At 47.6% G+C, this 139,065-nt stretch overlaps 7 protein-coding genes, 1 long non-coding RNA gene and 1 other non-coding gene across 14 annotated transcripts; 3 read left to right on the top strand and 6 right to left on the bottom strand.

Moving 5' to 3' along the window:
* The first annotated feature begins 18,968 nt into the window (after nucleotides 1–18,968).
* Nucleotides 18,969–39,651, top strand: Acad9 (acyl-CoA dehydrogenase family member 9). The gene is made up of 18 exons (XM_090323894.1): nucleotides 18,969–19,177; nucleotides 20,717–20,810; nucleotides 22,659–22,760; nucleotides 23,842–23,948; nucleotides 24,850–24,950; nucleotides 25,783–25,861; nucleotides 27,790–27,964; nucleotides 29,347–29,420; nucleotides 29,843–29,918; nucleotides 31,821–31,891; nucleotides 32,128–32,247; nucleotides 34,000–34,128; nucleotides 35,283–35,362; nucleotides 35,932–36,058; nucleotides 36,270–36,347; nucleotides 36,781–36,909; nucleotides 37,630–37,702; nucleotides 38,495–39,651. The coding sequence occupies exons 1-18, from the start codon at nucleotides 19,022–19,024 to the stop codon at nucleotides 38,593–38,595; spliced, it is 1,872 nt and encodes a 623-aa protein (XP_090180020.1). The 5' UTR covers nucleotides 18,969–19,021; the 3' UTR covers nucleotides 38,596–39,651.
* On the bottom strand, nucleotides 36,916–56,056 carry LOC150042962 (uncharacterized protein FLJ43738-like). The gene is made up of 8 exons (XM_090323893.1): nucleotides 55,161–56,056; nucleotides 51,658–52,562; nucleotides 49,776–49,970; nucleotides 47,220–47,517; nucleotides 42,013–42,174; nucleotides 41,242–41,448; nucleotides 40,995–41,151; nucleotides 36,916–37,239 (listed from the first exon to the last, which is right to left on the bottom strand). The coding sequence occupies exons 1-8, from the start codon at nucleotides 55,386–55,388 to the stop codon at nucleotides 37,058–37,060; spliced, it is 2,334 nt and encodes a 777-aa protein (XP_090180019.1). The 5' UTR covers nucleotides 55,389–56,056; the 3' UTR covers nucleotides 36,916–37,057.
* On the bottom strand, nucleotides 56,052–76,630 carry LOC150042960 (uncharacterized protein CFAP92-like). The gene is made up of 8 exons (XM_090323895.1): nucleotides 76,547–76,630; nucleotides 75,561–75,850; nucleotides 72,326–72,516; nucleotides 70,592–70,799; nucleotides 65,699–65,836; nucleotides 64,606–64,693; nucleotides 59,733–59,854; nucleotides 56,052–56,811 (listed from the first exon to the last, which is right to left on the bottom strand). The coding sequence occupies exons 2-8, from the start codon at nucleotides 75,820–75,822 to the stop codon at nucleotides 56,663–56,665; spliced, it is 1,158 nt and encodes a 385-aa protein (XP_090180021.1). The 5' UTR covers nucleotides 75,823–75,850; nucleotides 76,547–76,630; the 3' UTR covers nucleotides 56,052–56,662.
* LOC150042961 (U6 spliceosomal RNA) lies at nucleotides 70,202–70,308 on the bottom strand. Its single transcript, XR_016533557.1, has one exon. It is a non-coding gene; the product is annotated as a U6 spliceosomal RNA (small nuclear RNA).
* An 87-nt stretch (nucleotides 76,631–76,717) lies between the features above and the next one.
* LOC150042959 (uncharacterized) lies at nucleotides 76,718–80,076 on the top strand. Its single transcript, XR_016533539.1, has 3 exons — nucleotides 76,718–76,812; nucleotides 77,689–77,844; nucleotides 79,584–80,076. It is a non-coding gene; the product is annotated as an uncharacterized LOC150042959 (long non-coding RNA).
* A 1,644-nt stretch (nucleotides 80,077–81,720) lies between these two features.
* On the top strand, nucleotides 81,721–83,352 carry Gp9 (glycoprotein IX platelet). Of its 2 annotated transcripts, none has more exons than XM_090323809.1 (2): nucleotides 81,721–81,881; nucleotides 82,708–83,352. In XM_090323809.1, the coding sequence occupies exons 1-2, from the start codon at nucleotides 81,810–81,812 to the stop codon at nucleotides 83,263–83,265; spliced, it is 630 nt and encodes a 209-aa protein (XP_090179935.1). In that variant the 5' UTR covers nucleotides 81,721–81,809; the 3' UTR covers nucleotides 83,266–83,352. The 2 variants fall into 2 exon arrangements, with proteins under 2 accessions (XP_090179935.1, XP_090179936.1); XM_090323810.1 differs by having other exon boundaries at nucleotides 81,810–81,881; nucleotides 81,975–83,352.
* Nucleotides 83,353–88,755: 5,403 nt separating this feature from the next.
* Rab43 (RAB43, member RAS oncogene family) lies at nucleotides 88,756–99,692 on the bottom strand. 2 transcript variants are annotated; one of them, XM_090323931.1, is made up of 3 exons: nucleotides 99,352–99,692; nucleotides 92,974–93,157; nucleotides 88,756–89,583 (listed from the first exon to the last, which is right to left on the bottom strand). In XM_090323931.1, the coding sequence occupies exons 1-3, from the start codon at nucleotides 99,547–99,549 to the stop codon at nucleotides 89,333–89,335; spliced, it is 633 nt and encodes a 210-aa protein (XP_090180057.1). In that variant the 5' UTR covers nucleotides 99,550–99,692; the 3' UTR covers nucleotides 88,756–89,332. The 2 variants fall into 2 exon arrangements, with proteins under 2 accessions (XP_090180057.1, XP_090180058.1); XM_090323932.1 differs by having other exon boundaries at nucleotides 92,974–93,151.
* A 4,322-nt stretch (nucleotides 99,693–104,014) lies between these two features.
* Isy1 (ISY1 spliceosome associated protein) lies at nucleotides 104,015–123,363 on the bottom strand. The gene is made up of 11 exons (XM_090323930.1): nucleotides 123,195–123,363; nucleotides 120,438–120,460; nucleotides 119,121–119,172; nucleotides 117,013–117,078; nucleotides 116,400–116,442; nucleotides 115,674–115,786; nucleotides 112,709–112,826; nucleotides 109,473–109,595; nucleotides 108,739–108,866; nucleotides 105,023–105,109; nucleotides 104,015–104,664 (listed from the first exon to the last, which is right to left on the bottom strand). Exons 1-11 carry the CDS (start codon nucleotides 123,195–123,197, stop codon nucleotides 104,557–104,559), a joined length of 864 nt encoding a protein of 287 aa, XP_090180056.1. The 5' UTR covers nucleotides 123,198–123,363; the 3' UTR covers nucleotides 104,015–104,556.
* A 3,683-nt stretch (nucleotides 123,364–127,046) lies between these two features.
* On the bottom strand, nucleotides 127,047–137,064 carry Cnbp (CCHC-type zinc finger nucleic acid binding protein). 4 transcript variants are annotated; one of them, XM_090323921.1, is made up of 5 exons: nucleotides 136,915–137,064; nucleotides 131,096–131,212; nucleotides 130,886–130,976; nucleotides 130,528–130,731; nucleotides 127,047–128,048 (listed from the first exon to the last, which is right to left on the bottom strand). In XM_090323921.1, the coding sequence occupies exons 2-5, from the start codon at nucleotides 131,196–131,198 to the stop codon at nucleotides 127,931–127,933; spliced, it is 516 nt and encodes a 171-aa protein (XP_090180047.1). In that variant the 5' UTR covers nucleotides 131,199–131,212; nucleotides 136,915–137,064; the 3' UTR covers nucleotides 127,047–127,930. The 4 variants fall into 4 exon arrangements, with proteins under 4 accessions (XP_090180047.1, XP_090180045.1, XP_090180046.1 ...); XM_090323919.1 differs by having other exon boundaries at nucleotides 131,075–131,212; nucleotides 136,915–137,063; XM_090323920.1 differs by having other exon boundaries at nucleotides 130,528–130,726; nucleotides 130,884–130,976; nucleotides 131,075–131,212; nucleotides 136,915–137,061.
* Between the last annotated feature and the right edge of the window lie 2,001 nt (nucleotides 137,065–139,065).

The raw sequence follows: 139,065 nt of genomic DNA, 5'->3' as shown, positions 1-139,065 counted from the left end.
GCATGTTAGGCAAACACTCTACTACTAGGCAAGGCTATTCAGCTAAAGTGCTAGCTCCCAGAAGCTTCAGTTTAGGTTACCTCCAATTTAGTTTTTCAGTCTCACCCATTTCACTCAGAGCAAAAAACATTTTCAACAATTGCACCTTTGCAAAAACACACTAGAGACCTCATAATATTGTTAGGAAACTGTGGCCATTACAGAACCCAGTGCTGCGCTTGGTACTCTAGGAACTCCAATGTTTTGACTAGTGTGGTGCCATTTGTAACAGGTACTGTGTAATCACATAGGTTCTAACCTTCAAATCAGTAACTATAGCTGCAGTATGATCATAGCCTAACACGGCAATGTAATTATTTCCAGTTATACTTGTGCCAGGGGAACCCGGTTTTGGAATAAAGCAATTCAAATACTTGGTTCCCTGCCATGATTACCATAAAAAAAAAAAAAAAGCAAAAACCCATGAAGTATTATTCAAACCAAGACTAGGGGTAGGGGATTTAGCTTTGTGAAAGAGTGCTAGCAAGTGCAAGGTCCTGGGTTCAGTCCTTAGTTCTGCAAATACATGACAAATAAATAATAAATAAATAAAATACAACCATGGTGAGCTGTGAATCAACTGATAGTACACAAAAGTTTAAGGATAGCACCAGTGCTCTGAGCTCAAGTCCCAAGACCAGGGGAAAAAAGGGAATTATCATTACAAACGGGGAGAAACATATAGTTAAAAAATACTTGGACAAGGAAAGGGAAAATTGGCTCTGGCACAGAATGAGTGTTACATCTTAGTATATAATTCTGACAAGTATCTTGTTGGGCTCCCTCATTTAATAACCCCCTCCCCAAAAGAAGTCATCTACCTAGTCTCTGCACCTTTGTGCGTGAAACACATAGAAAGTATAAATTGGGGGGTCTTGTTTTTTGTTTTGTTTAGCTATTTGTTTTTCTTTTTCCAGTCTTGGGGCTTGAACTCTGGATCTGGGTAGCATCCTTGAGCACTTTTTGCTCAAAGCTAGTATTTTGCCACCAGAGCCACCATGCCACTTCCAGCTTTTTCTGTGTTTGTGGTACCAAGGAATCAAACCCAGGGCTTCCTGCATGCTAGGCGAGCTCTGTACCACTAAGCCAAACTCCTGGCCTGTAAATCAGGGATCTTTCTTGGAGGTACTACAGTTTGAAATTGGCCTCACACACATGCTTGGCTGGTGCTATGCCAACACAGCCCAACACTTTCTTAATAGCTACTTAAGAGACCGTCTCTAGTCTCTGCCCAGGCTGGATTCAAATCACCATCCTCAGGATCTCAGCCTCCTCAGATATAATTAGCCATTCAGGTCAGCACTTACAAATGACCACTAGCAAATAACATGAATGGTTGGTGATGCTGACTTATATTGAATACGTGCACATATCATGGAGCCAGCTGGCCCAAAGCACGTACAGTTAACAATGACCACTGTCACCATACATACTATTGAAGCTTTTATTTTTCATTATTTCAAGGTGAGGTATAGAGGGATTACAGTTACATAAGTCAGGTAAATAGCACATCTTGTTTTTCGGTAACATCACCTCTTCCTTTGCTCTTCCCATCCCTCTAGTTGTATGTTATACGTTTTTAACATAGTATCTAGTGAGAATTGCAGCATTTGTTCACCCTTTGTCCCTCCATTTCTACGCACCCCCTCACCTCCTAAAGACAGATAAACAAACAATATTTAAAAAAAAAAAAAAGGCAAGAAAAGGAAACAAGGGAAAATCCTCATTTCTGTTTCCTGGCGTTGGTTTTGATAAAAATTATTTTGTATAGTCAGCACATAGATATTGTGTTTTTGTGTTTCTCCCCTAAGAAAGCGTCCTCCTTAGGTCTCACCCAAGCATGCCTAGAATCCCGTAGAATTTATCATGCACTGATGTAGTTTGGATCTCACTTCCACACGAGAGGAAACATGCTTACCTCACTTAACATTTGTTCTAGGTCCATCTGTGGACTCTTCAACCTCCTGCATAGCTAAGATTAGATGCTGAGTCAATGGCACCTGGCTTGGGATTTCTTTACTATGTGTCACTCAAAGGCAACCAGTCTCTGCAGCGTTTCGACATTTTTTACACAGATAGGTTTTTTCTCCAGTATGACTTATAAATACTCGAAGGCGGCTGAGGAACCTAAACTCTTTTCCACATTGCTTACATTCATAGGGTACTTGTCTAGTATGGTTTCTTTCATGGACATGGAAGTAACTGAGAAATCTGAAGGCCTTTCCGCAGTATTTACATTTATAGGGTTTTTCTCCAGTATGTATTCTTTTATGAAGTTGAATGTAACTGAAATATCTAAAGGCTTTCCCACATTGTTTACATTTGTAAGGTTTTTCTCCAGTATGAATTCTTTCATGTTTTTGAAGGTACACATTAGTAAGAAAACACTTACCACATTGCTTACATTTGTAAGGTTTTTCTCCAGTATGAATTCTTTCATGTACTCGAAGGTAGCTAGAACAGCTCAGGGTTTTACCACAATGTTCACATTTGCAGGGATTTCCTTTAGTATGGGATCTCTCATGAACTCGAAGGGAGCTTAGACACCGCAGAGTTTTACCACATTGTTTACATTCATAGGACTCTCCTTTGCTATGAGTTCTTTCATGGATTTGAAGGCAAGTGCAATATCTGAAGGCCCTCCCACACTGCTTACACTGGTAGGGTTTCTCTCCAGTATGAATTCTTTCATGTCTTTTAAGAGACATGGAAGTACTAAGAACCTTACCACATTCTTTACATTTATAGGGACTTTCTCCCATATGAGTTCTTTCATGTACTCGTAAGTAGCTAAGGTATTTGTAGGCCTTCCCACACTGTTTACATCTATAGGGGCCCATGTTAGCATGAGTATGTTGGTGTATTCGGAGGTAGCGGATACACTGGAAGGCTTGACCACACTGTTTACATTCATGAGACTTTTCTCTACTATGAGCTCTTTCATGTACTCGAAGATAGCTAGAACAGCTCAGGGTTTTGCCACATTGTTTACATTCATAGGGATTCTTATCACCATGTGTTCTCTCATGTTCTCGGAAGTAACTGGCACGGCTGAAAGTTTTTCCACACGTTTTACATTCATAGGGATTCTTATCACCATGTGTTCTCTCATGTTCTCGGAAGTAACTGGCACGACTAAAAGCTTTTCCACACAATTTACATTCATAGGGTTTTTCTCCAGTGTGAGTTTTTTCATGTAATTTAAGAGCACTAGGACAACTGAGACTTTTACCACACTGCTTACATTCATAGGGATTTTCTTCAGTATGTGTTTTTTCATGCAGTCTTAAGTACCGAGGATATCTGAAGGCTTTTCCACACTGTTTGCATCCATATACTACTCCAGCATGAGCTCTTTCATGTACTCGAAGATAACTAGAACAACTCAGGGTTTTGCCACATTGTTTACATTCATAGGGATTCTTATCACCATGTGTTTTCTCATGTTCTCGCAAGTAACTGGCACGGCTGAAAGCTTTTCCACACGCTTTACATTCATAGGGTTTTCCACCAATGTGAGTTTTCTCATGTAGTTTAAGAGCAGTAGGAGAACGGAATCTTTTACCACATTGCTTACATTCACAGGAATTTTCTTCAATATGCTTTTTTCCATGTATTCTGAAGTACTTAAGATGTTTAAAGGTTTTTCCACACTGTTTGCATTCAAAGTGTTTTAATCCAGCATGAGCTCTTTCATGTACTCGAAGATAGCTAGAACAGCTCAGGGTTTTGCCACATTGTTTACATTCATAGGGATTCTTATCACCATGTGTTCTCTCATGTTCTCGGAAGTAACTGGCACGACTAAAAGCTTTTCCACACACTTTACATTCATAGGGTTTTTCTCCAGTGTGAGTTTTTTCATGTAATTTAAGAGCTCTAGGACAACTGAGACTTTTACCACATTGCTTACATTCATAGGGATTTTCTTCAGTATGTGTTTTTTCATGCAGTCTTAAGGACCGAGGATATCTGAAGGCTTTTCCACACTGTTTGCATTCATATACTACTCCAGCATGAGCTCTTTCATGTACTCGAAGATAGCTAGAACAACTCAGGGTTTTGCCACATTGTTTACATTCATAGGGATTCTTATCACCATGTGATCTCTCATGTACTAGAAAGTAACTGGCACAACTGAAAGTTTTTCCGCACGTTTTACATTCATAGGGTTTTCCTCCAATGTGAGTTTTTTCATGTAATTTAAGAGCAAAAGGAGAACTGAGACTTTTACCACATTGCTTACATTCATAGTGATTTTCTTCAGCATGTGTCTTTTCATGTGCATGAAGGTATCCAAGGTGTTTGAAGGCTTTCCCACATTGTTTACATTCATGCAACTTATTTACATTCAGACTGTCATGTAGTTGATGTGAACTATGACAAACAAAGGTCTTCTCACTTCGCTGGCATTTATACTGTGATTTTGCTTTGTGTGTTTGTCGATGTATTTTAAATGAACTGGAGGTCTCAAAGATTTTCAAGCATACCATACATTCATAACGTCCATTTACATCATGAGATGCCATGTGTCGCTGAACACTTGTGTGAGAAATAAATGTTTTCACACATTTTTTACATTTATATAGCTTCTCTCTATATTCTTTATGTTCATATTTGTATCCAGAGTGAGATACCACATGCCTATTAAAAGATGAATGATACATAAAAATACAGGTTTTTTGGGTCAGTCGTGGGACTTGAACTCAGGGCGTAGCACTATCCCTGACCTCTTTGGCCCAAAGGCTAGTGCTCCACCACTTTGAGCCACAGCTCCACTTGAGGTTTTCTAGTGATTAACTGAGGATATAAGTCTGACATTAAAAATCTCTCTCTTTTTTTTTTCTTGGTTTGTCATGGGGCTTGAACTCTGGGCCTAGGCATTGTCCCTGAGCTCTTCAGCTCAATGCTACTGTCCTATCCCTTGAGCCACACTTCTACTTCTGGTTTTCTGTTGGTTAACTGATAAGAGTATCTCAAACTTTAGTACCCAGGCTGGCTTTGAACCACGATCCTCAGATCTCGGCTTCCTTGAGTGGCTATGAGCCACCGTGCACAGCTGATGAAAGTCTTTACAAAGTTTTTTGTTTTCACATGCTTTTATCATGTAGAAATTTTCTTACTTATATTAAGATTTGGAATTAGGTGACAGTATCTCTACACCAATTACAGTCTATCTGCCATATAGCTTTTATAAGAATAACAAGACAAGCAGGGTGCCAGTGGCTCACACCTGTAATCTTGGATACACTTATCTCCAAGTAACTACCAAAAAATTGAAAGTGGTGCTGTGACTCAAGTGGTAGAGCAGTAGCCTTGAGCTGAAGAGCTCAGGGATAGCAGCCAGGCCCAGAGTTCAAGCCCAATGACAAACAGAAAAAATAAATAACAAGACATTGCTAATAAGTCCTTTACTAATGACTATTTATCAGTAGCTCTTAAACACAACAAATGAGGTAAAGTGTGTGTTTTCTGCTACACAGAAATAATCTGGAAGTAAATGTTTCAGTTACTCAGCAACATGGCTTCCACGGAAGTATCAAAAGAACCTTCATGTGGCTTTTTTAAGTACTGTTAGCAAGTGAGATGTTGATCAAACATTTCACTTAATTGTTACACTGAAATAGATTTTTTGATTTTTTTTAATAATTAAAGGCTGTGCTCACTTCTTTTCTTTTCTTTATGGTAGGGAGAGTGGGGGATGCCAGGCTTGAACAGGAGACCTGGGCATTATCTACTCAAGGCTAGCATTCTACCAGTGGAGCTACCAATCTACTTCTGGCTTATGTAAGTAATTAACTGCAGATAAGAGTCTCACAGAATTTTCTGCCTGGGCTGTTTTCAAACCACAATCCTAAGATCTGTCTCCTGTGTAGCTAGGATTACAGGTTGAGCCACCAGCACGCAGACTTTTGCTTCTTTGTAAAGTGTCATGATAGGCCAGGAGTTTGGCCTAGTGGTAGACTGCTTGCCTGGGTTCGATTCCTAGGAACCACATACATAGAAAAATCTGGAACTGGCACTGTGGCTCAAGTGTGGTAGAGTGCTAACCTTGAGAAAGCCAAAGGACAGTGCTCAGACCATGAATTCAAGCCCCAGTTCTGGCCAAAAAAAAAAAAAAAAAAAAAAGGTAAAACATCATGATATATAAGATTCTCTCAAAAGACATGGTTTCTTTTCTCCTCCCCACCCCGCCCCACAAGTCCTGGGGCTTAAACACAGGGTCTTGGCACTGAGCTTTTTCTGCGCAAAGCTAGTGCTCTGACACTTGGACCACAGTGCCACTTCCAGTTTTTTGTTTATGTGGTACTGAGAAATCAAACCCAGGGCTTCATGCATGTTAAGTATACATACTACCACTGAGCAACAATCCCAGCCCCAACACTGCTTTCTTTTCTGCATGCAAATTACCTGAGATTTCCTTGAGAATTTTTCTGCTGATCATTCGTGTTCAGGTCTGTCCTTTCTTGTCCTGAATATAAACCAAAAAATATTCATCAATTATAAGTTATAGAAAAGCCAAAACTAATTTTGGGTTCCATACATTGTAATGTTACCTGAAATATTCACTAAGTTTTCCCTATCTATATTCCAAATCTGTTGTCTACTTAATAAAGGGAAGATAGTGTGTATGTGTGCACACATGCCTGTAATGGAACAAAGCAGCCTAACATTCTTGCTAGGCTTTTCACTGTAGGCTGGCACTCAGCCACTTAGGGTACACTTCCACTTCTGGCTTTTGTGGTGTTTAACTGGAGATCAAGTCTCACACACTTGGACCAGGAGTTTGACCTAGTGGTAGAGTGCTCGCCAAGTATGCATGAAGGCCCAGGTTCAATTGCTTGGTATCACATACATAGAAAAGTGGGGCAGTGGCTCAAGTGATAGAGCTCTAGCCTTGAGAAGGCCCAAGGACAAAGCTCAGGAACCTGAGTTCAAGCCTCAGGACTGGGGGGGAGTCTTACAAACTTTCCTGGCAGGCTAACTATGAACCACAATCCTCACATCTAAGATTCTTGAGTAGCTAGAATTACAGGAATGAATGACATTGGTGAATGCCTGTCTGAAAGGAGGCTATTCTTACCCAGACAGTTGAAGTTGCTAAAGGTTTCCAACATTACATCTCTGTAGAAAGTCTTCTGGGAAGGATCCAGCAAAGCCCATTCCTCCTTGGTGAATTTCACAGACACATCCTTGAAACTGAAAGACTCCTAAAACAACATATACAGAACAGGTTAAGACTTACCGTACTATATTTACAACACTTCATAAATTGTTCTCATGGTTATGTGGCTTCCAAATACTTATTGACTTAGCAACTGAGGGACTGGGGCATTTGGCCTAGTGGTAGAGTGCTTGCCTAGTACAAAAGGCTCGATTCCTTGGTACCACATACATAGAGAGAAAGCTGGGAGTGGTGCTGTGGCTCAAGTGGTAGACCTATGGACTTGAGAAAGCCCAAGGCACTGCTAGGCCCTGAGTTCAAGCCTGAGAAATGGCAAAACAAACAAAAATAAAACAAACAAATGTATATAAAAAAATGCCTAAAGATTTTGATGTATCTTGTCTTATGAGTATTGACAGGCCCAATGAGTAACATGGTCTGCTGAGCTAAACCAAACTTCTTTATGCTAAGAATCACTAGAACCTGTGATTTAAAAAAAAAAAGTCCTGCGGCTCACGCCTGTAATTATAGCTATTTAGGAGGCTGAGATCTGAAGATCTCGGTTCAAAGACAGCCCAGGCACTAATGTCCGTGAGATTCTTACTTCAAACTAACCACTAGAAAACTGGAAGAGGTGCTGCAGCTCAAGGGGTAGGGTGGTAGCTTTAAGCTGAAGAGCTCAGGGACAGTACCCAGGCCCAAAGTCCAAGCCCCAGGACCAACAAAAAAGAAGAAAAGTCCTGCCCCCTGAGGTGGATAAGAAAATTCATGATAGCAGTCATGACACTGCCTGTCCTTATAAACTCATGTTCATGTTTTGGAGCTGGGGTATTGTTCACTGACATAGAACTTACCACTAAGTAACATGACATGACTGCAAAAGTGGGCCTGTTTACAGAAGGAAACTAGCAGGGAGGGGGACAGAGAGGGCAATGGAGGTATATTATGTATGTAAAAAACAGTTAAACCAGCAAAAACAGTTAATCAGCAAAGAGTAGGAGAACTGATTAGGAAAAAATTCAGATGGGGTGAAGTTATCAAAGAACATTATATGCATGTTGTAAATAACACGAAGCTTCTTTGTGCAATTAATTTATATAATTCTTTTTTTTAAATAAATAATTTTAGGGCTGGCAGCATAGCCTAGTGGTAGAGTGCTCGCCTAGCATGCACGAAGCCTTGAGTTTCATTCCTCCACAGCATATACACAGAAAAAGCCAGAAATGGTGTTCTGGTTCAAGTGGTAGAGAACTAGTCTTGAGAAAGCCCAAGGACAGTGCTCAGACCCTCAGTTCAAGCTCCAGCTCCAAGACTGGTTAAAAACAATAATTAATTAGCAGAGACAGGAGTTTGGCCTAGTCATAGAGTGCTTACCTAGCATGCACAAAGCCCTGAGTTTGATTCCTCAGTATGACATACATAGAAAAGTCGGAAGTGGTGCTGTGGCCCTAATCAAGCCCTAAGACTGGCAAAACAAGAATTCATTAATTAAGCCAGGAGTTTGGGCTAGTGGGCATGCACCAAGACACAGGTTCAATCCCTCAGAACCACATACATACAAAAAAACCAGAAGTGATGCTGTGGCTCAACTGGTGGGTTCTAGCCTTGGAAAAAAAAAAAAAAACCCAAGGACAGTGCTCAAGTCCTGAGCTCAAAAGCCCAGGACGGGCAAATAATAATAATAATAATAATAATAATAATAATAATAAAAACGTAACAGTGGTACTCAGTAGACACTATGTTGAAAATTAGCTATATAACTTGTGTCTTTGGATGAGAAGGAAAAATTGAGAGAGAACAAGGGAACGAGTGACACTGTCCAAAAAGAAAAGCACTAACAGACAACAGTGGCTCACACCTGTAATCCTAGCAACTTAGAAGGCTAATATCTGAGGATCACGCTTCAAAGCCAGCCCAGGAAAGAAAGTACAGAAGACACTTTATCTCCAATTAACCACCAAAAAAACAGAAGTGGCACTATGGCTCAAAGATGGTGGAGCATTTCCCTTGAGCTGAAGAGCTCACTGATAACACCCCACCATGGAGTTTAAGCTCCATGATCAACAAAAAATTTGAAAAACCTACTTATTTCCTGACAAATGTAACTGTAACCACTCAGTACATCAACTTTATAGTAACAATTTTTTTGTAAATTAATTTAAAAAATTGAAAAATGTTGCCAGGCACTGATGGCTCATGCTTACAATACTAAAGAGGATTATTATAATTCAAAGCCAGCCCAGGGAGTAGGTTCAAGACCCTAATTTCCAGGTAAGCACTAAAAAGATGGAGGTAGAACTGTCTGCTCACATGTTGTATCAGCCTCAAGCACTAGGGGCAACACCAGGTGTTGATTTCAAGTCCCAGGACCTGCACCAAAACTATTTTAGAAACACAGGTTTTAATATCACAGTAAGGAGGGCAGGGGAGACACACACAGTAATGGCAAATTTGGCTCCATCAGAATGTCAGAATACCCACTGGGAGTCTTTGGAGGAATATTTCCTCATTGATTAATTTTGATGTAAAATTGGGATGAATAAACAAGCTGAAAAGGAAAACTAATAATTTGGACAAATTCTTTAATATGAAAAAAATCTTTTGAAATAGTAGAAGATGGGAAGCTGGAGAAAGGAAATGAAGTAGGATTTCTGAACAGTGTTAAATCGTCCTTTGAAAGGCAATTTGAATCCACATTCATTCCAGTGTAATTCTCCAACAAGGTCACTGCTTAAATCAATTCAGGCCATAGTAACATCCTCTACTATGAAATCTTGTCAACAAATCCCTCATAAAAACAGAGCAAAATTCAGAGACATCTAAACAAAAGCACTTGGCAGATATTCTTCATAATTTACATGATATATTGTCTTTTTGCATTACTACTAGTCATGTATTTCATGAATTGAAGATGTAATTTAGTAAGATTTTTCCTCCAGTTTTTAAAATCCATGCTTTCACTTTTAACTAGCATGTCATTTTTACATAAAAGACATTAATGCCATGTGCAAAACAATGAACGAAGTCAATTAATAAGCATTCTTGGCACAGCACAGTGGCTCACACCTGTAATCCTAGCTACTCAGTAGACTGAGATCTGAGCCAGAGCAATAAGGAACATGAGACTCTTTATCTCCAGTTAACCACTAGAAAACTGGAAGTGTTGCTGTGGCTCAAGTGGTAGAGCACTAGCCTTGAGCTGAGGGGCAATGTACATAATTCTTAAAACACAAAGTATCATCAGCAACTGATGGGAATGTGGGACATCCATGTTATCACAAGTTAACAAGAGTATATGACAAGCACATCGCTGGTGGCTCACTCCTACAATCCTAGCCAGAGCAGCTAGGAAAGTCTGTGACTCTTATTTCCAACTAACCTCCAAAAAACTGGAAGTAATGCTATGGTTCAAAGTGGTAGAGCACTAGTCTTGAGTAAAAGCATTCAGGAACAGTACCCAGGCCCTGAGTTCAAGCACCACAGTTACCAAAAGTATGTGGTAAAACATGTATCACCCACAGTACTTCATACACACACACACACACACACACAAAGCTTTCAGGCAATATATACTGCAGTGAATTATTATTAAGATTCATTCATAATTTATAAATTTTTTAGTACTCAGTCTTCATAAAGTGTTAATATATCACATCTTAATTATTTTGGGGGGGAGAAAAATCAGTAAATTTGCTGTATGTAACTATAAACATTAAAATTTTGGGGGGGCCAGTCCTGGGGCTTGAACTCAGGGCCTGGGAACTGTGACTGAAGCCAGCACCCTATCACTTGAACCACAGTGCCACTTCTGCTTTTTCGGTTTATGTGGTACTGAGAAATGGAACCCAGTGCTTCATGCATGCTAGGCAAGCACTCTATCACATTCCCAGCCCAAGCTTAATTTTAAAGATGTACTTATACCTACGCCATTTTTTCCATTTGACACTATATACTCTTGCCTCTCTACTTCAATGTATGCCAGTTTGCTCTAAGGCTGTCCACATATTATTTTGCTTCAGTGTTCATATTAGGTAAACAACTCATTGTGTATAGGAATTTGTATTTTGGGGGTACTTGACCTAAGTACAAAGAAAAATTAAGTACTGTTTTATTACAAAGTGTTCATACAAGTCTTAATGGTGTTTATTTTAAGGCCTATTAGACTTGTATGCTATTAAGCTTGGATGAACAAAAGTACTTAAAGGACATCATTACTGGAAGTGGCACTGTGGCTGAAGCAGTAGAGTGCTGGCCTTGAGCAAAAGTTCAGCCACAGGCCGGGAGTTTGGCCTAGTGGTTAAAGTGCTTGCCTAGCATGCACAAAGACCCGGGTTCAATTCCTCGGTACCACATACATAGAAAAAAGCTGGAAGTGGTGCTGAGGCTCAAGTGGTAGAGCTCTAGCCTTGAGAAAGTCCAAGGACAGTGCTCAGGCCCTGAGCTCAAGCCCAGGACTGGCAAAAAAAAAAAAAAAAAAAAAAAAGTTCAGCCACAGGGACAGGCTGCATAGTGATAGGAGTGCTTGCCTAGCATGCATGAATCCCTGGGTTCAATTGCTCAGTACCACATAAACAGAAAAAGCCAGAAAAGGACAAAGAGGCTCAGGGACAGAGCCCCAGAACCAGCAAAAAAAAAAAAAGAGCTGGACACTGATGGCTCATGCCTTTGATCTTAGCTACTCAGAAGGTCTAAGGATCCCATTCAAAGTCAGCCTAGGAAGAAAAATGGGTGAGATTTTTTTTTTTTGGTCGGCAGCAGGGCCTGAACTCGGCCTGGGTGCTGTCCCTGAGCTCTTCAGCTCAAAGCTACAGATCTACCACTTGAGCCACTTCTGGTTTTCAGGGAGTTAACTGGGGACAATAGTCTCATGGTCTTTTGTGTCTGGGCTGTCTTTGAATCACAATGCTCAGATTTCAGCCTCCTGAGTAGCTAGGATTATAGGCATAAGCCACCAGCGCCTGGCTTGTGAGACTCTTATCTCCAATTGACCACCAGCTAAGGCTCAAATGGTAAAGTGCTAGCAATGAGCACAAAAGATGGGGACAGGGCCAGGGGCTTAGCCTAGTGGTATAGTGCTCGCCAAGCATGCACAAAGACAGCAGTTCAACTCCTCTGTACCACATACTTAGAAAAAATAAAAAATGGTGCTGTGGCTCAAGTGGCAGGGCACTAGCCTTGAGCAAAAAGTGTCCAACGACAGGGCCCAGGCCCTGAGATCAAGCACCAGGACTGGCAAAAAAAAAAAGCTCGGGACATCACCCAGGCCCTTAGTTAAATCCCCAGGACTGGGGGAAAATATTAGCATATTACCCTAATAGTAAAACTAGGTAGTCATCAAAGAATACTACAGATGACAAATGTTGCAATTAAATTTTAAAATATATTTTTAAACTATAATCAACCAATTATGATAGGTGTATTACTTATTTTGGGCCTGTTGACTAAATCCAAACTTCAAAAAATGAAGCCAGGCACTGGTAAGTCATGCTTAAAATCCTAGCTACTCAGGAGGCTGAGACTTGCAGATCACAGTCAAAAGCCAGCATAGGCAGAAAAGTCCATGAGATACTACCCAGAAGAAAGAGTCAGAAGTGGTGCTGTGGCTCAAGTGGTAGAGCCTAGCCTGGAGCCCAGATAGGCTCAGGGGCAGAGCCCGTGCCCTGAGTTCAAGCCCCAGGACCTGCAAGAAAAAAAAAACAAGGGGGGAGAGGTGTAATTCAGTGGCAGATGACATGATAATAATGAAATAACCTAGTTTCAGATTTCAACACACAAAAGAAAAAAAAAATAAAACTTCATGAATGTAATGTATCCTCCCAGCAATCTCAGTAACAAACTGTTATCATTCAGAGAATTACAGAAAAATTACAGTGAGAGGAGTTGCAAGCAACTTAACTCAAGAAAATCAACCCCAGAAATGCTGCTGACAGTTTGGTAGAGTGCTTGCCTAGCAGGAACACAGACCCAGGGTCCATTCCCCGGTTGGGTGGCGCTGGGGCTCAAGTGGCAGAGCCCTAGCCTTGAAAAGGCTCAAGGACAGTGCTCAGGCCCTGAGTTCGAGCCCAGGACTGGCAAAAAAAAAAAAATCCATCATGCTCATAATAGGCGATTACTGCAGACGAAATGGAAAACCCAAAAACCAAGGTTATCAAGAAATTCTTATATAGAAATCTAACAAAAACCAAAACCAACGATTAAGAAGTCGAGCCTAAAAAAAAGAATCTATGTGATTGTAGATCATAAACGTCGAGGTTCGAGGTCTCCTCCACAGTTCCAGTGAAATGCTCACAATTTAGCCAGGTGCGGGGCTCAGCCTGAGGAGGGGCTGAGGGCGGTGGCTCCCCGCCGGCTGCAGCGGGCAGCGCCCCGGGCCGAGCTCAAGCCCTGTGCCAGCACCAAAAAGGGGGGGAAAAACAACCCAACAGCCTGTTTTCTCGAAAGCACAAGGGTGACGCCCAGGGTGGCACAGGGCAGGGAGCGTGCCGGAACCCACGGGTGTACAGGGCTGTGCACAGATCTTCCACACGGAAACCCAGGGCGCAGGGGGATGGATCCACGCGAGCGGCCGAAGAGCGACGGGCGGGGCGCGGGGCCTCGGGGGGCTGCGATCGCCGGCCCAGGGGGCCCCGCAGGCCCGGGCCGGGGCTCGGGGAGGAGCGCGGCCTCGGGAAGACCCGAGCTGAGGCCAGGACCCAGAAAGGAACGAGGCTCCAGACACGCGCAGTCGACGCGCGCGCGCGGTCCTCTACCGGACCTGGTCGGGGGCGGCGGGAAGGCGGGGCCGGGACGACCTCCGTCCCCGGCCGCGCACGTGCGGTGGGCTCACCGGGCTCCCAACCGCGCTCCGGACGGCGGCGGCGGCCGGGCCTCCCGGCTGGGGACCAGCGGAGGACAGCGGGGAACAGGCGGGGGACAGCGGGGGACAGGCCGGGGGCCGGCGGGGGACAAGCGGGGGACAGGCCGGGGACAGCGGGGGACAGCGGGGGACCGGCGGGGGACAGGCCGGGGACAGCGGGGGACCGGCGGGGGACAGGCCGGGGACAGGCGGGGGACAGGCGGGGGACAGGAGGCCCCGCGCGCCCGGCCGCGTGCGCGGAGGCCCTCCGGGACGGTGGGCGGGGCCGCTGGCTGCGGGCTGCGCGTACTGAGACGGAGAGGCCCGGACCGGCCAATCCACCTCCCCAGCCCGGACGCAGGGCCCCACTCACCATTCCCGGGACTCCAGGGTCTCCCGGGCACGCCCGGCCGCCCCGGCGGCGCACGCCCAGGAACGGAGCGCGGGCCCCGGAACGCAGCGCGGGGCCCGGAACGGAGCGCGGGGCCCGGAACGGAGCGCGGGCCCCGGAACGCAGCGCGGGCCCCGGAACGGAGCGCGGGGCCCGGAACGGAGCGCGGGCCCCGGAACGCAGCGCGGGCCCCGGAACGGAGCGCGGGCCCCGGAACGGAGCGCGGGGCCCGGAACGCAGCGCGGGCCCCGGAGCGCAGCGCGGGCCCCGGAACGCAGCGCGGGGCCCGGAACGGAGCGCGGGCCCCGGAACGCAGCGCGGGCGGCAGAGCGAGGCCGCCGGCTGCGCGGGGCCGGGGAAGACCCGGCGGGCGCGCGCCGCCCTCCTGACGCGGGAGACCCGGATTGGGCGCCCGCGGCCGCCCTCCGCCCCCTCCAGGCGGAGCCGGGACGGACGTCCCCGCCCGCGCGGGCCGCCCCTGGGGAGGCCGAGCCCCCGCCCCGGGCAGCCCGGCGGCGGAGCGCTGGGGGCGGGAGTGGCACCCGGGGGACTGCAGAGGCAGCCCCGTCCGTGAGCGCTGCGGTCGGTGGCCGGTCCCGGTCTTGGCTTCTTCCCCCTGGGCCTCAGCTCCGCCCCGGCTCGTCTCTGGTCACAGAGGGGAAGAGAGGAGGCTTCTGAGCGCTGGGCTTGGCAGATACAATGTAATTAATAGGGATCTAAGGGTTCTGTGGAAAGGGATTAGCATTGTACGGGTGCACTGGGAACGGAGGGTTTTTACTCGAGTCCACTCGCGTTTGATGGGTCTATGTTTCAGTGCTTTGATGACTTTACGCATGGGGACATGGGATTCCTTTTGCAATCGATTGAGTTTATGGAAACACTCGTCATCCCGGATGAAATTCGTTGCACTGCCTTGGGGCTGCATAGTGTGAATAATTCATAAAGCTGTTCTTGATTGCAGCCTCTGTTACTAAAAACAAACTACTTGGCCACCAGCGACTCACTTCTGGAACCCTAACTTCTCAGTAGGCTGAGTCTAGGGATTGAGGTAGAAAGCAGTCCCTGCGGCTCTTATCTACAGCCAATCAAACACAAAAGCTGGAACTGTAACCATACCGCAAGTGCTGGTCTTAAGCGGGGATGCTAAGGGAAAGCTCATGCAGGCACAGAGTTCAAGCCTAGGACCAGCACATCAAAAAGTTAAATATGGGCCAGGGGTTTGGCCTAGGGGTAGAGTGCTTGCCTAGAAGGCACTAAGACTCGGGTGTGACATAGAAAAAGCCAAAAGTGGTGCTATGGCTCAAGTGGTAGAGCTCTAGCCTAAGGAAAGCCCAAGGACAGTGCTCAGGACTGACCAAAAAAAAACCCACCGGGCATGGTGGCTCACCTCTGTAATCCTAGCTACTGAGGATCAAGGTTCAAAACCAGCCTGGGCACAAAAGGACTTGAGACGCTTCTCTCCAATTAACCTCTAGAAAACTGGAAGTGGGGCTTGGCTCAAGTGTAGGGCAGTAGCCTTGAGCTGAAGAGCTCAGGGGCAGCACCCAAGTTGAGTTCCAGCCCTATGACCCACCAAAAAAAAAAAAAAGTAAAATGTGTTCCCCTTGCTGACATTACAGATATGCACAATGGGAAACTTTTCTTTAACACTGAATTAACTCTCTCTGAAATGCACTATTGTCTCTTCATTTTTCCAAATTATTCATCTAGTCATAACAAATGGGCTTTTATTTTGGCCCTTTGTTTGCATGATTCTACTTGAGGACACTATAATATTCCATATACTGATGTGTACATTATTTCCCCAATATCACTCTTAATTCCTATGGCTTTATAGTAAGTACAACAGGATGCTAACTTCTTCAACATAGAAATAACATTGTAAGAAGTCAGCGTTTAACAGGTCTGTGCTTCTGGGTAGCTTTCTCAGCAGGTTATATTTGGTCCCCTCAACTAGAATATAAGCTTCATACGGAATGAAACTTCACTATACTGATTGTTGTTTTTCCCCTCCTATATCTACCATAATATCTAGAAGTAGCAAGTCCTTCAAAAAATATTTCAGTTAAGTGAATCCATACAGGAATGAAATAAAAGGCATGGAAAATTACACACAAGTGAGAGAGCATAAATGCTCACAGCGAGAAGGCTGGGAAGGATGGTATGTGCTATCTGGATGAACCTGGATGAATGGTCCTTAAGAAGAGGGCCATCTGTCTCCAGGGCAAGGGCACTACTCAGTGCCTATCTGGTCCTGCTTGCTTGTCCTCTTAAACACATTCTTTTTTTTTTTTTTTTTGGTCAGTCATGGGACTTGAACTCTGGGCCTGGGCATTGTCCTTGAGCTCTTCAGCTCAAGGCTACCACCCTACCCCTTGAGCAGCAGTGCTACTTCCTTAAACACATTCTTTGTGTATCTTTGTAGCTTTTCTCTCCCAAGGGATAGTAGAAACTCAAGAGTTTGATGACAGAAGTTCAGCAGCTGGGTCCCCCACGCCTATAATCCTATCTACTCAGAAGGCTGATTTGCCAGCCCTGGCAGAAAAGTCCTCAAGAGACTCTTAACTCCAATTAATCACTAAAAAACTAAGTGGTTGTCATGGCTCTTTAACGCACACAAAGAGGTGGCATTGTGTCTCAAGTGGAAGAGTGCCAGCCTTGAGCACAAAAAGGCTCAGGGACAGAGCCCAGGCCCTGAGTTCAGGCCCCACAATGGACAAAGAGAAGGAGGAGGAGGTGGAGGAGGAGGAGAAAGAGGAAGTGCAGGCTTGAAATACCAGTATCAACACTTGAGAGGACAGCCTAGGAACACAGTGAGACCCCATCTCACTAAATAGCCCAGGTTCAGCAGCGCTCATCTACAATATCAACACTTGAGAGGACAGCCTAAGAACACGGTGAGACCCCATCTCACTAAACAGCACAGGGTCAGCAGCGCTCATCTACAATATCAACACTTGAGAGGACAGCCTAGGAACACAGTGAGACCCCATCTCACTAAACAGCACAGGTTCAGCAGCGCTCATCTACAATATCAACACTTGAGAGGACAGCCTAGGAACACGGTGAGACCCCATCTCACTAAACAGCACAGGGTCAGCAGCGCTCATCTACAATATCAACACTTGAGAGGACAGCCTAGGAACACGGTGAGACCCCATCTCACTAAACAGCACAGGGTCAGCAGCGCTCATCTACAATATCAACACTTGAGAGGACAGCCTAGGAACACAGTGAGACCCCATCTCACTAAATAGCCCAGGTTCAGCAGCGCTCATCTACAATATCAACACTTGAGAGGACAGCCTAGGAACATAGTGAGACCCCATCTCCCTAAACAGCACAGGGTCAGCAGCGCTCATCTACAATATCAACACTTGAGAGGACAGCCTAGGAACACGGTGAGACCCCATCTCACTAAACAGCACAGGGTCAGCAGCGCTCATCTACAATATCAACACTTGAGAGGACAGCCTAGGAACACGGTGAGACCCCATCTCACTAAATAGCCCAGGTTCAGCAGCGCTCATCTACAATATCAACACTTGAGAGGACAGCCTAGGAACACAGTGAGACCCCATCTCACTAAACAGCACAGGGTCAGCAGCGCTCATCTACAATATCAGATACTTGGAAGGCATAGGTAGGGAGAACTGAAGTTAGCAAGAGCACAGCTCAACAAATAAACTGGGCACTCCTGTCATCCCAGGAGGCCTAGGACTGCAGTAGAGTGCAGAGCCAGGCAAAACATGACACCCTGTCTGAGAAAAGTCACTGTAGCAAAAAGGGGTTGGAGCTCTGGCTCAAGTTAGACCACTTGCCTAGTAAGCGCAAAGCCTTGACCTTAAGACCCCGGTGCCACAGGAGAGACAGAGAGAAGAGAGAGGCAGAAGAGGAGGAAGGAGGGGGCGGGGGGAGACCATGCTTTCTCTTCTTCATAGAGCTTAGATGATAGATAGACATAGACATCCATGCACACGGAAGCTAGGAGGACAGAGTGTTTCCCGCGATCCCACGATCCCTGCAGGACCCCCAATCACGTGGTGAACGCCCCCATTCCCTGGATTTCTTCCTTTGCTACAGCCTCGGCCACGTGGCGGCGGAAGAAGGCAGGAGCACCTCCGCTCCTTGGCACTGGAAGGCTTTGGGGCTGCCATTCCCTCCAAGTACCAGCAGCTGGCCACGCCCCCGGGACGCGATGGCCCCGCCCCCGAGACGCGATAGCCCTCCTCGGGACGCAAGGCCCCGCCCCGAGACGCGATGGTCCCGCCCCCGGGACGCGAGGCCCAGCCCCCGGGACCCGACGGCCCCGCCCCGAGACGCGATAGCCCCCCTCGGGACGCAAGGCCCCGCCCCCGGGATGCGATGGCCCCGCCCCGGGACGCGAGGCCCCGCCCCCGGGACGCGATGGTCCCACCCCCGGGACGCGAGGCCCCGCCCTCAGCCTGGGACCTCGGGAACAGCCCTCGGGGCGGGGCCGCGAGGGGAAGTGGGGAAGCGCAGGCCGTTGACGTCATCCGTCGCTGCCGACCGGATCCCCGCGTGCGCCCGCCGGAGGACTCGGCCCCGGCTCCGTGTCCACCCGGCCAGCATGCACCTCCGCGTCCTCCTGCACCGGGCGGCTCCGGCGGCGGCGGCGCTGGCCAGCCGGGCCCCGGCGGCCTTCGCGGCGAGCCGGCGCTGGCTTGGCACGAGCGCGCCTCGCCATTCCTACGCCAAGGAGCTCTTTCTGGGCAGAATCGAGCAGGTGGGTCGGGTCTGGTGGCTCTTGCTCCGGCTCCGCCCGTGGGCCTTGGCCGCCGACCTTCGTAGAGGGGCCAGAGCCGCCCGATAAACACCCCTGGCTCGAGCGCCCTCAGACTCCCGGCTCCTCGGCCCCAGTCGAGCCCGATCTGGGGGCGGCGGGAAGGCGAGGACCTGATCGGGCCACATACCGTGGGTCGCCCCTGCCTCAGCTGTGGACCGCCCGCCGCTTGTAGCTTAAAGGCCTCTTCAGTACTTCTCGGGCATCTGCCGGGGGCCTCTCGGGGCCTCCTGCAGTTTCACCTTGCACCTGGCCTACCCATTGTTGCCACAATCACTTTCCTGTCACACAGCCCATAGCCGAGGGCCACAGCTCGAGTGAGGATGCGGAGGTGATTGTGGTGGGGATGTGCTGAGCTTTGTGAATTCGGTGAAGGAAACAGATTTGTTCTGGGGCGCATCACTCTGCTTTTCCTTGTTGACCACCTTGACTGTGGTATGCTAAAGGGTAGAAGATTACGTCAACAGTCTCTTAAATTGAGACCAGCCTATACCCTGGGGCCAGGAAGGAGCAAACAGATCGGAACACCTTGCTAGAATAGAAGAATTGGGTGGCTAAGTAGAAGGGCAAAGAGCTGGGGGTGGGGTGGAGCTGCAGGCTCCTTTTAAGAACTTTCTGGCCACGAATGTAAACAAAAGCAGAGACAGAAGTTGAAGCAAAAACTTTGTTACTTCATGTTTGAGGATATGCCCTTTCTAAGCTTCACATCTGCTTTCTGAAGACATTCATATGGAATGGAAGAGAAACTTCAATGCCAAGTCATTTATGTAAGGACTCATTGATCCCAGCTGCAAATCAGGGTGATCTGGTCTCATCCCATACCCCTGCTCACTCACCCACTCATCTCAAGGAACTGATGTTGGTAACGAACAGTGCTCACCTCTTCCCTCAAACAGACAAAAGGCAAAGAGGGACAGTGATGACCTGACCCTATCCCTCTCAACATAGGGAGTTGATGTTGGTGACAAGATGGTAACCCCATCCATCATGGTCAGCACAAGGTGCCCAGGTCAGCCACAGGAGAAGAATAGCTTGAGGGAACAGACATGGTGACCACAGTTTGCTTTCATCAGCAGGAACCTTTTGAGCTCAATAACTTAATACAGAGTTGGTCTACTTATTGAAGAGCTTTCACAAACCCCATCTTCCACAATTTTCGCAAGGCCAATGAGTATATGTGGCCTCCAACAGTGATGGGATTTGTCTGTGGCCTCATGAAAATATTTTCTATGTAAATGGGACTGTCCTTGTCACTTCTTAGTGAGAAGGAAGCTGGAAAAAAAACAGGCATCTGTCTTCCTGCACAAGAAGGAGGACAGAGCTGAGTCTGCACATGAAGAATTATGTGAGATTTGCTCTTGCCTCCTTCCATGGGTCACATGCTGCTGATCAAGTGTGGGGATTTTTCCTTGCTTTTTGACCAATAGTATCATGACGAGAGCTTTTCACTATTTAACTCTTTCTCCTGTTTATCATTTTTAGAAAATCGTTTTCCCATTTCCAGAAGTTAGCCAAGATGAACTTAACGAAATCAGTCAATTTGTGGGAACTGTGGAAAAATTCTTCAATGAGGAGGGTATGTAAGATTATCATTACCATTTCCCAGTAAGGGTGATTATGGTAATGTGTTAGAAACTATGTATACACAGAGTCATTGATGAGAAAGAAACAATCTTTTCTCATAATATTAACCTAAGGTATCATTCCAATTAGTACTTAATGTGTAAACATCTAGTCCAGCAGTGCTTCTTTTTTTTTTTTTTTGCCAGTCCTGGGCTTGAGCTCAGGGCCTGAGCACTGTCCTTGGACTTTCTCAAGGCTAGAGCTCTACCACTTGAGCCTCAGCACCACTTCCGGCTTTTTTCTATGTATGTGGTACTGAGGAATCGAACCCAGGTGTTCATGCATGCTAGGCAAGCACTCTACCACTAGGCCAGACTCAGCCCCAGCTGTGCTTCTTTTCTCCTCAGTTCACCATGGACCACTTAGAGATCTTTCCAATTAAATAACACCTCTGTATATCACCTGGACAAGAAAACAAAAGAAATGTTTTTAAGTTGTTAAAGAACAACACTGAGTAAAATACAACAAAATTAAGCAACTGGCTGGTCATGGTGGCACACACAGCCACTTAGGAAGAAAACAAAGATTAGGAAAGTTAAGGTTTGAGGCCAGCCAGTGGGGACAAAAAGTTAACAAGGTCTTAGCACAATGAATAAGGTGTATGGTGCTATGTAATCCCAGCTATGCAGGAAGCATAGGTAGGCCAGGTTGAGTTTCACAGGGGTTTTTTTTTGTTGTTGTTATCGTTGTTGTTGTTGTTTTTTGCCAGCCCTGGGCTTGAGCTCAGGGCCTGAGCACTATCCTTGGACTTTCTCAAGGCTAGAGCTCTACCACTTGAGCCTCAGCACCATTTCTGGCTTTTTTCTATGTATGTGGTACTGAGAAATCAAACTCGGGTCTTCATGCATGCTAGGCAAGCACTCTGCCACTAGGCCAAACTCCTGGCCCCGAGTTTAACAGTTTTAAATATCTTTTTAATGTTTACTTTATTTGAATACAGCAAAATCTCCCCCCCCCCCATGTGCTTTGGTTTGATTTATATCAGGGTCCCCTGGAAAAGTCTATTGAGAGAATTAGAATTAGAAAGACAAATGCATTTAACCTTAAACATGAGAGCCCCTTTGAAGCTGTTCCATACACTGAAAACTGCTATTGGATAGTAATCCATGTCACTATATTGCTAGTGTTGAATGTTGCATTGCCTGTTCTTTTTGTTCTCCTGATTATCTTTTCTATTTAATCTGTTGTTAATATCCTTGGTCCTTTGGTCTTTTATTTAAAATTGAATACCTTGCATACCTTTAAGTTGTAACCTGACAAACTAGTAGCACCAATCCATTTGATAAACAAATACATTTTCCCTTCTCTCCCCCTTTTTTTGGTTTGGTTTTTGTTTTTGCCTGTCCTGTAGCTTGAACTCAGGGCCTGGGCACTGTCTTGGACACTTTGATCAAGGCTAGCGCTCTACCACTTGAGTTACAGTACCACTTCTGCCTTTTTCTGCGTATGTGGTACCGAGGAATCAAACCCTGGTCTTCGTGCATGCTAGGAAAGCACTATACTGCTGGTAGCCCATGCTCTCAGCTCCTTGTTTTTATTTTTTACCAGTCCTGTGGCTTAAATTCAGAGCCTGAGCACTGATCCTTAGCATTTTTGCTCAAGGCTAATGTTCTACCACTCGATGCTCAGCTCTACTTCTGATTTTCTGGGGGGGTGATTTGGAGATAATAGTCTCAAAGACTTTCCTGCCCCAACTAGTTTTGACTCACAATCCTGAGATCTCAGCCTGAGATTACAGGTGTGTGCTACCAGTACCTGGCTCTTAATATTTTGTTTAATCAAAATTGTTTCTTCTTGTCAGTGGACTCTCAAAAAATTGACCGTGAGGGAAAAATCCCAGATGATACTTTGGAGACATTGAGGAGACTGGGACTTTTTGGGATACAGGTTCCAGAAGAATTTGGTAAGTTGGGGTGGCAACCACCTATCTGGTCAGTTCCCTAGCAAGTACTCTGTCCATAAAAGGATACTTAACTGTTCAGGAAGACTGTTGCCTGGTTGCAAAGCCTAGATGTATTATTGTGATTCTAGCTCTTGAGCTTTTACATGTCTATGTTCTCAGTATATGCTGGGCAGCTTCTAGGTACAAGCAGCTAAGGATTCTGGGAGAGATAAAGCAATCAGGAGAAGGAGCAGCTGGCAGCACATCAAGGACTGGCCATGCTTTCTAGCTATGAGCTGATTGGAGATGTTTAAAACAGTAGTTTTTAGGTGTGGTGTGATTGAGATTTGCACAGGAAAGCTCATCAGCAAGGAGACCTTGCCTAGCTTACACGAAGCCCTGGGTTCAATTCTCAGAACCACATAAACAGAAAAGGCCAGAAGGGATGCTGTGGTTCAAGTGGTAGAGCCCTAGCCTTGATGAAAAATCCCATAGACAGTACCCAGGCCCTGAATTCAAACCCCAGGATTGGCCAGTCTTGGGACTTGAACTCAATGCCTGGGTACTGTTCTTGGGATTTCTCCAGGCTACCACTCTGCTACTTGCCACAGCTTTGGGGGTTTTTTTTAACTTTTTTTTTTTTTTTATTTTTAACTTTTTATTTTGCCAGTCCTGGGGCTTGAACTTGGGGCCCGAGCACCATCCTTGGGCTTTCCTCAAGGCTAGCGCTCTGCCACCTGAGCCATAGCACCACTTCTGGCTTTTTCTATGTATGTGGTACCGAGAAATTGAACCTAGGTCTTTGTGCATGTCAGGCAAGCACTCTACCACTAGGCCAAACTTCCCCCCCACACACACTTTTTTTTTCTGTGTATGTGGTACCGCTAGGCCAAACTCCCAGTCCCATCCATATATTTCTATACCTAGAATGAGTATGAAAAAATATATACAGAAATGTCTTTTCTGTGATGTATGATTATAGGCAAATTTTGTTTCCTTGTGCCTTTCTAGATTGTAATCTTAAAAAAAGAAATGGTTATAATCATTTACCTCAGTGGAAGGGCTTGTCTAGACTGGGAGCAATTCATCTTGTTTCTCCTAGGTGGCCTGGGCCTCTCCAACACCATGTATGCTCGGCTGGGGGAGATCATTAGCCTGGATGGATCCATCACTGTGACACTGGCAGCACACCAGGCTATTGGCCTGAAGGTCAGATGCCTGGGATTCCTGTTGGAGGCTTTTGGGGGGTGGGGGGTGGTTCCTTCTCTGTAGGAGGAGGAAATGGGACCTGAAAGCTCAACGTGTTAGAGAAGAAGAACAAGCCCTGCTGCTTTTATGACCTTGCCCCTCAGTAGCCCATGGCCCATGGTGTCCCTTCCCATCAACCTTTCTTTCTGTGCATCCCGCTCCCCCTTCAAGATTCTGATCAGATGCCACTCCTGGAAGGGAACCCTATTCTGAGCTGTCTCCTACTTTTTGTACATAGGCTTTCCTACTCTGCTATGCACAGAGCACACTGAGACATGTCTAAGGGCACACAGCAGTCAGTGGAATTGCATTACTTGATTTGTACAGAGACAACAAAAAGCAGAATGAGCCCTGTGTCCAGCTCCTCAGCCCTCAAAGCAGGAGCCCGTATTTGCCATTCAGCAGCACCAAGTAGGGGTGGGGACACAATTGACACTTACTGTATGCTTTTTCTGTGCTGGTTACAGTGCTCCCATGTCTTCCATTCCATCATTTGAACCACACTACCATGACAGGGGAGAGGGGACATCTGGCTCATAAATAATAAAGTAAAGGCTCAGAGGAGGATTTCCATCCCAAGGACAGTGGAGAACAGCGATGAAAACCATAAATTCTGATTCCACATTTCTGTTGTCACATCCACATCACTCTGTTATATACCATGCTCAACAGCATGGTGGACAACCCAGTCTCACGTCATCTTCACAGAAAGTGGATGTGGCCTGGGAGGAGTTGTCGCATAAGGATATCTCATCTTATCTTCTCATGGGGAGGTGGGTGTGGGAGGTGTCATGGGGCTTGAACTCTGAGCCTGGGCCCAAGCTTCTGGCTTAATGTTTCTGTGTGTCTGTGTTTCCTTTAGGGGATCATCTTGGTGGGCAGTGAGGAGCAGAAGACCAAATACCTGCCCAAACTGGCATCTGGGGAACACATTGCAGCCTTCTGCCTTACAGAGCCAGCCAGGTCTCCCCATCCTCCTCAGAATGTTTGACATTTTCCAAGATTTCTCCAAACAAGGGACTGACTTGTATAGAAAAGTTGGCTTGGTTTTTCTTCCCTAACTAAAATCTTCCAAAGAATTAACACAACCATTCCTCCCAGTTCTCTCAATCTTACTGTTCTGTCCTAACAAGACTTGCATGTGAAGACATATCTGACAGCATGCACTAAGGCAGTGTTTGTTGTCCACAACCTCCTTGACAATCAGGAGTGCATTCATGCTTCAAAGTACCTTTCAGAATACATGGAGTGGTCATATGTCAGATTAAGAACTGAGAGATTCCAAGAGATTATGTGAGCAGCCCAGGATTCCACAGCTAAGATGGAGCAGGGCAAGGCAGGGCTCTGGCATTTGATAGCAGTCTGTCACTAGGGTCTCATATAACCCTCTTTCCTGTAGCAGTCACTTTTCTGCTGTGCCCAAGACCACTTACATGAACTCATCCCCCACGGAGTTCATGTTCAGATACTGAAACCTAAATTCAAGTTTTGTTTTGTTTTGCCAGTCTTGGGGCTTGAACTCAGGGTCCGAGCACTGTCCTTGGCCTGCCACTTGAGCCACAGCACCACTTCTTGCTTTTTCTGTCTATGTGGTACCCAGGAATCAAAGCCAGGAATTTATGTATACTAGGCAAGCACTCTACCACTAGGCCATGCTCCCAGACCATCTAACCCTATATCTTAAAAACTTACCAACTTTTCTACCCAAGTACAAAAGTATACATTCCCAGGCCCTTAAAAAATCTGTTTATTCCCAGTAATGTTCTCCCTTGACCACATCTCTCCCTCTTTGTAGTGGAAGTGATGCTGCCTCTATCCGGACCAGAGCCACATTGAATGAAGATAAGACACACTATATTCTCAATGGCACCAAGGTACAGCCACTGTACAGGTTTGGTACACTACAGTACCTTGTTTGGGCAGTCATATGCTTGTGGCCAGCCGTGTTTCTTGCTGCTGGAATTGCTGCTGCTGGATGGCCTCTAATAAATTCAGCATAGATCTCTAAAGAAAACTAGTGGAATTAGCATAGGAAAAATAACAAATTCCTAATGAATCAGTGTTCAAGTTTCCTTGATTTTTCTCTTACTTTGTTGGTGGTGGTAGTGGTCATGGGGCTTGCACTCTGGGCCTGGATGCTCTCCCTAAGCTCTTTAGCTCAAGGTAAGTGCTCTATCAGTTTGAGCCACAGTGCCATTTCTGGTTTTCTGATGGTTAATTGGAGATAACAGTTTCATAGACTTTCATGCCTAGGGTGACTTTGAGCCATGATGCTCAGATCTGACCCTCCTGAGTAGCTAAGATGATAGGCATGAGCCATCAGCACCCAATTCTTACCTTTTTTATTTTATAGTTTGCTTGATTTAAGATTGAAATAAGAGGGGCTGGGAGTTTGGCCTAGTGGTAAGAGTGCTTATTTAGCATGCACAAAGACCCAGGTTCAATTTCTCGGTACCACGTACATAGAAAAAGCCAGAAATAGTGCTGTGGCTCAAGTGGTAGAGCCTAAGCCTTGAGAAAGCGCAAGGGCAGTGCTCAGGCCCAGAGTTTAAGCCCCAGGACTGGAAATTTCAAGAAAAAAAATGAAATAAGACTCAGTCATTGGCCAGGCATGGTGGCTCTTGCTTGTAATCCTAGCTACTCAGGAGGCTGCAATCTGAGGATTAGGGTTCCAAGCCAGCCCTGGCATAAAAGGAATTAAGGCTCTTATTTCTGTTTAACCTCTAGAAAATGGGAAATGGGGCTCAAGGGTAAGGTGGTAGCCTTGAGCTGGAGAGCTCAGGGACAGAGCCCAGGCCAAGTTCAAGACCCCATGACCCACCCCACCCCCCAAAAAGAAAAATTCAGCCATTGCAGTTGGTCAAGCACTATTTCCCACCCCACCCCCCACCCCCGTGCCTCTCTCCTTTTCCCTTTCTGAATTTTTATCTCTTTTCCCTCTTTATTTTTGCTTTTTTTTTTTTTTTTTCCTTTCCCTACAAGTGCTGGGGCTTGAACTCAGGTCATGGGCACTGTCGTTGGGCTTTCTCAAGGCTAGCACTTTACCACTTTGGAGCCACAGCACCAACACTTACGGCTTTTTCTGTGTATGTGGAACCAAGTGATTGAACCCAAGGCTACCTGAATGCTAGAAGAGCATTCTTACCACTAGGCCATACTACTGCCCTGCCTTTTTTGAGGGGAGGGGGACGGGGGGGTCATGGGGCTTGAACTCTGGGCCTGGGAGTTGTCCCTGAGCTCTTCAGCTCAAGGCTACCATCTTACCCTTGAGCCACAGCCCCAGTTCCCGTTTTCTAATGATTAACTAGAGATAATAATCTCTCTGCTTTGTAGTGCCCGGGCTTGCTTTGACCACAACCCTCAGATCTCAGCCTCCTGAGTAACTAGGATTATAGGCATGAGCCATAGTACCTCACTCCTGCCTTTTTTTGAAAAAAAAAAAAATGAACAAATATTGGCTATGATATCTGTACATACACAAACCTTGGCAAATGATCTAATTCCTCCTTTCTTGAAGGTCTCTAGTAGTCTGGTATTAGAGCCTTAGCTGCCCCTGTGCCATTTGCTGTTCTGTATCCTCACACCTGACACCAGCCACCTGTCTCAAGAATCTCCCCGCTATGGAGAAGCTGGGTTGAGCCCCAGCGCTCAACATACGAGGCAAACTTATTTGTCCATGTGAGCTTGGCTTCTTCAGAGCCCTGCTTATGACATGTCTTGCCTAAATTTTGACAGGCAGGTGGAACTATACAAAGGTAGAGGTGCTAGGTGTCTAAAAATACCCTTTTCTCTCTTTCCTCAGGTCTGGATAACCAATGGAGGACTGGCCACTATTTTTACTGTGTTTGCAAAGACTGAGGTGATTGATTCCGATGGCTCAGTGAAAGACAAAATCACAGCATTCATAGTAGAAAGAGACTTCGGTGGAATCACTCATGGGAAACCTGAAGATAAATTAGGCATTCGAGGATCCAACAGTAAGTCACATACAGGCACATGTGTGACAAACTCAGAGAGACTGTGCAAATGTGTACATAAAATAACTGTTAATTGTTCAAAGGGGTTACACCATGAGAACCTCCCCCTGCATATAATATACTTGTCAGTTTGATCATACATGTGTATGTATACATGTATGTGTGTGAGCACTGTTCTTTATATTTTAGGCTTACCTACCATATGTGAGAGAAAATATGTATGTTCTTTGTTTCTCTGAGCTTGATGTCTTTCACTCATTATAATATTTTCAAGGTTTGGGGCCGGGAGTTTGGCCTTGTGGTTAAAGTGCTTGCCTAGCATGCATGAAGACCCGGGTTCAATTCCTCGGTACCACATACATAGAAAAAAGCCAGAAGTGGTGCTGAGGCTCAAGTGGTAGACTGCTAGCCTTGAGAAAGTTCAAGGACAGTGCTCAGGCCCTGAGCTCAAGCCCAGGACTGGCAAAAAAAAAAAAAAATATTTTCAAGGTTTGTACCTGCAATAACATTACTTTTCTTCCTGATGGATGAATAAAATTCCATATAATATATATAAATGTTATATGTTATCAAGAATTCAGGGTCTGGGAGTTTGGCCTAATGGTAAGAGTACTTGCCTAGCATGAACAAAGACCCGGGTTCAATTCCTTGGTACCACATACATAGAAAAAGCCAGAAGTAATCCAAGTTACTCAGGAAGCTGAGATCTGAGGATCAGGGTTCAAAGCCAGCCAGGGCACAAAAGGACCTGAGACTCTTATCTCCAATTAACCACTACTTAGATTGGGTTGGCTGTATTACATTGACCAAAACCAGCCTTAGTCTCAGAGAAAGCAAGGTCTACCCTCTGTAAGCTGAGAGAGCATCATTCCTATAATGTCAGGATGTGGCTGTTAGAATACACCAAGAGGGGGGCCGGGAGTTTGGCCTAGTGGTTAAAGTGCTTACCTAGCATGCATGAAGACCCGGGTTCAATTCCTCGGTACCACATACATAGAAAAAAGCCAAAAATGGTGCTGAGGCTCAAGTGGTGGAGCTCTAGCCTTGAGAAAGACCAAGGACAGTGCTCAGGCCCTGAGGTCAGGGCCCAGGACTGGCTCCAAAAAAATGAAACCCAGGGCTTCATGCACACTAGGCAAGCACTAAAACAACTGGGCCACACTCCTGGCCTCTCTGTCTCTCTTTTCTGTGCCCTCTTTATTTTAGCCATAGCAATGAATATGACATCATGTTATCTTGTTTGTTTCCCTGTTCACAGAATGAGCTTCATAAAGACAGGGCTTTTCCATTGTGTCCTAACTTTCTAGACTGAATGGCATACATGAAAATAAAGTGCAGAGTAGTTTGCATTTGTCAGATATGTTAAATATTACATGTTTCAGCTTGCGAGGTCCATTTTGAAAATACCAGAGTGCCTGTGGAAAATGTCCTTGGAGAAGTTGGAGGTGGATTTAAGGTGAGTCGCTAGCCAAGGCTCAGGGGAGTGCTGTGGCTTTGAGGTGAGTTTTATAGGTTGGAAGAAATGGGGCTCTCTGTGGCTCCTCAGGCCAGAGAAGGCAGGAGAGAAGCATTGGGATGTAGAAAAGGGGTTTGAATCTCACTCAGGGATGTAACTTAGCCAACCCACATTCCTGACCACTTCCAAGGACCTTGTCCTGAGTTTTCCAGCGGCCTTGGTGAGCTTTGCTAGAGTAAACAATGGCCCCTTCCCAGGGATTTGAAGGTATTTTGTTTCAGTAAGTCAAACCTGGGTCTTTATGCATGCTAGACAAGCACTCTACCACTAGGTTAAACTCTCAGCCCCTTTGCCGTTCTGGGAAAAGTAGAAGAATGCCCTCCTCTTGCATCTTTCTTCATACTTTTCCATCTTCCCTGCAGGTGGCCATGAATATCCTCAACAGCGGGCGATTCAGCATGGGCAGTGCTGTGGCTGGGATGCTCAAGAAATTGATTGGTAGGTGGTCACCCAAAAACAAGCAATGTCGTGTTACCCTGGTTGCCTACTCTGCAGACTAGGAGGGTCTGTCTGCTATTTCCCCTAGGTGAGCAAGTGCTGATAGAGCACATACACAGATGGTCAGCTCAAGTCTAGCATGGATCTGGGCTTTAGTTTGGACCAGACAGTATATACAGTTGTCCTGAAGGTTAGTCTTTGTATCTCAACATTACTGTTTTATCTGACACCGGGGGTAAGAAGAGAGAGGCAGAAAGGACCGCTGCTTCACCCATGAGCTAGGCACCAAGTCAATGTTAATTCTGATCCTCACAAGGACCCTTCTTGTGTGTATCTACACAGAGAATAAGGAAGCGAGTTTGGCTAGAACCTGCATTCCTTGACCTCCGTGCCCTCACCTGTTCTTTTCTGTCATGATAATAGAGTCTCCTTTGTAAATTTAAAAAGGCCTGCAGGGTGAGTTTGCTATGGGGAAGGGAGTGCCTGGGGAGACTGCATCATTGGTGCTTTGTGCTTTTTGTACCTCAATACAAGGTGGGCACATAAGGACTTTGATTCAGGTTCTCCTCTCAGCTTGATAAATGAGGAAACTACAGTCCAAACCTGTCACACCTCATGCTCAAGATCCTTCATTTGTTGTGCTAGTCATATGGGCTGTACCTCCCAGTATGGAGAACTTAGAGCAAAAGTTTCATGGATCCTTGTGGCCAACCTGTTCCTGAAGAGGCAGAACGTCTCCTAAGTTCCACAGTTTAGAAATAAGAGTGTGGTGGCTCACGCCTGTAATCCTAGCTACACAGGAGGATGGGATCTGAGGATCACAGACCAGGCATGAAAGTCTGTGAGATTCTTATCTCCAGTTAACCACCAGAAAACTGGAAGTTGTGCTTTGGCTCAAGGGGTAGAGCGTTAGTCTTGAGATGAAGAGCTCAGGGACAGTGCACAGGCCGAGAGTTCAAGCCCCATGCCTGACCCAAAAAAAAGAAAAAGAAGAAAATAAATAAAGGTGTGAAAGTCAGCCCTGGAGATGACTTGGTGATAGTTACACTGGCAGAAGGGTTTGGAAAATGGACTTCAGATGGAGCTGGGGGTGTAGGCATGTTTCTCAGAATCCAGCCTTTAACTGTGCACCAGTAAGCCCCAGGCCCGAGCTTTGACGCCAGGATGCCTTCCTTTGAATGAGTACCTGGGATGAAAGAGGATTCCCTCCCACCTCTGGGATGCTCTGTGCATCAGTTTGTGCCAAGCCTTTCCCATCTTCACAGGAATTCTGTGCCCCCAGCGAGGTGCAGTGCTCAGCCCAGGCCTCCCACCAACAGGAAAGGAGCTAAGATTCAGAGCTGTTGTTATTTTTTACCAGTCCTGGGCTTGAGCTCAGGGCCTGAGCACTGTCCTTGGACTTTCTCAAGGCTAGAGCTCTACCACTTGAGCCTCAGCACCACTTCCGGCTTTTTTCTGTGTATGTGGTACCGAGGAATTGAACCTGGGTCTTCATGCATGCTAGGCAAGCACTAGGCCAAACTCCCGGCCCTACTTGGGCTTTCTTAAGGGTAGAGGCCTACCACTTGAGCCACGGCATGCACCCCTTCTGGCTTTTATGTATGTGGTGCCCGGGTCTTCGTGCTTGGTAGACAAGCACTCTACCACTAGGCCATGCTCCCAGTCCAGAATCTCATGTCCGTTTGCTCCTGTTGACTGCCTACAGGCCCATTGGGGAATGGGTTAGCCTCTCAAATCCACAGGTGCTGGAAAGGGAGAGCTTTCACATTCAGGGCATCTGATCTCAAGAAACAGTTTTTATAGTTCTTGTTGGATGTTTGAAGGAAAATAATTATAGCTTTAGGGGATTACTTTCATATAATCAGAAATGTTCTGATCCCTTTTAACACTGCTCTTTTTCAGAATGGACTGCTGACTATGCCTGCACGAGGAAGCAGTTCAACAGGCATCTCAGTGAATTTGGGCTAATTCAGGTACTGAAGACCAACTTCATTGTGTGGATGTGAACAGTGTGCTCTGTTGCTGTTTCTCCACTAGTGCCTCCTGTGTGACAGCCAGGAAATAAGATTCGATAAGGCCCTGTTATTAATAATGAATTTGCTTCCTCCATACAACAAAGGCTCTGACAATTAATTAGCTTCTCTCTTGGGTTTTAAGTTTGGACCTTGGCGCATGCAAATTGCTTCTTGTGTTTCTCCAAATACTCCAGGAAAAGTTTGCACTGATGGCTCAGAAGGCTTATGTGATGGAAAGCATGTCCTACCTAACTGCCGCGATGATGGACCGACCCGGGTTTCCTGACTGCTCCATTGAGGCAGCCATGGTGAAGGTAATCTCAGCACAATCAGAGAGCTGGCAAAGGAGAGAAACACAAAAAGCTTCTTAGCTGCAGCCTTCCTGACCCACAGTGGTACCTACCACCCCTCTTCTCATTAGTTCATAGGTCAACATGGCCTGGGTCTGGGATTTTTGCTGTGCTCTGGTGTGCAGCTCTCAAGGATCAAAGTAGGGAGAAGCAGCATGGAGCAATCAGTGCAAGAGCGACATTGCTTTTTAGGGCAGCCTACTGCTTCCCAGTGTGGTCTGTGTTAAGTTTGTCAATTGTGGGCCTTGAACTCTGGGCCTGGGTGCTGTCCCTGAGCTCTTCAGCTCAAAGCTACTGCTCTACCCCTTGAGCCACAGCACCACTTCTGGTTTTCTAGTAATTAATTGGAAATAAATCTCTCACAGACTTTAGTGCCCAGGCTGGCTTTGGAGTGATTCAGATCTCAGCCTCCTAAGTAACTAGGATTTCAGGCGTGAGCCACCATGCCCAGCAAACTTTGTGTGTGTGTGTGTGTGTGTGTGTGTGTGTGTGTGCGTGCGTGTGTGTGTGCGCGTGCGTGCGTGCGTGCGTGCGTGTGTGTTGGTTGTGGGGTGTGAACTCTGGGCCTGGGTGCTGTCCCTGAGCTCTTCAGCTCAAGTCTACCACTCTGCTACTTGAGCCACAGCACCACTTCCTATGTCGTTTTTATTGGCTGACTTGTGGCTTACAGAAATCAGAGAAACTTCACATCCATGTAAAGTAGCAGTATTCCTGGGAAGGAGTATCTTTTATTCCCTAAGTTGATGGCATTTTTTTCTTTTTGGTTTCAAAACTTTGGTAAAATGTCTGATAAGGTAAAAGCAGGTTACTGTTTGTAGGAACTCTTTGGTGAGTAAAAGTGCCAAGTTGGCACTCGGTGCGTTGATTTCCATGTGTAAAAGAGCAAATCACTGAGCTAGGAATGGTGCTTCTATCCTTGGGAGATTCTGAAGACATAAGTAGGATACTTTAAAACTGTTCTAGCCAGGGGGCAGCCTAATTCCCATCCCCATCTGGGGCTTTGTCAGACGATTCCCTAGAAAGGTAGGCTGCTTCCTTTACAAAGACAAGGACTCTTCATAGTCCACCTTTCTGAGGACCTCAGCTGGTGACTGAGAGCTTAGCCAAGCCTACAGCAGTGTCTTTCAGAGTAGACATGGTCCTGCAGGAGAGGGTGTCCAGACATCTGTCCAGGTGCAAAGAATCAGGTGTCAGGTGGATGAGGTCAGAGGAGCTGTTATCTAGATGGGTTTTTAAAGCTGGAGTTACCCCAGGTAGGGAAGGGGTAGAGGGAGGTCTAGAAGTAAGAAAGGGCATTGTGGGGATAGGAACCACAGCTGGTGACTGGTAGAAAGAGGCTAATGATTTGCTCAGTTATCTAGTAAGCTCCTCCTGGAGCTTCAAAGGTCAGGTTTTGTTTTGGGGTTTTTGTTTTTGTTTTTTGCTGCCAACCCTGTGGCTTGAACTCAGGACCTGAGCTTGGGCTTTCTCAAGGCTAGAGCTCTACCACGTGAGCCACAGCATAATTTCTGGCTTTTTTCTATGAATGTGGTACTGAGGAATTGAACCCGGTCTTCATGCATGCTAGGCAAGCACTCTACTACGAGGCCAAACTCCCAGGAAAGCTCAGGATTTTTACAGAGAGACTCCTACTGCTTTCTGCGCAGCAGCTCCCTGAAGCCTAGATGCTCCTTTAGGAAGAGTTTCTGTGCCAATCTCACCCAGAGTCTTTGGCAGGTGTTCAGCTCTGAGGGTGCCTGGCAGTGTGTGAGTGAGGCACTGCAGATCCTAGGGGGGTCAGGCTACATGAAGGATTACCCCTATGAACGCCTGCTGCGTGATGCCCGAATTCTCCTCATCTTTGAGGTGAGTGGACCTGCCGTCAACTACCGTGTTTCCTGCGGGCCCTGCTGGCACTGCTTTTTCACCTCTCTGCTTCCTGGATGGGAAAGGTACTGCTGAGGGCCCAGCAGAAGTTTACCAGAGCCTTCAAACTCTGCTTTGTGGCTGGGAGAGGCCAGCCTGCTCAAGTCTGGATCCAAAGATCCCTTCTTGTGAGCTCACTGCTTCCTGTTGATCTACTGTAAAAGCAGGTCTTATTGGAGATGTGAATCCCAGTTCCAGCTTAGCTTTTAATTCTGTAGAGGCGGGCTTCCTTGACTGTGTCTGTTACTAGGCACACATGCCCCAGCCAGCATCGCTTTTCCATTAGCAGTCAAGGGCACTCCTGAAGGCAAAAGAGGTGGCTCCCTAAGGACCGAATGTATCAGCCTATAGCACACACTGTCTTCAAAAGCCCTTCTCTCCCTCCAGGGACTTCCATTTTCTTTATGGCTGGCTAGGCAGCTAGATTCGGGAAACTCAGGCTGTGGTTTTCACATTGCCAGGTATTCATTATATAGAATGTGTCTCTGTTATAGACCCTGCTCGGAGCTGGACCTCATTGTGGGAGCCTAGTTCCTACCTGTGCCAGCCACAAGCATGGCAGATCACACAGCCTGAGGCAAGACCCTCTTAACTTGCTGCCTCACAAAGCCTTCCAGCCTCACCACAGGGTGGAATCAGGTGGGAAGGACTGAGCATGTGAGCAACCCTTTAAGCCCCAGTGCTATGCTTATTACTCCCAGGAGCAGCACCCGGTGCCCCTGCTGTGGCTGCACTGAGGAGTGGTATGTGGGTAACTCTTCTCCCCAGCCCCTCACTTATTACTGGGTGCCCTCTGAGGTGCTCCCATCTGCTGTTCCCAGCTTTCCTAAGGAATCTGGCCTCAACCTAGGTGCAGTGGATATCTGTCCCACAGTTGCTGGGCCCTGGGCATTAGTGGCCCAGGGAAAGCTAGTCTCGGTGGGAAACCATACATCTGATCAGCTCCTTAACCTGTGCCTGTGTGTGCCTTGACACCTGGGCACACCCCTGCTCCCCATGCTTCTAAAGCTTACGAGACATGCCTGTCTAGCTGTGGGCGGTCCTGCTGGTGCTGCTGATAAGGTGTCTTTTCATCCCCACGTTGCTGACCATAGGGAACCAATGAGATCCTTCGAATGTTCATCGCTCTGACAGGCCTGCAGCACGCTGGCCGTATCCTGACTGCACGAGTCAAGTACGTGCCTTCACTTCCTGCTCCTCAGGCTTGGGAGGAGGGGACAGTGCAGTTGAACACAGGGGCTCCTACAGGGTTGGCAGGAGGGGGAAGGAGGGACAACCATGTTGAGTGGTGGTGGTAGGGCCTGGAAGACCAACACTCCAGCTTGTCTTTCACCTGGGGGAAACGGGAAGGGGCAGCTGCCATAAGGAGCCGTCACTCCCCTACCCTTTTAAGCCACACCCTGTCATTCCACTTGGACTCCATCTTCTCCTTTCCCTGGTGGCTCCCATCTCCCACAGCTGGATCAGGACTTGTCGCCAGCCCCAAGGTCAGCCTGAAACCAGTCTCTCTCCTCTGAGTCCTGCTCTACTCTGCCCTTTCCCCTGGGGCACAAGAAAATTTAATCCTTGATAATGGTATGTTTCCCTCTCTTTGATGAAAGCTGCCACTTGACAGGGTGTTCCCTAAGTAGACAGCCAGGAGCCTGCATGCAGACCCAGGCATGCCACACACTGGGGACCATGCTGACAGGCAGTGGGGGCCAGCCAGGAGGGCCTTGGATCACCAAACCGGACTTCCTGCAGTGAGCTTAAACGAGGCAATGTGATGGTGATCATGGAGACCATAGGCCAGAAGCTTCGGGACTCCCTGGGCCGATCTGTGAACCTGGGACTAACGGGCAGTCTTGGAGTTGTGCACCCAAGTCTGGGGGTGAGTAGGCCTGGCAAATGAATCCCTCTGTTTGGGTGGCTTCCAGCAAAGATATTCCCGTTCCATAGGGTAAGACTCAGTGGGTCAGGCTCTTCCAGGGATGTGGTGGAGAGTCACCAAGAAGGCCTGCTCCCATCTCTGGAGCTCCAGGCTGTGGCTGTCAGGAGGGATGGGAAGAGGTGCCGACCCGACTTGTCTTCTGCCTTTACAGGAAAGTGCCAACAAGCTTGAGGAGAATGTGTATTACTTTGGCAAGACTGTTGAAACATTGCTGCTCCGTTTTGGGAAGGTAAGCATGGCAGACCTGGGCACAGATGTTCCCCAAGATGGCCAGTAGCCGTGAGTTTGATTTGTGCCCATTGCTCAGCCATGGCACCAGCCCCCTAGACTGGGATCTAGGGCAGTGTGGCTGTGCACACGTAGGGGAAGCCTCTGCTAGAGGAGTGTTTCACAGAGTTCTCCTAGGCGCCTTTGAGAGAAAGACTGCCTGCAGCGGGGTCTAAATCCACAGTGTATCTGTGGAGCTGTGACTGCTGGAGGTGAAGTGCCAGTCTCTAGTCTCACCTTGGCACCTGTCGGAGTGTAGAACAAGAAAGCCGTTAAGTTCGCGCGAAGTCTACTTGTGGCCTGAAGGAAATGGCATCCCGGACCCCTGTTAGAGACTGAGGGCTGGCCTAGGTGGCCTAGGTGGCAGGGCTCCACTTCTGAGCCTCTGTCCCCAGACCATTGTGGAAGAGCAGCTGGTACTGAAGCGGTTAGCCAACATCCTCATCAACCTGTATGGCATGACGGCGGTGCTGTCGCGGGCCAGCCGGGCCATCCGCATCGGACTCCGGAACCATGACCACGAGGTGAGGTCCACCGGCCACACGGGAAGCCGGTGCAGACGGAATCAGAAACTCAGACTGTGACTAAGCCAGGCCTGTTATTCCACTGCAGTTTACTGAAGCCCAGGGCTGGGGAAATGAGGGGTCGGGTGGTGTGGCCCTGTCTGGGAGCCTAGGGAAGGAAAGGCTGGGGAGGGAGGGGTTGCAGTGCCGGTTGGTGGTCACTGACAGTGGCTGAGTCTTGGGGGTGAATGGAGGTGATGCCCAGAAGGCTGTGTATGCTTATTCTGCCAGTGCTTTGAGAGGGACTCTGGTGTTCTGGACACAGGGCTAGTGTTTTCTTTCGTCTCCTGCCTGAGAGAAGAGAGGGGAGTTAGTGACGCTTTCACAAACCATTAGCCTCCCCCATCTATCTGCTTTGTACTTTCCTCCTCTCGCTGGAAGGAGGAGGAGTAATCACCAGCACTTCTGTGTGCACACATCGTTCCAACAGAGCACACACATGGCTATGTCATCTACCTAATAGAAGAAACCGTGCCAGGCTTTCTGTGTAGGTTGCTCTTGAGGACAAGGTGAGTTTGAATTGGGGCTGAACATAAAGCACAAGGCTTTGTGACTTCCAAGTTAGGCCTTTTGAACCCAGCTGCCAGCATGGCTGCTCAGTTCAACAGGCTGGGTTCCTTGGAATTCAGAGGTCCGTCCAAAGCCCTCAGCATTTGTCCTTTCTGACCTCGGTTCTGGCAGGTTCTGTTGGCCAACATGTTCTGTGTAGAAGCTTATGTCCAGAATCTCTTCAGCCTGTCTCAACTGGACAAGTGTAAGTGGGGAAGCTCATGGCTCCGTCTGGACAGCCACTGGTGGGGACCCATTTCTATAGCTCATTTGCTTGCAGAGCCTGCCGGCACCTTTTGTGCAGGCAGGGATCAGGCAGGAAACCAGCCTCCACACGGCCCTCTGTGTGGGTCTTGCTGCTGTCTGCCCAATGTGCCTGGCCATATCCGTGCCCCTTCCCAAGGAAGGTCGCAAAGGAAAGGGGTCAGACATTATACCTGATCCAGAAGATGGCATTTTACTTGCCTCCCTCCACCCTCTTTAGCCTCTGAACACCTGCCAAAATAATAAACACACAGTTCTCTACAGAGGACATGACCCTGGAAAATAGGAAACTTTGTGCCTCCTTTTCAGCTTGCCTGGAATGTTCTTCCATGGGTCCTTAGCCACATCTAGTCTGCTTTCAGCCCTTACAGTTGGCAGCCTGCAGAGCTTAGCCCTCTTATCAAGTAATGGTGGTGAGGGGCTATTAAAGAAGTGGAATGGGATTCCCTGCACCTCTGGAGCCTGTCCAAGGGCCCCACACAGCTGGCAAGAGGGTTGTTGCTATGAAGTTAAAAATTGACTTCGGGTATGAGGTGGGAAGTGGGGGTCGGCAGCATTTATGGCATTTATGGAGGGCCTTCTCCATACCCGTACCCCGCAAAACATAGTAGTAAGACCTCTTATTTTCTCTCTGCAGCTTAGAATTGCACCTAGGAGTTCAGAGGAGGGAGGGGTCCAGGTCTGTACTGTCACAGTAGAGAAAGATCATTCCCTACCTTCTTTTCCTTCCCAGATGCTCCAGAAAACATGGATGAACAGATAAAGAAAGTATCCCAGGAGATCCTTGAAAAGCGAGCCTACTTGTGCGCCCACCCTCTGGAGAGAACATCATGAAACAGAGGCCATGTCCCTGCACCAGATGCCAGGCCATGACTGATACGGGACAGTCTCTTCAAAAGATGCAGACCTTGTGTCCCCTCTCACCAGGACCCCCTCCACCCATGCCACTTGGCACCTAAAGAGTTTTCTCCTGCCCTGAGGGAATCTTAGGTTTGAACCTGCCCTGTGTCTAATGAGCACAGGTTCTAAACAGATGTGAGAAGTAAAGAGAAAGAAATCACGTATTTCTGGCACTGCCCACACACTGGTGATTTAGAAGGGACTGTGGTAGAAATTAAAGATATATGCTACCGCCTCCCATTTTGGGCCTGCATATTCCAGAAACACCTAGATGTGTGCATACCACTTATGGAAACTAGGAATTAAATGAACTTATGACCTATATCAAGAATATTTAACAGGGGTCTGGAGTGTGGCCTAATAGAGTGCTTGCCTAGCATGCATGAAGTCTTGGCTTCAATTCCTCTGTACCACACACATAGAAAAGCCAGAAATGGTGCTGTGGGTCAAGTGGCAGAAAACTAGCCTTGAGGACCCCAAGGACAGTACTCAGACCCTGAGTTCAGTTCCCAGGATAGGCCAAAAAAAAAAGAAAATCATTTAACGGAAGGAAGGTAGGCCCAATTTTTGTGTTCCTTCTAGCCCTACTGTGCTACTGCTTATGTTATTACTAAAGATTGGTTTGGTTGTTGATTTAGTGCCAGTCCTGGGACTTGAACTCAGGGCCTATGCTCCGTCCCTCAGATTCTTTTTTTTTTTCCTTAAGGCTATTATTCTACTACTTGAGACACTTATGAGTCGTTTACTGGAAATAAGAGTCTCATGGAGCCAGTAGCTGGTGGTTTACACCTATAATCCTATCTACTCAGAGGCTGAGATCCAGGATCTTGGCTTAAACCCATTCCAGGCAGGAAAATACATGAGACTCTCCTGTTAGCCATTAGAAAATTGGAAGTGGAGCTGTGGCTCATAGTGGAAGAGTGCTAGCCATGAGAAGAGCAGAACAGTTTCAGCGATAACACCTAAGCCCTGATTTCAAGTCCTATGACTGATCCATTCCTCGGTACCACATACATAAAAAAAAGCCAGAAGTAGTGCTGAGGCTCAAGTGGTAGAGCTCTAGCCTTGAGAAAGTCCAAGGACAGTGCTCAGGCCGTGAGCTCAAGCCCAGGACTGGCAAAAAAAAAAAAAAAAAAGAGTCTCAGCTTCTTTTGTGCACAGGCTGGATTTGAACCATGATCCTCAGATCTTAGCCTCCTGAGTAGCTAGGATGGCAGGCGTGAGCCACCACATCAGGTTCTCCTTGATATTCTGATCCAGGAAGAGGACAGCCTGAACACCAAGAGACAGTGCTCACGGCACATAGCACCAAGTTCATGCAGACCTCAAGGCATACAGTGCTTCTCAGTGCATAGAGGAGGACACGGTGTGTACAGTACTGGGTGCATGCAGTGCTCTTCCGTATGCCCCTTTCAGGGGATGTCTCAGAACTGTACTATAATAGCCGGCTCTGTTTCAAGTTTTAACTTTTTTGTTTCTGTTCAAGGATTGGCCTCTGCTCTTGCAGAAAGAATGAACTGGCACAAACAGGCCTTTGCATTTCACCAGTCTGCTTTCTGCTATTGCCTCCGAGCATACTGTGTCCCACTGTGCTCTCTCTGTCGAGCTCCAACCTTCTGACTTTTGACTTTGGGAATCCAAAGGCTTTTCTGTAGATAGTGCTTTAGAGGGCAGAAGGCTAGGTTCCCTTTTTCTTCCTAATTTGCTGCAAATGGGCAAAGGTTAGAAATGTTGAACCGCAATCCTCAGATCTTAGCCTCTGAGTAGCTGTGATTCCAGCATGGTTCACCAGCCCCACGTTTCACCAGAGTTTTGATAACTAATAAAAAATTAAAAAAAAGAGGAAACTTAGCTGGGAGAAACAGGCCTGTATGCCACCCAGTCTGGAATGCCAAGCTACCCTGGCATAGGAAATCTCTGTAGTCTCAGCCCAGTGTCAGTACCTCCTACAGAAAACCTAACAGCCCAATCTTGCTAATTCTCTCCCTCCATCTCCCTCTTGTCAGTTGTGGGGCTTGAACTCTGGGCCTGGGCACTGTCCCTGAGCTCTTCTACTGCCCTACCCCCAGAGCCACAGCCCTACTTCCTGTTTTCTAGTGATTAATTGTAGATAAGAGTCTCTCAACTTCAGGGCGTGTGTTGGCTTTGAACCGAGATCCTCAGATCTCCGCCTCCTGAGTAGGATTACGGGTGTGAGCCACAGCTTCCTGCTAATTATCTGGAGTACAGATACGGGCTGCATTCTAAAGCCAAGCAAGAAGTGAGGCTGCAAAGTAAGCCACAGCTTTGCCTGCCAGCACGCGGAGTCTCGGGTCAGAAAGGTGCTGTCTTACCTAACATAGGCTTTGAAGCCGCCAGAGGGGGCAGCTCGATGAAAGGCGGTGGCTTCTTGTACAGCTCGAAGTCCACGTGCCGCTCTTCCCAGCTCCACCTGTCTCGATCCAGCACAGGCTTCAGCACATTAGCAAACAGCTCGTTTGCCTTCCACTCCTAAGTCGGGGGAGCAAGTAGGTTAGGAGGAAGGAGGGGCATGAAGACCCCTCACCCTGAGGCTGTGCTGCTGTGCGGCTCCCCGTGCACCTCATTCAGCCCTCTAATGGGGGGCAGGCTGAGACCCTGGTGATAGCTTTCCATGGGGTTCCAAAGCCGCAGCACTTGGAACCCCCTGGCCGTGAGCCAGGCCTGGCGAGACTTCTTCTGGGCTTTCTTCTTCTCTTCCTCTGGGTCCTGAGGTTCCACGGTGGCTGAGAGGTAATTCTGTGAGTATGTGAATCTCTTTCTTGGCTCCTAGAAATGAGGTAGCAAACAGATCTGGAGAGAACGTTTGGGAATTAAGTCGGATAGGGTAGGTAGAGTGATCACCAGGATTCCAAGAAGGTATCAGACACAGCTGGAAGCATGATGGATGTTCCAGACACTGAAAATAGTTCATTCAGGTTAAACCTTGGCAGCACTGCCATAGCCACATTATTGTCCCCCTAGCAGTACGTAATAGTCACATTACTGTTCCCCTAGCAGCGCTTTGTGAGTAATGTATAATAAAAGCCTAAACCGAGACCTTTCTTTCTGGGTGTCAGCTGCTGTCATTGATCAGCAGCAGCAGGAGTCCTCCAAGAAGTCAGGTTTCTGGCCTCGGGTTTAGCATAGTTATCTGCACTATGCTGAGGGTTCTTACCCTTGAGCATGAAGGACTTGCCTTTAATGGGGGACTCCTTTCCCAATACCTGACACCCAGTCCACTTGCCATAGCTGGGAGCTTTTCTTCCCCCTGGAGATCCTCTGTTGGTCTGTTAGAGAAGCGCTGGTTGTGTCAGCCAGTTTATCTCTGTCTTGTTTGGGCCTCTCACTCACCTTGGCCATCTCTTTGTACATCTGCCTCTTGGCAAGTGCAGCGGAATTCAGGGTCTGAACACTATAGTTGTGCACACCCTTGCGGGGAGATGGTGAAATTCTGATCAGCTTCACTGTGACCCTAGAAGGCTTCTTGACCTGATAGACTTCTCTGATGTTTTTCTGAAGAAAGAATATGGTTATTACCACACCAGGCAGCCGGCTATTGTGCCAGGAGATAGTCTCATGCTTAGGGATGTGGGGCAGTTGGTTGAAGATATTCTAATACATATGGTATGTGTTTTCATCCTAGAAGCTTTTTCTTTTTTAATTCAGAGGACCAAAAAAGTAGATTCTTTCCAAAGGTTACTACCTAGGCCATACCTAGCCAGCTTGTAATAAGATGTTCTTAGGGATGGATGTGGGGCAAGCTTTCGTAGAAGGGAACATTAGAAGCTGAAGTAGTAGTAAAGGCTGCCATGCCTGACTTCCAGAACCGCATGTGCAGGGAGGATGGTTCTTTCTCTACAACAGGCCCAGTACAGAAATAAGGTGGCCTATGAGCTTCCTTTGTGAATGAAAACAGGCAGAAGAACTGCAGGCCATATGAAGCCATCCTAGACAACATAGTTCCAGGCCATCCTGAGTGATATAGAAAGACTATTTCAAAAATCAGGTGCTGGCCAGGAGTTTGGCTTAGCGGTGGAGGGCTTGCCTAGCATGCACAAAGACCTGGATCAATTCCTTGGTATCACATACATAGAAAAAGGCGTAAGTGGTGCTGTGGCTCAAATGATAGAGCTCCAGCCTTGAGAAAGCCCAAAGATAGTGCATAGGCCCTGAGTTCAAGTCCCAGGACTGTTAAAAAAAATAATAATCCAGGTGCTTGTGATGTGTAGTTCAGTGGTAAGTGATTGCCTAGGCTCAATACCACATATACATGAAAAGGAGGAGAAAAGATGAGACTGGCTAAGAGATAAAAAGGTGACTAGACTAAAAAATGCAGAATAAGATCTGTCACCCAACTACCACTGCGCAGTGAGGCTTGCTTCTAATCTTTAGAAGAAAAAAACATTTTTTACATTTAAAAAAATTATTAACATCTGGACTGGGAGCGTGGCATAGTGGTAGAGTGCTTGCCTAGCATGCACGAAGCCCTGGGTTTGATTCCTCAGTACCACACACAGAAAAAGCTGGAAGTGGTGCTGTGGCTCAAGTGGCAGAGCACTAACCTTGAGCAGAAAGTGCCCAAGGGCAGTGCCCAGGCTCTGAGTTCAAGCCCCAGGACTGGCAAAAAAAATTTTTTTTAATTATTAATGTGAAACAGTTACTTGACTATGGACTCTAAGAAGACTTCAAAGTAGTTATAAGGACTATACTTGTGATTCATGTATGAGAAGAAAATGTCCAGGCAAGAAGGCTAGTATTCACCTGGAGCAAACTGGGACAGGGGAAAAGCAGGTCAAGGATCCCTAAACAAAGTGCAAAGCTCAGGACACTGAGTACCATAGAACAACTGATAGCTGAACACTAATGCTCACCCCTGTAACCCTACCTTCTCAGGAGTGAGATCCTGAACTCAGGGCCTGAGCACTGTCCTTTGGGCTTTCTCAAGGCTAGAGCTCTACATTAAATTGTTTAATTTAAAGGTATCAAGCCACAGATACAGCTACTTCTATAAATCAAAGTACAAAGAACAACTAGACAGCGTGGAAAAGGAACTATGCAACTTCCCATGGGAAGGGGAAGCTGAAAGAAAGGGAAGAAGTAATCATGCCCACATTGCCTGGTGTGGAATGGCAACCCCTCTGTATAACACCTTAATAACAGTAAAATTTTAAAAAGAACAATAGATGTCAACAGGGGATGAAAGTAAAACTGAAATTGTGATGTGTGTATGTGTGTATATTCTAGCCAAAGAAAAATAATGAACTGGCATATATAAACACAAACATTTATGGCTATCAATTTGTTTAAAGGGTTGTTACCAAAATGTAGCACCACTAAAAGGAGGGAAAGGCCAGCCATTGTCCTGGAGAAGGTCTTTCTTTTGGGGTTTTTTTAAGACATTAAGTCAAGACTCCTGAGTCCCTTTCAACCACTGGAAAGCAGGATGGTGGTTCCTAAAAGACAATACATAGAGCTCCCCTGTGACCCAGCAATTCCACTACTTGGCATTTACCCAACCATCCAGAAAGAAGGACATACTAAATCCACTAGCACAACAATGTTCATTGCAGCACTATTCACCATAGCAAAGATATGGAACCAACCTAGATGTCCCTCAGTTGATGAGTGGATCAACAAGTTGTGGTATTTGTACACAATGGAATTCTATGCTGCTGTCAGAAAGAATGACATCGCCCCCATTTGTTAGGAAATGGAAAGACTTAGGAAAAATCATATTAAGTGAAGTAAGCCAGACTCAAAGGAATTTAGGCTCAATGGTTTCCCTCATTCGTCATAATCAGTAGAAACCTTGGGCTCTCCTAGCAGAGATCTACAATAGAACAAAATCTAGATACAAAGGCCATATAGAATGATGCTAAATGAAAGGATGTCTAGGATACAGAAACAAAAGCCATATAATGAGTGATTGTTGTCCTTAATGTACTGTTACCTCTCGTCTCTTTTGCTGTCCCTTGGTTATCGCATATTGTTATAGTATTTCACCTGATTATCTGATATATTGTATATATGCGTATTTGGTTATTTGAAATCCAATAGGGACGGGGTGGGGGGGGGAAACAAGATGAGGAGCATGGGTGGGGGAGGGAAACGGGGACCAAGATATGAGAAAGGGTATTAAATTAATGTATGTGAAGTAATACACCTATCTGGTGAATAGAATGTAACCCTTCTATTAATTACAATAAAAAATATATGGGGGAAAAAAAGAGTCCTGAGTCCTTATTAGGAAACTAGCAACTGCATATGGGAGAAGGTATTTGTAAAACATGACAATCCAGAGTAAGAAAACACTACTAATTACCCATTTTTTTTTTTTATCAGACCTGAGGGCCTTTTAATCAGACTTAGACTTAGGGCCTTTTACTTGCCAGGCAAAGGCTCTTCAACTGAGCCAAATCCCTAACATCTCAGGATTCTTATTAGTCAGGGAAAGGTGCACTAAAACAAGAATATAGTACCAGTGCACATCATCAGAGGGCTGATACTAAGAAAATTGACCAATTCAAGGGTTCACAAGCCTGGAAAACAAATGGGATGTGTTTTAGCTGATAGGAGTATAAAATGAAATAAACTCTTTACAAAGGTAGTTGAGCTGAAAAGCTAAATATAGGACCAGGAGTTTAGTCTAGTGGTAGACGGCGGGCCTAGCAAACATGAAGCCCTGGGTTCTATTCCTCGGTACCACATACATAGAAAAGGCCAGAAGACGTGTGGTGGCTCCAGTGGTGGAGCACTAGACTTGAGGAAAGCCCAAGGACAGTGCTCAGGCCCTGAGTTCAGTCCCTAGGCCTGACCAAAAAAAAAAGCTAACTGTGTGCCTACAAACCTATGAAAAATGAATAAAGAGATCCTACAAAGGAAATCTACAAAAATGTTTATAGGGCTGGAAATGACTCAGATGACTTAGTGGTAGAGTGCTTGCGTAGCATGCATGAAGCCCGGGGTTCCATTCCTCTACCACATAAACAGAAAACGCTGGAAGCAGCACTGTCCTCAAGTGGTAGAGAGCTACGCTTGCGCAAAAGAAGCCCAGGGACGGTGCCCAGGCCCTGAGTTCAGGCTCCAGGACTGGCAAAAAAAAAAAAAAAGTTTCTAAGCAGCTTCACCCCACAATAGCACCAGCCGCAGCCCTCACCCCCAGAAAAATACTCAGATCAGTCTAAAGATAAATCAGTAGAAGAATGGGTAAATGAACTACAACTTAATCGGTAATAATATGTAAAAACATGGAAACAACTAGCTATATTGTGGAATAATATTCATGTACATGAACTCATCTACGGCTTCATTATGTGAAACTCAAGAACAAGCGGAACAGGGAGAGCACTGAGTAGGCAGCCTGGGTTGAAACCTTGCTAAGAGGGGAGAAGGCAGGAAGAGGGAAGGGGGACAGAGGAGAAGAGAGAGAGGCAAATGGGTGACTGCAAGCAAGGAGTGGAGGTGGTAGAGAAGGCTTCATGGAGCCGGGCCAGGGGAAGACATCAAGTTACACCTTGGATATTTTGTTTTTAAATTATTTTGGCTGGCAAAGGATGGAGGAGGCCCTTGGCCCTCCAGACCGTACACCCCCGGCCTCCATTCTCTTGGGCTACAGTTTTCTCAACTTTCTTATGTAGATCAATTTGTTTCCTACACAGTTTATGACATGCATGCTCTTAAGCAGCTTGAAGATGATACATATACGAGCACCTTTCCCTAAGATGGTGCATGACACATGCTTTAAAAACATTTCTCGGGGTCGGGGGCTTGGCTCAGCGGAAGAGCCATTGCCCTGGGTTCGGCCCCCCAGCTCTGGGAAAAAAAAAAAAAAAGCTATAAAAGACCAAAAAATAATGGCATTCGCAGGGAAGTGGATGAATCTAGAGCGAATCATGTTGAGTGAGACAAGTCAAGACCTAAGGAACAAAAGGCGCATGGTATCCTTAACATGTGGCTATTAAACCCAAAGACTACAAGAGCGAGGACTCAATACCTGCATACCCAACGCTATGGACCTGGTAATGGAAATATAAACATTACTATATAGACATAAAAACCTATGACTCTAAAACAAACAAACAAAAAACCAAAACAACAACAACAAGGCAACTGCACACACACACACAACCTTGGGCCAGGAGTTGGGCCTAGTGGTAGAATGCTTGCCCAGCATGCATGAAGACCCGGGTTCGATTCCTTGGTACCACATACATAGAGAAAGGCAGAAATGGTGCTGTGGCTCAAGTGGCAGAGTGCTAGCCTTGAGGAAAAAGCCAAAGGACAGTGTGCAGGCCCTGAGTTCAAAGGCCCAGGACTGGCAAAAAAAAAAAAAAAAACAACTCTTTCTCTTCAGGAAGTTCAGCTGAGATGAGCCAAGGCTGGGCGTGAGTGCTTCTGGCGTGGCTCCCTTCTGTATCTAAGGCTTCTGGCTTCCCCAGCTCTGTGTCTTAGGCTAGAAGAGCAGACGGGCCAGATGTGCCCGGCCTGCATCTCTCAACAAGTGGTGAGCCAGTGTGGCAGGTCCTGGAACCCTGCCGTAGAGGACGGGAAATGCCCACCTGTATCAAGCTGTCCTTCTGGCCCTTGTTTTTTAGCAACATTGCGTTCCGCCACTGTAGGTACTTCTTCTGGTGGGTGTGGATCTTGAACATGAGGTCAGAGGTCTGCCTTCGGGTGTGTCCCGTGTGGAGAGTGGATGGATGTAATGTGGGCAGCATTGTTCCCCCTGCAGGTTCTTCCTGTGAAATGGGCATCCCAAACTCTTGGTTCAGGTCTTTGATCATGGCAGAAGAAGGCAGCAGGTCTCTCACAATCACCTCCCTGAGCCCAGTGCTCTTGTGGCAGATGTCATAGATCCTGGAACAAGAACAGCGTCACCTGCCTTGCAACATGGTAGGCAGCACCAGCTCTGTCATCTGACGGGGAGTGAAATTCAAGGAGGCTGACCAGCCGATGCTGTCGCAGACCTCATAAATGAACAGGGAGTTCAGGTGAGTAGTCTGGCCTTTCTTCTTCCTCGGAATCCCCGGAAGTAAGGGTTTCCCAATAACTACTTTGAGTGCCTTCCTTCATTAACCGACATCACTGGGGAGCAATCCCAATATACCAGGGTAGTAAATCTCAGCCCCCTCCTGCTTGAAAAGGGGGCAACATGCACACAACCTGCTCTGAGCAGTTTAAAGCCTACATGATCAGCCTTCCTCCTCTGCCCCTAGAACACCCTCTTGGTGCTTTCTCCAGGCCCGGCCTGCGTGCTGGCCAGAAGACACATCTGGGAACTACCCCGTGCTGCCTGCAGCCTCCAGTTTCCCAAGGCTGGTAGGGGGAGTGCCTAGAGCAGAGACTCTGCCTCTTGCTGAGATTCAGTGACCTGCTGCTTCCTCAACTACCAAAGAGGAAAAATGTCATCATGGATGTAGCTACCAAAAGCAGAAAAGCCTTCACTTGATAAACAATGGCTGAGAGAATTCTATCTACTTCTCAATACCTACCAGGCAGGACAGACCCAACCTCACCAAGTAACCATGAAGGCACCAGCACCTCCAGATGTCTCTCCCTGAGACATCCCTGTGTGGGGATTACTTATCTATGCCTGCTCATTCCCTGGCCCAGAGTTGGTGGTAACTTGGCAAGTAAAAGCCTTTAAGCTCTGAGGTTTTCTGTTGTAGTTTTTTCGTCACTTATGGGGCTTGAACTCTGGGCCTGCGCGCTGTCCCTTGGCTCGTCGGCTCAAGGCTAGCACTCTACCACTTTGAGCCTCAGGACCACTTCTGCTTTTCTGGTGGTTTATTGGAGATAAGAATTTCATAGACTTTCACGTCCAGGCTGGCTTTGAACTGTGATCCTCCGATCTCTGCCTCCAGTGTTGCTAGGATTACAGGTATGAGCCAGCAAGCTCTGAGTTCTTGTTCCACTTCTCTCCCTCCTGAAATTCTGCTTCCTCAACTCTTTCCTCTTTTTCTCCCCCTCCCCCCTTCCTCTTCCCCCTCCCCCTTCCTCAATTCCTCCTCCCCCTCCCCCCTCCTCCTCCTTCCCCTCCCCCTCCTCCTCCTCTTCCTTTATTAACTTTAGTAGATCTGCCACTGGGTGTGTCAACAGGCTCCTGGCTGGGGACTGGGATGGGGCTGTGGGAAGAGCGAGCTGCCGGCTTCTCAGGATCAGCTTCCTCTGTTCTCCCCTACCAAGTCCGGTTTTCTCTCCCACTGGTCTGCACACAAACTAGCCACCCTGTGTCTACCCCTAAGAACTCTGCTTCAGAAAACTGTGGAGAGGAATCTGGATCCCTAAGAGCTAGCTCAGCTGGAAGCCTTCAAATAAAAGACAGCTGAGAGCCCCCGAGTGGCAGACAACGCCCCACTTATTAGAAGATCCTCTCTTCTTTTCTTCTCTTGTTGGTCTTGGGGCTTCGACTGGTTCTGGGCGCTGTCCCTGAGCTCTTCAGCTGGAGGCTACCACCCTACTCCAGGGCCTGGGTGCTGTCCCTGAATTCTGCAGCTCAAAGCTACCACCCTACCCCTTGAGCCACTGGGCCACTTCCTGTTTTCTAGTGGTTAATTGGAGATAAGAATCTCATAGTCTTTAGTCCACTGGCTTTCTTAAAAGTTGGTGGGGGAAGGACGCTAAAAGCAGGCTTGGGGGCCAGGCAGAGGAAGAACATCAAAACTAGAAGGAAAGTTGTGTTGGCCAGCTGTGTGGAGGGATGTGGAGCCCATTCCCTCAGTCCTCATTACTAGAAAATAGCTTTTTTTTTTTTTTTTGCCCATCCTGGGCTTGAGTTCAGGGCCTGATCACTGTCCTTGGGATTTTTTTCATCAAGGTTAGCACTCTACCACTGGAGCCACAGCACCACTTCCAGCTTTCCTATGTGTGTGGTGCTGAGGAATTGAACCTGGGTCTTCATGCAGGGTACGCAAGCCCTCCACCACTAGGCCAAATTCCCAGCCCCTTCTTGGGCCCTTCTAGGATGCATCACATATAGCAGAATCATAAGGGCACACAAATGAAACAGTCCTCCTTCTCCAGAATGTCCTGGCACCGTCCACAGAAAGCCTGCACCGGAGGAGCCCTGGGTCCACTAGAAGTATATCTGCCAGCCTTTTTTAATCCACACCCACCTGGACAATGCCAGGAAGGCTCTGCGTGGCACAGCATTGCGCACGAAGAGTGGCGGGTGCCTCATGAGCAGTGACAGGGGCCTGAACAGGTGCACACGGTAAAGGATGGTCTCCAGGTCTGCATAGAGACGGTGGCGAAACAGGAGCTTTGAGTTATACAGCACCTTGCATACACCATGCTCAGATGGGGCTGTCCTGCAGAAGAAAGTAATAAATCAGAGAATTAGCATCACTCTGCAGGACCTAGGAATATTTACTTGTTTTGCTCTGGAAGAAGTTTCATTTTATTTTGCTTATTCAAAAAAAAAAAAAAAAAAAAACCAGGGCCGGGAGTTTGGCCTTGTGGTTAAAGTGCTTGCCTAGCACGCATGAAGACCCGGGCTCGATTCCTCGGTACCACATACATAGCAAAAAGCCAGAAGTGGTGCTGAGGCTCAAGTGGTAGAGTGCTAGCCTTGAGAAAAAATCCAAGGACAGTGCTCAGGCCCTGAGCCCAAGCCCAGGACTGGCAAAAAAAAAAAAAAAAAAAGCAAAAGGGCCAGGCCTGGTGGCTCACACCTGTAATCCTAGTTACTCAGGAGGCTGAGATCTGAGGATCAAGGTTCAAAGCCAGCCTAAGCACTAAAGTCTGTGAGACTCTTATTTCCAATTAATCACTAGAAAACTAGAAGTGGGGCTGTGACTCAAGGGGTAGGGTGGTGGCCTTGAGCTGAGGAGCCCAGGGACAATGCCCAGGCCCACGACTCCACACACACACACACAAAAACTTCAGTAGTAGTCAGTATAGAGGCTCTTTGTCATAGCTGTGTGATTTTCAGTGATATAGAGTGGAAGTGGAGATTACATAAGACCTGAAATCCATATTCTCTCTCGTTTATGGAGTTTAGATGGAAAATAGATGACGATGATGATGATGATGATAATGAAGATGACAACAACAATGATAATGATGTTGATGACAGTAATGATGGTAATGGGAAAAGAATATAAACAGGGGGTTGATCAGTGGGAATAGGAAGAAAAAAAAGGGAATAGAGTGTGGTGAAGGGTTAAATATTGAAAAATGTACACCCACACACATAGCTAAACCTATCAAATGATGTTTGAAAAGGGGGTGAGGAGGGAGGAGATGAGGAATGGAAATATGGCTGACAGCCCTCCTGAGCTGACATATTTATTCCTGGATTCCTAGCTGCCAGCACATGTGGCTCGAAACAAATGAGGGTTCTTCCCACTAAGGAGGGGAGCCCTGCTTACTCAGGGTGGACATTTCCATTGTCATGGAAAATTACACCACTAAAACTCGAGAATGCAAGACTCCGGAGGAACAGTAGCTCTGGCTCAGAACCGGATACTTTATCTCTAGGGTGCCCTTCAAGGATCCATCCCAGTGACCCCCGAGACCCCGGGACAAGCAGCTTCCTACTGCCTGAGCATCCCCACTGGGTTCAAAACAGTTGCCTCTATATTTCTTGGGCTGAACTGAAAGCGTTCTGCCCTGGGTGGCCAAGGTGGCCAAGGTGGCACAGCAGTCTGAATGCAAGAGTCATTCTCTGAATCACCAGATCTTATGGACACCATTCCATTCTTTTTTATTTTCCAGTCCTGGGCTTGAGCTCAGGGCCTGAGCACTGTCCTTGGACTTTCTCAAGGCTAGAGCTCTACCACTTGAGCCTCCGCACCACTTCCGGCTTTTTCCTATGTATGTGGTACGGAGGAATCGAACCCGGGTCTCCGTGCATGCTAGGCGAGCACTTTAACCACTAGGCCAAACTCTCGGCCCTCAATAAACTCTTGAGGGAGACTCTTAGGCTTTGAAAGACTGTCCTGCTCTCCTTACAACCAGAACAGTTTCTGTCTGGGCTATGCAGGAGTCACTTGCCTACTCTGATGTTTCTCCCACAGCTCCCTCAAGCCTTGGTGTGCCAAGCCTTCCAGGACAAGGACGTGGAGCTTCCCATCCAGCAGGTGGAACCCAGTGAGCAGATCCATATCCAGCTGCTCCTGGACCTTCGCTCGCATCTTGAAGGCAGACAGGATCTGCTGGATGGTCTTGGCGGGGTACGAGTCCAGCTCCAGGGCCTTGGCGTTGATGGCAGTGATGTCCTGCAGCAAGCTCTTGAGGAGGAGCAGCCTCCTGGAGTCAAACACAAAAACAATGCGACCAAACCGGGTGGCCGCGAGGTCTGCGTCAGGGGCTGCGACCCCAATGCTCAAGGGCACCGCCACATCCACTCGCAATTTGAGCAGGGAATCAGCCTCCAGGTAGTTGCCCATGGGCATGGGACTAAGCTGGAGGACATCTGTGGGAACGTGGGACCCCACAGCCTTCCTGCTCCTGCTGGCCCGGCTGTGGCTTGTGTCCTTGGACTCACAGCTGTGTATGGGGACAACCAGGTTCAGGTACTTGTGGCCAAGGAGCAGGTCAGCAAAGCTGACCTGGGCAACCCCGTAGGGGTCCCATGTCTTCTTCTGGGACTTAAAGGGGTTGTTCTCTGTCTCTTTAGAAGAGATGAGAGTCTGGACGTTAATGTACGCGTCCAGAGGATTCTCCTCAAATGGGCTGAGCTGGTGAGAAAACTCCTGTGACTTGCGGTCCCGGTCATGAACTTCCACCACCATGGGGGGGCCCTGCAGGTACTCCCTCAGGTCGCTGGGGTGGATGGCTCCAAGGAAGATGACATTGATGTCCTGGAAATAGACGTGGGTGCCGTGTGGCTCCCCCTTTGTCTTGTGAACCGGAGTCTTGTAGAATTGGTACCTGCAGTACACAGGTGCACACAGCCTCTGTAAGACAGCAGGTGACAGCAGGTGGCACTCAGCATGGGCACAGCCCACTGCCTACCCAGCCCCAGAGCCTGAGTTTCCTTCTCCACAAGATGCCCACCAGGGAGCCCAGTGCAGGCCACACTCAAGATGGTGGCTGGCACAAGACTTGGTGACGTGTACTTAGAATTTTTTTTTCATCCAGACTGCAAGAGCCAAAAGCACAGGTCATGTTTTTTGCTTGTTACAGGGTTTCTGGCACAAAAAAAAAAAAAGTGGAGATAAGCAGGTTTTTTGTAAAGATAATTCCACTGGTGTGTGAATAAGCAGCAGAGCATCTTCCCGGCATACTGGATCCATAGGTTCTACCACAAGCAGCCCCAAAGCCAATGATGTCTGACGTCTATAAAGGTTAATCCCCTATTTCTCTGAAATGCATCTGGAAGTTGGCAGGAACCTCCAAGCTGAAAGCAGATACAAGGAAAAAAGGAAGACTGCGAGGAGTCTGGGGCTGCAGAGAGTATGGAGACCAGGAAGAAACAGATGCAGAAGGCGGAGTGGTGTGCATGCTTCCAGGTTGGGGCAAATGCTGAGTCCACAAGTCCACAGTCAGCTGACTCAATATGTGGTTACAGTGGAAAGCCATGCTCATGGAGGCACTCTTGAAAAACACTTATGGAAATATATGCAGGACTATTCATGGCATAATGAAAGGTGAAGAAACCTGGAAAACACTCCCATGCATACTTCAGGCATGAGAACAGGAAACTAGAATGCAGCAAATTAAAGAGCTACAGAGCCCGTGTGAGCACAGATGAATTCCACATGATACACTATGAAATATCAACTACATGAACAATAATAATAAAGGAGTAGAGAAACAAAATACATGAGATAGGCCGAGAGTTTGGTCTAGTGGTAGAGGACTTGCCTAGCATGCACAAAGACCAGGGTTCAATTCCTCAGTACCACACACATAGAAAAAAGCCAGAAGTGGTGCTGTGGCTTAAGTGGTAGAGCTCTATACTTGAGAAAGTCCAAGGACAGTGCTCAGGCCCTGAGCTCAAGACCCAGGATTGGAAAAAAAAAAACAATAAAGAAAAGAAACGAAAAAAGTGTACATAGATAGATAGATAGATAGACAGACAGACAGACAGATAGAAAGAAGGCCAGGAGCAAGACCTAGTGGTAGAGTGCTTACCTAACGTGCACGAAGACCCGGGTTTGATTCCTTGGTACCACATACACAGAAAAAGCCAGAAATGGTGCTGTGGATCAAGTAGTAGAGCTCTGGCCTTCAGGAATGCCCAAGGACAATGGTCAGAACCTGAGTTCTAGTCCCAGGATGTGGGGGGGGAGATAGATATAGATATATGCACACATATGTACAAGTTCAATACAGAATATTCCAGAACATAAAAGAATAATGGAATAATGCCTTTGAAATGGAAAGAAAACCTTATTTTTATTTATTCATTTATTTTTTTGCTGTTGTTGGTTGTGTGGCTTGAACTCTGGGCCTGGGTGCTGTCTCTGAGTTCTTCAGCTCAAGGCTACCGTCCTACTACCCCTGGAGATACAGCACCACTTCTGCTTTTCTAGAAGTTAATCAGAGATTAAGAGTCTCAGGGACTTTAGTGCCAGGGTGGCTTTGAACAGAGATCCTCAGATCTCAGCCTCCTGAGTAGCTAGGATGACAGGCGTGAGCCACGGTGCCCAGCATGAAAATTATTTTTCAAGAAAATGATTTTTATCCTGTAGTTCTATATAATCAGCCAAATATCTACCAAGTGTGAGGGTGGTACAAAGATATTTTCAGACATATGAAAATATGTCTTTTCCTCAAGAAGTCACTACAGCATGTGCTCCAACAAAACCAAAGGGCAGGGCCAGGAGTTTGGCCTAGTGGTAGAGTGCTTGCCCAGCATACACAAAGACCAGGGTTCAATTCCTCAGTACCACATAACATAGAAAAAAGCCAGAAGTGGTGCTGTGGCTCAAGTGGTAGAGCTCCAGCCTTGAGAAAGCCCGAGAACCATGCGAAGGCCCTGAGTTCAAGACCCAGGACTGGCAAAAACAAAATAAAAATAAAAAACAAAGAGCAAACAAGGAAAAGAGGAACATAGAGTCCAAGACACAAAACCAGCCAGGACAGGAACAAGGCAATAACCTGCAGCACCGAACCTCTTGGGGTCACCAGTAAGCGCCTAGATGGCTGTTGTTTTAACAGAGGAGCCACCATTTTTTTTTTTTTGGTGGGTCATGGGGCTTGAACTTTGGGCTTGGGTGCTGTCCCTGAGTTCTTCAGCTCAAGGCTACCGTCCTACCCTTGAGCCAAGCCCCACTTCTCATTTTCTGAGGTTAATGGCAGACAAGAGTTGCAGGTCCTTTTGTGCCCTGCCTGGGCTGGCTTTGAACCTCCATCTTCAGATTTCAGCCTGCTGAGTAGCTGGGATTACAAGCGTGAGCCACTGCGCCCGGATGAGTTAAAAAGTGAGAACCTGTCAAGTTTCATGTCTTTCATGTCTGCCTTTGGAACCCTCAGTGTCAAAATGTTCATAAGTAACACTTTTGCACGGAGCCTTGGGGAGGGCTAGGGACACAGTGTGGATGTCTTACCTCCAGATCCTGCATGGGCACAGGCTGAGACGGAAGGCAGGAGGCACACTTGATCTTTATGGTCAGGGGGTTTAGGTCCTGCTTTTGCTCCTCTGTCATGATGGGAACTTCTGTATTTAAACTCAAAAAGCAATCTAAAATGTTGGCAGACTTCTCACTGCCACGACTTACGACAGTATGCCATCCTGGGAAGAAATACAGTGTTAGCCCTTGGCTCTGGACAGCCATAGGCAGTCTCAGAAGATGTGCGCTCCAAGTGACTTAAGACTTCCATCCTGGACTCTGCCACTACAGTAGGGTGATTAGAATGTAAATTAATCAACAATCAATGCAATTTAAAGTGTAGGGGTTTTTGTTGTTGTTGTTGTTTTGTCGGTCTTACAGCTTCGACTCTGGGCCTGGACACTGTCCCTGAGCTGTTCAGCTCAACCCTATTCTTGAGCCACAGCACCACTTCTGATTTTCTAGTGGTTAATTGGAGGTAAGAGTCTCACAGTTTTTAGTGCCTGGGCTGGCTTTGAACCGAGATCCTCTGATCTCAGCTAGGATTACACGTGTGAGCCACCAGTTTTAATCAAGTCATTCCCAGATGAGGGCCATCAGCTGGTGTCTGTGCATGAGAATGTTTCCAGTCTCCTTGCTGAAGGCCTGGTGCCTCGCACTGGCCATCCCATGTCCAGGAGGGGCGGGTATTACTCCCTACCGCCGTCACTCAGCTCTCCGTGCAAAGGACTTTTACATGTATTCTCTCTTCTGTGATCCCACCTAGAATCCTAGCTACTCAGGAGGCTGAGATCTGAGGATCATGGTTCAAAACCAACCCTGGCAGCAAAATTCCTGTGACTCATCTCCAATTAACCACCAAGAAAAAGAAGAGGCACTGTGGCTCAGGCCCAGAGTTCAAGCACCACAACTCCCCCCCCACACACACAAAGAATGCAATCCTTTTCTTCCACTGACCTGAATAGACTTGGGAAGTTATTAACCTCTCGTGTATGACAATAAAAAGCTCTGCTCACACTACCCCTACAGGGTCACTGAGAGAATGGGAGTTTCTCATGAGAAGAAATAATCTCACATATGTAAAGTGACAGGCCCCTAACAAAACAAAATAAAACCCTGTTTCCCTTTCCTCATGCCTTCTACTATAGACTTCTGGGAAACCTTGTAATAAATAAAGTCTTCACCAAAAGAATCTTATTTAGCAAATATAATCATAGAACTTACATTCTCAAGTAAATTTCTCTGGGTTTTAGAATCACACAGACCTGAGCTCAAATCCTTGCTTGGCACTTACATAGCTGTGTGATCTTGGGCAATGTACTTAACCTCTTGGGACCTCTGTTTCCTCCTCGGTCCTCTGGAGATAAATTCCCCACATGCCCGAAGGGACCGTGAGGATGGAGGAAGGTGGAACACAGCATGGGTTTGGCGACCACGGGCATCCCTGGTGAGGATGTCTAGTCTTGTGGGACAAGACAGGTACAACTGCGGGGAATGCGTTAGCTACCAGCAAGGAGCGGCATCACGGACAGCTGGAGAGAGAAGGCGCTCTGCTCCCAGGCGTCTGCCAACTTAACATCTAGGTCATCGTCTGCACGACATTTCTTCCCTCTCTGCAGGCTTTTCTTCTTCCACTCTGAATCTTTTTCTTTCAAAGGAAAAGAAAGAAAAGTTTTAGCAGAGGTTTATCAGGCCACAGTCCGTGAAGTTTTACAGACTACCGAAGGCTGAACTGGGAAGTCTACAGAAGCCTAGAAGGCAGGGGCTGCTCTTTGGTCTTCTACTTCTCCCCATGACACACGCAGAGCAATGGCCAGCTACACCTGCGGGGACCGTTCGAGACTGTCCCCATCACAGAGACCGACCGAGACTGGGCAGGCAGGGCCAGGCTCGCCACTGACACCACTTAGCAGACTCCAGGCCCTCTGCCAGGGCAGCTCAGCCACAGGACTGGCAGCTCAGGCTTTGATCCTGTCTACCAATGCAGAGCAGGTGAGAACTTACTCATTCTAACCCTCAGCTACCTAATGTCAAATGCGGGGGGAGCAGCAGCACTCACTTTCCACCATGTCAAGAAGATCAAATGTGTGAGGATACAGAGACGCTCAGTACGGCACCAAGCTTAGCTCAAGAAGGAAAGATAGTGGCATGAGCCATTGGATCAACGGCATGCCAGCCAATGGAAGTAGAAAGTCTTAAGGACTCAGAGGAGAACTGAACAAATACCAGGGTGGCATTTCAAGCTGATGGGCAAGCACTGATTCACCAGTAAGCCATGGGGACTCTCCAGTGAAGCTGATTCCACCTTTTGAAATGAATTCCAGACTAAAGGAAGGAAATAGCAAATCACAGACAAACTTCTGAGACTGTTCTGCCATCGGAACAAGGAGGACTTCTCAGATATTAGCCACGCACAAACCAGGAAGGGACATTTGAATAATGTATGCCGAGCAAGAGACCCTATGTCACCTGACAAGTCACAGGCCTGCGTCTAGAAGAGGTCTACGTAACTGACACCATGTAATGAAAGTGAAGCGGAAGCTCGAGAAGACCTGTCCAGACAGTACCGTTGCTGCATTGTTCACCCTTTGTCCCTCTCATTTCCATCCCCCCCTTTCCCTCCCAAACACAGGGAACTGAAGACACAAGACAAGAATGAAAAAGAAAACTAGCATTTTCCATGTCCTGGAGTTCATTTCAATCAGCGTTGGACCGCGTGTCCCTTCTCTAGGGGTGTCTCCTTTGGCTCACTGTGTGTGAGTGCCTAGAGTCCTGTAGAATTCATCATGTCCCAGCGTAGCTTAGATTGAGCTTCCACGTAGAAGAGAAAACACATGCTGTTTGTCTCTCCGATCTCGGCTTACCTCACATAACATGATTTGTTCTAGATCCCTCCATTTCCCAGAAAATGACAGGGCACTGTTCTTTCTAACGGCTGCGTAAATTTCCATTGTGTACGGGCACCGTAGTTTTTAGATTCACTCATTCACCGTAGGGCATCTGGGCTGTTTCCACAACTTGCTATTGAAAATAGAGCAGCAGTGAACACACGTGTACAAGCGTCTCTGGTTCCCTGGGTCACGATGCTCTGGGTAGAGCCCCAGGAGTGATGTGTGGCTGGGGTTGCAGGGAAGATCTATGTTTTAGTTTTCTTCTTCTTCTTTTTTTTTTTCCCCAGTCCTGGGCTTGAGCTCAGGGCCTGAGCACTGTCCATGGACTTTCTCAAGGCTAGAGCTCTACCACTTGAGCCTCAGCACCACTTCCGGCTTTTTTCTGAGTATGTGGTACCAAGGAATCAAACCCAGGTCTTTGCGCATGCCAGGCAAGCACTCTACCACTAGGCCAAATCCTGGCCCTGGGATTGCAATTTACCTACCCATTTCATATAGTTGAGAACTCAGAAATACTGGAAATGTTTTTTGGTATTCTCTAATATAAAAGTGCTAAAGTGGACAATTCCCTAATTAATAAATTTCTTATTTCTCTCTGTGGGCATAATGCATACAGTCATGCAAGACTACTCTTGCTTCTAAGTTCACACCCCCCAATCAACCACAACAAACAAACAAACAAACAAAAAGGGAAAAAGAAACTTGGAAAGTGTAGCAAAATTCAACACCTGAACCGAGGTGCTGTTTAATCTGGAAAGAAGAGACTCAAATTTGTTGAGAGTTGTCACAGGTGAAACTGTCGACTTGTCTTCACAGACCTTAAAGCAGGAGTCCAGCAGAGAGCCAACCCACAGCCAGTTCCCTGAGTAAAGACCCATCTCACAGGGTGCTTGGCACACACTCAGCTCCACAAGTTTCCACACCTCCTATTAGAGACCAGTCACTACCGAGAAACCAGTTAGGGGAATCTAGGCTGAGAACCAGCCATCACCTGAAACTTTCCGCTAGATATCAGAGGTTTTCATGTGCCCATAGGCATGACATTACGGATCAGACATCCAGCAATATTTGGTGGGTGGAGTGGGTAAGAGGAAAAAGCGTAAGTGGGTGAAGCCGGGTGCTGGTGACACACCTGTCATCCTAGCTACTCCAGAGGCTGAGATCTGAGAATCACAGTTCAAAGGCAGCCCAGTACAAAAGTCCCCGAGACTCTTCTTTTTTTTTTTTTTTTTTTTGCCAGTCCTGGGCTTGAGCTCAGGGCCTGAGCACTGTCATTGACTTTTCAAGGCTCAAGTGGTAGAGCTCTAGCCTTGAGCAAGCCCGGCCCTGAGCTGAAGCCCAGGACGGGTAGGTGGGTGGAGTGGAGGAGTGTGTGTATTATAGTATCTACCATTTTAGAGAGATGCCAAAGAAATCTTACTGGAGTATCCCGAATTTTATGATTGTCCAAATGTATATTATAAGGAGCCACGTACTAAGAACTTGATAGAAGAATAAAAAGAGGAAGAAGAAACGGGGGTGGGAAACAAGAAAATTCAAAACCCCATCCTGGGAACCAGAGGTGGAGCTCAAGTGGAAGCGCGCCAGCCTTGGGCAGAATAGCTGAGTAAGACACGAGGCCCTGAGTTCAAGCGCCACTCACAGGGTAGACACACACACGTAACTCAGAAGAACTTACTTTGAAGCTTATGCTTTTCTGATATGTTTGTTATGCTACTTAACGATGTTCCCTCAATTAATTCCTTGGTATCCAACATGGCTGTTCCCGCCATAGACATTGTTGTTCTTGAAGTGCTTCGTCTAGAAAATACAGACAGAAAAATCAAGGGACAAAAAAAATCACAAAATTACAATAGATACTTTCAACGTGACCACAGTCCTGCCTACCCAGTGCTTCTCAAATGAAATGCACACATGAACCACCTGAGACCCTGACAAGCGAGACGAGGCCGGGAACTGCACGGAAATACTGGCCAAATTGTCTGCAGACAGCACCAGCTCCACTGAGATTCAAACCAGCACACAAAAAATAAGTTTTGTTTTGTTTTGCTTTGTTTTGTTTTGTTTTTGCCAGTGCTGGGGCTTGAACTCGGGGCTTGAACTCAGGGCGTGGGCACTGTCCTTGGACACTTTTTGCTCAAGGCTAATGCTCTGCCACTTGAGCCACAGTGCCACTTCTGGCTTTTTCTGTGTATATGGTTCCAAGGAATATAACCCAGGGCTTTGCACATGCGAGGCGAGCACATTTCCACTAAGCCACACTCCCAGCCTAACGTGTTCGTTTGTTTTTAATGTAGCAAAAAATATAAGCGATCTAGAAATTCACTTACCGGAATTATCCATGACATCTATAGGGAAAAAAATTAACTATATTAACTAAAGGAAGGTCTAATTTAAGTGTAAGAACTTGTCATTATCATGGATGGAGAAAATTGACAACAGAATAAATGTCAGTTTTGCCCAAATTAATCTATACATTCAATGGAAACCAGTTTTTAAAAACTAAGGTTATGGGTCAAGAACATGGTCTAGTGGTAGAGTGCTTGCCTAGCATGTATGAAAACTTGGGTTTGATTCCACGGAACCGCATACATAGAAAAAAGCCGGAAGTGGTGCTGTGGTTCAAATGGAGGAGCTCTAGCCTTGAGAAAGCCCAAGGACAGTGCTCAGGCCCTAAGTCCAAGCCCAAGACTGGTGGGGAGGGGAGAGAGGGACCTAAGATTTAAGTTGTAGACTATGTAAACACAATATATATCAATATCTGTATATCTATATATCTATATAAACTATTAGCTTAAAAAAAAACCCAAGGTTATGAAATGGTATAGCAAGAATGGATGTAAAGTATCTTTCATCTTGAGTCTGTGAATGAGAACAATCGTGCTAAAAAGGAAAACTAGATTCTAAAGACAGAAAGAAAAGAAGGGAGCTAGAAACCACAAGGGAGGTGAAGGGCTGCAGAAAACTACAAAGAAACTATCCCAGAGCGGCAAAATACTGCAAGGAGAACTGAGCTAGTATCTGGCTCCCTGATTGTGAGAGGAGACGCAGAAGACTGAAACAGAAGGTCAAATCACAGGGTCTTGCCAGAAGACTGTGCGCTCGAGCCCTACCCAAGCTGCCAGCTCTGATTCCAGTGCAGGCATCTGTGAGTCAGAAGCTACCCCGACATAAGTGCCGTCCTTGGGGAGCAAAGGCATTCTGTGTGTCCCTGTGCCTCAGAGAGCAAAAGGAGGCCACCACATTGAGTGGGGCTCTTCTGAGCACCCGGGAGAGTCTGCAGCATGACGGGATCTCAGCTCAGTGGTGCAGGACAGCGTGCCCAGGGTTCCAGGGTAAGTCAGCCACAGAGGTGGCTGAGGAGAGGAGTGTCTAGCAGGACGCCACTGAGAGCGTGGCAGGAAGGGACACTCGGCTTGGATGCCAGAAGCTTGGGGGGCCCGGCTGTTAGGTGGCAGAAGAGGGCAGAGGCATGAGCCTGGTAGCTGTTGTTTTTACCCATGAAGAACTGTAATGGAAACTCACCTGGCCAGAGGCCACCATTACAGGGCAGCTGAGCCCTAAAATGCAACCGATACAGAGTTCAGCCCTGAAAAACCTGGGAACCACAGAGCTAGGACGCTGTAACAGGCAGGGGTGAGTGAGGTGAGAGGAGAACACACACACCACACCCTGCTGATACCACACACACACACACACACACACACCACACACAGCACACACCCCATACACACTACACATACACACACACACACACCACACACTGCTCATACCACACACACACACCACACACACACACACACAGAAATGATAGAAAATTCATAGTTTTACGTAAGACTGTGTTTCTCTTTTGGTTGAGTGAGCTTTGTGTGTGTTCTTCTGGAACAGCTCGTTCTTTCTGTAAAGAGCTGAATTCAGGGGAGGCAGGCAAGATCTCCTTCCTGCATGTCAGGAAACAAGCGAGGGGGAGGGCTGGGAAGGTGGCCTAGTGCTGGAGGGCCTGCCTAGCATGCATGAAGCCCTGAGTACGATTCCCCGTACCACACACACAGAAAAGGCCAGGAGTGGCCCGGTGGCTCAAGTGGTAGCCAATGAAGCTCAGTGACAGTGCCCAGGCCCTGAGTTCAAACTCCAGGACTGGCCAAAAAAAGAAAGAAAAGAAAAAGAAAAACAACGAAGAAAAGAAAAGTACATAAATAAATGGAGTGGTAGCAGTTACCATTCTTTGGGTTTGGAAATACTCTGCAGTGGATTGAAGCAATTGGGCATTAGTTTGTTAATGTCAGTTAATACCTACATTACATTTCCCTTGATTGTTGTTTCTTATTATATTGCTTTGTGAACTTGTAGAAAACAAGTGCTTTTTAACTTAAAATCAACAAACAGAAAGAAAAGAATGTATCCTATGTAGCCATGTTATTGTGAATAGCATTTTCTTGCATATTTAACCATTTTAATTTCTGCTTTTTTTTTCCTATCCTGGGGCTTGAACTCAGGGCCTGGGCACTGTCCTTGAGTTTTATTTTTTGCTCAAGGCTAGTGCTCTGCCATTTGAGCTACAACGCTTGAGCTACTTCTGGCATTTTCTGTTTATATGGTATTGAGGCACCAAACCCAAGATTGCAAGCATGCTAGAAGAGCATTTTGACCACTAAGCCACATTTCCAGCCCCAGCACAGGGCTTGAATTCTGGGCTGGGTGCTGTCCCTGAGCTCTTTGCAGTGCAAGGATTGTGTTCTACTGCTTTGAGCCACAGTGGCGCTTCTAGTTTTCTTTCTTTCTTTCTTTCTCTTTTTTTGTGGGTCATGGGGCTTGAACTCTGGGCCTGGGCACTGCCCCTGAGCTCTTCAGCTCAAGGCTACCACCCTACCCCTTGAGTCAAGCCCCATTTCCATTTTCTAATGGTAAATTGGAGATAAGAGTCTCTCAGACTTTGTGCTTGGAACCGCTGTCCTCAGACCACAACCTTCTGAGTAGCCAGGATTACAGGCCTGAGCCACCAGCACTCCACCCCCGCCTGATTCTTACTTTTCTGTTGCTATGCAAAACCAAAGGAAAATCAACTTGTTTTACAATCTGTATGCCTAAAAGGGAGTCACAACTGTTTATTTTACTGACTTGTTTGAATGATTGGCTTTGTAAGAATCAGATTGGCATTATGCTTGATGTACTATGCCATATTTTATTGTACGACAGAACAGGAAATAGTATTGTATGACATATTTACAAATACTGTGAAGACAATGTTGTGTTTCATACATTCAGTGACTGCTTGTTTAAATTCTCCCGTGTTCAACCTTGCCGACTCCTGTCTGTACACTGTGGTGAGCCTTACCTGCAGAGACTAAATATAATGGGGAAGTCTAATTCTAAATTCTATTCCATTGGAAGCAATTGCCGGGTCATCATAATTCTGACTTTCCAGTGGTTACGTTTACTTCTAAAATTAATTTTCAGTAAAGAAAATTTTAGCTAAAAAGGACGCATGTTTGATTCCTCAGTACCACATACATAGAAAAGCCAGAAATGGTGCTGTGGCTCAAGTGGTAGAGCTCTAGCCTTGAGAAAGGACAGAGCTCAGGCCCCGAGTTCAATCCCAAGGACTGGCCAAAAAAAAAAGAAAGTGGTAGGGTGCTAGCCTGGAACAAAAGAGTAAAAGAGTTCAGGCCGTGAGTTCAAACCCCACAACCATAAGAAAAAAAAGTCTTTGTCCTTTGTTACCTACTGATGACTTATGAAAATATATGAGAACTGTATTAAACATTAAATGTCAACATTAGACTGCTAAAATGAAATTCGAATGTTTGCCATTTATTGGGACAGGCCGTCTGATGCACAGGACCTCTTTTATGGGAAATACATCTACTGTTAAGCATTTCTGTTGTGTTGATCATTTTAAATTGATGTGTGATATGGTATGTGTGTGCCTATTGTGTGAAAAGGAATTACAAGGTATGTGAGTGTCATAATTTGCTATGGAAAGGTGAAGTACAGTCCTTCATTATTTGTAAATAGTCATTATCAAATGAGATAAAATGCCACAAACAAAAAAAAAAGTACAGGGGCCAGAAGTTCGGCCTAGTGGTAAGAGTGCTTGCCTAGAATGCACAAAGGCCTGGGTTCGATTCCTCAGTACCACATAGATAGAAAAAAGCTGGAAGTGGCTCAAGTGGTAGAGTTCTAGCCTTGAGAAAAGTCCAAGGACAGTGCTCAGGCCTTGAGTTCAAGCCCAGGACTGGCAAAAAAAAAAAAAGTACAATTCAGGAGGGAAAGTAGGAGAAAATGAGAGAGAGGAAGTAACAATGTTCAACAAGAATTGTACTCACTTGCTTACTTAGGTAACTGTAACCCTGTATATACTAATAAATAAAGTAGGTACAATGGTTGACACATGCATGCAAACCCAAGCACTTTCCCTTTCTCTCCCTAGTCCTTTCATTTGCTAGGATTAGACTTAGCTATAATTTAAATATTAATAATAATAAGTATATGACTCAAAGTAGGCTCAAAACAAGAGTTCCCCTCTGCCAAATGACAGGGTCCATCCTTACCTAAATGGAGAAAGATCATCCATTTTGAGTGACTTTTCATATTCTTCACTGTTCTTAGAAGAAAGTTCAGGGTCTGTTTGGTGAGAACCTGGTAATATTAGCAGATGTCACCACATTTCTTGTCCTATGCTAGTTCTCTAAGAAAGGAGGTCTCTATACATTTCCTGTAATGTCTCTCTGCAAAGCAGAAAGCCTTTCACTTAAGTGACAGTAACAATAATTTTTGAAGGACTGTTAATAATAACTAAGTAGATGAATATATACAGACCAGGCTAATTCTGGTTGTACAAATAGAAGCAAGAGTAGTCTTGCATGACTGTATGCATTATGCCCACAGAGAGAAATAAGAAATTTATTAGTTAGGGAATTGTCCACTTTAGCACTTTTATATTAGAGAATACCAAAAAACATTTCCAATATTTCTGAGTTCCCAACTGTATGAAATGGGTAGGTAAATTGCAATCCCAGGGCCAGGATTTGGCCTAGTGGTAGAGTGCTTGCCTAGCATGCGCAAAGACCTGGGTTTGATTCCTTGGTACCACATACATAGAAAAAGCCTGAAGTGGCGCTTTGGCTCAAGTGGTAGTGCATTAGGCCTTGAGAAAGTCCAAGGACAGTGCTCAAGCCCTGAGTTCAAACCCCAGGATTGGCAAAAAGAACAGTGAAATAATAAATAAACAAATAAATAAATAATATTGCAATCCCAGCAGATGAAAGACTACCACCACAAATGTAGTGCCATAGGATATTCTTAAATAGAGAGGAAAATAGTTGTGATGACACACTAATAATCTCAGAATACAGAAATACTGAATGCGTTTTTTAAACAAAGCTCAAGAATGAAATCAAAGAAATTTGCTATAATACGGTAACTAAAATGTAAAGCTAACTGTAATTGGTGACAATAATTCTTTTCCCTGTCTTTTTTTTACCTTTCTGTTCTCATTGGGTCTTTAAAAACACCTATCTAAATCCTACTATCATAAAAGGTTATTTGTAAGTCATAAACCATATGAAAATACAGGCATCAACAACCAAAAGCAAGCGGTGCATGCATTCTGTACTCAGCTTGTCCGGGGCTGTGTCTGCTTACCTTGCTGAGACTGTTTTTCTGCCTTTTCTTTCGTTCCTGGCAGACACTCCTTATCGCCCTTCTCTCCGACAGTGTTGACTTTCTCAGTATCCGTTTCAGACATTTTTTTCTGATTTAAAACCAACTTTCTTACTTCCTCTAGAATGCAGGAAAAAGGTCCACTGACTTAGTGGACTGGAGGTGCTGACAACCCCTGGGTGTGGGGCCGTCACGGGGGTGGCTGTCCTCCAGGGGCCGTGAATGACACTGCCCCCAACCAGGACCCTCAAAAGAGCAGCCACATGCTTGACCAGCTGGCAGCGGTGTCTGCCAATGAGGACATTGAGCACTTAAGTGACAGTTTTTCAGGAGTCATCACCTCACTGGGAAGAACACAGCAATACATCCCCGTTCTGCAGGCGATGGATGGATCTGGCACTTGAGTTTCCTGTGGTAGAGCGGATCCACACCGGGGTTTATCCCCAGTGAGGGGCAAATCCAAGCTTGTACCAGAACTCCTGTCCCCACTCACCTCCCCTTTCATCAGCAATACCACAGTGCAGGCTCTTTGCAGCGATCCAGAGGGGAGGGAAAGCATGAATGAAGACAGCTCGGCCACAAGAAAGCAGCACGGTCATCCTAGCTACTCAGGAGGCCGAGATCTGAGGATCGAGGCTCAAAGCCAGCCTAGGCACTAAAGTCCATGAGACTCTTATCTCCAATTAACCTCTAGAAACTGGAAGTGGCACTGTGGCTCAAGGGGTAGGGTGGTAGCCTTGAGCTGAAGAGCTCAGGGACAACACCCAGGCGCAGAGTTCAAGTCCCACAACTGGAAAGAAAGGAAGAAAAGAAAGAAAGAAAGAAAGAAAGAAAGAAAGAAAGAAAGAAAGAAAGAAAGAAAGAAAGGAAGGAGGGAAGGAAGGAAGGAGGGAAGGAAGGAAGGAGGAAAAGCAGCATGGGGTAGGGATCAGGAAAGAAGTGAAATTTCATTCAGTTTTGAAGGGAGATAAAATCTGTAGAGAAAGATGGAGACCAGGTCCTCAAGAAGATGTCTTGCAGCCAGAACACAGAGCCCTGTAACTTCAGGAACCAGGAGGTGGACTAAGGGTTCAGAGATGTGGGAGCAGCGACAGGATCAGAGCCTTGAGGAGAAAACCATAAGAAGCTTTAGAGTCAGACTCAGGACAGACTTGGTCCTCTAAGGCACTGGGAAACTGAAGTCTGAGAAGAATCAAGTGCCAGTGTCACAGTGGTAAAACAGGGAGGTCAGGATATGGTGGCAGAGAGAGACAGGAAGAAACACCACATCCCCCCAGCCGCCCCGCAGTGCAGACGGAGCCAGCGTTGTGTAAAGAGAAGCTGCAGCACCGAGAACACCAAAGAGCACCAGCCATGCACAGACATCAGGCAGGTAGGAAGAAGGGTCACAGTGAGAGCACAGGAAGGGCAAACTCAGATTTGAGGGTTTCAAGAACATCCTCTCCACCCAGCCCTGAAAAACCAAGGGGCTGGGACTCAGGCGTGTGGCCTGGTGGTAGAGGGCTTGCCTAGCACGCACGAAGCCCTGATTTCAATTCCTCAGTACCATAACATTCAGAAAAGGCTGGAAATGGCACTGTGGCTCAAGTGGCCGAGGACTAAGCAAATGTGTTCAAGGACAGTGCCCAGGCCCCGAGTTCAAGCCCCAGGACTGGCAGAAAAAAACCAACAAAACAAGGGGCTGGGACGTCGTGGTGGCTCACACCTGTAATCCTAGCTACTCAAGAGACTGAGATCTGAGGTTCAAGGTTCAAAACCAGCCGGGGCACAAAAGGACCTGAGACTCTTATCTCCAATTAACCCCTAGAAAACAGGAAATGGGGCTTAGCTCAGGGTAGGGTGGTAGCCTTGAGCTGAAGAGCTCAGGGACAGCACCCAGGCCAGGCCTCACTCAAGCCCCATGATCCACACACACACACACACAAACACACACACACAGAACAAAACAAACAAACAAACAAACAAAACAAGGGGCTGGGAGTTTGGCCGCCTAGTGGTAGGTGCTTGCCTAGCATGCATGAAGTCCCAGGTTCAATTCCTCCATACCACATATATAGAAAAAAGCCGGAAGTGGTGCTGTGGTGGCTCAAGTGGTAGAGCTCTGGCCTTGAGAAAGACCAAGGACAGCGCTCGGGCCCTGAATTCAAGCCCCAGGACTGGCAAAACAAACAAACAAACAAAACACAAGAGGCGAGGCAGATGGTAGCAAAGTGAAATGTTACCTCTGAAAAGGATATTCCATCAAGACCACTGGGCCCAGGCATGATCTGTCGAACAAATCCCCACTCCCTATCACATGAAGCAGGCCTCTCGAGGTGTTTCTGCATCCTCAAGAAGCAAGAGAGCCTGTGATATAACTCTGCAGGTGTCAAAAGACTGGACTAAAGACAACAGGTGGGCTAAACCCACAGGAAAGCTGGTATTAGGTCGCTAGACTGACATCGGATGACTTGAATTCTTTCTGCTTGCTGTTCTCTTTAGTTCTTAAGAACTATTCTTATGAAGAGAATATGTATGAGTCCTTTTTTTTTTTTTTTTGCCAGTCCTGGGGGCTCGAACTCAGAGCCTGGACACTGTCCTTGAGCTTTCTCAAGGCAAGTGCTTTGCCACTTGAGCCACAGCACCACGTCTGGCTTTTTTCTGTATACAAGGTACTAAGGAATGAAACCCAGGGTTTTGTGCACGTTAGGCAAGTATTCTACCACTCTCCGAGTAGGCCAAATTCCAGGTCTGTAGGAGTCTTTTGGTGGTCAAGACACACAGAAGGAAGAGTCAGTGATGTCAGGCTAGGGTCAGGCCTTGAGGAGAGGTGCCGTGAGGTCCCGGAAACAAGCTCTCCCTGCAGGGCCCGGCTCGCCCTTCCTTTGGCTCCTGGCTCCATGCAGCCTTCCAGACCTGGCTTCCACGGGACCTCAGCCAGAAAACTTTCCTGGTATCTCTGCTCTGGCACTCACAATGGAGTGTCAACGTGAGTGCACCACAGGGCAAAGGAGTGTGCCAGGTAGAGGGAGAACATGCTTCTAGGACATAAGTATTCCTTTGATCCAGTTAAGAAAATTTGTTCAATATGATGTAAAAATCAATGTTAATAAATTCTTTAATAAAAAAAAGAAAGGAAGAAAACTTGCTTCACAGCTGAGGGCAATTTCAGCAGTATATTTTTTCTTTTTTCTTTTTCTTTTTCTTCTTCTTTTTTTTTTGTTGATCCTGGGGCTTGGACTCAGGGCCTGGGCGCTGTCTCTGAGCTCTTCAGCTCAAGGATACGGCCCTAGCCTTGATCCACAGCCCCACTTCTAGGTTTCTAGTGTTTAATTGGAGATGAGTCTCTCCGCCTTTAATGCCCAGGCTGGCTTTGAACAGAGATTCTCAGGTCTCAGATCTCAGCCTACTGAGTAGCTAGGATTATAGGCATGAGCCACCTGCCTGGTAAGAATGTCTTTGGTCTTTTTTTTTTTTTTCCAATCCTGGGGCTTGAACTCAGGGCCTGGGCACTGTCCTTGGACACTTTTTTCTCAAAGCTTCTGCTCTGCCACTTGAGCCACAGCACCACTTCCAGCTTTTTCTGAGTATGTGATACTGAAGACTTGAACCTAGGGCTTTGTGAATGCTAGAAAAGCATTCCACCACTAGGCTATGCTCTTAGCCCAGAATTTTTTTTTGAACTTGGCTGGGCACTGTCCCTGAGCTCTTCAGCTCAAGGCTACTACCCTATGGCCCAGAAATTGTTTTTATTATGGTGCTAGAATGCTGAGCCAAGTCCAGTGAGTAAAGGCCCAGAATACTCAACATCCTGTTATCTGCACAAAAGCCCCTACAAGAAAGCATCTCTAAAATACCTTAGAGCACTCTAACATTGAGCTGTATATCAACCCATCTTCTCTCTTTTGTTTATTGATATTCCTTCGTGTTTTCCCCCAGTGGACATAATATAAAGAGAGAATATTAGTGGCCGTCCATGTTGGGCTGCCCTGGGACAAAATATCTTGAAAGGAAGTAGAGAAACAGAGACGCTGGCCACCATGCCATGCCAGGGGAAACTTCCTGCTCCCTAAGCAGGGCCTGGGGATGGCATGCCACCAGGACAAGAAGCAAGGTGTAGACTGGGCAAAGCAGGGGATCGATGGGAAAGAAGACTGGCACTATTCCAACACCACAGTTGAATGATCTCTCGCCTAAAATGTTTGGGGTTTTTTTTTGTTTTGTTTTCTTAAAAAAAAAAAACTGGGGAAATCCGTTTATTAAAAGTATGGAACACAACTGAGAACAATGGCTCACCCCTGTAATTCTAGCTACTCAGGAGGGTGTGATCTGAGGATCAAGGTTCAAAGCCAGCCTGGGCACAAAAGGACCTGAAGACTTATCTCCAATTAACCTCTAGAAAACTGGAAGTGGGGCTTGACTCCAGGGTAGGGCAGTAGCCTTGCTGAAGATTTCAGGGACAGCTCCCAGGCTGAGTTCAAGCTTCATGACCCACCAAAAAAAAAAAAAAAAATGGAATGCTTCATGAATTTGTGTGTCACCCTTGTGCAGGGGCCATGCTAATCTTCTCTGCATCATTCCAATTTCAGGATATATGCTACCAAAGCGAGCACTGGGTTTTTTTTTCATATGGAATATTTGCATACATAAGTGAGCTAAGTCTAAACATGAGATTCCTTTACGCTGCAATATACACTGTGGTTACACAAGCTTACGATGAGCTCCTGGAATATTTTTTGTGTGCCTGCATTTTGATTAGTCAGGTGAACTCAGCTGTAGAATTCTTCATTAAACCCATCAACGATGCTATTTAAACTGTCGAGCACTTCAGATTTCCGTAGTGAGAAGTTACAAGACACCATAAGCATTTACACGAAACCACCGTGACGGACTTACCAAAAGATCCCGTGTCCTCGAGAGAGTAAGCACCAGTCTTCACGTGGTAGTACCTGACTTTCTTGGGGACCTTGTCTTTGGTGTCCCAGAGCCTCAAAGTGATCTTGTGGAAATTAATTTTCTTTAATAATTCCTTTGTCATGTTGACATTGAACGTTTGGCTCCACGACACCCAGATTTTGTTACCTTCTCGCCATGGCTTCACCGTCTGTGTAAAACACCATTCAGAGACTATGGGAAGATGGAGGAGGAACATGCACAGAGTGAGACAGCCTACCCACCAGCGAGGGGCAGCTCACCGCCGCTACGGCCAGATTCTGTGATTACCTCTCCCCTAGCTCTGGGTTTCTCAGGAAAAACAAAAACAAAAATAAAGAGAACACCTGTAGATAGTGTCCTCTGTGATTATTTAAAAGCAATGACCTAGACCCAAGTCACTGTAAAGAACAATAAGCAGCAGTTAGACACGCGGAAAAGGACAGACAGACAGACACACACACACAGAGAATTCTCCAATCCAAGCGCAGGGGCTCACGCCTGTAACCTAGCCACTCAGGAGGCTGAGATCTGAGAACTGCAGATCAAAGTCAGCACAGGCACAGAAGTCGATGAGCGTCACCTCCAATTAACCACCAGAAAACCGAAAGGGGTGCTATGGCTCAAAGTGGTAGAGCCCGGTCTCTGAGGTGAAGGGCTCAGTGACAGTGCCCAGGCCCACAGTTCAAGCCCCATGACTGACAACAAAAAAGTGGGGGGAGCCAAGACGGTTGGCCTAGCCATAGAGTGCTCCCCTAGCACACAGGAAGCCCTCGGTTCAATTCCTTGCTACCACATACCCACAAAAAGCCAGAAGTGATTCTGTGGCTCAAGTGGTAGAACACTAGTCTTGGGGAAGCCCAGGCCCTGGGTACAAGCTTCAGGACTGCACAAAATAAAATAAAATAAGAAAAGAAAAGGGGCCAGGTGTGGGCCTAGTGGTAGAGTGCTTTCCTAGCATGCATGAGGACCTGGGTTTGATTTCTCAGTACCACATACATAGAAAAAGCCAGAAGTGGTGCTGTGGCTCAAGTGCTAGAGCTCTAGCCTTTAAGAAAGCCCACGGACAGGGCTCAGACCCTGAGTTCAAACCCAGGACTGGCAAAAGAGAGAAAGAGAGAGGGGGAGGGGAGACAGGGGAGAAAAGAAAAGAAAAAAATTGCTTTAAAAAAAAAAAGACATCTAAACCAGGCACGGTGGCTCCAGCCTGCAATCCTAGCCTACTCAGAAGGCTGAGATCTAAATAAGGATAAGGGTTCAAAGCCAGCCCAGGCTCTAAAGTTGGTGAGATTCTTATCTCTAATTAATCACTAGGAAACAAGAAAACTTTTTAACACCTTATGCACAGGGAATTTGGCCAGGTGGTAGAGTGCTTGTCTAGCATGCAGGAAGACCCGGGTTCAATTCCTCAGTGCCACACACACAGAAAAAGCCAGAAGTGGTGCCGTGGCTCAAGTGGTAGAGCTCTAGCCTTGAGAAAGACTAAGGACAGTGCTCAGGCCTGAGCTCAAGCCCAGGACTGGTAAATAAAAGAGAGGTGGGGAGGGAGGGAGATAAAAACTTTTTAACACCATAAGGAATCAGTACTGCTGGATCATTCTCTCTCAGAAAGCCTGGAGAGGCCCCAGGCCCTGCACTTCAGCCGGTGCTTCTGAACACACACACAGCAACCCCATGACCCAGACACGCACCACCCACCTTTACTACTGATTCCAGGAACACTTTGGCGACTCCTGGAAAGACCAGCAGATCAACTTTTTTCGGCTCTCCGTCGTCCGGCAGGAGGACATATTCAATGTGATAGAAACGGCGAGCCTTTGAAGTACGAGTGTCCAGTTTAGGCTGTTTCTTGTTTTTATCAGTAAAATTTGTGTATTTCCCTTTTTGACCTAAAAAATACAGATTTAATGAGTCTCACTGTAACCTTGTATAGGAAAGCAGACCTATTTCCTCAGATTCCTGGAGGCAAGAAAGAGCACTATGGTTTGGAAATGTCCCCAAGTTGGAGGCTCAGTCCCCAACCTGAAGTGCCTTTGGAAGGCTGGAGCCATTTCATGGCAGGGCCTAATTGAAGGAAGCAAGGTCCCTGGGCCCCGCTCTCAGAGGAGGTGTTAAGGCCCTCAGGAGGCACTGGGGAGAGTGCAATTTTTTCTACATTTTCCACAGTTTTTTGTTGGTTTGTTTTGTTTTTGTTTTTGTTTTGCCAGTCCTGGGGCTTGAACTCAGGGCCTGGGCACTGTCCTTGGACACTTTATTATTATTATTTTTTGTGGGTCATAGGGCTTGAACTTTGGGCTTGGGTGCTGTCCCTGAACTCTTCAACTCAAGACTACCGCCCTACCCCTTGACCCGTGTTTTTAGTAATTAAGTGGAGATAAGAGTCTCGGAGACTCAGCCGGGAGTTTGGCCTAGTGGTAGAGTGCTTGCCTAGCATGCATGAAGACCTGGGTTCGATTCCTCGGTACCACATACATAGCAAAAAGCCAGAAGTGGTGCTGAGGCTCAAGTGGTAGAGCTCTAACCTTGAGAAAGTCCAAGGACAGTGCTCAGACCCTGAGCCCAAGCCCAAGACTGGCAAAAAAAAAAAAAAAAAAAAAAAAAGAGTCTTGGGGACTTTAGTGCCTGGGTTGGCTTTGAACCTCCATCCTAAGATCTCAGCTGAGTAGCTAGGATTATAGGCCTGAGCCACTGTGCCCAGGACACTTTTTGCTCAAGGCTAGCCCTCTACCACTTGAGCCTCAGCACCATTTCTGGCTTTTTCTATATATGTGGTACCGAGGAATCGAACCTGGGTCTTTGTGCATGCTAGGCAAGCATGCTACCACGAGCCAAACTCCCGGCCTCAATTTATTTTGATAGGAAAAAAATTATTAGAATCCTTTTAGAGGACAATTTGACAGTATTTACCAAACATTTTTAAAATGTATACTTACAACTTAGCTATTCTACTTCTTGGAATTCAAGATACAGAAATACCCACATGCATATATGCACAAAAATACAACATAGGGGTGCCTATTGTAGAGTAGAAATAAGATAATACTGGAAGCAACTTAAATAGCCACCAATAAGAAGCAGAATAGGGATGGGATATAGTTCAGTGGTACAATATTTGCCTAGCATTTCTGAGGCTCAGCTCCACAAAACAAGGGAGTACTATAAATGAGAGACATATAAAATAAAACAATAGAACCATGCAATGTGGGCCACAGTGGTAATCTTAGTAGTTGTGAGGCTAAAGCAAGAGGATCAAGAGTTTGAAGCCAGCCTTGCCTTATTAGCAAAACAACAATAAATAAATAATATAATAAACAGAAACGATTATGTGTTCTTATCCCCTAAGATTTTGAGTTGTCAATTAAAAAAATATTTGGTAGAATAGATCATATGGGGCCTACTTTCTCTTAAATAACTTATACGAACATTTATCTATTTACTACAAATATGTAGGTATTCAAGGGAAATAACAGAACCTAGAGTTTTATTTCCAGATAAAAGCATGTCAAAGATTCCACAAGGTTTTTTTGTTTGTTTATTTTGTTTTTTGGTGGGTCCTGGGACTCGAACTCTGCTCCTAGGTGCTGTCCCTGAGCTCTTTAGCTTTGGTGGGTCCTGGGACTCGAACTCTGCACCTGGGTGCTGTCCCACAGCTCTTTAGCTTTGGAGGGTCCTGGGACTTGAACTCTGCACCTGGGTGCTGTCTCACAGCTCTTTAGCTTTGGCGGGTCCTGGGACTCGAACTCTGCACCTGGGTGCTGTCCCTGAGCTCTTTAGCTTTGGCGGGTCCTGGGACTCGAACTCTGCACCTAGGTGCTATCCCTGAGCCCTTTAGTTCAATGCTACTGCCTTACCCCTGAGCCACAGCCCAACTTCCGGTTGTCTCACTCACTTTAGTGCCCAGGCTGGCTTTGAATCTTGATCCTCAGATCTCAGCCCACTGAGTAGCTAAGACTCCAGGCATGCACTGTGCATGGCTTCACTAGGTTTTGAAGATAAATTCTTTAAATGCCTTTTGTAGAAGTACCAAAATAAGAAAAGAAAATCTAAACGGACAGGTATAGTATTAACCCAATTACTTGAGGTAGAGATCAGAATCATAGTTCAAAGATAGCCTCAACAAAAAGCCCTACCTCAACAATAAGCCAGGTGTGTTAGCATACATCTGTAACCCAGTTATATGGAAAACCTGGTCTGAGCCCAAACTTAGGGAAAAATGAAACCCTACTTGAAAAATAAAGCAAAAAAAGGAAGAGGGCATGATTCAAGTGGTATAGTTCCTGCCCAGAAAGCACAAGGCTTGGGCTGGGAGTCTAGCCTAGTGGTGGAGTGCTCGCCTCACATACACAAAGCCCTGAGTCTGGTTCTTCAGTACCCATACATAGAAAAAGCTGGAAGTGGTGCTGTGGCTCAAGTGGCAGAGTGCAAGCCTGGAGCAAAACGTGTCCAAGGACAGTGCCCAGGAACTGAGTTCAAGCCCCAGACTAGCAAAACAAAAATACAACAACTAAAAAATAAAGTACAAGCTGGGTGGGGTGGCTCACGCCTGTCATCCTAGCTGCTCTGGAGGCTGAGATCTGAGGATTAAGGTTCAAAACCAGCCTGGGCACAAAAGGACCTGAGACTCTTATCTCCAATGAACCTCTAGAAAATGGGAAGTGGGGCTTGGCTCAAGGGTAGGGCTCTAGCCTTGAGCTGAAAGCTCAGGGACAGTGCCCAGGTCGTGTTCAAGCCCCATAACCCTCTCCCCCACCAAAAAAAAAGTACAAGGCTTGGGGATCAAATCTTAGTAGTGGCAACAGTTTTAAAAGAAAAAGAAAGAAGCAAGTATATGATATCAGTGAGGAAAGACACCGGCATATGAGCACCAAGACTCCCACCAGGAGGCAGTATAGTCTTTCTGGGGAGGATTCTGGAATTCTGCCTATGTACCTACCTGCATTGGCTGGGAGAGCAAGGGAAATGACAAATTTGCAGGGCACCAGCTGGGGCACATCTGAGTCAACGGTGCTGCCAGTCTCGAGTGAGAAATCCATGCTGAGGTGGTCGTCAGAATCTGACTCCTGGGCCAGGGCCTTAGCCCTGAGGGATTCCCCCATGTCGCAGTCACTCAAAGACTGGTAAAACCTCGCCAGAGAGGAGACGGGCTGCAGGCTTCCAGGACCTTCCTCTTCCCGCTCCCAGGCCTGCAGAGACATACTGCACAATGCCCCTGGGATGGCAGTCCTGGCTGGGTGAAAGTGAAGACTCCATCACCATCTGCCCCAGGGAGCGAGCCCCGTCTCCTCCAGGAAGACCAGCCCCATCCTGTGAATTGCCCAGACCTGGGTCACTGCCAGTCTTAGCCTCTAAGTGCCCAACAGATTTGGTGCATGAATGGACGAAATAACCCCTGGCAGCTGGCTTATTCCCATCTCTGTAGTTGCTACTCCTTTCACGTCAGGAGTCAACTGGAAACAGCTGCTCACGTCTATAACCCTGGCTACTCGAGAGGCTGGGATCTGAGGGTTTCCGTTCAAAGTCAGTCTAGGCAGGAAAGTCTCCAACGAGCTGTGGCTTGAGTGGTAGAAGGCTAGCTTTGAACACAAAAGCTCTGGGACAGTGACCAGGCCCTGAGTTCAAGTCCCAGGACAAGGCAAGAGGCAGTCACTGGGCGCTTCTGAAATGCCTGCCCAGGTGAGCCTCGTTCCCCAGATGCTAGCGGGCTAGAAGTTGGAGAACCTGGGTGTGGGCTCAGAGGAGGGAGGGTAAAAGGCAAGGCACACCCCACCAAAGCACAGAGGCCTTTTTCCTATTGGAAAAGGAGCATCAGGCCAAAGCACGTGCAATAACCCGGCCGGTCAGAAGGGCTGAACTGCAGACACTGGACAGAAGCTTTGGGCTGGCGGACTGTTGGAGGAGAGATGGAGCGGAGAGGCACACCTGGCTGTGGGTAGAGCCGGGAACGCCTGTGCTTCCGGGTGCTGCGATGGCCTGCGCTGGACCGTCTGTCCCAGCTGGGCAGTGGCCCCTCCTCATCTGGGGCTTGCTCAGAACATAGAAGTCAGTGAGTCGTCTCGCTTTGTCTCACTGTTGCCAGGAAACCCAGGACTGGGCTGTGTGGGGCTGCTCGTGGTCTGGGCCAGGCCTCCCTCCTGAGGCTAAGCTTCCCATCAGCCACAGCACACCGAAGAACTCTGCGAGCAGGGGTATACAGATTCCCAGAGCCTTCACTCATTCACTCATTCTGTCAAGACAGTCTTACTCTGGCTGTAAGCACTGACCATGCAGCCGGCGTTGACCTGCACTGTGGAGGCAGGGGATCTGCAGGACCCGCTCTACTGCTCTCCCACGTCAGCCACAGCTGTGGCCCATTTTGGCTTTAGATATTTGCCAGACAGGAGCTCACATTGTTTTTCTGCCAGTCCCAGGGACTGAACTCAGGGCCTGAGCACTGTCCGTGGACTTTCTCAAGGCTAGAGCTCTGCCACTTGAGCCTCAGCACCACTTCCAGCTTTTTTCTATGTATGTGGTACCAAGGAATCGAACCCGGGTCTTCATGCATGCTAGGCAAGCACTCTACACTAGGCTACACTCCCAGCCCGAGGGGCCCACATTTTTGTGGGGCCAGCTTCAGCTTCCTTCCTCCCACAGACCAGTTCAGACTGCAAACTAGCACATCCCAACTTGACGTTTCACTTAGTCTGGCCTTGATCTGTGATCTGATCTAAGCCTCCCCATTAGCTGGGACTGCAAATGTGTGCCACCATGTCTCCCTCACCCACTCTTTAATAAAGTTAAAGAAAGCAATGGTCAGGGGCTGGGAGTTTGGCCTAGTGGTAGAGTGCTTACCTAGCATGCACCAAGACGTAGGTTCAATTCCTTGGTGCTGCATACTTAGAAAAAGCTGGAAGTGGTGCTGAGGCTCAAGTGGCAGAGCTCTAGCCTTGAGAAAACCCAAGGACAGTGCTCAGGCCCTGAGTTCAAGCCCAAGGACTGGCATAAAAAAAAAAAGTAGTTGTCTCAGTATATTCAGACACATATACCCAAGCATAATCTCATAGTATTTTTTGCTTCTGTCTCAGATGACCTGAATTGATCGTGAGACCCAATTCAGAGATGAAGAACTAGGCAAAGAGAGCTAAAGTTCAAGGTTGTTCAAGGTTACACGTGCCTGAGCAGCCGCGCTGGACTGAAATCAAGACTCCGACTCCAAAGCATGGGCTCCTCGTAAACCCCATGTGAGTTCTTCCTGCTGTGGAAAGCGCTGCACCAAGTGGGCATTCATCCTCTGTGTTTCCATACGTGTGTCTTGAACTCAGGGCCTGGGCACTGTCCTTGGATGCTTCTTGCTCAAGGCTAGTGCTCTGCCACTTGAGCCACGGCATCACTCCCGGCTTTTTCTGTGTATGTGGTTTTGGGGAATCGAACCCAGGGCTTCATGCATGCTAGGCGAGCATTCTACCACTAGGCCATGCTCCCAGCCCCATACATGTATGTTTATAGAAAACAATGTTTTGTGCAGTGTTATTGTAATATGTGTGTCCACACCTCCACACATGCTGCAGCTTCCTTCACTCTCACTGGATGATCTGGCCTGGTCTCCTATGTAAGGAAGTTTCTCGCTAGTATAAACAATGGCACAGTGAGCCTCCTACTCAAATGGCTTTTTCTATGGTAGACGCCAAGAAATGAAACTATAAAACTTTTTGTCAAATCACCATTATTTATTTTATTTTACTTTTTTTGTAGGTCATGGGGATTGAACTTGGCCTGGGCTCTGTCCCGGAGCTCTTCAGCTCAAGGCTACCTCCCTACCCTTCAGCCAAGCCCCATTTCCCATTCACTAGAGGTTAAGTGGAGATAAGAGTCTCAGGTTCTTTTGTGCCAGGGCTGGCTTTGAACCTTGATAGCTAGGATTTGCAGGCGTGAGCCACCATGCCTAGCCACCATTATTTTTAATATTAAAAAATAGACTTTGCCACGTGCCAGTGGTCAGGTCCGTAATCCCAGCTACTCAGGAGGCTGAGATCTAAGGATCATGGTTTGATGACATTTCAGGCAGTAAGTCCCTGAGACTCTCATCTCCAATAAACTACTCAGAAAAGGATGGAAATGATGTTGTGGCTCAGTGGTGAGTGATAGCTTTGATAAAGCTCAAGGACGGTGCCAAGGCCAAGTTTAAGCCCCAGGACTAGCAAAAAGAGAAAAGAAAAAGCATGTTTCCAGCTGGCAGACTTCACCTGACCATGGTGGCAGAAACCTGGGAGGGGCTCTGTGTGGAGTCTTGTGAGTGTTCCTCCAAGTGTGTGGACTCTGACTGTGCTGCGGGCCGGATAAAGGGATGTCTGTTGCTTTCTCCATCCAGAAAATTAAACTTCCCCAGCAATCTCGGGGTCTGCTTAAGTGAACATCCACAGAAGCATGCAGACAGCTTAGGGAACAGAGGGGCAGCCATGAACCCAAGGTCCCATCTCAGAGTCCTGAGTAGAGACAGTGATTTACCAGTCATCACTAAAGTCTCCCGGCCCTCAGCTGCCCTTGGAGCACAGGCCAGGGCCCATGGTCCCCAGACCCTCCCAGCCTGTGCGCGCTGGCCTCTGCCCTCTGCTGTCTGCAGGACCCACTCCGCAGCAGTCACTTGGTATTCCTGCCCCTGAGCCACCAAAGCCCCACTGAGGTCCCTCCTGGCTCCCCCCACGTCTCCACTTTGTGTGTGCTGCATGCTCCCTGTCTTTCTCCATCACTTGCCACGCATACTGCTCCCCTGAGCCAGACCAGGCTGCTGGAGAAGCTAGGCAGCCCCCTCACAAGGCCACCTCCTGACGGAGGCCTCGCCACAGGGCCCGGCCGCAGGCACACAGAACGAGTGCCCTGCCTCGCTGGCTGGGCCTGACAGGATGCGGGCTAAGGGGCTAGGCTGGTAAGGGGGGTCTTTCTGCCCCGTCTGACGATTAGCTTATTCCATTGCCTCTTTCAGAGCTCTTGTCAAATCCATAAAGTGCAGCTCGAAAGACATGTTTTCCTCGGGCAGAACTCCACAGAAGGAAGGTGCTATCAGCTAACCCGAGGCTGGTATTTTTCACACTCTGGGCCAAATGGTGCCCCAGCCTACTTTTGGACAATCTACAAACTAAGAACACATTTTACATTTTTACATGGTTGGAAAAAAAGCAAAGCAAGGATAATATTTCATGGCATGACTATTTCATAAAATTCAAATTTCAGGGACCATGAATATTTTATCAGGACATAGCCATGCCTCTGTAACTACTTTTGTGCTACAGTGACTGTATGGACTTCAAAGCCTGAAATATTTATTTACTATTGGTCTTTTACAAGAAAAAGTTTACTAAACCCTGAATTACATAGCAGTTAGGCTGGGGGTGCAGCTCAGTGGCAGAATGCTTGCCTGGCATGTTCAGGCCCTGGTTCACTCCAGCACCACAAAAATAAATAAATAAGTAAATAAATGGCAATGTTGTTGTTGTTTTTAATTAACTGGCATGCTATGGTCGTAGCTAATCCTGACATCAGGACAATTGGTGTTTGCAAGGCAGGTAAGTATGGACTTCCCTTCTCATTCTAACCCCCTTCCTTCATGGTAGCAAACCATTCTCCTGTGGTTCCTGTGGGCTGCAGTCAGCCACGGGCTCATTCTCTGTGGGCAATCACAATCTGATCATGGCAAGTGCCAGAAAAGAGAAATCTATAAGAGTTACTTTGAATTTTGTCCTCTTCTGTCCTGCCCATGGTATCATAAGGCTTGTGTTCAAGCAGCTCTTACTTTACTGAGTAGTCACTATTATACTTCACTATGTGTTATTTCTGCTATCCCAGCTTGCCTAATTTATGAATTTAACTCATCATGCACGTGTGTCTAGAGAGACATGGACAATCTTGTTGTGGGAGGCTCACAGGGAGGTTTGTTTTCAGTTTTCCAGGAGCCTCATTCTTACCCAAACATCTCTGCCAGCATTTCTCGTTTCTTTCTTTCTTTCTTTTTTTTTTTTTTTTTTGCCAGTCCTGGGCCTTGAACTCAGGGCCTGAGCACTGTCCTTGGGCTTTCTCAGAGCTCTGCCACTGGAGCCTCAGCACCACTTCTGGCTTTTTCTATGTATGTGGTACCAAGGAATCAAACCCGGGTCTTTGTTCATGGTAGGCAAGCCCTCTACCACTAGGCCACACTCCTGGCCCCAAGAATTCAGAAATTTCTTAGCCTACTTATATTGCTATAGCAAAATGCCTAAGATTGAGTACTTACTAAAGAATAGAAGTCTCTTTGGATCATGGTTTTGAAGGTTGGGAAGTCCAAGAGCACAGTGGTGGCTCCTGTGGAGGGACTCCAGCTGTGTCATGGCATCGCATGGGAGAAAGTTCCAGCTCATGTACATAAAAGCATTCTAGAGATCCTGCTCTCATGATTGCATCCAACCCTAATCACCTCCCAAGTCTCCACCTCCAGCTACCAACAGGAAGATTTGAGGATTAAGTTTCCAACGCACAAATGTTAGAGCCTTCAAACCACAGTGGAGATGGAGCCAGGAATCTCATTCATGATTTACAGCATTTTGTGTTTAAGTGGCCAACAGAATTAAGTTCCAGGTAAAGATCATTGCAGGCCTTTCCTTGACTTGGATGGATGGTTTACAAGGGATAAAACAGTTCTGGGCAAAATGGATGAGAATGATTCCCTAAACTCTCGACGAAACGTTCACATTTGCTGTCCACTCTTGGAAAATGCCAACCTCCTCTTCTGAAATGGTGAAAAAGCTCTCTGCGCACGCTAATATCACAGCCAGGAGTCATGCGTGGCTACTAAGCACCTGGAACGCGGCTAAGGTGATTTCAGAACTGAAGTTTTAGTTTCAATTCAAGTAAATGTAAGTGGCCACATCTGACAGCACAGATCAGTTTAACATTTCCGCTGGCACCAGTGGCCCATGCAATGCTCCTCAGAGGGCTGAAGGGGATCTGAAGATCACAGTTTGAGGCCAACTCAAGCAGGAAAGCTGTGAGACTCTTGTCTCCACTTGACCACACAGACACACACACAAAAATAAAGTTGAGCTGTGGCCCAAGAGGAACTGTGCTTCTGGGCCCTCAGCCCTGTGCATGGAGATAGGCCGCAGGGAGGAGGTCTTTGGAGATAAGCGGGGCTATCACTTCCTTCCTCCCTCCCGCCCTTAGCAGCACCCCCTCACTGATGAGCTGCCCCACAGCCTCAGCCAGGGAGGCACAGACCACAGCGAAGGGGATCCCAGCCCAAACCCTGCAGGTAAGTGCCAGCCTTATTATGTGGCCTTCCATTCTGCAGCAGGGCTGGAAGGGGGGACAGGGCCGCACTATTATCCCTCTGTGTCCTTACTAGAAAATGAGAGGGGCGGAGTTCTAAGATAGCACTGCCTCCTTGGCTGAACCAAGATGGATTGCTTGGCTCAGTGACTTCTCAACTCTGCTCTGAAGGGTGCTGGCAAGGAGACTGCGCCCACACCCAGGCGCGAGGGAAGGCCACCAGGCACAGAATGCTGGGCTGGCTCCTGGCATAGCTTTATGACACGGGTAACCCTGAGCAAGCTACTCTCCTCCTGCGCCCCCGCCCCAACCTGCATTTCCCAACTCCAAGCATTAGACTAGATCAGTGGCTTTCCAGACAGGTCCTTTGGGGGTCCCCGCCCTGGACCCCCACTGCAGTTTTCTGCATGCCATGCTCTGGGGCACTTCATGTAGCTGAGCTGTGGAGAACTGATGCTCGATGCAGGCCATCTGTGCAGGGTTGGACCCTCGCACGGGCCCAGCTCGAGCATGGGACTGGGTGCAGCTAAAACTCACTTTGCAGTCTCTCAGGGCCAGGAGCAGGGTAGGAATCTCTTAGGCTTCCACGGTGCCCCACCCGAGCAGGGTCTTTAGGGACCAGAAAGAGCCTTCCCTGCCCACCGCAGAGAGCTCTTCACTGCACAGCCCCCTTGCCTTCTCAGCTGCCACCCCATTTCGCAGAGGAGAGTGTGGAGGCCTGAGCGAGAGGTGACCCCTCCTGCAGCTCAGGAGCCTGGCTCTGGGGAGGCACAGGCTGCCAGGCCCTCTTCCCATCACTCTCCCCGCAGCCCACCTGCCCGATGCCTGCCTGGAGGCTCCTGTTCCTGCTCTGGGTGCTGGTGCACGTGGCCTGGACCTGTCCTGCACCCTGCACCTGCCAGGCCTTGGAAACGATGGGGCTGAGGGTCAACTGCGAGGGACAGGGGCTTACAGCCCTGCCTGCCTTGCCAGCCCACACTCGCCAACTCCTGCTGGCCAACAACAGCCTGCGCTCGGTTTCCCCGGGGGCCTTTGACCACCTGCCCCAGTTGTGGCACCTGGATGCCACACAGAACCCCTGGCACTGCGACTGCAGCCTCACCTATTTGCGTCTCTGGCTGGAGGACCACATGCCCGAGGCCCTCATGCACATCCACTGCGCCAGCCCAGACCTCACTGCCCACCGCCCGCTGGGCCAGCTGACAGGCTATGAGCTGGGCAGCTGTGGCTGGCAGCTGCCGCCATCCTGGGGCTACCCGAGGTTCTGGTGGGACATGGCACTGGTGGCGGTGGCTGTGCTGGGTCTGGCGCTCCTGGCTGGCCTGCTGTGTACTTCTAGAGAGCCTGTGACCCCAGCGCCCAAGTGACCCGTGCCAGAAGACTAGGCCCAAAGCCCCGCTCAGCCCAATATGAGGCGGCTTTGTATGGGAACAGAAACATTACTTGTGCCTCAGGACTGAGTCTGGCTCCTTGAAAAGTGAGTTGATTTTGTTTTCATTTTCTTTCTCCCATTTCCCACCATCTCCGGGTCCTGGGATCCTGGCTCTCACAGCCTCTGTGGTCTCCTTGCGCGCAACCGCCAGGCCAAGTCTTCAGTTCTTTAGAGTGCTCGCTGCCAGGGCAGCCTGAGCGGTGCTGAAGGTCCTGGGGTGGGGGGCACCTCCATGAAAAAGTACCTTGAAAGGCACATCACTTTTCTGTAGGCCATTCCATCCTGGCCATGGTGCGAAACTTCTCCCTCCTCACTGTTCATCAGTACAAAAAAAATCCTTCCCGTCTCACAGAAACCAACTCTCCTCCAAGCTCTGATGCCAGCTGCCACCAAACTCAGGTCCCCTCCTATCCCAAACGATAGGTGACACAGTTCTCTCCCTCCAAGAGATTTTGGTGCCACTGTCAAAATTGTTCCCCGTGGCTGACCAGAGGCCCCAGAAGCTGTGAGGAGAGCCTGGCAGGCCTCCTGCAGGGGCTCCCCTCGACGGCCAGAGGGCTCAGAGCAGTGTTAGGCTTCTTGCAGGCTGCTCTGTCTGTCATGGGGTCAGAGCTACCGTGCGCTCTAAAGCAAGTGGACCCACCCAGCATTGAAGTGTAGGTCAAAACAGGACTTTCCTCAGTAAGATGATTACCTCTCGTATTTTTATGTTTTTTGAGCCAATCTGGAGGCTTGCGCTCAGGGCCTGAGCACTGTCCTTGGACTTTCTCAAGGCTGGAGCTCTATCACTTGAGCCATGGCACCACTTCTGGCTTTTTTCTATGTATGTGGTACTGAGGAATCGAACCCAGGACCTCGTGAATACTAGGCAAGCACTCTACCACTGGGCCACGCTCCTGGCCAATATTTTTCTTTTACACAGCCGTGGAAAGCAAGCACACTGAATAATTTGTAAACAATTTATTTCTGGCTATTGAGAAGGCTGGTGAGGCTGAGGGTAAGGGAGCAGCATTCGGCATCTGTTGTGCAGAGCAGAGAGCAGGGGAGGACAAGCCCTCCAGCCTGTGTGATGGCCTAAACAGGCTCTCTGCCTCCGTGGCCTCGCCTCTGCAGAGCCACCACCACCACCATCAGCCTCCTGTGTCCCCAGCCACGCCCCTGCCGCTCTTCTCAGTCAACGGCTCCCCACCGTCTTCAACACCCTCACCCCTGGCCCTGCCCCAGCCTCCCAGAGACCTCCCTCCTCTCCCAGACCACCTCCCTACCTGCCGCCCCAGACATCAGCCTCCTACAGCACCTCCCCCGCCCCACCCAGCCCGAGGGACAAACTGACCCATGTCCAAGCCTGTGGAGGACCCTGAGGTGGCCCGGCCCAGGAGGACACTTGCTAGGAGCTTGTCTTCCAAGGAGCACAATGGACTTTGGTGCTTCTTCCCTGCCCAGACAGGAAGGCTGGACATCATTCTGTCAGGCACTCCTTCTTCCTGCAGCCCTCTGGAAAGCAAAAGGCTCCAGCCTTCAGTCTAGGAAGCCCTCCTGGGACACAGGACTGGCCAGTGAGATCCACACTGGTGGATACTGGGTCCAACATGGTCGACACCAGTCAGGGCCAGCCTGGGACTGAGGCGGCTGGTCTGCCTCGGCCAGGACTGACAGAGTGAGCCAGATTACCAGGATGGTGACTGGCACACAGGGACCGACTCAGACACCGCTCCTTGTGTGGCACTGCTCTCTGCTAGGAACAGCGCAGGGGCTCTCAACTAGACTGAATGACAGCTCTACGTCCTCCCTGCTGACAGGCTCCAGCACACGGGACTCCTCGAGGGTGGGGACTTGTCCTAGGTATCCCATGGTCTCACAGCCCCCCCCCCCCCGGCTTGGATTCAGGGCCTGGGTCCTTCCTGAACCCTTCTGCTCCAGGTTAGTGCTCTACCACTCTGAGCCATGGCACTACTTGGTTGTCTGTTTAACTGGACGTGTCGCACACTTTCCTGCCCAGGTTGCCTTCAAGCTGCCATCCTCGGCGTGAGCAGCAGTGCCTGGACCATCAGCGCCCCCTCTCGCTTCTAGGCTGTAGGTGCTTCTTGCTCTTAGGCATCCAGCTGAGGAAGTCTCAGCAGTGCCAGGTGGGCACTGAGCCGAGTGGTGGGGAAGCATCACCTCCAGTCGTCCCCAGGCCTGGAGAATAGGGAGGACCCTGTGCTGGGGAGGGGGAGGCCTGCTCCAATAAGAAAGTAAGATCAGTCTTGGGCAGAAATGTTTAATGGCTGAGGAATGGATATACTCTGGCTCTCCAAAGTCTCTAAAAGGCAACCTTCCATGTCTTAAAAAGACTTGATATAGACATATATTCATAAATACATAACATGAAAATTTCCAAATGCAAATGGCATCCTCAGGTTGGCGGAGCTCCAACCCCTAAGCCAGGCCCTCCAGGGTCTGGCTGGATTGGCCCAGCCCTGCAGCACTCCTAAGAAGAGAGCAACTGAATTCAATGTGAATCACGCCGGGGCCTCTGTCCCTGGGAAAAAATATCCCTCCTTGGGAGGCATAAAACCTCCATCCTGGCACCTGCACTACAGGAGTCAGGAACCCTGCCTGACCCTCATTTCACTCCTTTGCTTCCCAGGCCAGACAGCTCTCATCTTCTCCTGATCCCACCTCCCTCCTGCACAGCCCCCGCCTCCAGTGTCACCCCAGCCTCTCTCTGCTGGGTTATTTTAAACAAAGGGAGATGAAAGTGTCCTCCTGCCCCAGGGACCCTGAGCTGCTGAGAGCCTGCCAAGCCTGCCACAGGAAGGAGAGGCCAGTCTGCTCTGTCTCAAGCACCTCTTCATTTTCTCTCACTGACGCCACGTCCCCCTTGACAGAGGCCCAAGGGCAAGCGATCAAGACCCCTCCTATGGGGTAGAGTAGGGCTAGACCCTGGCATGTATGTCATAGTGGGAGACAGCAGCTTCTCTGTAAGAAACTGGCTTCAGCCGGACTCGGGACGGCGCAGGCCTGAGGTTGGAGAGACCATTCTCCAAAATGTGCCCTGCAGACCATTCATGGGTTCCAAGACCCTGAATGAAAGGTCAGGGGTGGTAAGCAGGGGGTAGGGGTGCTGATGTCAGGGTCTGGGCTTGGAAGGCAGTGTAGACACGCAGGCTGAGTGTACACCACCTCCCTGGGGCTGTGAATCCAGTATGAACTTCAGACCTGCCACCTGGCAGGCAGCGAGGTGTTGTGACTGTGTACACTGAGGTGCAAGGCCAGCAAGCAGGAATCACAGCACCTGGAATGTGGCTGCTCCTCTCCTTAGACCACGGGGGAGCAGGGAGTCACTTAACCCACGTTCTAGTACCTTGGCATTGAGCAAAAAGGAGAAAGTAAAATGGGCCTTGCCATGTGAACCAAGAACCACGAGTGCTGGGTGCTGGCGGGTCACAGCTGCCATCCCAGCTAGTCAAGAGGCTCTGAGCCAGCCTGAGCGGGCAAGTCCGTCAGACTCTGATCTCCAATGAACCACCAATCCAGAAGTGAAGCTGGGCCAGCCTTGAGGGAAAAGCTCAGGGACAGCACCCAGACCCTGAGTTCAAGTCCACACACACACACACACACACACACACACACACACACACTAGTGAAGAGGGCTCCCAATTAGAACAAGTAGCCCTCTTCCAGGCCTCAGGCCTCCAGCCATGGAGGGGAGAACAACGGTACCCAAAGGTAACCTCCAGTGGTGGAGGAGAAGGGCCCAAGGCGACAGGTGAGCCCTATCACAGAAGCCACTCAGGGCTGGGGCTGCAGTGGGTGGCATGCAGCGATGGGTATGGCTGCTTCCTGTGGTCCAGTGCTGGACTTACCCCGGAACCCACCAATGAGGTTTCTCCCCACCTGCCCAGAGCCCTCCGTGGTTCCCCCCCCAGCCTCAGACACCAGGAGACCTGCCTGCCACCCACAGAACGGCAAGGGTGGTGTTAATGCCCTTTCCTGACCAGCCTGGCGCTGAGGCTGGAAGCCAGCTGACAGTCCTACTCCAGAAGCACCAGCCAGTGCTGCAGCAAAGGGCTGGGGAGGTGTTCCTGGAGCTCAGTCCCCGAGGGGCCCAGATGGCACAGGGGACTGGGCCCTGGCTGGGGCTGAGGGGAGCACCTGCTCCCCATCAGCAGACTGAGAATAAAAGCAGTGAACAGGGCCCAGGGTGGCCTAGTGGTAGAGTGCTTGCCTAGCATGCACGAAGACCCGGGTTCGATTCCTCGGTACCACATACATAGAAAAAAGCCGGAAGTGGTGCTGAGGCTCAAGTGGTAGAGCTCTAGCCTTGAGAAAGTCCAAGGGCAGTGCTCAGGCCCTGAGTTCAAGCCCAGGATTGGCAAAAAAAAAAAAAAAAAGCCAAGAAAGCAGTGAGTGAGGCCTTGGTTTCCACTCAGCTTCACTGGCCATGTGAGCCAGGCAGCTTGCACCTGTACACAGGCTCATCCCTACACAGGCCACTCCTCAGAGCCCTCTCTCCAGGACCAGGCTCAACCTTCTTAGCAGAGGGAGCTGTTACAGACCAAAGTGTCTGATGTGGTCACAAGGACAGTCTGGGGAGGGCGTAGTCCTGGTCTAGGACTAGGCGGAGCCTGGCCCTCCTGGCCAGGTTGGGGGAAAAGGGGGAGCCTGATGGATGTGGGCTCACCTGTAGATTGCCCACACTGAACAGAATGGAAAGACAGAGACCCGGGGCCTGATCTGGGAAGATCAGCTCCTCAGCCCCATTCCCCTTGGCCCATCGCTGTGACCTCTGCGTCTCTCCCCAGAGGACAGCACGGCTTCCTCAGAGACTCTGCCTTCTGTTCTCTAACCTCAGTACCCAGTATAGACTGAAGCTGTTTCAGCACACACCAAAGACCACCAGCCACAGCATTTTTGCCTAAGAAACTCACACCAGGGCTGGGAGTTTGGCTTAGTGGTGAAATGCTTGCCTAGCACGCACCAAGACCCGAGTTCAATTCCTTGGTAACACATACATAGAAAAGCCGAAAGTAGTGCTATGGCTCAAGTGGTAGAGCTCTAGCCTTGGGGAAAAAGCCCAAGGACAGTGCTCAGGCCCTGAGTTCAAGCCCCAGGACTGGCAAAAAAAAAAAATTCAGACCAGTGGAGAACCAGGTGCTCCTGACCACGCCAGAAAGGATTTCTGTGCATAAGGTAAAGAGGGGCCCTGGTGGTTCCCTTCAGACCTCAGCCTCAGAGACACAACACAGGCACTTCTTTTTGCTTTTGTTTTTTTGTTTTGTTCTGGTGCTAAGGACTGAACCCAGTCCTGTGAATGTTAACCATTAGCCACAGCCCCAATCTTCTTTTTACCTTAAGCATTCACTTCATCTTAACCCCAAAACTTCTAACTTCAGAGAAACTGCTGAAACTAGCTGGTTTTTCAACCCAACTGAAACCAAGATAGCAGACAGTCCTACCAGGCCATAGGCCATGACCCCACACTTGTGCAGGTAAAAATGAGAAGCTACATGGAACACCAGAAGAACCCAGGAGGTCTTGATAAGGCAGTGAGCCAGGCCCAGGCAGTGGACGTGAGCTCAAGCTGGCAGTGAAAGAAGGCAGCTGCTGGGCCTGGACAGCTCGGGTGTCCCTGGGCAGGGCTCCGGCACCAGTCTCCTGGTGTTCCAGATGGAATGATCGGTAAGACCCCTGGAGAACAGCTGCAACAGTCAAGGTCAGCAATGGCCAAAGCTAGCAAGTGAAGGACAGAGGCTTGGGCCCCTCTCTCACCGCAGTCCTGGAATGTGACGATCGGGGAGAGACCCCAACCTGACTGGCAGGATGGGCCACGGCTCCCCTGGGCCCACAGGTCCTGGTAAGGGATGCTCTGTGTCTCCCTTCCCACCAAGCACCCACGCCAGGGTGCACAGGCGAGCGCTGACACAGCAGCTGTTGAACAGCTGGGGACCGGGAAGGCTAGGCTCCACAGGCCAGAGAGGAAGTGGCTCGGCCCCTGGCCTGCTTGCCCGGTGCCCTGGTCAGCACCCACAGCCCCAGCTCTCCCCAATGTCCTTGCTGTCCAGCTGGATGTGGTCGGCACCCCTCTCACTGAACATGGGGCCTCCGTGCCTCATGATGAGCTCAGTGGCCACCCTCATGAAGGCTTCCTCCACGTTGCTGGAGTCCTTGGCGGAGGTCTCAATGGCACACAAGATGTCGTAGTGTTCTGCTAGGCTCTGTGCCTCGGCCAGCGGGACCTCCCGGAGCTCAGCAAGGTCCAACTTGTTTCCTGTAGAGAAAAGTCAGGTGTAGGGGTAGCCTGGGAGCCACCTGGAAGAGCCACCCTGAGAATAACCCTGTGGAGCAGAGTGAGCACCCCATGCAGACCCACCCTGGGTTCAACAGAGCCTCTCCTCTGTGGTCTACGTGTCATGGGGAGAGGCCTGCAGAACCTTCCTGAGAGCTCAGCATTCCTAAATATAATAAACCTTTTTTTTTGGCAGTTGGGCTAGGACTCTGGGCTGGGCGCTGTCCCTGAGCACTTCAGCTCAAGGCTACCGCTCTAGGAGCCACAGTGTCACTTCCAGTTTTCTAGTAGATAATTGATCTTTAGTGCCCAGGCTGGCTTTAAACCACAATCCACAGATCTCAGCCTCCTGAGTCGCTAGGATGACAGGCGTGAGCCACCACACCTGGCTATAACTCATCTTTCTTAAAATAGTCTCTTCATTTTAACAAAAATGGATTATCATTTGGCTGCCCAGACCAGCCACAAACTCCCAGACTCAAGAGCACCCTACCACAGACTTCTGAATAGGTGGGACTATGAGAGCATACCATAATACCCCGCTGCCTTTCTGCTTTAAATATCTTATAGTATTCTTCAATCTCTTGTTTTGCCTTTTTAAATGACTAGTTTCATTTTTTTTTTTTTTTTTTTTTTTTTTTTGCCAGTGCTGGGCTTGAGCTCAGGGCCTGAGCGCTGTCCTTGGACTTTCTCAAGGCTAGAGCTCTACCACTTGAACCTCAGCACCACTTCCGGCTTTTTTCTATGTATGTGGTACTGAGGAATTGAACCCAGGTCTTCATGCACGCTAGGCAAGCACTCCACCACTAGGCCACACTCCCAGCCCTTGTTTTAAATTTTATTTGCAGTGCTCAGGATGCATGCCAGGCATTGTTCCCTGCCTCTCTGCCTCCTCTGAGAAGAAGTCCTGATGGTTGGTGAGAAGCATACGGCACTGTAGAGCTGGAGCTCCAGCCTCTGTCCTCACCACATGGGCAGTTTCATCACAGGGTCTTGGGTTCCCAGGTGGTCGTGTCATGCTCAGCACAGGAGAGCAGGCTAGGGCTTAAGTGATAGTGTGGAGAGCAGTAGGCAGTCCACAAATGTGGAAATTACAAAGAAATCCTATGTTGCCAATGCTTAAACAAAAGACTCAAGCAATTATAAACAGGAGAAAGAATATGTCTATCTATCTATTGTAATTTTTAATTTATTTTTTGCCAGTCTTGGGCCCTGAGTTCTTCAGCTTAAGGCTAGTGCTCTACCGCTTGAACCACAGTATCACTTCCAGCTTTTTCTGTGTATATGGTACCAAAGAATCAACACAGGACTTCATGCATGCTAGGCAAGCACTCTGCCACTAGGCCACACTCCTGACCCCATTGTTAGTATTTTTTAGATGTGAAAATACTATTGGTATATAATTTAAAATATCTGTGGGGTTTTTTTGTGTGTGGGGGTGTCATGGGGCTTGAACTTGGCCTGGGCATTGTCCCTGAGCTCTTCAACTCAAGGCTACCTTGAGCCAAGCCTCACTTCCCGTTTTCTAGAGGTTAATTGGAGATAAGCGTGAGCCATTGCGCCAGGCTCAAATACATGTGTTTTATAGATTCGTGCTGTACTTGTTACAGAGGAAATCGCTGTCTGAGATTAGTCCTAGAGTAATATAAAGGAAAGGAATGACTAAGATGAACTCATGCCAGTTACCAAAAGCACAGGTTCAGGCCCTGTGGACCTATAACACTACTCTCCTCTTTGCACTATGTAAAATGCACTATAGTAGACTGTTTTCTAAAAAAGTCCTATACAGGGCCTGGAGTTTAGCCTGTGGTAGAGTGCTTGCCTAGCATACATGAAGACCCGGGTTCAATTCCTCGGTACCACATATATAGAAAAAGGCTAGAAATGGTGCTGTGGCTCCAGTGGTATGAGCGTTAGCCTTGAGAAAGCCAGGGAGCTGGGTCTGGAATGCACCTCCACACCCTATGGAAGGAAAGCCCGGAACACTGGTAGCATAAATAGGAAAAGCATGCTCCAGGCCAGTCTAGGCAAAAAGCAAGGATCTACTTGAAAAATATCTAAAGCGACAAGGGACAGAGGTGTGGCTCAAGTGTGGAGTGATTATATGGCAAGAATGAGACTCTAGTTCAAACCCCAACACTGCTAAAAAAATTTTTTTAAAGCCCAAGAATCAAAAACACACATCTACGGCCCTACCCTCCCGACATTTGTACTCTAACAAGTCTTTTCAATGACCCAGAGACCCACAAGTGAGTAAGCATTCACAGGGTCCGTGGACAGCGAAAGTCACTGGGTTGTACTCTGCTGAGAACTCAACTCCCGTCTCTGTGATGGCAGGCTGGGTAAGCTTGTGTAAACTGCTCCACTTCTCTGAATCTTAAGAAGACTAAATCCCACATTAATCCTGAATACTAACACAAACCCTGTGCAAGGGTCTGGCCTGCAGTGCACTCTAGCGAGCTGCCACTGTGCTGTGCAGTGGGAAGGTGAAACGGGTGAGAGGTCTTCAGGACAGAACCCATGACTGAATGTGCTGGCTTTACAAGATGAAGCAGAGAGAGGAGCACACCGACGTACTTTCTGTGTCCTGCCATGTGCTTCCTGAGATCTGCCAGCAAAAAGGCAATCATTAGAGACAGTCTGTGGCCTTGGACTTCCGGGACAATAAGCCACAATGAACCTCTTCTCTTTTTTTTGTTGCCAGTCCTGAGGTTGAAGTCAGGCCGGGGCACCGTTCCGCTTTCCCAAGGCCGTAACTCTACCACTTGAGCCTCAGCACCACCTCCAGCTTTTTCTGTCTACGTGGTACCTAGGAATTGAACCCAGGGCTTCGTGAATGCTAGGCGAGCACTCTGCCACTTCTGATCCTTACCTCTTTTCTTTATAACAAAGTCTGTGGTATTGTTTTATTAATAAAAGAAAGTAAACTAAGTAAAACACGGGCTACAAAGCAAATTTTAGCTCTCCTTCTGTACTCTAATTCCAATTTTTAATCTCATTTTATTATTTTCAATTAATTAATTTATTTTATTATTTGTGTGTGGGGGGTGTTGTGGGACTTGAACTCTGGGCCTGGGTGCTGTTCCTGAGCTCTTCAGCTCAAGGCTGCCACCGTACCCACAGTTGCATTTGCAGTTTTCTAGTGGTTAATTGGAGTCTCCTAATTTTAGTGTCCGGGTTGGCTTTGAACCACTATCCTCAGAACTCAGCCTTCTGAGCAGCTACGAATACAGGCATGAGCCACGATGCCAGGCTTCATCCACTTTAAAGTGATTCGTGGGAGCAGGATCTACAAACGCATGTCGAATCTGAAGCTGAAAACGAGAGAGGCAGAGACAAGGCCTCTCCTAGCACCAGGGGCTCCCAGCTCACCGATCAGCAGCTGCACAATGTTGGAGCCTGCGTATCGCCTCACATCCTCAATCCAGTGAGGCACAGACAGGAAGGAACTCCTCTTGGTGATGTCATAGGCCAGGATGGCCCCATTGGCACTTCGGTAGTAGCTCTGGGTGATGGTTCGAAATCGCTCCTGGCCAGCTGTGTCCCAGATCTGCAGCTGGAGAAAGCGGGAATCTTGGGTGAATTCACATGAACGGGGAGACGGTCCTACAGACCACGCATGCCTATAAGAGCAGTTACACTGGTCTGCAGAGACAAGCAGCCACAGGAATAAACTTTTGGAGCACTTAGAAGGCAATGGAGTGGGGGAGGGAAACGGGGACCATGACACGAGAAAGAGTATCAATGTATGTGCAATAATGTACCTTTTATGAATATAATGTAATCCTTCTATTAATTGCAATAAAAAGTATATGGGGGGAAAAAAAAGAAGGCAATCAGAAGCTGGGTACCAGTGGCTCATACCTATAATCCTAGCTACTAAGAAGGCTGATATCTGAGAATTCTGGTTCAAAACCAGCCAGAAAGACAAATCTGAAAGTGTCTCATCTTCAACAGCCCAGCAAAATGCTGGAAATGGAGTTGTGGCTCCATTGGTATAATGCCAGCCATCAGTGAAGAAACCAAGGCAAAGTGTGAAGCCCTGAGTTCAAGTCCCGGTACTAGTACAAACAAGAAAAAGGAAATACAGAAGGTCATAGATGTACGCAGGCCCAGGAACACATGCCTATACAATTCAATCTCCGAAATAACCAGTAAAAAGCATATATATATGAGAGAGAGACAGACAGACAGACAGACACAGGCAGACAGAGATAGACAGAGGGGGTGAGAGGGAGAAAAGGAGTGAGGGGAGGTGCCGATGGCTCATATCTGTAATCCTAGCTACTCTGAGGGAAGGAGGGAGGAAGAAAGTCTAGCACAACAGTTATGAAGAAGAAAGGTGGATGTGGAGGGTAGGGGTCAGCCTGTCTCAGAAACCTAAGGTTATCTGGGAAGGTGGAGGGAGGCTCTAAGGGAACCTGGGAAGAAGGAGGGAAGGCTGTAATGGATGTATCTGAACTGGGTCTTCCAAGGGCCCATTTTTCCTCGACACTGGGCTCGAAGCCATGGATGCTAACCATGAAGAACGGCCTGCAGCTGCATGTCACAGCCATCTCCAGGGTGTCGGAGGTGGTGCTGGCTGCACATCCGGTTTCTTCCCTATAGGTACACTGGATCACAGTCACGCTAAGGCCCCTCTAGCATTGTGGTGGTGGCCAGGCTGGGCTGGTGGCAGCAGGTGAAAGGCAGAGTCCTTCCTTAGGGCTTTGAAGTACAAGGCTACTTCCATTAGATAACCCAGCTTGGCCAAAGTAAGGGGCTTGAGGTCTTTATTTAACAAGTGTCCAGCAGTGTCCCCTGGAAGCCTCCTGCTGGGCATGGGCTGAAGAGGTACTGACATATGGAAAGAGTTTTGCTGGCTTCTTTCAGAAGGAACAGCCCGCAGAATGAATCTCTGATCTGGCAGGGGAGAAGGGTGGACATGTGGGTCCAGCAGACCAGGCCACCCAAAAGCTGAAAACCTGTCATCGTTTGGTGGCTTACAAACTCAGGGTAAAACTTTTTATTTTCATTTTTCCCTCAGTACTAGAGATGAAACTCGGAGCTAGGTAAGTACTCTACCACTGAGCCATGCAAGCCCCCAGCTCTCTAGGGACTCCAGGTAGGGGAGGCCTTCTTATCCACCCTCTAGCAAGCAGAGGCTTCAGGCAGATCCTGAGGCAGGTCCCTTGACCCTCATTTACCCAGCTCTGAAACACATAGTATGAGACTTAAAGCACTGAGGTATGTCGTGTCACATAAAAATCTCCCTTTCCTGCCTGGTGTGGTGGCTCACGTCTGTAATCCTAGCTACGCAGGAGGCTGAGATCTGAGGATCAGTTCAAAGCCTACCTGGGCACTGAACCCTGTGAGACTCTTATTTTCAATTAATCACTAGAAAATGGGAAGTGGGGCTGTGGCTCCAGGGTAGGGCAGTAGCCTTATGTGGAAGAGCTCAGGGACAAAGCCCAGGCCCAGAGTTCAAGTCCTGTCCCATCACACACACACACACACCCTTTTATCCCACCCTGCCCCTTCTTTTGGTAGTACCAGAAGCAGCTACAAATACAAAGATGACATCCATATAGCGCCAAGGGCATAACTTTTACCTCTATGTAGAGCAGATCTTCACACAATACATTAGAAAATAAAAATTAACAAACTCTCTTATTTCCACATCTTTGAATTCATTTCAATTAGCATCATTTTATATGGTCATAATGTGAGTCTCTGCTAGGACTATCCTAAACATATACTAAGCATTACAAATGAGGGAAACCACAGAGCCTATGTTTCTTTAGGCCTGACTTATTTCATATAATATGATTTTTTCAAGTCTTTCCATTTCCTTACTAGTGGGGCGATATCATTATTTCTGATGAAGCACGGAATATCATTGTGTGTGTATATACCACGTTTTCTTCATCTACTCATCTACTGAAGGGCACACATCTGTTCCATATCTTAGCTATGGTAAAATTATGCTGCAATGAACATAGCTGTGCTGGTAGCTTTAATGTGGCCTTGTTTTTGTGATCATTTGGCTACATACCCAGGAGTGGAATTGCTGGATCATAGGGGAGTTCTATGTTTAGACTTCTTTTTTTTTTTTTTTTTTTGCCAGTCCTAGGGCTTAGACTCAGGACCTAAGCACGGTCCTTGGGCTTTCTCAAGGCTACCACTCTACCACTTGAGCCACAGCACCATTTTTGGCTTTTTCTATATATGTGGTACTGAGGAATCTAACCTGGGTCTTCATGCATGCTAGGCAAGCACTCTACCACTAGGCCCCGCTCCAGGCCCTATGTTTAGACTTTTGAATACTCTCCATCCTGCTTTCCAGAGTGATTGAACTGTGTGAAGTTCGTTCCTTCCTTCTTTCTTTCTTTCTTTTTTTCTTTCTCCTTTGGTTTATTCCCTATTGTCACTGTTTTCTTATTTTTGTACCCTGTGTCTTGTACATATTTATCTGATTTGGGGACAGGAATGGGAATAACAAAAATTGGGAGGAAGAGGAATTAAGGAGAGAGAAAGTGAGGGAAAAAAAAGGGAGAGTAACCCTGTTCAACAAGAAATATACTCATTACTTTAAATAACTGTAAACCCCTCTGATATTACCCTTACAATAAAATAAAATAAAATTTAAAAAAGAACAGATCTGGGAGCACCTCAACAAATGGACAGCAAGCTTGATAGCTGAGTAACAAGTAAGATTCTAGCAAGGCTGACCCTGGTTCCTGCAGGCTTGTGTGCCTGGTGATTTGCAAAAGTGATTTTATATAACAAGCCTTTTTGCTGTCCCAGATTAAAAAAAAAAAAAAAAAAAAAAAAGAGTGCAGCAGCATTCACAAGGGTTTAAGGCTTGAGAACCAGCTGAAAGTTCCTGGGGGACAGTGTGATCAGAGAAATAAAGGCATGGAAGGACAGGCTAAGACATTTTATGTGCCTTCTAGAGAGGAAAGTGGTAACAACAGCAATAATCAAATATAAACCCCATGGGCCAGGAGTTTGGCCTAGTGCTCAGGCCCTGAGTTCAGTCCCCAGGACTGGCAAATAAATAAATAAATCCAAATACTAATTTACATTACAAACATTTGGTTTTACTTATAACACGAAATGAGAGGCCAGGAGTCTGACTTAGTGGTAGAGTGTTTGCCTAGCATGCACGAAGAGCCAGGTTCGATTCCTTGGTACCACATACATAGAAAAAGCCAGAAGTGGTACTGTGGCTCAAGTGATAGAGTCCTAGCCTTGAGGAAAGCCCAAGGACAGTGCTCAGGTCTGCTGAGTTCAAGCCCCAGAACTGGCAAAAACGAAACAAAACAAAAACCAAAAACAAGCCCAGCACAGTGTCTCACGCCTGTAATCCTAGATACTCAGAAGGTTGAGATCTGAGGGCTACAGTTCAAGCCAGCCCCGGCACTAAAGTCCGTGAGACTCTTATCTCCAATTAACCACCAGAAAAATGGAAGTGGTGCTGTGACTAAAGGGGTAGGGTGGTAGCTTTGAGCTGAAGAGCTCAGGGACAGCACCCAGGCCCAGAGTTAAGTCCCACAACCAACACCACCACCACCAACAAAAAAAGTGGTAGTGCTTAGACAGGCCAGGAAACTAGTTAAATCTTTCTAGGCTTCAGCTTTTTTAGCCTTCCCAACTCACCTCAATGAATATTCACCTCAGGAGAGCCCAATATTCCAATGATCAATTCCCTAGATTCCTCAAACTCTTATGAAATCCAGCATCAGAGCTGGAGGTGTGTCTTAGTGATAGAGCTCATGTGTCTGATCCTGACATGTGCTAGGCCCAGGTCAAACCCGGAGCCTACCATATAAGCTCTATCCATAAATACAGAAATAAATAAAACAATCATCATCACCATCAATATGCATGTATTTATAGGTAAACTGACTTGCTGGATGGTAATGCTTCTGTACCACTATTAAAACTGCTTAAAGGGCGGGAGTTTGGCCTAGTGGTAGAGTGCTTGCCTAGCATGCACGAAGATCAGGGTTCGATTCCTCGGTACCACATACAAAGAAAAAAGCCAAAAGTGGTGCTGTGGCTCATGTGGTAGAGCTCTAGCCTTGAGAAAGTCCAAGGAGAGTGCTCAGGCCCTGAGCCCAAGCCCAGGACTGGCCAAAAAACAAAAACAAAAAAAAACTGCTTAAAGATAAAAATACGATTTAAAATAACAATAGTGTCCTCTAGCAACAGAACACAGGCTTTCAGCAAGGATAACCACTGTAGCTTTGAAGTTTCATAACTCTACTCGCTCTTCGGCCTCCAAAGGAAGCAATCGGGGAGCAACCATAAAGAAAAGAAATAATGAGCTCCCCAGTACTGACTGCATAATCCACGCTTGGGTCCACAGTCCATCCTGGACTCCACGAGGCCACAGGCAAACAGGGGCACATTCCTTCTCAGCCGTCCTTCTGACTGCAGCCAGCCCAGAGGCACCGCACATTCACTCCAGATGCAGGCCAGCAGCTCTCCATCAGGGCATCCCTGCTCTCTGTGCCCTGCTTGCACACTGCACTTTCAATGTGACTGCTGAGAACACCATGGAGCACACATGCAGACACAGAATACTGTGGGAGAGGTCCTAAATAACTCAAGAGCTGCTGCCTGCCTGCACCTTTCCTATACCATGAGGACCAAACTGCACGGAAACTCAAACTACAAAAATATTGCCAGTGGAAGTTTCTGCTTCCCCAGTTACATCAACTCTACTGGCAGAGTGGTCATATAAGTGCTGTTGACTTATTTTGTTTCCAAGAAGCAGCTTGAACTCAGGACCTGGGCACTGTCCTTGACCTTTCTCAAGGCTGGCGCTCTACCACCTGAGCCACAGCACCTCGCCCGACTGTTTCTGTGTATGTGGTACCAAGAAATTGAACCAAGGCAGCCACTCTACCACTCGGCCACACTCCTGGTCCCTAGCTCCACTTTTTGAGAACACAGAGACAGACTTTCCCTTGTGCTGCCTGTGATGTTAAGAGCCCCTGAAAGGTCAGAGATTTAAATTAACCTGCCTAACTTCTGCAAGGCCCTGGCTTCCATTCCAAGCACTGGAATTAAAAAAAATAAAAGTCTGGGCTGGGAATGTGGCTGAACGACGGAGCGCTTGCCGAGCAAGCACGAAGCCCAGGGCTCAAGGCCTCAGCACCAGAGCCAGGAAAGTCAGAAGTGACGCTGTGGCCCTGAGTTCAAGACCCAGGACCGGCAAAACACAAAACGAACGAACAAAGTCCTGAAGATGGTGTGAAATCGGAAGAGTCGGTGAGAGCCTCTGCGAGCAGCCGGAGGGTGGCACCGCGGACGCGGAGCAAACACGGCAGGCCACGGTGGCCGCCCCACCTCCGCATCCGGCCGTTTCCCCGGGGGGGGAGGGGGAGGGGGAGGAGGAGGCCCCCCCCCCGCCCGGCCCGGCCCGCCTCCCCCCACCCCCCAACCCCGGCCTCCGACGGCGGGGGCGCGGCCGCCGGAAACTCCGACCAAAACTTTGGGCCCTCGGGTGCTGCCCCCGCCCTCCCGGACGCGGGGACTCGGGTTCCCAGGCGGGCAAAGTCCCCTTCGGGCGTGGGCTGCGGAGGGCGGGCGCCCGCTGCCGCCCCGGAACCCCGGGCCGGGCCTGCTCCGGCGGGAGGGGAACAGGGGGACCGGCAGCCTGGGCAGCCGGAGCCGAGGGCGGCGCGCCCGGCCCCCGCCGCCCGGGAGGGAGGGAGAGAGGGAGGGACGGGGGAGGGGGGCCGCGGCCCCACGGCCCACCTTGACCCGCTTGCCCTGGATGTCCAGCGTCTTCATGGTGAAGTCCACGCCGATGGTGCTCCCCTGGCGCTCCGAGAAGGCGCCGGTCTTGAAGCGCTGCACCACGCACGTCTTGCCCACGCTCGCGTCCCCCACCAGCACGAGCTTGAACAGGAAATCGTACTGCTCGTCCTGTTCCGCCGGGCCCGGCCCCGCCATGGCCTCGCCCAGCCCGGGCCTGCGCCCCGGACGCGGAGCAGGCGCGCGGGCTCGCGCGAGCCGCGGGCAGAACCCGCCCCGGCCCGCGGGTCGCCGGCGACGTGGAACCGCCGCGGCACCTGAGCCGCTACCCCGCCGGCCGCCCGCCCGCCCGGCCGCCCGGCCGCAGCCCCGCCCCGCAGCCCCGCCCCACCGTGCCGGCCAGAGCCCCGCCCCGCTCCGCCGCAGCCCCGCCCCGCCCCGCCGGCCAGAGCCCCGCCCCGCCGCAGCCCCGCCCCACCACGCTGGCCAGAGCCCCGCCCCGCTCCGCCGCAGCCCCGCCCCGCCGCAGCCTCGCCCCGCCCCGCCGGCCAGAGCCCCGCCCGCCGCAGCCCCGCCCCACCACGCTGGCCAGAGCCCCGCCCCGCCGCAGCCCCGCCCCGCCGGCCAGAGCCCCGCCCCGCCCCAGCTCGCCCTCCAGGCCGCCCCCAACATCTCCCGGGCCCCGCCCCCAAAAGGCGCCCTCCTTGGCCGGCTCAGGGCCACATGGCCCGGCCCCGCCCTCCTCCCCTCAGCTCCGCCCCCTTGGCTCCGCCCCTCCCCGCTCAGCACCCTGGTCCTCAGGGCCGCTCAGCTCCACCTCGTTCTCCGCCCCGCCCGAGGCCCCGCCCCCGGTGGACTCCGCCCCCTCCAGCCTCTGGCTCGCCCCGGGCACCTGGTCCCCGTCGTCGTCCTCGTCGTCCCACCCCGGACCCCCCTCCTTTCTGGTGCGCTGCTGGGTGGACTCACAGGGGCAGGCTCCAGGCACCCGAAAGGCCCCCCAGCATGGAGCGATGACAAGAGGACGGAGGGCTCGCACTCAGGGGTAGACATGCAGAAACCTCTCCCTTCCCACACTGCCAGGCTTCAGAGCAACCAGACACGAAGATGGCTACGGGACCCCGGAGGTTAGTGGGTTAGGAGCGCGAAACGCCACTGCCAAAAGGCAGCCCAGCAGGAGCTGCCACCATTAAAGATGAGCAGGCTGGGTGGGGCTATGGGTCCAACCAAAAACCATCGGAGGCCGGGAGCGGGCCTAGTGGTAGAGCTCACCCAGCATGCACGAAGCCCTGGGTTCGCAGAAAAGGCCAGAAGTGATGCTGTGACTCAAGTGGTAGAGCGAGAAAGCCCAAGGACAGTGCTCAGCCCAAGACTAATTTAAAACAAAAATCATTTGAGCCTGGAGAGAGGGGCAAGGGAGGCATACAGGGCCTCTGCGGAACTAGCTCCTGAGTCGGTCCAGGGAACCAGGGGTGAGAGAAACAGGGATCAATAGGTGTAAGAAGCTTGAGTGGATCAAATAGCATCCATCTCCCAAAGGGGCCTTCCTGCTGGAGGGTAAGGGAATGCCCCTACCCTTTCATACAGCCCATCTGGAGCATTCTAATCCAATAAATCTGATTAATACCTGCTGCTACAGGCCAGGTACTGTTCTGGGGCCTTGGAATGAACAGGCAATAACTAAAACTAAATAACTAAAACACTCCTCACTAGAAAAGGGAAAGCAGCCTTCCAGAAGCTTAGACAGAACATGGAGCACAGGTCACCACCACTTCCCTGGCCAAGTGGATAAGGAGGCAAAGGCCAATTCCATGGGAAGGCAGAATTGTTTGTTCTGAAATAGTCTGAACTCCACTTCCATGGTGTTTAACCATGGGAAAACCCCAGCAGTTGTAGACAGGAAAACCCCAACATGCCACTGAAAGGAATTCCCAAAGGGTCTTGCTTTGGTACAGCAGGCAGAAGTGGGGAATTGTAGTGGCAAGAAATGGCTTTCCTCAGCAGACTGAGACTGAGAATGGATGGAAAACTCCCTACACTAGACATGGCTCTGGTCCTGGAAGACTGGGAATACTTCCAGCTCTGAGCTACAGCTCACAGTGAAAGGTGGAAAAGAAATCCAGGCATAGGTTAAGAGAGGAGAGGAATGTGGACAGCAATAACTATGGTTAACTGGCTTTTGCTTTACCTTCAGCTGGAACTGATGTGTAAAGGGGGAGGGAGGGAGAAAGCTGGTCTGGACTGGATTTTGTGAAAGACATCCACCATTTACATTTGTGGAATACTGAAAGCAATATAAAACTGGGCTGTCAGGGCCAGGAATTTGGCCTAGTGTAGAGTGCTTGCCTAGCATGCACGAAGACTAGGGTTCGATTCCTTGGTACCACATACACAGATAAAAGCTGGAAGTGGTGCTGAGGCTCAAGTGGTAGAGCTGTAGCCTTGAGAAAATCCAAGGACAGTGCTTAGGCCCTGAGCTCAAACCCAGGACTGGCAAAAAAACAAAAACAAAACTGGACTGTAAGCCAGGGGTGATGGCTCACACCAGTAATCCTAGCTACTCAAGAGGCTAAGATCTGAGGACTGAGGTTCAAAGCCAGCCCAGGCACAAAAGACCATGAGACTCTTACCTCCAATTAATCACTAGAATATGGGAAGTGGGACTATGGCTTCAGGGGTAGGGCAGTAACCTCGAGCTGAAGCGCTCAGGGACAATGCCCAGGCCCAGTGTGCAAACTCCACGACCAACTGAAAAAAAAAAGAAAAAAAAAAAGGACTGTAGGGAAGAGTTGCATGACTCAGAAATTTATGAAAATCATTAAATGTATACTTAAAAATAGCACATCTTGGGCCGGGAGTTTGGCCTAGTGGTAGAGTGCTTGCCTAGCATGCATGAAGACCCGGGTTTGATTCCTTGGCACCACATACATAGAAAAAGCCAGAAGTGGTGCTGAGGCTCAAGTGGTAGAGTTCTGGCCTTGAAAAAAATCTAAGGACAGTGCTCAGGCCCTGAGGTTAAGCCCAAGACTGCCCCCACCCCCCAAAAAAAAGCACATCTTGGGGCCTGGAGTGTGGCCTACTGGTAAAGTGCTCACCTAGCATGCACAAAGCCCTGGGTTCGATTCCTCAGTTTCGAATACACAGAAAAAGCTGGAAGTGGCGTTGTGGCTCAAGAGGCAGAGCACTAGCCTTGAGCAAAAAGTGTCCAAAGACAGGGCCCTGAATTAAAGCCCAGGGACTGGCCAAAAAAAGCAGATCTTATAGCATATAAATTATATCTCATCAAAGCTGTTTAAAAATACAAAATCTAAGCCGGGCATGGTGGCTCACCCCTGTCATCCTAGCTACTCAGAGGCTGAGATCTGAGGTTCAAGTTTCAAAACCAGCCTGGGCACAAAAGAACCTGAGACTGTTATCTCCAATCAACCTCTAGAAAACATGGAAGTGGGGCTTGGCTCAGGGTAGGGGTGGTAGCCTTGAGCTGAAGAGCTCAGGGACAGGGCCCAGGCCAATGAAGCCCCAAGACCAATTTAAAAAAAAAAAAAAAAATCTAGCTGGGTTTGGTGGCTCACGCCTGTAATCCTAGCTACTCAGGCTGAGAGCTGAGGTTTGTGGTTCAAAGCAATAGTCCCTGAGACTCATCTCCAATTAACACCAGAAAACTAGAAGTGGTGCTGTGGCTCAAAAGGTAGCCTTAAGCTGAAGAGCTCAGGGATAGTGCCCAGGCCCAGAGTTCAAGCTCCATGACTGACAAAAAAAAAAAAAAAAAAAGTGGGTATCCTTCTAGAAATCCCAACATAAACAGGTCAAATTAATCACATTCCTCCATGCTTCTGTTGATGGTCTCATGCTAAAGGCCTCTTGTCGTCTCCAGGACCATGTACTCTCCCACTTCCACTGTTAGAGAAGTTGGCCAATCCTCACCAAATTGCCCTGGCTTCTTCACTGGTCTCAACTTCTAATCCACCTGCAGGCTCCCATAGAAGCTGTCTCACACTGGCACCCTTGGCGCAGACAATTTCAAGGATAGCTTCTGACCCAAAGGAATGTCTACATGTTCAAAACCCAATTCTCCTCCCCATCACTGTATATTCCCCTCTACCCTGAAGCCCTCACCTGATTTCACAACCTCCAAACATGCCACTTGCGCTCAAGTTCCAGATCCCTGCAGAGAAGAGCACCTGGGCTCCTGCCACCCAGGACTGCAGCGTCAACAGCTCCCACTTGGGAGCAGAGACCCGGATCACAGTGGGCACTGGACAGTCAACAGGCCACATAGGCTAGCCTGTGACCCAGGCTTAGTGATGAGCTACAGGTTCTAATGAGATGCTCTGTGCCACTTCAACATGGGAGCCTAGGACCTGGCCTGTGGATGCCCCACCCACGCTGGTGCTTAGAGTACCTCCTGCCACACAGGGTACCTTGTACAGATTGGCCTCATGTCACCTCAGTTGAGTTACCCCAGGGAACAAAGTGCAGCCACAGAGGTTTCCTTTCTTACAAAACTCTTTAATAAAAATAGCTCTCGACCAGGTGTTGGTGGCTCACGCCTATAATCCTAGCTACCCAGAGAGTTCAAATGGCCAGTCCACCCACAAAAGTCCATGAGACTCTTATCTCCAATTAACCACCAGAAAAATATAAGTGGTGCTGTGGCTCAGGTAGTAGAGCACTAGCTTTGAGCTGAAGAGCTCATGGACAGTACCCAGGCCCAGTGTTCAAGACCCACAATCAACCAAAAAAAAAAAAAAAAAAAAATGGCTCTCTACAGAGCAAATAATAAAAAAGTATCTAACTCAAAATCCTCCCTCCCCCACCAGGCACAGAGGGTAAAACAGATACCTCAAGTGGCTCTAGCTAATGGACAGTGAAACTGTTCCCAAGAAAAGACAGGAAAATTATGGTTTTAATGCTGCCACTATAGTTGGTTCTCCTACTCTCAAAGGCATAGAATAGCTGGCAGCCTGTTTTACATATTCCTTGATAAAACTAAATAGATGCGTGTGATAGCAAGGACATTTGTATAAAGTTGAGCCAGCCTGCGGGGAGATGAGGGGCGGAACCCTACCCTCAGACCATCTGATGAGGCAAGAAAAGGTGAGCGGATCCAGGTCTCGCAGCACCTGAGGCCTGCAGAGGCTGCTGGGGGAGGGGAAGTCACGGCCCCTCATGACCTCTTCCAGACTTCAGTGAGAACACCCACATGCCCTAATAACCCAGGAGCCTCTTGGCTTCTTCACTTTGAGCCTGAAGGGTCTCGCTGGCATACTTCTGAAGCAGTTCCATTTTCTTCCTTCGAACAAGTGCCTCCTCAATCTGTTGACACCAAAATAAAGGGTTCACTCCTCAGAAGGGCATCCAGCCCATGCCCAACCCAGCCAGGGTATTAGCAAGGCAGACTTTTACTACACTTACACCCAGAGTAGTCTGTGAGAACTAACCCATTCCCGCTGGGACCATTTGAACAAAAGTATATGTTTCTCAGTTCTATCTGAGCACTATCCTGCCTTTTGTGGATCCTATACCATTTCATGAGCACAATGACAAGTGCACGTGGTAAGGACTTAGGAAATCAATGGAACTGAAGGGCCCAGATTACCCAAAAGGCATCGAGAGCGTGACAGCCTCAGTCCTGGCCACCCCTCACCCCAGCAGCTCTCAGCTTTGCTCCTACCTCCTGCTGTGACGGCACAGGAACATGAGCGATGAACTTCTGCTGCCCGTCCTCCCCTCCCTTCTCCTGGATGCCTTCCTCATCAGACTACAGACAGACAAACACAAGGCCAGCATCAGGACACAGGTACATGAATGTGGACTTTTCTTTAAAACGTATCACTCAGAACATAGAGGGATGGGAATGGGACTTAGTGGTAGAGTGGTTGCCTAGGATGCATGAACCCCTGGGTTTGATTCCTCAATGCCACACACACACACAGAAAAAGCTGGAAGTGGAGCTGTAGCTCAGGTAGTAGAATGCTAGCCTTGAGAAAAAGAAGCTCAGGGGGATCAGGAGTGTGGCCTGGTGGTAGAGTGCTCGCCTAGCATGCACAAAGACCTAGGTTCAATTCCTCAGTACCACATACATAGAAAAAAGCTGGAAGTGGTACTGTGGCTCAAGTGGCAGAGCACTAGCCTTGAGTAAAAAGTGTCCAAGGACAGTGCCCAAGCCCTGAGTTCAAGCTCCAGGACTGACAAAAAAAAATGTACTACTATACTACCCATAATAGCCAGTTATTGCCCATGTATAGCCAGGCATCGGTGGATCACACCTGTAATTCCTGCTATACTGGAGGCTAAGACCTAAGGACTGTGATTTAAAATCAGCAAAACAGGGAAGTCCATGAAGCTCTTATCTCCAATTAATTACCAAAAAAGCCAGAAGTGAAGGTGCGGAACGTGCCCAAGCCTTCAGTTCCAGCCCCACGACCAGCACAAAACAAAACCAAAAGAGCTGCATGAAAAGCCTATTCTATCTGTTAAGATTAAACATAGTTTTGGAAATATCTCATTGCATATGAACAAAAGCTTTATAGCAAATCTATCTGCTAAAGTCCCAAACTGAACCTTGACAAACCATGCAAATCAGATCCAAGAGTATATACAGGGTGTTGTGGAAACAGAAACAAACTATGAGAAAGCACAGTTCATTACCTGACTTATGAAAAACTCCTGTGTATGTGTATGTGTGCGTGCGCGTAGGTGTATATACAAAAAAATGAGTGAACCCTCAAACCATCAGAGATAAGAGCAATCCTGGACAGGACTGCATCTGTGGATCAGTCAAGTCCTCTTTTCTCCTGGACACCGGTATGTGGATGTCCTGGACATCTGCCAGCAGGCGAGTCCTGGGCGTCTGAGTTCATATGGGCATGGGCTGTGTTTTCCTGGGCTTTTTTTTTCTTTTTTTTTGGGGGGGGGTGCGGGGGGGGTAGTCATAAGGCTTGAACTTGGCCTGGGCTCTGTCCCTGAGCTCTTCAGCTCATGGCTACCACCCTACTCTCAAGCCAAGCCCCATTTCCTGTTTTCTAGAGGTTAATTAGAGATAACTCTCAGGTCCTTTTGTGCCCAGGCTGGCTTTGAACCTTGATCCTCAGATCTCAGCCTCCTGAGTAGCTAGCATTACAGCTGTGAGCCACCGCATCTGGCTTCCTAGGCATTTCGATGTGGGTGTGTCTCCTGGACATTTGTATGAGGCTATGTCCTGGGTATTTCCATGTGGGTGTGTCCTATTTCACCTGGAAAAGAAAGCATTTCCATTGCTCTTATAGTAAAGGAAAGCCCTGCTTCATGGGACCTCTTCTTCCCTCCAGAGCACACAGCCCCTCTCCCTTGGGTTGCATATTCTGGTTCTGCTGCCTCCTGTCCTCATGCTTGCCAGCCTAGGACCAGGCCCCAGAGCAAGGCTGTCCTGGTAGAGACTAGGAAATCCACATGGACTCAAGTGGCTGCTATGCCCTTGGCTTATGTATGTACCTGGCTTATGGTGGCTACTGACCAAGCACTGCCCTCAGAATAAGCATGTATCCTAGGCCACACTGCCATGGTGCTTCAGATCTTCACTGATCTTCCTCAGGATCAGCTGGACAGGAGGGGAAACCTCCAGCCTGCTATATCCTGTGACACTAATGTACCTCTGCTGGCCTGATTCCCTACTAGTGAAGAGCCTCACACAGGACACAACCCCTCCTCCCTCCCAGCACCAGACTAGCTTCACGGGGGACCTATCCTGAACCCCTTCCTCTGCTCTGGACCTGCCCCTTTCTGTGACATGCTACCAGCAGACCGACTTCAATGGCAACAAACGGAGTTCATGCCTTCCATTTTTAGTTCATTCAGGGGGGCTAATCTCTCTCTCTCTCACTCGCTTTTTTTTTAACCAGTCCTGAGGTTTGAACTCAAGGCCTGGGAACTGTCCCTCAGTTTCTTTTGTTCAAGACTAGCACTCTACCAACTGAGCCACAATACTGTTGGGGACCGACTGTGGGGTCAATGACCTTGGACCTGACCTTGGACCTACACAACTGTATACACAAGGAAGTAACTCTTATCAGGATAACTTTAAGCAATGTCAATCAGCTCTTATCAGGATAACTTTAAGCAATGTCAATCAGTTCTTGTCAGGATGACTTTAAGCAATGTCAATCAGTTCTTGTCAGGATGACTTTAAGCAATGTTAATCCTTTCTTATTTATCCTATATGTGACTTGTTTACTATTTTGTATGAATGTAGCCTCTGGCAGTTCCCTAGTTTTAAGAAGAGTATTTAAGGTCGGAACTTAAAATAAACAGGACAGTCTTAGGCGGCAGTCTGGAGCTCACAGCTTTCTTGGACTGCTGACTTGGGCTGTAGACCTCCCGAACTCCATCTGTTTGTCTCTCTTTTAATTTTTCCTAGTCCTTGCCCCTATTTCAGGAATCCCAATCTGCGAACCCTGGTTTGCTGCCGGCTGGCCCCGGCACAATACCACTTCTAGCTTTTCTGTTTCTGGTATTGAGGAATTAAACCTAGGGCTTTGTGCGTGCTAGGCAAGTGTTCTACCACTAATAAATCTTCCCAGCCCTGGGAATGCGGAGGGGGGCACTAATCTTCTAAAGAAGAAAATCACCTCTGCCTGAAAGCACAGCTAGCAAGAGGCTCTAATGGCCATTCCTTTATGGAACCCTCCCTGTGGTCCTGAGGGGGTCGTGACAACATCCTGCAAGGGTATAAAGACCTAAAGGCTGTGGACATTACCCTCATTTTAGTTATTTTTGCCAGTCGGGGGCATGGGCACTGTCCTTGGACACTTTTTGCCCACTTGAGCCACAGCACCACTTCTGGCTTTTTCTGATTATGTGATACCGAGGAAATGAACCCAGGGCTTCATGCATGCTAGCCGAGCACTCTACCATTAGGCTATGCTCCTAGCCCTACTTTCTTTCTTTTTTAAAAAAATAATATTTTTATTGTAATTAACAGAAGGGTTACAGTTATATTCGCCAGAGAGAAGATGTATTATTTCATATACATTGACACCAATTCTCATGTTTTTGTCCCCATTTCCCTTCCCCCACTGGGCCTACTTTGTTTCCTCTTTTTTTTTTTTTTTTTTTTTTGGTCTGTCATGGACCTTGAACTCTCAGCCTGTGCACTGTCCCTCAGCTCTTCAGCTCAAGACTACTACCTTACCCCTCGATATGAGTGTCATAATTGGATATGAGTGTCATAGAATCTCATGCTTGGGATGGCTTTGAACCACTATCCTCACATCTCAGCCTCCTGAGTAGATAGGATTACAGGTGTGAGCCATGTACCGGCTACCCTCACTTTCTAAGCTGAGTTTCCTCCCTAGTATCCTTTGTGGCTTGGACCAGAGGGCAGTGAGTGCCAGACAGAACCCATGCCAGTACCTCTTCCTCAGTAACAGCATAAATGTTGATTTCCTCTTCTTCCTCCTCCTCCTCCTCCTCTTCCTTTTCACCTCTTGCCAGCCGAGCCTCTCTCTCTGCTTTCCATTTTTCCACCAGCTCAGCTCTGACTGAAGACAAGGAAAATGGAAGTCACTTATTCCAGTCTTCAAAAACCTTTCACCACCAGACTGGAAAAGGTCAAGATTTTCCCTCTGGAAAGAATCTGATTTTATCCTTAAGGAGGAAGAAGCTATGAGGAATATTCTAGTCCCCAAGTATCTCCAGCTGCTATAACACAGCTTTGTGGAACCGTCTAGGAGGAGCACCACACGCCCACAGCTTGGCCAGTGTCCCATGGACTCAGCACTAAAGTAGCCCTCACAGTATGTGTGCTTGTCCTAAAGGTGGCGCCCACTCACAGGAACCCTGCCTCGCTTCCCATCAATAATACTAGCAGTGTGTAGAGCACATCCCAAATGAGTAGCACGAAGGCCAGTGTGGAAGAAATCTGGGTGACCTCCTGGCTGGCAAGGACAGGCCAGCAACAGTTTTGCAGCCTCCCTGGCTACTGCTTCAGACCCAGTCTGGTTTTGACCTCCATGCCTGCCTTGCAGGTCAGACTACTGCCAGTACTCTGAAGACCTTCAGCAATAAAGGAAGTCCCTTCTGGCATAATGAACTAAAGACCCTGTCTTCAAAAGAAAACGTCAGTAATGAAATCCCCATGGACCTACGCTTCTTTTCATATTCTTGTTCCAAAGGCACAATAACACCATCATCTTCATCCAGGTAACCATAGTATTCAAAATCAATTGCCTTCATCAGCTCAGCACGTGTCTTTCTGGGAGGAGGAAGAGCTAAAACAAACAGAAGTAACTCAGCTAGATTCGCAGGTGCATCAAATCTTTGGACATACAAGACACTATGGTCATTTAACCGTATGATTGGAAGAATACCATGAAACAACCAACTGTAACACACATGAGAGAGCATAAGTTGGAGAAACCTCTTTGAAACTAGCGTTTTAGTTCAATTAGGACATTTAAAAGGAATCTTCAGGTTGAGAATATAGCTCAGTATTAGTAGAAGACATTGCCTTATGTACTCAAGGCCCTATGTTTGATCCTCAGCACTACAAAAACAAACAAATGGAACCTATCTTAATCTGGAAATGTAGTAAAATGTGTTAGCTAGCTCAAAGTCCTAGGTTCAATCCCTAGAATCATCCAAACACTTGTGCAGAAGAGAGAGAGAGAGAGAGAGAGAGAGAATGAAAGAGAGAGAGAGACAGAGACAGAGAGAGAGAGAGACCTTTTGAGTTCACAGCAAAGCTCCATGGATACAGATGTGCACTACAGCACTGTTTATGTAACAGTGAAAACCTAGGAATAATCTAGAACTATGTGACTCAGGATGTGTGAGGGATGAGATACTCTGCACCTGTACAACACAAGAAATGTCATTGTGTTAAAGGCCTACAAACATGAACAAAGGAAATAAGCAGGCAAAAAGGGAGAGACAGTCCAGACTATGAGTTATTGTCAGAACTTTTTTTTTTTTTTTTTTTTTTTTTTTTTTTTTTTTGCCAGTCCTGGGCTTGAGCTCAGGGCCTGAGCACTGTCCTTGGACTTTCTCAAGGCTAGAGCTCTACCACTTGAGCTTCAGCACCACTTCCGGCTTTTTTCTATGTATGTGGTACCAAGGAATCGAACCCGGGTCTTCATGCATGCTAGGCAAGCACTTTAACCACTAAGCCAAACTCCTGGCCCTATTGTCAGAACTTTTAAGCAATCCTTTCTCTTAGTTTCACAAGACAGGGAGGAATGTGGAATGAGGGAGCTAGCAATGAGAGGACCTTAACAAAGCTCCACTAAGACAGAGAATAAACCTATATGGAGGGAATTCTAGGGATGATAACCTGTGTTTGGCATTTTTTGCTTGCTTACTGATGGCTTTGGTATCTTGGTTTGTTTGTTTTTGTGCCCATATTACAGCTTGCACACAAGGCCTGGGTGCTGTCCCTGAGCTCTTCGACTCAATAGTATTCAACCACAGGAGTGCAGCTCCACCTTGGCTTTTTGGTGGTTAATTGGAGATAAGAGTCTCACAGACTTTCCCGCAGGGCTGACTTCAGATTTGGAATAGCTAGGATTACAGGAATAAGCCACTAAATGCTAACCACTAACTACTTTGGATCTCATGAGGAGATTAACACATTTCTCAGTCTTTTTCAGTGGAATTTATAGAGGTTAGTAATTAGAGACATACACGCATACTACCCTGGTTGGCTCAGAGCTTTGATTCTGCAGGGGAAGGTTTGCTAATGCAGTTACATGGCTGTGTTTTAGCTCAGATGAAACCCAGAGTTCAGCCTCCTGCGGTGGCTCATACCTATAATCCTAGCTACTCAGGAGGCTGAGATCTGAGGATGGCAGTTCAAAGCCAGCCTGGGCACTAAAGAATGTGAGATTCTTATCTCCAATTAATCACTAGAAAATGCGAAGTGGGGCTGTAGCTCCCTAAAGAATGAGAGACTCAGGGCTGGGAGTTTGGCCTAGTGGTGGAGTGCTTGCCTAGCATGCATGAAGACCCGGGTCGATTCCTCGGTACCACATACATACAAAAAAGCTGGAAGTGGTGCTGAGGCTCAAGTGGTAGAGCTCTAGCCTTGAGAAAGTCCAAGGACAGTGCTCAGACCCTGAGCTCAAGACCAGAACTGGCAAAAAAAAAAAAAAAGGAATGAGAGACTCTTATATCTAATTAATCACTAAATGTAAAGTGAGGCTGTGGCTCCAGGGGGTAGGGAAGTACCCTTGAGCTATAAAGCTCAGGGACAGCGCCCAGGTCCAAAGTTCAGGCCCCATGACCCACCAAAAAACAAACAAATAAAAAGCCCAGCAAAAGGCAAGCATATTTAATTTTGACTCAACCAAAATGTATTTCACTCAGTTCTGGGAAATGTGCTAAAATGCCAGGGTAAAAGGCAGTGAGTGTCCTGTTGCTGAGAGGACAAGATATAAGCAGATAATGGGACACTTGCCATAAGTAGAATACATAAAGAAAGCAACTTACAACAAAGGCAACATAGAGAAATATAATCTGGACTGAGCCATTCCTGAAGAAAACCTTCTCTGGGGTTTTCAGTGAGCCAATGAATTCATTTTTCTGCCTAAGTAAATTGAAGTGAGTCTTTTCACCTATATGGGTGAAACACACATGTGAATGCCTAGAAAGGTCTGGAAGGGAGCACATCAGACAATCAGTAATGGTCCCTAGTCACCTGTGGTGACCAACAAAGGCATGTGGGTGAGGTCCACACCAGCCAGGACCTAGAGCCAAAAAATGTCTCAAAAAACAAAAATCTTGGTGCCAGGAGTTTGGCCTAGTGGTTAAAGTGCTTGCCTAGCATGCATGAAGACCCCGGGTTTGATTCCTCGGTACCACATACATAGAAAAAAAGCCGGAAGTGGTGCTGAGGCTCAAGTGGTAGAGCTCTAGCCTTGAGAAAGTCCAAGGACAGTGCTCAGGCCCTGAGCTCAAGCCCAGGACTGGCAAAAAAAAAAAAAATCTTAGCCAGGGGTGATGGCTCCCGCCTGCAATCCTAGCTACCCAGAAGGCTGAGATCTGAGGATCACAGTTCAAAGCCAGCCCCGGCAATACAAACCCTACAAAGCAGTGAGATTCTTATCTCTAATTAATGACTAGAAAATGGGAAGCCAGCTGTGGCTCAAGTGGTAGAGCACTAACACTAGCCTTCAGAAAGCCCAAGAATAGGCCAGGAGTTTGGCTGGCCTAGTGATAGAATGCTTGTCTAGAATGCACAAAGACACAGGTTTGATTCCTTGGTACCACAAACACAGAAAAAAATTGGAAGTAGTCCTGTGCTTCAAGTGGTAGAGCTCCAGCTTTGAGAAAGCCCAAGACTGGCCAAAAAAGGAAAAAAAAGCTTTCCAAAATGTGAGTTACTTACGTTCCTTTTCAAACAGCTCTCTAACACCAGGCAAATCCTTTGCTGCTCCAAAGTACTTGTAACCTCGGTTTCCAGGGACTTCTTTCCCTTCATGATCCAGCATTTTAGGACCAACTTTCTTATTAGGAAAGAAAAAGAGAAAATGGAAAAGATCCACAAGCCTATTCCTATGCTTGCAAATATGTTTTGAGATGTTAAACACGAAAATATTTAATTACTCAAAAAATATTTATGTACCTTTTTATACCTTAAAAAGATATTCTGATGGGCCAGGAGTTTGGCCTAGTGGTAGAGAGCTTGCCTGGCATGCATGAAGACCTGGGTTCTATTCCTAGGTACCACATACATAGAAAAAAGCGGGAAGGCTCAAGTGGTAGAGCTCCTTGAGAAAGCCCAAGGACAGTGCTCAAACCCGGAGTTCAAGCCCCAGGACTGGTTTTATTTTTTTCTTTCTCTCTCTCTTTTTTTTTTGTTTTTGGTCATGGGCTTAAACTCAGGACCTCAGTGTCTTTTACTCAAAGCTAGTGCTCCACTACTTTGAGCCACAGCTGTACTTCCTTATACCTTAAAAACAATACAATACCAGGCATTGGTGGCTCATGCCTGTGATCCTAGCTACTCAGGAGGCTGGGATCCGAGGACTGTGGTTCAAAGCCAGCACCAGCACTGTGAGACTCTTATCTCCAATTAACCATCAGAAAATAGGATGTGGTACTGAAGAGGTTAGGGGCAATGCTCAGGCCCAGAGTTCAAGTCCCACAACCAGGAAAAAAAAAAAGGGGGGGAGAGTTTGGCATAGTGGTACAGTGCTTGCCTAGCACGCACTAAAATCAGCGTTCAATTCCTCAGTACCACATATACAGAAAAAGCTGGAAATGGTGTTACAGCTCAAGTGGTAGAACTATAGCCCTGAGAAAGCTCAAAGATAGTGCTCAGGCCCTGAGTTTAGGCCCCAGGACTGGCCAAAAAAAAAAAAAAAAATACGATAAGTGGCACTGTGGCTCAAGTGGTAGAGCATTAGCCTTAAGCACAATGAGACTCAGGGACAGCACGGAGGCCCTGAGTTCAAACTGAATGACTGATAAAATAATATTAATAAAATTATCTAACTGCAGGAGGATTTAAGTGAATTATGGTATAAACTAATAGGATTATTAACTTCATACTTATAAATGTCCATTCTTGCAGGTACCAGTGAGTGGCTCAAGCATATTATTGAAGATACTAAGGAAGCTGAGATGAGAAGTTCTCAGTTCAAACTCAGCCCAAGCAGAGGAATCTAAGAAATTAACCAGCTAAATGCTGGAAGCGAAGATGTGGCTCAAGTGTCAGAACTCAGCCTCTACTGAAAAATCTAAGCAACAGGACCTGTGTAGAATGCTTTCCCAATATGCAGGAAGCCCTAGATTCAATTCCTCAGTACACACATACACTGTGCTCAAGTGGTAGAGCACCAGCCCTAGAGAAAAAGCCCAAGGACAGTGCCCAGGACCTGATTTCAAGCCCAGGACTGGCCAAAATAAATAAATAAAAAATTAAAAAGCTCCCTTGGTTATCTCATATTGTTACACTATCTCACTTTGTTACCTGATATATTGGATATATTTGTATTTGGTTATCTGAAATTGGATAGGGTACGGGGGAAAACAAGATGAGGGGTGGGGGAGGGGGAATGGGAAATGGGAACCATGACATGTAAAAGGGTATCATTGTGCGGGAATTAAGGCACCATTTATCTGGCAAATATCATGTAACCCTTCTATTAATTACAATAAAAACTATATTAAAAAAAATTTTAAATGCTAAGCAACAGGGCAAGGCCATGAGTTCAACTAGTACTGGCAGATATACACACACAAAAGGGAGCTCTTATTAAATTCTTATGTTGAGTTAGTAAAACATTTGTGAGTCAGTGGCCCTGGAGTTTGGCCTAGTGGTAGAGTGCTTGCCTAACATGCACAAAGACCCGGGTTCAATTCCTCGGTACCACATACACAGAAAAAGACAGAAGTGGTGAAGTGGTTCAAGTAGTAGAGCTCTAGCCTTGAGAAAGCCCAAGGACAGCGCCCAGGCCTAAGCTCAAACCCCAGGACTAGCACAAAAAAAAACAACCAACATTTGTGAATCAGGCACCCATGCCCCATGCCTGCAGTCCTCATTAGTTAGGAGGCTGAGATCTGAGAATCAGTTTGAAGCCAGTCCAGGCAGGAAGGTCTATGTGACTCTTAGCTGCAATTAACACTAAAAATCTAGAAATGGAGCTGTGGCTCAAGTGGTAGAGCACTAGCCTTGAGCACAAAAGCTCAATGACAGTGCCCAGGCCTTGAGTTCAAACTCCAGGATTACCATTAAATACTGTGTGTATGTGGGAATGAGTACGTGTGTGTGTGTGTGCGCGCGCGCGCTCATGCAGTGAACTGACAAAAGACTACCATCACAAACTACCTAAATGATAACCAATAGAAGACAAATGAAATAGACTGAAAAGAAGTTAAACCTCTGTCAAAAGCCGGACGTGGTGGTTCACGCCTGTAATCCTAACTACTCACACACAGGTATGTATGGATGTGCATATTTTCCTGTATTGGCACTTTAACTGAGGACTGCTCGTGGCTAGTTTGCTTACAGATGGTACTTTACCACTTGAACCACCCCCCTCCAGTTCCTGTTTTTGCTAAGATAAGGGTCTTGATGATCTGTCGACCAAGGCTGACTTCAAACTAAGATCCTCAGATCTCAGCCTCCTTTGTAAACCCTCCCCCCTCACGGTGCCTTCTCAGATCTTTTTGCTTGTGTTTTGCATACATGTCCTGCTCATGGGCAACAGAGGCTTGCCATTCCTACGGCTATGGGGTGGCTTTGGCTCCCTCTGTGGGAAGCTCTGCAGGTCATGCAGAGCTGGGTGAATCTGCCACACACACAGCAGCTAGCTAGCCCCAAAGGACTAGAACGGTGGCCTACTTACTCCGTAATCAGGGCCGCCAAGCTCCTTTATCCGCACTTCCCAGTGTCCTTTTTCTCTCAGCAGTTTATTAATTTCATCATTCAGGTCTCGAATTCGGAATTCACCTAAACCAGCTACAAGGTGAAAAATGTTACCACCGTTTCTTCAAAATGATTATTGACACCCTAACACACTTTTACTCTCCTGTCTTCAAAAGGAAGGTTGACAGCCCTCCCCAGTAGCCGGGCACAGTGGCTCACACCTGTCATCCTCGCTACTCAGGAGGCTGAGATCTAAGGATCGTGGTTCAAAGCCAGCCAAGGCCCAAAAGTCTGTGAAACAATTATCTCCAATTAACCACCAGAAAACTGGAAGTATATCTATGGCTCTAGTGGTAGTGCAGTAGGCCTTGAGCTGAAGAGCTCAGAGTTCAAGTCCCACAACCTACTGAAAAAAGAAAATAAATAAATGCTTAAATGCCTGTAAGAAGCTACTCAAGAGGCTGAGATTTAAGGATCAAGGTTCAAAGCCAGCTCAGGCACAAAAGGACCTGAGACTCTTATCTCCTCTAGAAGACTGGGAATTAACCTCTAGAAAACTGCAAAGTGGGGCTTGGCTCAAGGGTAGGGCAGTAGCCTTGAGCTGAAGAGCTCAGGGACAGCGCCCTGTCCACAATTCAAGTCCCAGGACTGAACGTCCCCCCCCCAAAAAAAAAAAAAATCACATTAGAAAGACAAGTTAGCTTACCATTCTGAATCTGAGCTACTTTTTTTGAGATCTCTCCAATGATCTATGAAAAAAATAAACAGGAGTTAATTTTCAAGACTTTATGTCTGAAAGTACAAGAAAACTGTAATTCAAAACATAGGAGGTATCAATTTTCCAGAATATACCTACTACCTGATGAGTGTAACTCTCATCCATCCATACATTATCCCTCCCCCACCAAAAAAATAGTAATAATTAAGCCCAACACAGTGCCTCGCCCCTATAATCCTAGATACTCAGAAGGCTGAGTTCTGAGGATCCCGGTTCAAAGCCAGCCTGGTCACTGAAGTCTGTGAGACACTTAACCTCCAATTAACCTCTAGAAAACCAGAAGGGGCGCTGTGGCTCAAGTGGTAGGGTGGTAGCCTTGAGCTGAAGAGCTCAGGGACAACGCTCAGGCCCTGGGGTAGGGTGGTAGCCTTGAGGTGAAAAGCTCAGAGACAACACCCAGGCCCAGATTTCATGTTCCACTACTGAAAAAAAAAAAAAACAAATTCTTAAAGAGTTCTGATGTAGGTAAGAGCCATTTATATATAAAAAAGCAACCACATGCTTGTTATTTCTATCGAGGTCAGATTTACCCAGAATATACCTGTCTTCTCCACTTCTCCGCTTTGGGCAACTCTGTACATTCTGAAGCTAGGAAAGGTCTTCTCTCCTAAGAAACATATTATTACATGTTTCCATTAAACTAGTTACATTCCATTCCACATGACCCTCAGCCACACAAACATTCACTGCAATCAATGCATCTAATACAGTGAAACAGTAAAAACTAATATCAAATGATTAGATAGCACTGGCCCACATCTGTAATTCAGGAGGCTGAGATGTAAAGATCAAGGTTTGAAGCCAGCCAAGCCAAGAAAGTCTGTGTGACTCTTATCTTCATAAATTAGCTACCAAACAGCCGGAAGTGAAACTTTGACTTGAGTAGAAAAGCTAAGGGGCGGGGCTGGGAGTTTGGCCTAGCGGTAGAGTGCTTGCCTAGCAAGCAGGAAGACCCAGGTTCAATTCCTTGGTACCACATATATAGCAAAAAGCCAGAAGTGGTGCTGTGGCTCAAGTGGTAGAGCCCTATACTTGAGAAAATCCAGGGACAGTGCTCAGGCCCTGAGCTCATGCCCAGGACTGGCAAAAAAAAACACCAAAAACTCAGGGGCAGGATTCAGGCCCTGAGTTCAAGTCCCAGTAGGGGGGAAAAAAAAGGCTAGGGCTTGGAGCATATCTTAGTAGTAGAGTGCTACCTTACCACACATGAAGACCTGGATTTGATACCTTGGTACCATATACACAGAAAAAGCCCCAAGTGGCACTGTGGCTCAAGTGGCAAGGAGTTAGACTTGAGCTAAGTTTCCAAGGACAGAGCCCAGGCCCTGAGTTCAAGCCCTAGGACTAGCAAAAACAAAAACAAAAAAAGCTACATAAGTCATATTTTATGCATTTCATGGCATATTTGTATTGCCTTAAGAAATTATAGGACCCAGGTCAGGGGCATGGCCTAGTGGTAGAGAGTGCTCGCTTTGCATCCATGCATGAAGCCCTGGGTTCAATTCCTTGGCACCACATACATAGAAAAAAACAGAAGCTGTTCTGTGGCTCAAATGTTAAGAGAACTAGCCTTAAGAAAGCTCAAAGACTGTGCCATGGCCCTGAGTTCAAGCCCTAGGACTGGCCCAAAATTAAAAAAAAAAAAAATATATATATATATATATATGTGTGTATGTGTGTGTGTTTAAAATAAACATAAAAATATGGAACATATACATATATGTGTGTTTATACGTATAAGAAATCTTTAAAGATCAAAGTGTCTATCGCAGCTGGACATTGGTGGCTCAGATCTGTAATCCTGACTACTCAGGAGGCTGAGATCTAAGTACTATTGTTTGAAACCAGCCTGGGCAGGAAAATTCAATGAAACTCTTAGCTCCAATTAACCACAAGAACTATGGCTCAAATGGTAGAGTGCTAGCTAGCCTTGAACAAAAGCGCTCAGAGACTGGACTGGGAATGTGGCTAGTGGTAGAGCGCTTGCTTACCATGCATGAAGCCATGGGTTTAATTCCTTAGTATTACATAAATAGAAAAAGCTAGTGGTGCTCTGGTTCAAGTGGTAGAGTGCTAGCCTTGAGCAAAAGCAGCTAAGGTACAGTGCCCAGGCCCTGAAATTAAGCACCAGGACCAGCAAAAAAAAAAGCTCATAGACAGTGCTCACGCCCCAATACCAGTTTACAGACATATACACACAAAACGCATGCACACACTACTAGAAAAAAATGTGACAGAGAAAAAGAGCACATAGCATAGACATGCCATGGGAAGGCAATCAAATCAGTCATCTTCATTACAGAACTTGGCCTTGGAATACTTGTGAGAATTGGATGGCTTTCTGATTAGTGTGCCTTCTTTATATTACTTGTAAAGTTACAAGGGCAATGATTTAGTGCCCAAAGCAATAAGAAAAATACCTAAAAATCGGATATTATCCTTAATCTTACTGAGTCTCCATGAATTTCATCTGGTCTTACACTCCACTCATTTCTTATGATTCAAAATAGGATAATCACACCACCCCAGCATTCTCCTATTTTAAGAGTTTCATACTTACAGATAAGATTTGGATTGCAAGCTCTACCTAAGAGGTTTCACTACATTTCTCTTGATACTTAACAATTTATGAGGAAGATTTACACCAACCTTCACTTTTCCCTCTTCCAGCTGGGCTTGGCGAAATCTTGCTAAGGCCGTCCTACCAGGGACATAAAAGACTTCATTAGATTCTGTTCACAGATTTATTTAGGTTTTTTTTCAATTGGTCAAACTGTGGGCCTAGGTGTTATCCATGAGCCCTTCAACTCAAGGATATTGCCCTATCCTTGAGCCACTGCGCCACTTCAGTCCACGGATTCCTTTTTTTTTTTTTTGTGGGTCTCGGGGCCTGGGTGCCATCTCTGAGCTTTGAATATCAATCCTCAGATCTCAGCCTCCTGAGTAGCTAGGATTACAGGTGTGAACTACCACACCTGGCTCTGTTCACAGATTTCTTAGCACACAAGTTCTTGATAGAGTACATCAATTTACAACCTTTTTTTTTTTTTTTTTTTTTGCCTGTCCTAGGGCTTGAACTCAGGGTCTGAGCACTGTCCCTGGGCTTTCCCAGGGCTAGCATTTTTTTACTTGAGCCACAGAACTACTTTCAGCTTTGTGTGTATAGTATCGAAGACTCGAACCCAGGGCTTTGTGCATGCTAGGCAAGCACTCTTACCACTAGACCACACTCCCAGCCAATATATAACCATTCTTAAGATCATTTATATAAATGGCAGAAATGAGGGGGTGATACGTGTGGTTCAGGTGGAGGGTACCTGCCAATGAGCAAAAGCATCAGAAACCAATTTACAGTCCCCACCTCAGATAAAGAAGAAAAAGAATGGTAGAAACTAGAGTAGACTAGGTGTTGGTTTTTCATGCCTACAATCCTAGCTACTCAGGAGGGTGAGATTGAGAGCCACAGTTCAAATCAACCTTAATTCTGACTCTTATTTCCAATTAATAAACAAACAAACGAAAAACAAAAAGCAGAAGTATGGCTCAAGTGGTGAAGCATCAGCTATCTATTTATATTGCATGCTAGACCTATGGAAACTATAGATCAGAGTACTGTGGTAAGAAATATATCCAAATGTTAAAAATTATGGGTCAGGAGTGTGGCCTACTGGTACAGTACTTGCCTAGCATGGACGAAGCTCTGAGTTCAATTCCCTGGTACCACATACACAGACAAAGCCAGAAGTGGTGCTGTAGCTCAAGCAGTAAAGTGCTTGCTTTGAGGAAGCAAAAGGACAGTGCCCAGGCCCTGAGTGCAAGCCTCAGGACTGGCAAAAAGAAAAAAAAAAAAAAAAAAAAGGAAAGAAAGAGAAAGAAAAGGAAAGAAAATTATCACAGGGCTGGGAATGTGGCTTCAGTGCCCCCCCAAAAATTTTTTTTAACCAGAAAAAAAAGTGTGATACTTACATGGCCTTTTCTGCATTTCGAGCCTAGAACAAGAGGGAAAGGAAGAAAAATGCCCATGTTTAGAACACTTTTTCTTTTTTTCACCATTTACTTTTTGTTTATGGGGCAGGATCTTGTTTTATACTCCAGGATGGTCTAGATAATCCTCCTTCATTTTCCCAAGACCTGAGGTCAGATCTATGAAATATTAATGCCTGGCTCCATTTACTTTTTAGTGAAAAGTTTCACCAGGAGAATGAGTGTGAAGTTTTTCAAACAGAATGCCTGAAGTCCTATATGAATAACAATAACCAAAAGAAAAATGTGTCCAGGCAGATGTTGGTGGAACACACCTGTAATCTGAGAACAGAGGATCATGGTTTGATGTCGGCCCATAGAGAACAGTCCATTCCCAAAATAACTAGCAAGAAGCTGGTTAGAAATATGTCTCAAGTGGTAGAGCACCAGCCAAGCGAGCAATCCAAATGGACACAAGGCCCTGAGTTAGAATCATGTTTAACTCCAAACCCTTATGACATAAACTGATCCTCCTTCTACTTCAATTCTTTACTCTTCTACTGCTCTCTCTACCTAGGGTCCTGCTATCTCCCACTCTTTCAATTTTACCAATATCATCACCACCACCCATAGAAGTTCTGCACCCTTCTTCCCAACTACGTTGGAAGCCTCTGTCTAGATTATACTTACATGCACCTTACCACCCAATATCACAAGTCTGTTATCTGCAAGTGGAATTGGGGGGGGTGGGGGGGAGAACCCCAAGGCTGGCTTTTGCAAAGTGACTTTTATTTAAGTGCTATCACACTAGTGTAAAGTCAGTTATTGCTGAAACACAAATCATGTTTTCTAAATTGGGTTATAGGATATAGAAGAATTCTTGCAAAATCAGGAACTTAACTTTTCTAGGAAGAAAGAAACAACAGGGCTTCTTCACACCTTCACTGAAAAGTGGTCTCACTATACGTGCTTCCCCATCTTTACACTAGAGATCACATTTCTTTTTTTTTTTTTTGCCAGTCCTAGGCTGGAGCTCAGGGCCTGAGCACTGTCCTTGGACTTTCTCAAGGCTAGAGCTCTACCACTTGAGCCTCAGCTTTTTTCTATGTATGTGGTACTGAGGAATTGAACCCGGGTCTCTGTGCATGCTAGGCAAGCCCTCTACCATTAGGCTAAACTCCCAGCCGAGATCACATTTCTTATCTCATATAAATGTGATAATTTAATTAAATAAATATACCTAAAAATGTCAGGTATGGCCAAGAGTTTGGCCTAGTGGTAGAGTGCTTGTGCCAAGACGGAGGTTCAATTCCTCAGTACTACATACACAGAAAAGGTCAGAAGTGGTGCTGTGGCTCAAGTAGTAGAGTGTTAGCCTTGAGAAAGCCCAGGGACAGAGCTCAGGCCCTGAGTTCAAGCCCCAGGACTGGAAAGAAAAAAAAAAAAAAAAGTCAGGTACATAGTTGTTTATATACAGCAAAAAGTTCAATTTTAATCTCCTTTCAAAGTCTCCCTTTCAGGCTGGGAGTGTGGCCTAGTGGTAAGAGTGCTTTCCTAGCATACACAAAGCCCTGGGTTCGCTTCCTTGATAACACATACACAGAAAAGGCCGGAGACGGTGTTGTGGCTCAACTGGTAGAACACTGGCCTTGTGAAAGCCCAAATACAGTGCCCAGGCCTGGAGTTCAAGCCCCAAGACTGGAAACAACAAAAAAAAAATTTCTCCCTTTCAATCAATACAGAAAGGCCCTTGACAAGATGCTGAGCAGATAAACAAACATGGTGGTAGTTAGCATATATCCTACAGAGAGGTCCACTTCTACTCACTGGTTTCTCTCCTTGTTCAGATCTTGTGCTCAACAGCCTACTGTGCTTTCTATAAGCCAGCATGGTATCATGTGCTTAGTTTTTATGTTAATTATTTTTATTTAACAGATGAATTTGTCTGTACTTACAGGTCTGCACATACCATAAGTAAATAAATGTATTAGTAGTTTTCTTCTACTTGGTTTGGGAAACAAGCATCCGGATAGTTGAGTAAAGCTATGTAAGCATGCGAACAATTTCTGTGTTTTGCACACATGTAAAGTTGTGTTTCATAAGTATTTATCAACAAGCCCTTGATTTGAAATCCCTAGCGCATCTGATCATACAATATTTATTAAAACAGAAAGTCCTCTTTTTTGTGTGTGGGGGGGTCATGGGGCTTGAATTCGTCCCGGGTGCTTCCCTGAGCTCTTCAGCTCAAGCCCACCGTCCCTTTTTCCGTCCCGCTTTCTCGGGGTTAACTGGAGATAAGAGTCTCGGGTTCTTTTGTGCCTGGGCTGTTTTTGGACCTCGATCCTCAGCTCTCAGCCTCCTGAGTAGCTAGGATGGCACCAGGCTGAAAAGTCCTTTACTTGTGAGACATTCTTCCAGGGGCTTCATTTAAGGAAAGCACAGCAATCAAGCTCTTTCGACCTAAAACTACCTACATTCTCGTTTTCGTACAAGTCCTAACCTGCCTTTGGAACAAAGGACGCCACCCTGCAAACCAAGGAGGGCTTCTCCTCTACGCCGCCGTCCAGATTACAGGAGGCGATGCTGTGCCGTCGACTCACACCACCCGTCGGGAACGGCGGGCACCCGGAGGCCTCCAGACACGGCCGCCCCGTCCACTCCCGCAGGACGAGGCCAGAGCGCGGCCGTGGGGTGGGCAGGGGCCGCGCTGAGGGACTGCAGACCCGAGCAGATGCTCGCTCCCCTTCCCGGCCCACTCACCATGGCGGAGAAGCTGCTGCGCGGGCCGCGGGGCCGCAGGACCGCAGGACCCGGCGCACGGGGCTTCTCACAAAGTAGCCTCTCCCGGAATCGGAAAGAGCGGAGGACGGGTGTTTCCGGCGGAAGGCTGAACGGACGGGACCGGAAGTGATGGGTTTCCGGGGGAAGGATAAACGGACGGGACCGGAAGCAAGGCTCGTGACCCGAAGGCGAGATCGCAGGCAGGGAGGAGAAAGGGCGGCGTGGGCCACCTACGTGACGGGAGGGGTGGCGTGCCGAGCTCGGTCTTGTTCTCGCGGGAACAAGCGCTTCTCGCGGGAGTTGGCGGCAGCCGCGGTCGCCAGCCCCGCCTTCCAGCTTGAGGAGGAGCTGGGGCGGGGCCTCTCCGCGCTCGCCCCACCCCTGTTCCCCCCGGGAGCCAATCAGAGCGGGAGTCCTCAGCTGGGGGCTTCAGAACCTAAGCTTGAGGCCATTTCGGCAGCAGGAAGGACTAACGCTGATACCTGGGAGTGGAGTAACGGCAGTGCGCAGCGACTGACAAGGTCTGCTGCCATCACGGCCCTGCTAGCCAAGGTTACAGACAGGAGCTGCGAAGGTGTTCGAGTCCCAATCCTGGCGTTCATCCAGTGAGAAAGGGCCCTGTCCAGGCAGGCTCTGAACCGTGATCCCCCAGTCCAGCCTCCCAGCACCCCCATAACCAACACCAGCAACAAGCTCCGAGAGGGGGCTTGAGCTCAGGGCCGAGCGCTGTCCTTGGACTTTCTCAAGGCCAGAGCCCTACCACTTGAGCCTCAGCACCACTTCCAGTTTTCTGGTGGTCAATTGAAGTCTCATGAAATTTCCTGCCTGGGCTGGCTTTGAATTGTGATCCTCTCTAGTTAGGATTACCGGCGTGTGACACCAACACCCAGTCTTTTTTTCTTTTCCAGACCTGGGGCTTGAGCTCAGGGCCTGAGCGCTGTCCTTGGACTTTCCTCAAGGCTTGAGCCTCGGCACCACTTACGGCTTTTTTCTATGTATGAGGTATCGAGGAATCGAACCCGGGTCTTCGTGCATGCTAGGCAAACACTCTACCATTAGGCCAAACTCCTGGCCCAGAAGGGATTCTTATAAGGGCAAAAAGATGCTCACGCCTGTGATCCTAGCTACAGCGGGACTGAGATCTGAAGATCGAGGTTCAAAACCAGCCTGGGCACTAAAGAACGAGACTGATTTCAAATTAATTACTAGAAAATGGTACACAGGGCCGGTCCCAGTGGCTCACGCCTTGTAATACTAGCTACAGCGGAGGCTGAGATCTGAGGATCACAGTTCAATGACAGCCTGGGCATAAATCTCCAATTAGCCTCTCCAAAATGCTAAGTGGGGTGGTGGCTCAAGGGTAGGGCAATAAATAGCCTTGAGCTGCACAGCTCAGGAACAACACCCAGGCCCAGGGGTAGGGTGGTAGCCTTGAGCTGAAGAGTTCGGGGACCACGCCCAGGCTCAGAGTTCAAGCCCCGAAGACCCACCAAAAAAAAAAAAAAAAAAAAAAAAAAGTGAGGGGGGAAATGCAGCCAGACAACCTATATTTAGGACACAAAATATTGAACTACCTTTGGAGATATGAAGTGACTTAGACTGACCACCATCTCGACACCAGGATAAACAAGATTAATAAATCTCTGCAAGAGCCCACCTAATAGGAGTAGGTTCCTGTAATATACACAGAAGACACACAAAATTCTTTTTAAAAAACTTCGTACCAGAAGCACTGCCTACTTGGACTGAGAGGAAGGCAAACACCCAGAATTCTATCAGCAGTAAGCAGGAGCTTGACCTGCTGCTGCCCAGACCCTATGTTCACCTACCAAAAAAAAAGTCAAAATTGCATTCTTGCCTTTTAGTGGTGCCAGTGATGGCACCACTAAGTCTTGGGCTTAAACACTGGGCGAAGGAACTGTTCCCAAGTCCTTCAGCTCAAGGACACCTCTTGAGCCACAGCCCCACTTCCCATTTTCTTTAGTGCCCAGACTGGCTTTGAACCTGGATCCGCAGATCTCAGCTTACTAGGTAGCTATGATTACATGAGCCACCACATGCAGCAAATTAAAAAAAAAAAAAAAAAAACCTTATGGAAAATATATATGAGGCTCTTAAAATCTAATAGTACTAGCTCAACTGGACCCCCAAATACACTAAAGCTGGGGATCCAACCCAGAGCCTATCGTGTCTGCCAAGTATCCAACTCTGAGCTACATCAATCTGTGTAATAAAGGGCTATAATCTCTCAGCTTTCTTGTGTATACCTTACATCTTATCACTTGAGCTCACCTCCAATCAAGTTTTTGCTGGGTAAGTGGAGATGAAATCTCTGATTTCCACCTAGGCTGCCTCCAAACCTCTATCTTCCAGGTTCTCAGCCCTCTGAGTAGGTAAGATTTGTAGGCATGAGCCATCAGTGCCTGGCTTCCAGCTGAATTTGAAACTGATCAAGACCAATTAACTTCTATTTTCTTCCATTTTTAGGTGGGTGCCTATTCCAGGTATGCCACTGTCTTTTCCATTGAAATTCTGGAGGCCGGTGAGATTTATATATTTATGGCAGAAGGACTATGCAGATCTTGATCGCTATCACATTATCAGTAGGAAACTAACACAGCATTTTTGTCCTGAGGCAAAATTACAACAGACCTCAGAGCACTTCTCTTAGCATTACAATGCTAATAGAAGTTCCCTTTTTCCTCAAGATAACTCCTAAACCAAACAAGGGGGGGGGGGCCAAAAGGGCTGGGCAAGGTGACTCATGCCTGTAATCCTACTCAGGAGGCTGAGATCTGAGGATCCAGGTTCAAAGCCAGGCTGGGCACTAAAACACGTGAGACTCACCTCCAATTAATCACTAGAAAATGGGACAGTGGCTCCAGGGGTAAGGCAGTAGCCTTGAGCTGAAGAACAATGCCCAGGCCCAGAGTTTGACTAAGTCTCAAGACCTCCAAAAAAAGAAAAAAAGAAAAGAGGGGGGGGGGGGGGAAGAGAGAAAAAGGCCGGAAGTTTGGCCTAGTGGTAGTGTGCCTGCCTAGCATGCAGGAAGACCCAGGTTCAATTCCTTGGTAACACATACACAGAAAAAAACCGGAAGTGGTGATTAGGCTCAAGGGCTAGAGCTCTAGCCTTGAGAAAATCCAAGGACATTGCTCAGGCCTTGAGCTTAAGCCCAGGACAGGGCCCCCCCCCCCCCTCCGCAAAAAAAAAGAGAAAAAAAAATTATGACTTTATTAGCAACATGAGGTGGGTTCACTGCAGCATCACAAATCAAAGAGTCAGGTATCTGTGGCTCACACCTGTAATCCTAGCTACTCAGGAGGCAGAGATCTAAGGATCATGATTGAAAGCCAGCCAGAAATTAAAGTCCATGAGATTCACTTGCAATTAACCACCAAAAAGCTCTTCTAAGAGCTGTGGCTAGCCTTGAGAAAACAAGCTAAGGGACATCCTGGCCCTAAGTTCAATGCCCAAATCTGGCACCACAAAAAAAAAAAAAAAACCCCTCCATCCAAACATAACATTTATGTTGAGCCACGAGCATCAGTGGTAAGAGTGCTTGCCTTACACGGAAGAAACCCTGGGGTTGAATTCCTCCATACCACATATAGAGAAAAAACCAGAAGCAGTGCATGTTGCTGAAGCGGTAGAGCACTAGCCCCAGGCCTGGCAAAAAAACAAAAACAAAAAGCACCCTGTGTGTTCCTTGTTACCAACATGATTTAGTGCTACAAGTTCTAGTTTCCAGTCCCCATCAACATTCCACCCTAATGTGGCATTTTATTCAAAATAATGAAAATTTGAAACAAAAACAACTTTTAGTCAAACTCCCCTTCCTCCTCCAGCTTTATTGGAATAGTTTAAAATTACATTTTCTATTTTCTAGGACTCAGTTGCTTTTTCCATCTGACTTTTAAAAACTGATTACAGCAAATGAAACACAGTTGTTTAAGTGATATAGTATACAAAAATAACATCTTGATTTCTGTGAAAATGCATTTCTCTGCAATTCCTGAATAAATCCAAATTATGCTAACTCTGAGAATCGATGTTCGCTCTGGGTTTTAGATTTAGTCTTTGAAAATGTGTGTTCTTAACCTTTGCCATCACCATCTGTATATCCAGCATCAGCACTGTGAAGCTGTACTGGTTTAGGCTTTTATTCCAATTCCTCTCCTACAGCCTTTAATGCGTTTTGCCTTCTCATTTTGTTTACTCCCACTCAACTGTATGTTCTATGAGGGCCTGATACAGATGTTACTTGATGTTACTTAATAGCTACTGAGGTCAGACAATCCAAGGCCATCATTATGCTAAAATTAAAGTTATTTATGGAAGTTCATAGACACTTCCAGAATTGGTTTTACCTCTTGCATGGGAATATTGAAGAAACCCAGAATGGGTTTACTGGTCTGACAGACACAACTCTTCCCATTCATCAATCCCTATTCACCAGTGGCACGGAAAGGGGGTTCTTTAACAAAGCATTATACATAACACCTCTACCAAACTAAACATAAACTTTTTTTTGTAGTTAAATGCAGAAAGTCGTGTTTTTTTTTTTTTTCCACCCCTTTCCTCCTTTTACACGGCAAGTAAAGCTCACTGGCCTGGGAATAGCCTCTACCTGCCAACCTTTGGCCAGTGAAGAGGGTTCAGAGAAAATAATACAACCATCAATCAGAAAAAGGAGGGGCGACAAAGGAAAATAATTAGGCTGTAGCCTCAATCGTGCATTCCCGTGCAAGATGCCCAGACTCGCCACAACGGTAGCAGTTGACTTCACTTGTCTTGCTGCAATTGATGGCTACATGACCAGTTTCACCGCACCTGAAAAAAAAAAAATTTCACAATGCCAATCAAATTAGTAAAGCTAAGTAAGTCAGTACAGAGCAAAAGGCCATTAACAAATAAATACATTTCTCTTTAAGACTACAATTTTTTTTTTTTTTGGCCAGTTGTGGGGCTTGAACTCAGGGCCTGAGCACTGTCCTTGGACATTTCTCAAGGCTAGAGCTCTACCACTTGAGCCACAGCACCACTTCCAGCTTTTTTTCTATGTATGTGGTACCAAGGAATCGAACCCGGGTCTTCGTGCATTCTAGGCAAGCACTCTACCACTAGGCCAAACTCCCCGCCCAAGACTACAATTTTTTTTGTGGGTCCTGTGGCTTGAACTCAGCCTGGGCGCTGTCCTTGAGCTCTACAGCTCAAGGCTGCCAGCCTACCCTTTAGCCAAGCCCCTCATGCCCAGGCTAGCTTTGGACCTTGATCCTCAGATCTCGGCCTCCAGAGTAGATAGGATTACAGGCGTGAGCATTTAAAATAACTTTTCACTATGTAACCCATACTGACTTTGAAATCCATCGACATGTCTCAATCCAGAATGCTACAATTAAAGGCATATGATAGGCCAGGAGTGTCTCCCAGTGGTAGAGTGCTTGCCAGACATGGTTGAAGCCCTGGGTTTGAGTCCTCAGTACCACATACAAATAAAAAGCCAGAAGTGGTGCTATGGCTCAAGTGGTGGAGTGTTAGCCTTGAAAATTCTCAAGGACTATGCCCAGGCCCAGAGTTCAAGCCCCAGGATTGCCAAAGAAAGAAAGAAAAAAGCCGGGAGTTTGGCCTAATGGCAGAGTGCTTTTGCAAAGCATGCATGAAGACCTGGGATTGATTCCTCAGTACCACGCATATAGAAAAAGCCGAAGAGGGTTTTGTGGCTCAAGTGGTAGAGCTTTAGCCTTGAAAAAGCATAAGGATAGTGGTCAGGAAAGAGGGGGGTGGGGGGAGAAAAGGAAGAGAGGGAGGGAGGAAGAAAGGGAAGAAAAACAATATGACACAATACCCAACAGACTGTAAGTTGTTCTCGCCAGGTGCTGGTGGCTCCTGACTGTAATCATAGCTACTTAGGAGGCTGAGAGCCAGCTGGAGAACTAAAGTCCATGAGACTCATCTCCAACCAACCAACAGAAAACTGTAAGTGGCACTGTGGTTCAAAGTGGTACAACAGAGCACTAGCCTTGAGCTTAAGACCTAGCTCAGGGACTTCTGCAGGCCAGATTTAAAGCACCACGATCACCCCCTTCCTCTAATTTTTTTTGCTACTAGTAAATTAAGTGGAGGAGGCTCATTAGTCATCCCAGATACTCAGGTAGTAGAGATCAAGATGATTAGGGTCAAAGCCAGCCTAGCAGAAAGTGATGAAGGTTCCAGTGGCTCATATCTGTAAATCCTATTCAAGAGTCTGAGATTTGAAGTTTGTGATTCAAAGTCAGCATAGCAAAGTCCACAGGACTCTACCTCCAAGTAACCAACAAAAACCCGGAAATGGAGCTGTGGCTCAAGTGGTCACTGGTCTTAAGCAAAAGAAGCTCAGAGACAGCACCGGATGTCAACTCTGACTACCAGTACAAAAAAATAACATGGAGACACTTGTTAGGTGTGATGTCACAAGCCTATGATAACAGCTTATAAATCCCAGTATCACTCATAACAATAGGACAAGGAATTAGCTCTTTAGGCACAGAAACACATGTATATAAATCCCAGCACTGTGGCATTAGGATTGAGTTCAAGGTTGTTCTGGGTTACATAGCTAGACCTTGTTTCACCACATAAACACATGGAGGGAAAGGTCCACTACTAGGTTAAGTGGCTGAAGAATCTAAGGTATGGGAAAAAGGTGTTTCTAAGCCAGTCCTGAAAAAAGTGAGACTATCCAAATAATAATCAGTGTTAAGGAACTGATGTCTCAAGCCTGTAATCCTACCTAATCAAGAAGCTAAAGGAGGGCAGAGAAGGTCACTAAGTGGTAGGGGAGTGTTTACCCAGCATGCATGAAACCCTAAGGTTCAATTCCTCAGTCCCACATATGCAGACAAAAGACAAAAGTGGTGCTGTGACTCCAGTGGTAGAGTGCTAGCCTTGAGCAAAAGAAATTCAGAGACAGCGCCCAGAACCTTAATTCAAGCCCCAGGATTGGGAGGGGAAAAAATTTTTTTTTTAATTAAAAAAGAAAAGCTGGAACTTTGGCCAGTGCTTGCTTAGCATGCACAAAGACCCACGTTTGATTCCTAGATAACACAAACATGGAAAAAGCTAGAAGTGGTGCTGTGACTCAAGTGATAGAGTGCTAACCTTGAGAAAGCCTAAGGACAGTGTCTAGCCAGAGTTCAAGCCCCAGGACTGGCCCCCCCCCCCAAAAAAATTACAGTAAGGGACTGGAGATTTGCTTATCAAGGCAGTCCTGAGTTCACATATACATACACAATCTCTGCAATTGTTCTTTCAGCAATGTTCTGCCACTTACCTGTAGCACTTCACTTTGGTGCAATCTTTCTGAATGTGTCCAAATTCCCCACAGGAATAGCACTTCTGCTCATCCGCATGGTCACAGTCACGAGCCAGATGACCTGGTTTGCCACAGTTGTAGCAACATTGTTCTCGCTCTCTCTTGGGCTCCTTGCAGTCCTTGGCAATGTGGCCACCTCTACCGCAGTTATAGCAGGCTTCAACAATAAGGAAAAGGAGCAGACCAAGACTATAAAACCTTTACAAAGTGGTGTCTTATTCAAACCATCTGATGTAGAAGTCCTTTCCAGGACTCCATGCAGTGATACATGTGTGCTTGTGACTGTAGAGTGCTAAGAAGTATCAAATACTTACCATCCTCCTGAAGGTCACAATCCTTGGCGAGGTGACCAGACTCACCACAACGATAACAGATGTCTGGAAGAGATGAGGAAACAAACTGGAAACCTATTATGAGCAGAAACAAAAACAATTTGGCTAATTAGATCAGTCATGGTACTAATGAATACTGAAGTATTTCAAAGATTTTTATTCGATAAAAATACCTCTATCCGAGGTAAAACCACCTCTGCCACGGCTTCTCATTCCACGACCTCGTCCTCCACCAGTAGGGCACTCCCTGGCCCAATGGCCAGATCGTCCACACTTGAAGCATTCATTGCTGCTCATGGTTGCAGTTAGAGCTTTGGAATATTAAAAATAATATTAAACTACTTAAAATTTTGCTTACAATTGCTACACAACTCCTATAAAATATGTATACATTTTATGCAATACTGAAAATGAAAAAAATCAAAATATACCACATTTTATGATCCTCAAACCCATTAAGCTGAAACAAAAACTAATAAGTGAGCCTGTAATCCTACTCAGGAGGCTGAGATCTGAGGATTGTGCTTCAATCCAGCCCATACACTACCACCCCACCCCCACCCCCAGATTCTCATCTCCCATTAAGGAGTAAGGTGGTAGGTAGCCCTGAATTGAAGAGCTCAGGGTCAATGCCCAAGCCCAAAGTTCAAGCCCTACAACTAACCAAAAACATAAAAACGAATAAGCATAGCAGGGTCGTTGGCTCACGCCTGTAAGCCTAGCTACTTAGGAAGTTGAGATCTGAGGATCTCAGTTCAAAGCCAGCCTGGCACTAAACTGCCTATGAGACTCCTTTTTCTCCAATTAACCAAAAAAAAAAACACTAATAAGCATATTGTTAAATTACTGAAAAGGTGATGTGATCTACAAGGTTGAATAAGACAAAGTATTTGGTACTAGAAACAATCACAAGGAAAGAATGATGGAAGAGATGACAATGACCAAGATGCACAGTACATCAATTGACATGTTGAATTGAAATTTCTTTTACAAGTATTTAACATAAAGAATTCAGGGCTGGAAATGTGGCTTAGTGGCAGGGTGCATACCTAGCAGGCTTAAGGGCACTGGGTTTCAATGTTCAGTACAACAGAAACAAAGCCAGAAATTGTGCTGAGCCAAGTGGTAGAGCAAAAGCAACCCAAGACCCCAAATTCAAGCCCAAGGGCTAGGGAAAAAAAAACATTGTAAGATTCAAGGCTTTAGCCCAAGGAGAAATTAAAGCCCAACACGGAAAAGGCAATCCCAATTAAAAAGACAACCAACCGGTGCTAGGGGCTCATACCTGTATGTAACCCTAGCTACTCAGGAGGCTGAGATCTGTGGGTGTCAGTTTAAGCCCAGCCTATGCAGGGAAGTCTGTGGAGACTCTTACCTCCAATAACCTAATCAGAAAAAGCCAAAAGTGAGCTGGCGTGAGGCCTGTAATCCCAGCTACATAGGAGGCTGAGATGTGAGGATCAAAGTTCAAAGCCATCTGGCACACCTTATCTCCAATTAAGAGAAAAGTGGGGCTTGGCTTAAGGGTAGGGCAGTAGCCTTGAGCTGAAGAGCTCAGAGACAGTGCCCAAGCCTAGTTGAAGCCCCAGAGCCCACAAAAAAAAAAAAGAAAAGAAAAAAAAAGGGAAAGAGCTAGAAGTGATGTAGCAAAAGTGGTAGTACTAGCAAAAGAAGCTAAGAGACAACTCCCAGGCCCAGAGTTGGAGCTTTAGGACTGGCCAAAAAAGGAAAAAAAGAAAAATTTCCAGGTGCTAGTGTCTCACACCTGTAATTCCAAGTACTATGGAGGCTGAGATTTGATGATCTCCATTCCATGTCAACCCAGGAAGTCTGTGAGACTCTTACCTCTGGAAAACTATACTAAAAAGCCCCAAGTGGAGCTGTGACTCAAGAGGTAGGGGTGTAGCCTTGAGCTGAAGAGCTCAGGGTAAACGCCCAGGCCCAGCCCAGAGATCACCACCCCCTCCCCCCCCCCCCAAAAAAATGCAGGCCAGGAGTTTGGCCTAGTGGTAGAGTGCTTGCCCAGCATACACAAAGCCCCGGGTTCAATTTCTCAGTAACACATACATAGAAAGAAGCCAGAAGTGGTGTTGTCACTCAAATGATAAGAGTTCTAGCCTTGAGAAAGCCTAAGGACAATGCTCAGGCCCTGACCTCAAGGCCCAGGACTGGCTAAATAAATAAATGGGATAAAAAAAAAAATCCAAGGGAACAAGCGCTAGAGTATTTCTGATTATTTAATAGTTTCTGCCAAGAGGCTAAGAACTTTCCATCAGGCATCACTAAAATTTAGCACTCAGGCCAGGATCCTTATTGTATTACCCAGGTTCTATTAGCCCAAAATGTAACCATCGACTAGCAATGTGTCATGATATATATCTACCTATTCCTCATATTTTTCCCCAGCACAACTGAATATTCATATTTGCATACCCCAAGCTTAGTATTATCCCTGCTTCACTGTTGTTGGTCCAGTGTTTAGACTACAATGGAGATGTTTCCCTCTGAATGTACTATTGTGGCCCACTAAGTCAGTTTGGTATCCCAACATAGTACTGAAAAACTTTGCTGTTCTAATAAAAATAAACTGCAGATACATTAAGAGGAAGCAAGACAAGTCTGCATTACCCATGTTCTGGTAAGGAAAAACACAATATCTAACTAGTAGCAAGTCTATTTCTTATCCTCATCTGTGCATTTACTGCCTGTCTTGATTAATTACATCCATTTGTCTGACCTGATTACCTCTAAAAGGCCTTAGAACACTATGAGCCATACATTAAAATGTCATCTTCTCAAATTTACTGAGCAGTGTACCTTCACATAACTTTTCTGAATTTCCTTAAGCCTCATCACAAGGCACAGTAGACACGTTTCCAGGAAAATACCCTTCATTTAAAATGACAGAATCAGCTTTTGTTGACCCCCTACTGCACATTCATGACCCTAACCAACCAAATTGTTGGTTACAGCCTGAATTCTGGTGGCTACACCACCTCACTTTATCATCCCAACATTTTCTACATCAGAACACTGCATAGCTCCTTAGAATGTCTCAATGACTTTCCCGCTTACTGCAGCAACACCTGACATGGACAGAATAGGAATTAAGTAAGACGGATGAAAAAAAGAGTTCATCACAGAGCAGGTCATCGGCCTTGGTGTTTAAGTCTTCTGGCTCTCCACTTCCAGGAGGCTTAGCACGGGAATAGAGCCAGCTATTTTTTTTGCTATTTTTTAAGCTATCATTCCTGTAGGAAAAGAAAAAAGGCAAATTTTTTTTTGTTGTCAGTGTTGAGCCAATAGACCAATCATTCTAAATAGTTTAACAGTGAGTGGTTTCATTAGTTCTAAGACATCAATCTTGTGCTTTCCCAAATACCAGACACACATTAGTTTTAAAATAATCATAAGGCAATTGCAAAGTTCACTTATGATACCTTATAAAAGAAATCACAGTGGGGCGCAGTGGCTCACGCCTGTAATCCTAGCTACTCAGGAAGCTGAGATCTGACAATCGAGGTTCAAAGCCAGTCTGGGCACTAAAAACCGTGAGACTCATTTCCAATTAACCAACAAAAAACCAAGTGGGGCTGTGGTTCAAGAGGTAGTGTGGTAGCCTCAAGCTGAAGAGTTCAGGGGCAGTACCAGGCCGAGTTCAAGCTCCAAGACCACAAAAAAAAAAAAAAAAAAAAAGAAAGATAGAAAGAAATCAGAGCCAGTTTCAGATGTTCAACTATAATGGATGAACTGAAAACATTTTACAGATTACACCTATTTGGAGGAACCTGTCTTAATATCAAGAGATATGCAGACAATCCTGAGTGGTGCTGATGGGGTGTAGGCATGATGGCTTCACTGAAGGACATAGCTTCCCATCATCTGTCACCTGTGGTTATTTGGGTGTGCACATACATGCACAAGCCAGTACCAGGGCTTGAAGTCAAGGTCTCAGCGTTGTCCCTGAACTTTTTTGATCAAGGACAGAGCCTAATGCTTACATCACAGTCCACTTTTTAGTTTTTTGGGGGTTAATTGGAGATAAAGTGTCAGGACTTTCCACCAGGCTGCCTTTGACCACAATCAGATCTGTCTCCTGAATAGCTAGAACTACAGGCCAGCACCTGGATGTGGATATATTTTTTTGACTCACATTTGAAGACCTACTTTTGGATTTAGGGTTGCCCAAACTTCAGCCTTCATTAAAGCATATTTAAAAGAAAAAAAGAACGAATAAAAAGAAAGCTAGAAACGGTCTCCAAGAACCATAATTTAGGGGGGGGGGACATCAATGCAGCCCTTGGAAATCCAAGTTATCCACTTTATTCTCTAGTTCACCAAGAGTTCCTTGTACACAACACTCAGGTTCAACAAGCAACACACTTATACCTAGAATTGTGGCAGTAGTTTGGTAAACCTTTAGTGTAAGTCTCACCAACATTTTTTAGTTTTGTAGTTAGGATGAAAAAAAAAATAAGGACTACATATCTGGGACTTTTGAGAAACCTCACAATTGCATATTATATGTAAACTAGATGGAAGGGGCACCCTAGGCTTTCCTTGAGCTTTCAAGACTAGTGTTCTACCACTCGAACCACAGCACCACTTTTCAAATTTTTCTGTGTATGTGCTACCGAGGAATGGAACCCAGGGTCTAGTACATGCAAGGCAAGCACTCTACCACTAGGCCACACTCTCGGCCCTCTATTTATATTTCAGGTAAAAAACTGATAATCCAAAAACTTAACTCACCGATTTAAATACAAAATGGACTTTTCTTCACCCAAATTGCATTAAACAGAAGAAGAGGGGGCCGTACTTATTAATTTAGGGTTAAGATGGAGATGCAAATTAAACTAATCCCTTAAAAGATACCAAAAATCAAGAGTACTGGCTTAACTTCTGTCTTGTGGGTGCCTGCGAATGACACACCCGACCTGAAGGCCGGATGATCTAGGAACATTTTTTTTATCGAAATCCCCCCCCTCTACACCAGATGAAGTCACTTCCTCTGCAAGTACTACGGCTGTGGCCATGTGCTTAACATGTGGCACAAGTAGAAAGCTTCACCCATAAAAATCAATATACCCAGACCCAAGTGCGGGTGATCATGTCGTCCTAAGACAGGTTTTACTCTATGTAAAAATCTAGGTAGGGCCTACTTAAACTTCCTGTTTCCTTTGAAATTTATCTCTGTGAAATAACAGCAAAAACAAATGCTACTGTGGTTGGAAGGCTCCAAAAATTCCTGTTTTGTTTTTTTTTTTCTGATTGTAGGGTTTTTTTTTTTTTTTTTCGGTGTCGATCCTGGGGCTTGAATTCGGGGACTCGGCGCTGCCCGTGGGCATTTCGCTCGCGGCCAGCGCTCTGCCGCATGGGTCACAGGCTCGGGGCTCCGCGGGCGGTGGGCCTTCTGTCCTTCCGAGTACCGCAAACGAGCCTTCACCAGGAGAGCTTTCGGGACCCCAGAAGCCCCGAGGCTTTGCCCAGGCCTTCCGGCGGGATTCCCGCGCCCCGCCGGCCCTCCACGCAGACCCCCCGCCCGAGGCCCCACAGCCTTGGCACCGGGCCCGCCCGGTCCGTCCGGCCGCCCAGCCCGCGCGAGCGCCAGCGCGGCCCTCGGTCCACGGCCGGCCCGCCGCCCGCCCCCGCCGCCGCCTTCCTTCCACTGCCTTCCCGCCAAGCCGCGCCTCGGCGCCCGGGCCCGGGGCCCTGGGCCCTGCGGGGCCTTCGCCCGAGGGCCCCGAGGCCTGGCGGGGCCCGGGTCCGGGGAGAGGTCCCGGAGCGCGGCTCGGCGCCCGGGCCGCGGCGGAGCGGAGGGGGGCGGCGGGCGGCCGCGGCCCCCCAGGCCCGGCCCGAGGCGGCGGGGCGGCCGAACGGCCCGCCTGACGCAGCAGGGCGCAGGCCGAGGCGCGGCCGCCATCGCGCCGCGCCGCTCCGACCGACCGGCCGTGGGCCTCGGCGCGCCCCGCCCGCCGGCCTCCCCGGCACGGCCCTCACCCGCAGCGCTCACCTTCGGCGTCGGGGCGACCGAAGCGGAGGAGACTCGGACGCAGGCCCGGTAGCGCCGAGTCGAGAGGTAGCGGCTGTTTATCTTCAGGGTCCCTGCCTGCGCCACACGCGGGTCTGCACACGGCCCCACACACGCCGCTGCGCACGGCTCTCCTCCGCCTCGCCCACGCGGCCAATCAGCGCGCAGAGCGCGGCCGACCAATCAGAGCCAAGCCCGGCGAGCGCCGCCCGAGGAGAGCGCGGCGGGGGCGGGGCGGCGGGGGCGGGGGCGGGGCGCGGCCGCCTGCGCGCGCCGCCGCGGCCTCTCCCGTGCTGCCACGCGCGCAGCCTTTCCCGCCCAGAGCGGAGCCGCGGCCCCCCCCTTCCCCGCGGCCGCCGCCCCTCCCCCTCGCCCTGGGCTCCCGGAACGCGCTCCGAGTCACGAGGTGCGGCGCGCGACGCCAGGCGGGGCCGGGCGGGGCTCGGGCGGCGGGCGTTCGGGCGGGCCTTGCAGAGCAGGTTGGGCTTCGGGTGCGGCCTTCCTCCCCAGGGCGCTGAGCACGGGACCCCAGGGCCTCCGCGAGCCGGGTTCGATTCCCCACCACTAACGCGTTTGGCCTAGTGGTTAAAGCGCTTGCCTGCCATGCACAATGACCCGGGTTCGGTTCCCCGGTGCCACATACATAGCAAAAAGCCGGAAGTGGTGCTGAGCCTCAGGTGGTAGAGCTCCAGCCTTGAGAAAAATCCAAGGACAGTGCTCAGGCCCTGAGTTCAAGCCCAGGACTGGCAAAAAAAAAAAAAAAAAAAAACTTGGTATCATTAGTTCTGTTCAAAGCTCTGTACCGTGGAGTTACTTTTTTGTCTGTATTTTATCTAGATCCTCCAAGCCCAGAGGTTGTGAAGTTCAGACGCAAACGAAACCTGCACAGCGTTTAGCAGATCGTGTCACAAACAGAAGAAAAAAGCCAAAGGTGGCACTGGAGCTCAAATGGTAGATCACAATCCTTGAGCAAAAAGAATCTCAGGACCCTGAGTTCATCGAGGCCCTGAGTTCATCAAACCCCGGGACTGACAAAAAGAAAAGCATCCAGTTGTTTCTATTACACTGCAAAAACCAGTCGTGTCGTCCAGTATTTCCACCAGCCCTGGGCAAATGCTGACATCATGATCCTTCTTCCCCCGTGTTCCCATTTTCCCCAGCACAGAAGCCAGAATTTATAATACTGACTCATCCTTCAGCCAGCCACAGAAAATGCTGATTATTCCAGTATAGGCAATAATGCTCTCAAAGTGACTTTGAAAGAAGAAATCACTTGTGGACAAGACAAAGCCCGTGTGATTCCAGGTAACAGACAGGGTTTTTCTTTCCTTTCTCCTCAGTGCTGCTTCTTTACTCCCTTGGCAGAAGCAGCCACAGTTCCACAGTCCTGGCCATTGAGTTGTGGCCTGCCAAGGCTGGCAGGACAATTCTGCCCTGATCACAGTGACAATGCCCTGTCATTCTGGTCTGCACTGAAAGAGCTGAGCTATGACTCAGGATTTATCTGTGACAATTTACAAAACTGCACTTGCAATTCAAACATTAGCTCTCATCTTGACAAATGACGATGTAAAAGGTTCTCTGGGTCAATTTCTGTCACTGCTTGCTTCCTTTATTTCATGCTGGTCCTGGAGCTTGAACTAAAGCCTAGGCACTGTCCCTGAACTTTTCTTTTCCGGGCCTGAACCTTGAACTCACGGCCTGAGCATTGTCCTTGGGCTTTCTAAAGCCTACAGGTCTACTACTTGAACCAGTACCACTTCTGACTTTTTTTCCTCTGTATATGGCACTGAAGAATGGAACCTAGGCAAGCACTTTACCACTAGGCCAAATTCCCAGCCCCTGAATTTTTTCTTTCTTTTTTTTTTTTTTTTTTTTTTTTTTTTTGTGGGGGAGCAGGGCTTGTGGGCTTGAACTTGGCCTAGGCCCTGTCCCTGAGCTCAAGGCTAGCACTCTACCATTTGAGCCACAGCGCCACTTCCAGTCTTCTGGTGGTTCATTGGAGATAATCTCAGACTTTCTTGCCTGGCTTTCTGCCCAGGCTGGTTTTGAACTCAGATCTTCAGATTTCATCCTTCTGAGTACTAGGATTACAGATGTGAGCCACCTTGGCTCCTGTCCTTGAGCTTTCTT

This window comes from Megascapheus bottae, chromosome 33, assembly GCF_031878675.1.
Source record: "Megascapheus bottae isolate mThoBot1 chromosome 33, mThoBot2.hap1, whole genome shotgun sequence".
NCBI lineage: Eukaryota > Metazoa > Chordata > Mammalia > Rodentia > Geomyidae > Megascapheus > Megascapheus bottae.
This window is presented reverse-complemented; position numbering and strand designations above follow the sequence as displayed.

Excerpts from the sequence above, each read along its gene's own strand:
- Isy1 (XM_090323930.1), bottom strand. Across the intron at positions 115,787-116,399 it reads AGTAGCTCAGATTCAGAATG|CTGGTTTAGGTGAATTCCGA; the intron begins GTAAGCTAACTT and ends TTCACCTTGTAG. Across the intron at positions 104,665-105,022 it reads CTGTGCCGTCACAGCAGGAG|ATTGAGGAGGCACTTGTTCG; the intron begins GTAGGAGCAAAG and ends TGGTGTCAACAG.
- Rab43 (XM_090323931.1), bottom strand. The coding sequence starts at position 99,549 with ATGGCGGGGCCGGGCCCGGCGGAACAGGACGAGCAGTACGATTTCCTG. Across the intron at positions 93,158-99,351 it reads TCCAGGGCAAGCGGGTCAAG|CTGCAGATCTGGGACACAGC; the intron begins GTGGGCCGTGGG and ends CGCTTTCTCCAG. Across the intron at positions 89,584-92,973 it reads CATTGTGCAGCTGCTGATCG|GAAACAAGTTGGACCTTGCT; the intron begins GTGAGCTGGGAG and ends TTTTCTCTACAG.
- Acad9 (XM_090323894.1), top strand. The coding sequence starts at position 19,022 with ATGCACCTCCGCGTCCTCCTGCACCGGGCGGCTCCGGCGGCGGCGGCG. Across the intron at positions 19,178-20,716 it reads TTCTGGGCAGAATCGAGCAG|AAAATCGTTTTCCCATTTCC; the intron begins GTGGGTCGGGTC and ends TATCATTTTTAG. Across the intron at positions 29,919-31,820 it reads GATGCTCAAGAAATTGATTG|AATGGACTGCTGACTATGCC; the intron begins GTAGGTGGTCAC and ends GCTCTTTTTCAG.
- Cnbp (XM_090323919.1), bottom strand. The coding sequence starts at position 131,198 with ATGAGCAGCAATGAATGCTTCAAGTGTGGACGATCTGGCCATTGGGCC. Across the intron at positions 130,977-131,074 it reads TGGTTTTACCTCGGATAGAG|GTTTCCAGTTTGTTTCCTCA; the intron begins GTATTTTTATCG and ends TGCTCATAATAG. Across the intron at positions 130,732-130,885 it reads GATTGTGACCTTCAGGAGGA|TGAAGCCTGCTATAACTGCG; the intron begins TGGTAAGTATTT and ends TTTCCTTATTGT.
- Gp9 (XM_090323809.1), top strand. The coding sequence starts at position 81,810 with ATGAGCTGCCCCACAGCCTCAGCCAGGGAGGCACAGACCACAGCGAAG. Across the intron at positions 81,882-82,707 it reads TCCCAGCCCAAACCCTGCAG|CCCACCTGCCCGATGCCTGC; the intron begins GTAAGTGCCAGC and ends CTCTCCCCGCAG.
- LOC150042962 (XM_090323893.1), bottom strand. The coding sequence starts at position 55,388 with ATGGCTGTCCAGAGCCAAGGGCTAACACTGTATTTCTTCCCAGGATGG. Across the intron at positions 52,563-55,160 it reads TGCCCATGCAGGATCTGGAG|AGGCTGTGTGCACCTGTGTA; the intron begins GTAAGACATCCA and ends GCTGTCTTACAG. Across the intron at positions 47,518-49,775 it reads GCCTTCCTGGCATTGTCCAG|GATCTATGACATCTGCCACA; the intron begins GTGGGTGTGGAT and ends TTCTTGTTCCAG.
- LOC150042960 (XM_090323895.1), bottom strand. The coding sequence starts at position 75,822 with ATGTCTCTGCAGGCCTGGGAGCGGGAAGAGGAAGGTCCTGGAAGCCTG. Across the intron at positions 65,837-70,591 it reads CGAGGACACGGGATCTTTTG|AGGAAGTAAGAAAGTTGGTT; the intron begins GTAAGTCCGTCA and ends CCTGCATTCTAG. Across the intron at positions 56,812-59,732 it reads AGAAAAGCATAAGCTTCAAA|AAAAAGATTCAGAGTGGAAG; the intron begins GTAAGTTCTTCT and ends TTCCTTTGAAAG.